We start from the raw sequence: 144,179 nt of genomic DNA on the forward strand, positions 1-144,179 counted from the left end.
AGCCGAAGGCAGATGCTTAACCGACTGAGTCACCCAGGTGCCCTATGTTAGAGAATTTTAAAGCCAAAAGCTATTTATGCCTTTTCCTAAATATTAGTCCTAGGCCTCACAACTGTTTGTGTCAGAATCAGAAATATAATCTAGATATCCTAACTTTCAGGTCTCATGCACTTCCCTCTTTTTTCACCTGAAAATGTAATAATTACACACTATGTGAGCCTGACAAATATTCTGAATTGTTCTTTCCTCCCCATGTGAACACTGTAGATGATATTATTAGTGGAGGTAATTAAAACACAGGTTATCAAGCATTTGTCATTCCACATCTTATTTGTATCTGGACAACAGTATGAAAGTTGTGAAAGTAAAGGCTAAGAAATTGTATATTTTCCTATAAGAAACAGCTCCAGGAAATACACCTTTGTCAGAAAATAAACCCAGAAAAACATTCAATAGCACGCAGCATACACATCTGCTAAGGCAAAAACTGATTTGAACTTCAAAATATTGCTCAATTTAAAACACATTACCCTCTCTTCCTATAAATTTTAAGGCCTTTTTAAATGGAAAATCATTAAAAATCTACTGGTTAAAAATTACCTCCCTCCCAAACAAAAGCATGTTACTTTTTATTAGCTTTAATAGTATGCACAGAGTAGTGCTGAAAATAAAACATTATCAGAAAATAGTGATGATTTATGTAATGGATCTTAAAAATGTGTCTCTTGCAAACTGTGTAGCAGGGGCGGCAACCACTTCCATCTGTCCCATTCTTGTCTAATCTTCAGCCCCTTCCACGGGAACTGCACACACTCTTAGAATTGAGCACAGTGCCTCACCCACTTCTCTCCACCAAAGAGGAAAGTTCCTGGGCTCCGGCTCTCAGTCTTAACAGCTGTTTTGATGAAAGACAAGGATCTAGCTGGAAGCCCCTCCATGGGTACCACCCGCCCTCCCACCCTCCCGCCACTGGGTCCCTGTCAGGAACAGCCTCTGGGACAGAATAGCTCACCTTAATCTCCTCCCTTCTCAACTGTAATAATTTACTCGGCTCCGGCCCTTTCCTGATGGGAGTTGAGGGATACATAGCTTTCTCTTTATCCTCCACCAACATAATGCCAACCACAGATTTCTAATTTCCCCTAAGAGCCACTTAGTGGGGCGGCTTGGAAAAATTCACTTGGTAATAAAGACAAGTCAAATAGGAAGGAGGAAAAAAAAATAGATTCTCTCCAAATGACAGAAGCAAATATTTTTAAGACAAAAAAATTATGTAAATGAAAATGGCTCTCAAAATTTTACAGTTAATGCCTTCCTGAAACATTTGTCTGCTGTCACGTGGATACAGCCTTGTGTATTTTTCAGTAGGCCTAAAAGGGTAATGTTTATCAATAAAATGTTCCTAAGTACCAAAACTAATTATACTTTATATTGCTAAATGTGGAAGTTGCTTTATTTAAAAAAAAAAAATCTGAGGTTTCTATCTTTACCAAATATGTGGCTTCCTTGCTGTCTGTATTTCATTTCCCTTGCTTATTTACCAAAAGATAAACTAGTCACATTTTCCCCCTGGCTTTTCTTAGTTATAATTTTTTTAACCTCATGGACAATTTTATTTTGGACTTTGAGAATGGGCGATCCTGTCCTTAGGTTTACTGTGTTTGTTCTACTTTAAAATTTTATCCAATTTAAAAATGCATTAGTAGAAATTCAACTGACAAATTCAAAATACACAAAAAAAGAGTTGAAAATGGCACAGAGTTTGTTCCCCCAAATTCTAACTCTTAAGCAACGAGTAAATAGGGATTTTTTTTCACATTGAAACCCCCTTTGTTCTCTAAAAACTGATTGGCATCATCCTCCAGGACTTAAGTGCACAGACTGGGATCTGGCGTTAAGAATCCGCATGGAAGGAATCTTCCGGATGCTCACTGGGAATGTCCTCAAGTAGCTCAAAAAAGTTTTTTCTCCACTCATTATGTAGAACCTGTGTGCAGCCATCCAGGCCTAGGTTTCTATGCAAAATAGCCAAAAACATTGTATCTTTGCACAAAGCTAGCTCAGGAGTCAGGTCTCTGCCCCAAGTGAAAGTGGGGGAAGAATAACTTGACACATAGAGCTGAACCTCCAAGTCAGGGGAAAGGCTCTCCTTACTGTTACTGTGGTTGTATCAATAATCAAAGGGAAGTGGCGTTTGTGCAGAGCAAGTGTCTGCATTTAGGAAAGGAATAAAGAAGCAGAGGACAGGCTTTTGCTATATATTCAGAACCCAGAAATTTCTGGAAGAATAAAATCAGGCACCTGAAAGAGAAAAATACAAAAACATCAATGTAAAAAGAACCACTGTCCTTACTCCTTAGATCCTTCCAACACAGATATCCCCAAATTTTGACACTAACATTTCTGAAGTTCAAAGTACTCCACCTGGGTACCCAGCACTTTTCTATTCGCAGGATACTGGCTGAAGATGAGTCCTGGCTTTGTCATTTGAGCAGGTTACTTCACCTTCTTGGACTTCAACACCTATGTCTAAGGTCAATACTCCTCTCCGCTTCCCTTTCTTAATTGTCAATGACAAAGAACTCACATGTCTATTCTCGTAGCACTGAAGTTTCTTTGATAAATCAAGGATTCAAAGTTGCCTTCCGATTACAATGGGCTACCCTCCCTGTTGTACTAAGCAATTCTTTTCTGTCAATCTAGAAGCTGACCTCTAACACAGAGAGAACCCAGCACCAATTCATATAAATAACATTAATCTGTTATAAGTAAATATCGAACTAATGCAAAAGCTGTTTATATATTTGGAGGAAGGTAGTCCAAAGGTACAAATATCCTGCTATAAATAGTTGCTAGGGATGTAATGAACAACATGATGACTACAGTTCCCCTGCTATATGATAATACAGGAAAGTTGTGATGAAAGAGATCTGGGTGCCTGGGTGGCTCAGTTGGTTAAGCGTCTGCCTTCGGCTCAGGTCATGATCCTGGAGTCCCAGGATCGAGTCCCGCATCGGGCTCCCTGCTCGGCGAGGAGCCTGCTTCTCCCTCTAACCCTCCCCCTTCTCATGTACTCTCTGTCTCTCTGTCTCTCTCTCTCTCTCTCTCATTCTCACTCTCTCAAAAAATAAATAAATAAATCTTAAAAAAAAAAGAAAAGAGATCCTAGGAGTTCTCTCACAAGGAGAAATTTATTTTTTCTTCTTTTTGTATCTATATGAGATGATGGATGTTAACTAACCCTAGTGTGGTGAGCATTCTACCACATATGTAGATCAAACCATCATACTGCATACCTTAAACTTATACAGTGAGGTATGTTAATTATTTCTCAATAAAACTAAGGGGGGGGAAGAAAAGAATGAAAACGGGTCATTTTAGCTCTTGGCCATCTTCCTAATTGATGCTTTGGAGTTTAAAAAAATTATTTTTCAATCAATTCCAAATAATCTGACAGGCTTTGTTTTTCAAAATTCAAAAAAAGACTAGATGTCTAACAAGAGGTACTTGAAGGGGTGTGTGTGTGTGTGTGTGTGTGTGTGTGTGTGTGTGTGTGTGTTTAAGAAATGGGTAAGGTAAATTCTCACAGTTAGGTTTCTAATTGCAGAAAATAAAAGATTAAATGACTTCTCGTATACACTTCCCTATTTTTAATCACAGAAAATATAGGTGAAACAGTAAAAACAACACTGGCTACAAAAATAAATCCAGAAAACATTGCTATCTAGTGCTATAGAGTAGGAAGAATATACCCTAATCCACTATACCCTAATCCAAATGAGCATGACTTTGGTTAAAGGCAAAACATTATTTCTCACAAGTTAGCCAAAAAAATTTTCTAAGTCCTTTCTCCCTCTGCCCACAAAATTTAAATATATCAAACCCAAATATCCAAACCCCACTGACACCTGAACCAGGAATGTGAAAGCCAGAACAGTAGAGACAAGAAGCCATTATAGACACTTGAGCAGAAAATCCATTTTAAAATGACGTATTTTTTAACTCTTATCCTGAGGGCAGTCTCTTTATCTCTTAGCTAGGATTCAAGCAACTTAGCGAAATGCTCTCCTAATTTAGGGATGCTCTAGTAGGTTCTCAGCCACAAGGACATGCTCTTCTTCAAGTTGGAATAAACTCAGAATTTTCCAAACAACATGCTAAATGCCCTGGAAATGATGAAATGTTCTCCCTCCCTGTCCACAGCTTCAGCAGGGGCCACTGTTGTTCCTGCAGGTGTATGACATCTTCTAAGTATGTGAAGCGTTCCTGCCATTTGCTAGTTTAGTGCAGGCGTGGTAGCTCATCACTACTAGCCCTGCCATCCTGGGCAGCTTGCTTCATCTTCCCAGGTCACTGCCTCCTCCTTCTCTCCCTCCTCCCCCTCCTCCCCCTCCTCCTCCCCCTCCCCCTCCCCCTGTTCCTCCTGCTCCTCAGGCTTCTGTTCCTCCTCTTTCACCCCGACACCCCCGCAACCTGTGAAGTAAGGGCAGCAGGACTGAGGAAGTTAAAGTCTTTTGCAGCTATAAAGGTTCACAATTTTATCATTGTTAAGGCTGGTAATGGGAGAGAATAAAAGACAAAGGCTTGATCTGAGCTCTATAAATCCTGGGTTATATTCATTTCTGTAAGAAGTTATTTGTCTGTGAAATTTATGGAATTATCTGGACAGTGATCAATCCACAAAATTATCTGTATATATAGTTTGTCTCGGGAGTTTATTACTGTACCCAGCTTTTACACCTAACTGAACAATTCAAGGCTAGCTGCATCTCCAGTTTTAAAGAATTGTCTTTAGAGAAGAACTAAAGTAGGCTAGAAAATGATACTCTTTATCTCCCTCCTTCCTTTCTAACTAAACTATAAGTAAAGTTCAATGTAACAAATTCACTCACAAAAAAATTGATGACTTTAAAGATTAGGAAACATTTACATTTTTCATAGTAAATTGAAAAGAAGAAAGGTAATTTTAATATGGAGCTTTTACTACAGCTTTCCACAAATGCATGTTATTTATGAACATTATTTCTACTTTACTGAATTCATTTTCTAAAGTTATTTGTGTGAAAGTATTTTATTGAACATTTAGCAACCAAAATGTTTTACTCTTTGATTTTGGACCTTTGGAATTTTTAATTCACTAAATTAAAAAAAAATCTCTGCAATAATCAATCAAAACTCAATACTAAATTATCTCTTTCTTGAGGACAAATGCCATGTGTCATTATCTTTTGTATAATTCAAAGAATATAGCATAACAAACAAGCACTAGAAGTTCCACAATGTACTTTGTATTAAATTACACTTCTCTGTTACCTTGTACACAAACAAAACATATTACTACACACTGGTCACTCACTGCAGAAGGTGTGCATTCTAGTCACTGTCCTGACTATGACACAGAATTTATCCCAATTGATTCAGATGAAAAGACTTGAACAAAAAGTTACCAGTTATAGAGGTATAGGTCAGGGAAATAAACAAGCAAGGAAAAATGATGGTAGACCAGCAATAGACAGTAACTGTTACCGCTCCTTGAGCTTAAAGGGCAAGGGGAGGGAATAACATAGCAGGGACTCAAATGCGGATCTGGAAGAACATGGCCACTGCCAGAAAAGTTATGGTCAATCAAAGAGGAGGAGGAGAGGAAGAAATACCCAGAGTTCTCTCTCTCCTGGGCTCTGATCTTCTGCAGATCCCAATCTCCCACCAACAAAACCGACAGCAAGTCATTGTCCAAGGGACACTGGTGATGCACAGGTGTCAGCACAGAGCTGAGCAGAAAAGGGTAGGAAATGGATCTGGGGACCAATCCAAGAAAAATCCAGCACCATGACTACTGCATTCTCCCAACACAATAATATTTCTAATAGTAATTATTGGATAATTAATCTTCTTTGTTGAAGTCTATTTAACAGAGGCAAAATTTGTCAAGTAGGGAAAATGGGTTTATAGGTCAAATTATACTTGGTAATACGTATGTTTCAATAGGAGGCACACGGAACAGTATATAGATTAGGGAACTCTTACTGGGAAGTAATTAAAATAAGCTGGAAAGCATAAAATTTGCATCCATCTTCTGAGAGCAGAAGGTAAGGAGAGCAAGTCAGGTTGAGGTGGCAGAAAGGATGCAGCCCAAATGCCCAGTCTGCAGAAGAAACTGTGAGGGATTATGTCAGGGACACGTAACAGAAAAAGATTGAGTCCTGATCCTGTGTGAAGCCAGAAAATAGAAGTCAGTTTCCTTCAGCTCTTCTTGTAGACAGTAGGACAACCAGAAAAAAAATTTCAGGGGCTCTTTTTTCTCCTCCCAAATCTCGCCATTTGCTTTCTGAGTCCTAAAATAATTTTATTTTCTTCATCATTAATAATAAAGTACTTAAAATCATTCATTCATTCATTCATTCACTCATTCATTCATTCATTCATTCTTTTCACAAGGGATGTTGCTCTGTCTTATTTATTTGTAAAATCCCACAACACACACATAATAGGTATCCATAAACATTAGTTAAATTCACAGTTAAGTGAATGGATGAAGAAAGACATTTACTATAAATATCTGTTGTAAGACATTGCAACTTTAAAGAAAACATGATAACCTGCCAACTGAATCACAAACATAAAGGACTGGTATCAGAGTGCTTAAAATTCTGATCAAGGATACAGGACTAGGAAACCTAGAGGACTTGAAGTGGAAGGAGGCACAGTTCTACAAAGGGACAGCTGGAAACACAGAAAACAAACAGAACTCTTCATACTTCACAGCTTTGTCAAGGGAAGGTTCTGTTTACCATCAGCGGGGAGGAGACAAATAGCAGCTTTGCGGAAATATGTTTGGTGTGTTTGGTGCCAATAGGCAGAGCTGAGTTTCCAAGAATTTTTGTGATTTATTGTATAATTTAAACATTCTTATATAGTTTTTTTTTTTTCCTTCAAAAGATCTTTGTCACTACCTTGGCCATTTTTCATTCTCAACAATAGATCATTAAGTCTGTTTGAAAGCTTGGGAATAGAAAATTTAGTTTAGTTTCAAGCTTTGGAAAAAAAATTATTTAAGCCAATACCTATGCTTTGAAATATCACACTGCTTTACGGAAATTTAATCTTGGAATAGAGAAAGCAGCATCAAATTATAAATCTACTTTTTTAGAAGAAGCCATGAATTTCCTGGAGTAGAACTTACAAATTCAGATTATATAGAAAAAAAAATCCTTGATTATTCTGAAAAACATGTGGCATGCATCGCTTTCTAATTGTGTTCATTTCACAAGTTTTGATAACATAGTCCCCTTTGCCAAATATATACATCAATATTTATTCAGCAAATCAACTGGTACCCAATAATTCAACACCAAGCTATTTTATTACTTTTCTCTGGCTAATCTATTGCAGCAAAGATACATTGGTTTTGCATAAGTAAAGCCTCCTAACCCCTTATCATTTCCACCCTGGCATCTCAGACATTAGAGTGATGAGTGGTCAGTGATAAGGAGAAGAGGAGCCCAGAGGGGGAAAAGAGAAAACAGACAAGGCAGGTGTTAACCAACAAAATTAGGACAGCAGCCTATGGTTGTTAAAATTAGGACTCAGCACCTGAGTTCTAAACTCTCTTCTACCACCGAGTGACTTGGGCATCAGTTCGTTCAGCTATAAAGTGATCAAGTTGGATTCAACTATTGCTAAAGTCCCCCCGGCTCTCAAGTACTGCATTGCTCTCTGCGGTTTAAGATTCCTTTTCCTTTCAACTGAAACCCCCTCTTAAAAAAATAAGATATCACTATTTGATTTGGCCCAAATGTCACTGACCATAAGCATCATCTCTAGCCACATCCTGGGAAGACCAGAAGCCCCAACAATGCCTTAAAACTGACATCTTCCCCGGGGGCGCCTGGGTGGTTCAGTCGGTGAAGCGTCTGCCTTCGGCTCAGGTCATGATCCCAGGGTCCTGGGATGGAGTCCTGCATCAGGCTCCTGGCTCAGCCGGGACCCTCCTTCTCCCTCTCCCTCTGCTCCTCCTCCCCCCAGTTGTGTGCATGCTCTCTCTCTCCACTGAATACATAAAATCTTAAAAAAAAAAAACACAAAAAACAAAACAAAACAAAACAAAAAAAACAAAAGAACAACTGGCATCTCCCGTATCTGAAAGGGAACATGGGCTGGAACACACTGTCATGAGGACTATCTCTGCAGACTTCAAAAATGAGGCCTGCACATGTCTACTTTGTAGAACAGCCTGGCTGACTTTTGACCTGATGTATTATTATTTGAAGCAGCTTACTGACACTGCCAATTACATCACACATTATAGAACACACATCTTGTAATTGAACCACAGATAGTGCCAAGCAACATAAAGAATCCAGGAAATACATACTTAAAATGTAAACCGCTCAAACAGAAGAGCTACTGAAGGATCTGGAAGTACATAGGCAAACGGCTTCTCTGAGGTCAAACAGTCACAGTTTAGGATTCTTCAGAGGCTGCTGCCACGGACTTGCTTTTAAAAGCCTCAGTAGCTTCTTAAGACATCACATTAAACAAAAGGCCACATCTATTTCCTCCAATAAAGAGCTAGCCTAATATTACTCGATATGTGTAGGACACAGAAATAAAGCATGCCTTCCAGAGGTTGGAAAGAAAGAAAAACAGCCTTTTAGAATTAGCAGTTACCACTCCAATCTGAAGCTTGTCCTGTCCTTTTCAATCGTTGCAGAGAAACAATTAATAAAGGAACCCATTAAGACCTGATTATTGCTGCTAAAAAAGGAAGGTAGAATTTCAGTCCTTTGAAGTAACTGAGAATGATTCAGGCCTCATTACAGAGATATAATCTACATTCATACATTTATGTTAGTGATTCAAATCTATTGGGAGAGATTGAATTCCGTTAAATAGTGCATCTTTCCTGTGGAACTTTTCTCAGGCTTTCTCGGGCTAACCTAAGAGGTGACCTAACAATGCAAAGCAGCAGAGTATTTAGGGATTCAACTGTGCTATAAAAGAAAGGCTGTACAGAAAAGAAAAAGAAGAATGAGATATAATCTAAAAAGCTATGTCAGCTTTTCCTTCGGGCTGTTTTGTAAATGCCCTTCCTGTCATCACGCTGTACAGAAGAACGGCAAAAGGACTCTAGTTTTAAACACTGCACCTGCTGCAACCAGATTTTAATATGGAAGTTTGATTAAGTGTTTTGTTTTGTTTTGTTTTTCCCATTTCAAACAGAATAAGAACACAAAACTTCTCACAAAGATCTGAATCGCCTTCTCTGCTGGAGCAGAAAGTCGGTAGGTGTGGGGGTGAGGGGGGTAGAGGGGAGACGAGCTTCAGTTTAGGAGGGGGTGTCTATTGTGAGTTTTAAAAAAAATTAAAAGGATCTCAAGCTGGCATCAATAGTGTTGATGCCCAGTGTAGAGAAACCTCAAAATTATAACTTCCTATATTTTGTAACTTTTCACAGCAGAATCTTTACTGTATGGTTTCATCAAACATTAAAAAAACATGCAGTTTTAATTAGTTGTCAATTCAAACATTTGGATTCTACTGAACAATTGGGCTGAAACTCAAGTCCCTTAGAAACATTATACTTTCTCTCAGGCATTTGTTAGCTCAGGTATAAAACTGTGAACTAGAAAATTAAATTAGCACAGTGATTTCATTTTTAAACATCCATGCTTTAAGAAAAGAACAAAACTTTGAGCATACGAATGACGTATGTTCTTTAACTTTCCAATTAATGGCTACAGAAATCAAAACTGATTCTATTAAATTAAAAAGCCTACTGTGCTATTCACCACATTGTCAAAATCTTTTCAGTAAGCATTGCAATTGGTTATAAACAAATGCAATTAAAATCCTGATTCTAGCATTACATGGTTCTATTTCAAAGGCTCTGAATGCGTAGGAAAATAAAAGCGCATGCATGCAAAGTCATTTTTTTCAGGTCACTAAACAACATAATTGGGCAATCATTCCTAATGCCCATCTCTAAAGCTAGATTTTTTTATTTCTCTGTATTTTCTCCTGTTCACAATGAAGACTGAGGTCAAATGCACATTACAGGGATTCTGGCTTGTTGTATATACACCAGTTCTTCTGATTAGCTCCCTTGGAGTTACAGTTACAGAGGTCAAACTCCCAAGTTCACCTTGAAGTGATTCTCCATCTTAGAATAGCAGTCTAACTATTAAGTTTGGTGAACCATATGAAATTGCCACTTGGGAAGGTCAAGAAATATAAAATAGTGGCAATTTCATATGCTTCAACATAACACGAATGTCTAACCGCCTTACCGAAGGTAAATATTTTACACCATTACATCTTCCGTTACTCCTCCCAGTCAAGCCTTCCCTAGTACAGAGTAGTTCTCGTAGTGATCCTCTAGGAACTATCTCTTAACTCGGATCGGAACCGATTATCACAGTTACTTGCCTCTCGTGCCTCTTAATTCCTGGCAAGGTTTCCTAGCCAGGGAGTTGGTTCTGTCTATATCTGGGTTGTGAGCGTCCCTAGCAATGAGGGTGTTGCGACGTGGTGAGTGTGAGAAAGAGGGAGAACTGGTAGTGCAGCTGTATCGTAAAACCGAGCCCTCTTAACACTAAATGTAAAGATAGAAAAAAGAAGACGCCCCTTTTATGGCAAAGTGCAAAGGAAATCGCATAGAAAACAGCAGAACATTCGTCCAAATCCTATGGGTAAATCTTCGCAATCTCAATAAAGTGCGTTCGCTTTGAAGTGCACGCGTGATTCAGTAAAGGACTCATGCTAGCAATTAGAAATTGGTCTTTTCGGTCCCCCATTTCATTTGCGCCAAGAGAGAGGCGACTTTTAAGGGTAACGATAAATCTCCCTGAGCTTAAAAGGCAGAGAGGGCCAAAGTGTGAACTTTTTACTTCGGCAACGGAAGCGAGAAATCAGTGATTCATTAAAGCAGAGACCTCCTTGGAAGCTGGCAGAAGAGGAGGAAAAGAAGCTAATTATGTCTCCCTTTTCTGTGCTCACTCCGACCAGTTTATAATCTGCTGCTTTAGAGGGTTTATCCACAGCATCTTCTGCTTTCTCCCCCAGCCCTCCCCTCCTTCTGGGAGCCAGAGGGGGGTTAAAAACAGTCAGCCAAGCACCAAGCTCCAGGTGGCTCTGAAGAACTTCACTGCCAAAAGAAGGGAGAAAAAAAAAAAAAATCCTACGCTGGAAAACAAGTGAGAAGGGGGCTCCCCAGAGGGGACTGGTTCAGGCTGGAGACAGCAAACTTGGGAAAGCCCGAGGAGCCAGCTCGCGCTGGTGGCCAGCGCACCACCGCCACTTTGCAGCAATTCGCCGGAGCTGGAGGCGCGGGGCGGAGGCTGCCTGCGGCCGCGGGGCCACAAGGAAGGGACCCGGCAGCCCCCGGCTCCGCGCGGAGGCATCGCGCTCTCCCCTCCTTGCTCCCCTACTCTCCCCCCCCCTTGGCCCCCTCCCCCTCCCGCTCCCTGGCGTTCCCAGCAGCCGAGGGTTTCAGATGTCCCACCGCCGTTTGACCCCCTCCCCCCGCTTCTCCACCCCTGCAAATGAGGTCTGACCAGCAGAGGCAGAGCCCACCTCTGGCTTAGAATCACTGACATTTAGACTCCAGGCTTCAACCTGTTTACAAGCGGGCTTTCCAAAGGAAGGGGGTGGGGGGGGAGGGAAAGAGGACCAAACAAAACACCAGCCGCCATCTCCCCCAAACAAGAAGTGACTTTCTGGAGGCTTCAAATCAACAGGCACCACCAAAAAGAGAAAGCAAGACGGGGAAGGAAACATCGGCGACCGGCAGCTTGCCTCCAGTTCTGACAACTGCAAAGGGACGCGCTTTTAGAACTGGCTAGCGGGCTGGGGCTCTGCGGAGAGGGACCAGAAGGTGCCAAGCCCAGAGAGGCGCAGACATCGCCCCCAGCCTCCCACCCCAACCTCTGTGGGTTTTGTTCACCGTGCTGTCATCTGTTTTTCAGACCTTTTTTTGCATCTACCATGGTGAAGAAAGGGGTGAAGAAGAGAACAAAGTAACTCCTAGAGGAGTGAAGACCGCTGGTCACCACCACCGCCGCCGCCACCGCCACCAGCACCACCACCACCGCCACCACCAGCTCCTGCCCTTGCGGCCACCCACGTCCACCATTCACCGGGAGACTCGAGAGGCGCTCGGCGGCGGGCCCGAGAAAGGAGCCAGGAGAGGCAGCCGGCCCTTCCAAGGAGTTATGGATGTTGGTGCATTCACTTCTGGCCAGATCTGCGCCCCGAGGGAGCTAACCAGCGGCCGCCACCTCCAGCTGTCTCCTTGCCTCGCACCAGGTCTTACCCTTCCAGTATGTTCCTTCTGATGAGACAATCTCCAGTGCCGAGAGTTTCAGTACAATGTGGAAATGGATACTGACACATTGTGCCTCAGCCTTTCCCCACCTGCCTGGCAGCGGCTGCTGCTTCCTGTTGCTGTTCTTGGTGTCTTCCATCCCTGTCACCTGCCCAGCCCTCGGTCAGGGCATGGTGTCACCAGAGGCCACCAACTCCTCTGCCTCCTCCTCCTCGTCCTGGTCCTCCGCGTCCTCTTCCTCCTCCTCCTCTCCTGCTAGTGCGGGGAGGCACGTGCGGAGCTACAATCACCTCCAAGGAGATGTCCGCTGGAGAAAGCTCTTCTCTTTTACCAAGTACTTTCTCAAGATTGAGAAGAACGGGAAGGTCAGCGGTACCAAGAAGGAGAACTGCCCGTACAGTAAGTAACAAATGCGCGCTCCCCTCCTTCCAATTATCCACCCCCCACCCCACAAGGGGGGGAAAATCTGTTCCAGATGTGGCCAGCTAAATATTTACGTCCCCAACCCCTGTAAAATGATTAAGTGGAATACTTTCACACTAAATCACTCCCCCCATACATTGTGCTGCCGCCCCCCCTCCCCTTGACGCAGCTCCCTCCACACCCCCCATTCCTTGCCACCCCATCTGCCCCGTCTCTCCTTCTCCGGCTTGTCATTCCCGGGACCACGCAGGGCGCTGGAGAGTTGTTGCTGCGCCTAGATGCCCCCCTCTGTCTCCATAGCCCTTCCGCACCTCATCTCAAGGTCCCCTTTCCCTCCCTTCTGGAACTGGCTCGAGTAAACACATTTGGTTTCTTTTCGCTGGCAATCTTATTAAGAGTTTTGGGACAGTTTTCTCAAGCTGAAAATAATTATCCGCTGTCAATTATAGGGGCTTTATGGGAGCTTTATTTAAGAAAGAAAAGTCAATTCCGCTGGCTCCCCACCCCCATCTCTTTACCCTATTACCTATCTAGACGGGAGTGCAAACATTTTTCTGGTTTTGATTTTTTTTTTTTTTTTTTTTTTTTTTTTTGGCCCCTCATGTTGGTTTGAGTGATTGCAGTCCATGAAGTTAGCTTTTCAGGCACCACCGCTGCTATTTGTCTTCTGCCTGCCTTCTCTCTTGGTAACATGATGCTCATGTCTGCATTGTCAATGGCATATGCGCTGCTTTGTGGTGTCCTGTTGTACTCGTTTCTTCTGAAACCTCTCATATTGCAGAGCCATACTACTACAGCACTGTAAACATCTGGGACTGGATTCACACAGACCTCACACAAATTTCATTGTCATTCTTTTATTTTCAAAGTAAAAGTCATGAAGTCTGTTTCCATGGCTATAGTTTGTCCCATTGGATGAGGTTTTCTGCTCAGGATAAATTATGCCCTCTGCCCCATCCATTTTCCTTTCTCTCTCTCTTTCCTTCTTTAGCTCTTTCTCTTCTTTCTTTCTTGCAGGGGTGTGGGCTGGGTAGGGGGAGGGAGAACTAGAAGAGGAAGGGTGGATATTGTGTCTCTTCTTGAATCAGTCCAGCAAAGCCAGATTACTCTGTTGGCTTCCTTTCCTAGTTACTTTCAAGTGGTGAGACTTATTCACCCTCTATTGATTGCTATTTGAAAGGATCCCAAGGCTATGTAATGGCACACTGAAGACAGTAGACAATGACGTTTAAACATCTTTAATGACCATTTAGCATTATCTCAATGGTCCTTCCAATTTACCTTTTAAAGGGACCTTTATGTGTCAGTTGTTTGGAAATTTCTTGCCAACTAACTTAAATATGTGTGTCAGACATTCCAAGATACGTTGGCCCAGAAAACTATCTGGTACTAAGGGGAAAGACAGTTAATCAGAATTTAGCATTTTCTTTTTAAATAAAAATTTACAGGAATCAAGACTTAGATTTCTTATTTGGGGATCCACATATATTCAACATTAACTTCTGTTCCTCTTCAGCTGCTGCTTCCATTTACTAAAATTAGCGATATGTTTATAAGTAATAAAAATACTTGTGAAAGTATTTTAAAGTATTCCATCTAGACTTTAATATAGAGATGTTAAATAGTCCATTACCTTTTTTTTTCCATTCTGATTCATAGAAAGCGGCTGAAATAATGTCATTTATGATTTTTTTGTTTGAAAGTCGTTTGTTACCTGAATTCATTAGATACTGCATTTAGATGGTAGAGTTGTTGATTAAAATTTAATACCTTTATTCACTTCTAAAACAAAATAGTTGTGCTGTCATCCAGGTAGAATTATGGGGAAGAAGTAAGCTAAACACTTGCTGAAGAGTGAGCTGGGAGTTAAAAAAAAATGCCCATTGACTGAAACTCTTCTTTGTATTTTTAGTTCATGGAGATAAATATATTTTCGAAGTGTTAACCTTGGGCAAAATTCTGTTTTGTTTTTTTTAGACACTAACTTGATTTTGCTATTGGTATATTTTTTAAAATTTTTTATTGTTATGTTAATCACCATATATTACATCATTAGTTTTTTGACATTTTTTAATAATTTTTTATTGTTATGTTAATCACCATACATTACATCATTAGTTTTTGATGTAGTGTTCCATGATTCATTGTTTGTGCATAACACCCAGTGCTCCACGCAGAATGTGCCCTCTTTAATACCCATCACCGGGCTAACCCATCCCCCTACCCTCCTCCCCTCTAGAACCCTCAGTTTGTTTTTCAGAGTCCATCGTCTCTCATGGTTCGTCTCCCCCTCTGACTTACTCCCCTTTTGCTATTGGTATATTTTAAGTGTCTTTATGACATAAGGACCAATCTATACTAGTTTATTTATGCAACCGAAATTAATATTTTCTAAAATAATAATCATGTGTGCTTATTTAATAAAATGATTGCCAGGGATATAAATTGAATTATATTTTTACAGTAAGAATTACCTGCAAAACAAGAGTGTACAATTTTTATTGCATAAAAACTAGTGTGGAAAATTTCCATTCTAACTGTCCAAAATACAATATTATCTCTTCCATATGATAAAGTGTAACAGTAGCCCTTGTTAAAATATCATATCTTATATAGTAATGCAATCATAATCAATGGTTGAAAATGAAAGGGGGTGGGGCTTACTCTGTTAAATAATGTCAAACCATAAATAATTTAGGCTTTCCAAGAACATCTGTATCAAGACATAGCAAGTGAAAAGTAGAGGTTGAAAAAGCCTTAATTTCACATGTGGCTGGCTAATCAGAACACTGCTACAATTTCCAGCTGGACTGATTCAGCTGAACTACATGGTATCATTAAGATATTGTCTAAATGTTGCATAATTACATGTGAGCAAACTTTTGCCATGCCTACAGGGTAACCAGCCAGCCCGCCCACCAAATGGTAGCCTGTTAAATATTAGGGTTTCTGAAGAGTGTCAGTTCCTTGTCCAAAAACCACTTTTCAGTAACATTTTCCTAAACAAGTTATTAATTATTCTCAATATACAAAGCTGTTCTTTTGAGGTCTACTTATTTGAAGCTTAATTTTTTTTGTTACTTTTGACCCTGGTATTATTGCTGCTAAAATACAGTAACAGATTATCTAAGAGGTTACATGTTTGGGATGTCCTGGGTAATTAAACAACTGTTTTATTGGCTTTTTGCCAGCAAAATACTAACAAAAGGGAAGTAAGGAAATCACCCATAAGCATTGCAAAATCATTTTTAACTTCTACCTCCAAAGCTGGTTCCCAGAAATTGGATGGTTCTAAAAATGTTGTATGTGCTAAAGAAACTCTTCTCAATTTGGGTGATTATAACTTTTTTTTTTTTTTTTTTAGTGGAAGGGGTTAGTTTTGGGTTTGCTTCTATGCCATTATATGAAAATAGAATAAAGGGAGCAGAGATGAATTATGGTTCTTCTGCTAGAAGTCTGAGAAAGCTTGAATAATTTAGAATAGCTGTAGTGTATCTGTCATTAGATATGCTTAGGCTCATTTAAGTTTGTTTTATCATTATTTATATCTAGAGCTTTGCCCTTGAAACATTACTATTCAGCTCCAGTTCTGGCCCCCTAGAAAGGCTGGATGCATCTGTTAGGTACCCTTGCAACTGGGACTGGTAGGCTTATTTCTGGATGTGGGTGGACTGTGGGCTTCTCTCATGGTTGTCACTTGTAGAAAACGGGAGTTAATAAAAAGAAAATGTATCCCTAAACTTGAGAGATCCAAGAATGGCTATTCTCAAAATGGAAAGCCACAGTGCTTATGAGTCTTTGCGGGAAAGAAGTTCAGGAAACAATATAGAAATAAGTATGTACTGCATGGCATGTACCTATTTCTTCAATATGTAGATCATTTAACACATAATGGCCCTATAATTTAGATATAACTATCCACATTTTTTTCAAAGTAAACTGAAAAAAGGAAATTACCCAAGGTCATTCAACTGGAAATTGGCAGAGTCAGGTCAAGACCAAATCTATTTGGTTACATTATTTCTTTTACCTCCACTACTGGCAACATTGATGCCAATATATTCGAATTAGACACCTCAAAACTCTAAAAAACAAATTATCCAAAATCTTAATCACTTCTTGCTAATGAACACCAACAGTTCTTCAGGTTCAAACTGGAACAGTAGTAAATTGAGAGAGGAACAGAAATGAAACATGTTCAAGGTATCCTCACTGCAGGTGGTTACATGGTATCAGACGAGGTCAGTGCATTCTCTAAGTGAAATATCTCTTTTGATATTTTCTTTGGGAATATATTTGCTTATGGAAACACAGGATGCATGTACATGGATCTCACCTCTTTAACAGGGCATTAGAAATACATGACCATTTAAGAAAAATCCATGAATGTCATTGTATATAGTAATTGTTTACTGCTGAAGGCAAAATGTTTAATTGTTCCCACATGTAATAAAATAATTTGATTGTAAATAACAGTGTGAAATTAGGCTTTTGCAGAAACTTCTGATATATGACTCTAAAAAGGACAAAATCATAGAGACTTCAAGCTACATATATGTCTGTGTGTGTACATATATATACAAGCCATATATATATATATATATATATATATACATATATATATATATATATATAAAGAAAGTTTTAAAATGAGTCTGCAAATCAGAAAGTTACTTCACCACATATAAATGACAAATTATTGTCTAGGATTAAAGGTTTGCATTATTACTTTTAAATCAGGACTAGGACTTACTGTAGGAAGTTAAATAATGTGAGAAAGTAATTATTGAGGAAAATAGGGCCTTGAATATTGTCTCCTAATAAATATACAATGGATTTTTGGAAAGAAAACCTATATACAACTTACGGTTTCCTCTGGTGTCTTAATTTAAGTTGTAGTCATTTCTAGAGTTTAGTTGCATAATTTATAACTGGCAGCACTTAATCATGCACACTGAAGATTTATGAAGGCAGAAGGCACTGTATTTAATGTTTACATGACACTGTCCTGTTACCTTTACCGCATTCCTACCATATGGACCCTCCACTTTGATGGCGTTATCATAAATCCATTAAAAAATGCACAGAGTTTCCTTTTCATAAACCTGATTTATAATCTACTAGAAGAAACCCAAGAAAACAGTTGGCAGAAATCACATGCCAACATTAGAATATGAGAATTCAGAAATGCCAACCTTTAGGTAGGTCTTGGGTATTTTAGGAATCTATTAGGCAAAGGTACGGATCACTCTTTAAAAACAGGTGTTTTCAAAATGATGTTTAAGCACAGAATTTAAAAGAGAAACTGTGTCTTATAGAATGAAGGAAACTCCATTACATGCATATTTTCTTCTATATTTTTACTGTCTGGTTTAGAGCAAAAAGGCTTATTCCAGTTCATTTTTTTTAGTGTTTAATGAACTTATAGTAGAATATGAATGAGCACTTTAAATTCCTGCACAGTTACCTTAATGTGCAGAGGCAAACTCCATTTATTATCCAAATGTCTGACTTTCTACAAGCCAAAATGTTGGAAAAAAGTTGACAGCTCATTTGAAATGGAGCTAATGTTCCTCACATTTATGAGCTGCCTGTGAATATCTACATCTTTCCTAAGCCTTAAATGTCTGGATGCTTATCCAAAATTGTAGTACAAATGAGATTTCTTTATTATGCTTCAGAAGGAAGAGTAATACATGTGTATTAGTTCAAAGTGATTTTAATCTATCTTAACATTAATTCTGTGAACTTTGTAATGAGGAGTAATTCAGATGACGTTTTTAGTATTACTGTTCCAACATTTGTTAGCATTAACAGTTGATACTTGCTTAATGTAAGTAAGTAAAATATTAGCATTTCCCTCCCAGAAATTAAAGTTCTCTTTTAATTTTCCAGTAATATGGGACATAAGATTTATGTTTATGTAATTTTAATACAGCTTTATCACAGTCTAGGATATCTAGAAGATAATGAACCTCATTTTGTCTCAAGTCCTTTATGCAGAAAAATCTTCATTTTTCATGGTATACTGCAATGATTTAAGACCATTTACATTTACCATTTGACTAGTGGTATTGTTACTTGGTTTTGCCAATCAAAAATACTTACTTTTCATGACTGGCACTCTTTCTTTTTTTTTTTTAAGTGCCTTTTACCTTTACTTGTGCCATTCAGTCAGGATGACAAGTGACAACCTAGAAATAGGCCTTTAAAGTTAGTGAGAGAAAATATACCTGCATCTTGGGAAGTCATCAGTGACACTCTGATCAAGAATTAATGAATACAAAATGTCGATGCTTTATAGAATCAGTTTAAAACCAAATATTTACTCAGTACAGAGTTGACACAAATAGAAAGTTTCAAGATATCTCAAAGGGAGCCAGGTCATCCACCAAATAATGGCCTTAAAGGCTCCCTTGCCTTTAAATCAGGTCAGTTGTGTTCTTTCTTTGAACACTGTGTTCTAATTGGAACAATAAATCAAAGAAGACACTCAGAGTAGATTCCCATGTAAGGTGGACAACTGGACAGTGACTGTTTACTGCTGCTAACACGTGCATCCAATTACCATTTGAAAGATTCATAGTGCTGGCAGTAAAGCATTGCCTTATTTTATAGTTCACCTAATAATTCTTCAGCCTAAATCTGTCCACATTTACCTATAGCTAATCTGTCAGTATGTATGTTATCATTAACGAGGAATTTTCAAATGTTTGGCATGCTTCCTACAGTGAATGATGACACTGAGCGATTAATGAACCATTTAATTAACCAGAATAGAAGAGGCAAAGTATTGATTAAGTCAGTATATCCCCAAATTCAGGTAACTGTCAACTAAATATAACCCTATAATTGCACCACAACTATCACTTAATTATGAATGGTGTGGGTTAACTGCAACTTAATTCCAAGTAGCAATGGTTAACTGCAAAGTTGAGAACCTTTTTTAAAAGGCATTTTCCTATAATCATTATTTTCTTTCAAGCACTGGGTGTTAACATGCTTTACTGAAAAACATACGTGTTAGTTCATCCTTAACCTTTTTTGATGCATTGCCCCTGTTTGAGGATAACCTAACCTATTCATAGAGTCTCTACAATTTAAGGCTCACCAAATTCTAATAGTTCTGTCTTGAGGCATCTATACACCGGAACTATTAGACATCTGTGATAGCCCTGCCTCTGAGGCAGTGTGAATCCATGATACTTTTTCAGTCCTTCATTATTTTCCTCCTCTTTTTCTTGTCCCCCCCCACCCCACCCCACATTTTCCCTGGTTTCCAAACCCTTTCCATACCATTTAGGCCAGGGAAAGTCATCCATTATCATTGCATATTTGGAGCCAGCAGTCTCAACCTTTTTGGATGCGCAACATCCAAGACAGATAGCTTATATTCTATGCATGAAAGTCTTTAGCAATGTAAATTCCACATACTCCATCAGGAGTCTCTTCTCATTTTGAATTTCCAGTGAATTCTCCCTTATCCCAGCACTCAGGTCGTTTTTCTTATAGCTTTTTCTTTAGTGAAATAGGCAAACCACAGATAAATACCTTCTGCAAATAAATGCTGTCTGGTTACTAAATCATCATCTTGTATTTTTGCCCAGATTAAATATTCAGTTTCCAATAACTCTCTTCACAGGTTCATTTTACCTTTCTTTTAACTTGTTTTAGTACATGTAACACTTACTAGCTACTTTGTCAATTTCCTTACTTTTAGTGAAGATGATTTAGGGAATCAAATAACTATTCCTCTTCTATTTTAGTCATCATTTATCTCAAAGAAGATGAATGCTAACCATAAAGGTCTTTACTATTTCCAACTTCTGTGATTTCCCTTAAATTACAAAGCTTCTCTGTACATCCCTGTCAAATGTAGCTTTTAAAAATAAAACCGATTTTCTCATTAATAATGGCTATCAAAGGGGAAAAAATGGAAAATACACATGCATATATATATATATATATTCCAGACTGACCAAATATAGAAATGCACATATCTTTGTTGGAAAAATATTAAGACACCCGCCTACAGGAGTTAGAATTTGAATTAATAGATACATGTATGTTCATATTTCTTTCAAGGAAGTCTTTTTGTACTGATTGCTGAATTAAATTTATTTTTATTATATGCAGAATCTGACTAAATAAGTTAGATTGCTCTGTTACCATAATAATTAAAAGTCAATTTACAATTGATTTCAAATTAAAAAAACACAATTGTTTCAAATTATGTAGATACATTTCCAAAGCCTAAATTGCTTTGATTTATTGATAGAATTATTAAAAGAAAAATGAATATTTTGTAACATGGGGAAAATGGTGACACATGATATTAATTTACAAACTATTTCTCATCTAAAGTGAGCTATATTTACAATGTTATTAATAACAGTAATTACCAATGTAGTAAACCAGATCTAGGGCATTTTTTGGAACATCTCCGGAGAAGGGTATGATTCCACAAATATGAAAAAAAAAGTGCTAAGCATGTTGATCAAATTATGGAATAAAAACCTGATAAAGAAAACTACAGAAGTGCTCTCAAGCTGAAGCAAGAGAGATGGTAAAGGACATATAATTAGAATGTTCGAAGCCAGAAGAAAAGCAGAAGAAGCCAGAGAGCATTTAGACACAGACTGTGGAAGGAGGACGACATGCTTTGCTAGAGTGATGGAGACAAGGGTTTTGAACTCCCAGGAAAGACATCAGGCTAATGAGTAGCGCTGCAAAAGGGCTGACATGACAAGAAAGGTGTGAGGGAAATATAACCCAAGCCCTGGCATTTGACTGCATGTTAAATTAACTGAAATGAGAACCTGTGCTCTAAAAGGAATCCTACAGAAATAATCGCAGCCATGGTATCAAAGTAAGGAAGGCCAAGTCCAGAATTCCTGCTAGAGAGGCAGTAGGAAAGAGGGATTAAAAGTGTGGGCTTTGATTAAAAGTGATTACAAGTATGGCCCTGGATTGAAAATGCGCTTTGAAGACACAGAAATGGGTGTAGTGAGGCTTTGAACTGCCGGACAATAGTGTATGACTCGGGCAAGTTGTTATCAGTAAAACAACAACATTAACAATACCTTCCTCTTTCCTATATGGTAATGATTAAATGAGATTATTCATTCATTCAGCAGAAATTGAGTGCCTGCTTTGTGTCAGATACTGTGTGACATGTACATACAGTACTGAAAAACGGTGCTGGTTTTGCTCTCACAGAGCTTCACTCTAAAGACAGTGACCAAAAAAAAAAAAAAAAAGGAAGAAAGAAAGAAAGAAAAGAAAAACCAAGTAAACAAAGATGTGATGAAAAACTGGGGTAAATGCTATGGAAGAAACAAGTAGTGTCCTCTAAAAGAAAACAGTGTCCTCTAAAAGGAAACAACTGGGAACTATTCTAAACCTCACGGCTAAGAGGCACTTGTTTCAGAGGTACAGATCATATATATGTTCAGAAAAAAAAAGAAGAAGAAGCTAGCAGGAGGGGAAGAATGAAGGAGGGGAAATCGGAGGGGGAGACGAACCATGAGAGACGATGGACCCTGAAAAACAAACTGAGGGTTCTAGAGGGGAGGGGGGTGGGGGGATGGGTTAGCCTGGTGATGGGTATTAAAGAGGGCACGTTCTGCGTGGAGCACTGGTGTTATACACAAACAATGAATCATGGAACACTACATCACAAACTAATGATGTAATGTATGGTGATTAACATAACAATAAAAATTTTTTTAAAAAAGAGGCATTTGAAGGTGGGAGGTGGGAGATGGGAAGAGTATGGGGAGTGATGCCTCCAAGAAGTTCAGAATCAGCACACTGAACCTGGGGTTTGGTGAGACGTTTGCAGAAGTCAGACTTAATGCATGAATAGCTTAATGGTGCCTGGTACTTAATAAGGCCTCAGCAAACGGGTATTATATAAAGAAAATGTAAGGATGATGCTTCCCTTTGTTTTAAGGGAAAGGATCAGGAAAACAACTAGCAGATTATTTGCTGAAGTGGGAAGTAAAAATATTGGAAAGAGGCAGGAATGAGGAATACACCTGGCATTTTTAGAAAAAGAAAATATTAGAACATCTGAAATTATTTAAGATTTGCAATTGTAGCATCCGTAATGCTCTAAAGTTTGGGGGGAAAGAGTAAAGGTCTGGTTTAATAGACTAGTAGCAGATATTGGAAAACTGAAGATGATTTGAGGAGAGAGAGAAGAGTTGAAAATAAAGAAGATAAAAAATGTGTTCAAGGACATATTGTAAAAAAACAAAGGAAAAGAAAGAGGGACCGAACAGGTAACTGTACAGACTGGAGGAAGGCAGATTACTGCAGAAAAGGCAAAAAGAGAAAAGTGACTCTAGGTGAAATATTTCAAGACAAACTATGCTTCAAGTTATGATATGGTTTTGAACCAGGATTATCACAGATGCTCAGCTCTCAGGAAATTCTGTAGTTAAGGTTCTTGTTTCTCATCCCATGACTGTGACCTTTTTGGCCCATAGCCTCAAAGGGTTTACAATCTAGAGATAGAGACAGGAAATCTTCACAAGGGGTTGGAAGATAATATAAGACATTTATACTAACCACCAAAAAAGCAGGGCAGAAACGAAGTGAACAGCAACGCACGGGATGCATGAATGACATGGGCATGATCACACTGAGGATGACTCCAGCTATACACCAATAGAGATGAGCAAGAATGTCCTAAAAGAGGGCACAGAAGCATGTGGGCACAGAACCTTACATGAAGTCTCCAGGCAATAACAGGTAGGCAAAGGGGGTGGAGCAGAGTTTACAGGCTGGGGCTACCTTTTGAAACACAAAGTAAAATACACTAGAAAGTGTTGTCATGTGTGTTGGGGGGTAATATAAATATCCTTGTATTTGAGGACTTCACTTTTCTGCTAAAATAGTGCATTAACAGAGTTTTCATTTAAAATTAGACTTCATTTGTTTTACTTTTTGAAGTAAAGGAAAAACAGAGAAGGCAAAGAAATATTTTACATGGCTATATAAATTATAGTATAATAGTCATAACCTAAACATTGAAATTCTAGCTTGATCAGCCAAACAAACCAAAACCCAAAACTGATTTTATACTAGGGACATGAAATAGTTCTTCTGATCTACCGCAAATGGCATCTTCTTTAGCACTCATCATTACCTAAAAATTTAAAATAGTCCCTACTGCAGAAGTTTTTAAAATATACATAGCGCTGGGAAGGGTTTTGTCATTTCTCAGCAGATTCCCAAAGACAACTACTGAACCCTCACTAGTACTTGCTCCCATTGTGTATTTCTTCTTGTCATTCTTGTTCTAAATTAGCTCAGACTCACCTGGTTTAGGTGATTAGGAAAAGAAACAAAGTAGATACAGCTCCTTTTCTTGCAAAAGAATATACTTAAATATTTTTAAAACAAACAAGGAGTAAGACACAGACAGCAAATATGCAGCTGCCCCCCAAGATGAAGACCATGAGCTTTGGAGACCAACTTCCGGTTATAGAATCAGGGTTCTAAAGCTCGGTAGCTTTGTGACTTTGGACAAATAACTGGGTTGTGATCTTTGCAACTATTAAATGAAGATAATAACATCACCCACCTCATCACTGTTGGCAGGATGAGACTATAAATGTGAAATTCTCAATACAGGGCTTGGCACATTTTAAGAGCTCAAAATGTTAGCTCTCATTACCCTTTTATGCTATGACTACTGTGTTGTTTTTAATTATCTCATTTTCTGAAAGGGTCGTTAAGTCATGGCCTGATATAAGATTAGACAGAGAATTGATTATCATACTACTTTACTTCATTTTATAGTTTATAAGGCATTTTTATGTGTTCATGAGTTGATTCTCAGAAAAATTCTATAAAACGGATAAAATAGTCATTGTTACTCCCGTACTATATTTAGAGGAGAAAACTGAGTCTAAAAGTTATGGTGCCAGGCTCAAGTGAGATAGTTAGCATAAGTGGGTCAGGATTCAAACCTAGGCTAGGCTCAGCAAGGGTGACCTTCTGCCTTGGTGTGCTGGGACAGTCTCGGTATGTGCCTCTCGCACTGGCATATTAATGGCACCCTATTCACTCTCGAAGGCTCACATTACAAAATCACCCTTAGCCAGTTTGCCTCTGTGTAAGTCACAAACCTACACAAGCCAGTCCCCTATTAAATACTTGAATTTCTTCACAATGTCCTTAGAACAAGATCTACATTCCTTAACATGTCCTGTAAGGCCCTCAGGACTTGTTCCATACTGATTCCCCACCCCATTTCTTACTATACTCCCCATGATAGTCATACTGAGTAGATGTTAGTTCCAGAACATGCCTTGTCCCCTCATGTCCAGACCTCACTCACACAATGAGGTCTAGCTGGAGTTATATTTCTCTCCTTGTCCCTAGCACTCCTTCCTGTCAAAATCCTGTTAGATATCATCTCTAGGAGGCCTTCCGGAACACTCCCCAAGCACTTTGTCTCTAGTTTTTTAATGCACTCTCACACTTGATTAGTTTACCCATCTAGTTTCCTCATACACAGAAAACCTGTTGAGGGTAAGGACCATACATATCACATTGACCTTCACATGTGAGCCCTCCATACAGAGTCTGGCATGTAATGGGTCCTTCCTATATATTTACTAAGTAAAAATTGTTGTTTTTAACTGCATATCCTCGATCCAAATCACTTAGATTTGTTTCAGTCACTTGGTCTGGAAAGCATGATTAATACACTGCCTACCTGAAAAAATGTGGTTGAAGTAAATTATCTTTTAAGATTATATTAGGTTCTAAGTTCTACAGTTCTGAGAACTCAGAAAATGTTAGGCCCGTCATTACCTTACTGAATGTTAAGTACTTAAATTCATACAAATTTCTGAATGGATATATTATGTAACCCTTGAAATGGATTCTTTCCCACATTACTCCAGTTTTCCTAAAGTTACTATTGACTATGATCAGTGGATATAAATGGTGACTTTATTCTCTTTTAAAATTGATGCTGGCTGTGAGATACTTTTTGTTTCAGAGTTATAGTTGGATACTGGAATAATTTTAAGAATTAAGAAATGAGAAATTCTTGGTAATTCATTTAGAGAAGAAGACTGTACTGCAAAGAGTGGGAGTAAAAGCATATGGTTCATAGTCTTGGTCGTGTCAAAACATTTGCTGTGCAGTCTCAGGCATGCCATTTACTTTAACTTGACCTCAGACACCTAATCTACAGAATGAGTGCATTGAACTAAATTATTATTAAAATATTTTTATTCAGTACCCTCATTGCCTAGATTAAGGACCAGATTCTGCAAGCATACAGATATCAGGAGATAACAACTATGATATGCTGAATAATAGCCACCCAAAGATATTAAGTCCTAATCCCCAGAACCTGTGAATGCTACTTTTTATGGTAAAATATTTGCAGGTGTGATTGAGTTAAGGGTTTGTAGATGAAGAGATGATCCTACATTATCCAGATGGGCCTTACATGCTGTCACTTGTTCTTATTATAAAAGACAGAGAAAGGGAGATTAGACACACACAGAAGGCAGTTCAGTGATGGAAACAGAAAAAAAGAGAGACTTAAAGATGCGATGCTTTGGTTTTGGAAGGAAATGTGAGCCCAAGGAATGTTGCTGTAGAAGCTGGAAGAGGAGAGAGAGACTCCCGCAGAGCCCATGGAAAGAGCTTGGCCATTCTGATACCTTCATCTGAGCGCAGTCAAATGGATATTGGGCTTCTGGCCTCCAGGCTGTGAAAGAATCAATTACTATTGCCTTAAGACACCAACTTTGTAGTAATTTGTTACAGCAGTCAAAGAAAACTAATACAGATTTTGATACCTCAGAGTGGTGTGCTGCTATAACAAATACCGAAAAGTGTGGAAAGTGACTTTGCAATTGGATCATGGATATAGGCGGGAAGAATTCTGAGACACATAACAGAGAAAGCCTAGATTGTCTTAAACAGACTTCTGCAGAAATACAGGCATTAAAAGCGCTCTGGTAAGGGCTCAGAAGAATGTAAAGAGCACAGTAGAGAAAGTCTACATTATCTTAGAGAATACATATCTCTTCATAAACAGAATATTGGTAGAAATATGAATATGAAAAGTGATTCTGATGACAGCTGGAGGAAATAGGGGGCGTGTTATTGGAAACTGGAGGAAAGACAGACCTTGTCATATAGTGGCAGACGCTTAGCTGCACTGTGTATTATAGTCATGCGGGAAGCAGAACTTGTATGAGGTGAACTTGCAAATGTAACTGCGGGGAATTCCAAGAAATGTGTTGAAGGTACAGCCTGATTTCTTGCTGCTTTTAATAAAATGTGAGAGGAAAGAGATAGAGTGAAGAAAGAACTGTTAAGCAAACCAGAAGCAGCACTTGATGATTTGGGAAATCCTCAGCCTATCCAGGTGGCAAAAGATTGCTAAATTAGGAGGTACACCTAGGAAGTGTGCTCTACAAAAAAGGCCTGGGGTGTGGCTGGACAGCCTTAATCTAGTGTTGGAGAAATTAGGCACATAACTGATAGGTTCCCTCAGCCATCTCAATGGAAGCTAGGAACAGAGATTATAAAAGGAAGACCGGAGGAGGACTTTCCAACTACTGACATGGATGCCTATGACATACACAGGAGACCCACAAAGTTTTGAGAATGTTGTATCAGCAGAAACACTGCTGGCTTGGACTAAAAGAGACAGAGTTGGATAAAATGAAGGAAAGCTGTCAGATTCCCACAATCGTACAGGCAGGAAACAGGCTGATAAAACTATTCAGTTACAAACACATGCTAGCTTTAAAAAAAAAAAAAAAAAAAAAAAAAAGGAAGGATCACCATGAGGGCAGAGCCTTAGGCACAGAAGGCAGAACCACAGAGGTAGAGGCAGAGACCCTAACCATAGGTCCAGAGGCAAGACCCACAAGCTATGGAGGACTATTCTAGGGTGCTGAAATCTACAGGAATTTGCCCTGCTAGATTTTGAAATTGGTTGAGAATGGTGGCACTTTTCTTCCTTCCACGTTCCCATTTTTTTATAGCAGAAACATCTATAACTGCTATACTATGCCTGTCCCACCACTGTATTTTGGGAAGAGATACTTTATTTTCTAGTTTTACAGATTCAGAGATATAGAGGAGTTTTGCCCCAGGATGGAGCATACGCAGAGTCTTACCCACACCTGATTTAGATTATGTAGATGATGAGACCTGGGATTTCTTAACTGATGATATTTAAATGAAATTTTGGACTGGAGTTTATGCTGTGTGTAAACTTTGGGGGATGTTGGGATAGGGTGAGTATAGTTTACATAAGAGATGGCTGTGACTTTCGTGGGTCCAGCAGGTGGTATAGTATGCTGAACAATGGTCATCCAAAGATTTTGGGTCCTAACCCCTGGAACCTCTGGATGTTATTATATATAGTGTTTGTGCAGCTGTGATTAAATCAATGATTTTTGAGGTGAGGACATTATCCTAAATTATCCAAGCAGGCCCTAAATACCATCACAAATGTCTTTATAAAATATAGGCAGAGGGAGACTGGACATACAGAGCGCAGAGGGTGATTTGACAATGGAAGCAGAGAGAAGATTTGAAGATGCTATACTATTGGCTTTGAAGATGAAGGAAGGGCCACGAGCCAAGCAATGTGGCTCAAGAACCTGGAAGAGGCAATGAATGGTTTCTCCCCTAGAGAGCCTTCAGAAGGAATGTGACCCTGCCAACATTTTTATTTCAGCCCAGTGAAACTGATACTGGACTTCTGGTCCCCAGAACTGTTAGAAAATAAATTTCTATTGCTTTAAGCCACCAACTTTGTGGTAATTTGTTATAGCAGCCCCAAGAAACTAATACAGTCACCTATGACCATTTTATGTGGCCCAAATTAAGGATAATTTGACAAAAAGAGGATCTTATCATGGAAAGTACTAAGCATGAATTCAGATGTAAGGGCAAACACTTTCTCTACCTCTTAATTGTGTGACTGAGATAGATGTCTAGATTCTTCATCTGATCACTGAAGATTAAAATAATTTCTGTAAAAATAACCAACTATCAAGCTTATAAAAGAACCTCAAATTTTAGTTGAATCTGAAAATGAGTTTAAATGACCATATATCTGTAAAACGTTGCTTAAGAAATATAGTTTATTTGCACATAGTACCTTGATTGCTGGGCACTACCAGGGCAGAGGAAGGGCTTTGATTGTTTGATGCAGAACTGTGGTCTGATTTTCCACTAGGTTATAAATTTAGTGTGGATTAAAGAGTATCAGTTCTCTTCCTCCTCATTGGTCCAAGAGCCACACTCTGAAGGTACATGCTAAGCCCATGGGAACTTTTCCAAATTAAAGAGGCCCTTTTAGAGTTAAAGGTGATAGCAGATCTATTTAATAAATGGATGATTAATATAATTAAAATGTAAGCAAGTGGTACTTTCCGAAGTATTTCAATGTCTCAGTGTATTGAAGTCACATTTGCTCTCTTTGAAACTATACCCTGTATCCTCTATCCTCTGTCGCTGTGGATAAAATTCACAAAACATCCTAGTTTAAGCTTTTCACATCACAAAAATGTTTCCATAGGGCGCCTGGATGGCTTAGTTGGTTAAGCGACTGCCTTCGGCTCAGGTCATGATCCTGGAGTCCCGGGATCGAGTCCCATATCGGGCTCCCTGCTCAGCAGGGAGTCTGCTTCTCCCTCTGACCCTCTTCCCTCTTGTGCTCTCTATCTCTCATTCTCTCTCTCTCAAATAAATAAATGAAATCTTAAAAAAAAATGTTTCCATAATGGTGCAACTCTCCTAAAATTTATTGTCATGACTGTTTATATCACTTAAATTTTTAAAGCCTGGAAAAAAGCATGATTCTAAAACTGGCATTTCCTCTTATAGAAAATTAGTTTCTCTCAGAGCAATAGGGGCTATGAAGTTGCAGACCGTAGATACATGTTTTTTTGTCATATCTTAGGGTAATGGGGCTTTTCTCTAAGCTGAGGCTGATGGTGACATCTCCTAAGTTGGAGTGTGATGGAACTCACCACTTTTTCTCCTTCACACTCATGGTTAACCGAGTGTTGGGGCTATAGTAATTTGAGAAGAGAGGGAATGGTGGTGATATTGGGAAAGGTGGGTGCAATTAGGTGTAGGGCTCTCATGCAAGGGAACTGGATAAAAGATCTGATCCACAATGATCTTGAGCACAATAAGCATGTTAGTGGTGACGATCAATCTTACCATCCCTGGTGGCATTCAAAGATTTTTACTTGTAGTCTCTGAGACCGAGCAAATGGCATAGGTCCATACAAGTCTACAGGAGTCTTCTGAAACATGCTTAGCAATAGAATGCCGGTTGTGCACTCTGGTTTGAGAGGCAGGCCCTACCTATTTCTCTTAATAAAAATAAGATTCCTTCTAATAAGTACAGAGAAAGGACATTTGGAGAAAAAAGAGCAAGAGAGGCCAGATTTGAAATAGCTAGTAATAATAGGCAATGTTAAGTATTTCTCAGAGTTGGGCCTCTGGACCGCATGATCAGAATGAACGAGGGTGCTGGCTCAAAATGCGAACAGTAAGAGCCCTATTCCAGAAGGACTGAAAGGGGGTAGAGGAGACTGGTAAGAGGTACACACACAGGAATCTGAACTTCAATAGACACTTCAAGTGATTCTTAATGCCAACAAACCTCTAAGAAACAACCAAATTAAGGATGATACTAAGTCAGGTATGGAGGTGAGGAGATAAAAAGCCAAAGGTGTCTTGAGCTTGGAATAATCTAAAAAAAACCTGGCAGAATGGATTTCATACACATACTGCGTGTTTGCATATTTTCCATTTTTGCACATAATCTGGGAGTGGGGAAAGTGCCAGTATATTCTATAAAGAGGAAGTAATTCTAAAAGTGAGTTAAAACATATGCTGAAGTGTAAATACTCTTTGGTTGGTGGAAGTTATTGATAAATCTGAGATGAGGTCAGTTTTCAGCTCACTGTGCAAAGGCACAAATTGCATGTGCTAAATCTGGGGTGAGGGGAGAGACGACATGACACCTGTGTGAAGCTTCTCCCTGTGTCAGAGCACCCTGCCACTGCTATTTATGAGCAAGAGCTGGGGATGCTACACCAAATGACAATTGTGTAAACAGACTTTTAGCCATTCAGGGCTCCTCCCCACTTGTTTTGTTATTGTTGTTGTTATTGTGAAGCCACAGGAATCTTTGTATAAGCACCCCTAATTCCAAGAGTGTTCTCAGGAACAGAAACCTCCAAGTGATCACTTGAGTTTGCCGCACAGCTTCTAAAGCTGGAATCATGAAGAAAGAATACTGATGAGATTCTAGAGTTTCCCAGAAATGATCTTCCAAACTCCAGCAGCTCTTTAATGGCTTAGGCATTATTGAGAGGAATGCCTCTCTGTTGTGACACTTGCTTTCTTTCAGTTGTGGGAATCATTTGAGCATCAGTTCCCGTTTATGAGCCTTTTGTTCAGGTGATTTGGACTGGCAGGCACTACAGAAAAGGCTGTGTGATACGTCCACCTTGAGTGTTCCATGAGTATGCAAATGATCAGTTCCCTTCTGGTTCAATGACATTTCTTTATTCCTACAAAAGATATCTTGGACCAGATTTACAGCCCAAATAACTTACAGAATGTCTTCTGCAAAGTCACAGGGAATATGAATCTGGAAACATTAATTAAAACATCAACAATTAGCACCCTCTCTGATGCATCTTTTTTCCCGAGTTTATTTCTTCTTATATATTTTTTTCTTTGTACTGAAAGCTTCAAAGTCATTTAATAAGATCAGCCAGAATATGTTCATCTGAGTTGAGCTATACATAATCGCTGACCCTGGCCATAATTTATTAATCTGAGATGATTACTGTACCGACCAACCTCAAGTAGCGTGGTTGGGTTTTTCACAATCCAAAAAGACTTCATGGGGTTTTAAATTATTTTTATATCCTGCTGTGCTCTATGAGGTACTTGGCCAAAGGTGTTTTTGCCCTAATGTCTTGTGCTCCAAAGAAGGCATCAAATTTTTTTGACTTTTAAAAAAATCTCACTGATATGAGGAATTCTTAATCTCAGGAACAAACTGAGGGTTGCTGGAGTGGTGGGGGGTGGGAGGGATGGGGTGGCTGGGTGATAGACACTGGGGAGGGTATGTGCTACGGTGAGCGCTGTGAATTGTGCAAGACTATTGAATCACAGATCTGTACTTCTGAAACAAATAACGCAACATATTTTAAGAAAAAAGAAAAAGAAGAAGATAGCAGGAGAGGAAGAATGAAGGGGGGGAAATCGGAGGGGGAGACGAACCATGAGAGACGATGGACTCTGAAAAACAAACTGAGGGTTCTAGAGGGGAGGGGGGTGGGGGGATGGGTTAGCCTGGTGATGGGTATTGAGGAGGGCACATTCTGCATGGAGCACTGGGTGTTATGAACAAACAATGAATCATGGAACACTACATCAAAAACTAATGATGTAATATATGGTGATTAACATAACAATAAAAAATTTAAAAAAAATCTCAAATTGAACCCTGCTGATTTTATTCACCAGAAAAATGTCATTCATAAATTGTCATACTATTTTCCCTTTTGATGACAAGGATTATAGAATAAAAGCATCCTGTTCTGGACCTTCCCACCATCCCATGGCCTTATTCGGTGACCGACACTTTAATTGAATTAAAGTTTTCAATTAGTAATAGTAACACTTTGTCATACAGTAAAACTAGAAAGATACTAGAAAAAGAAAAATAACTTAGAAAAAGTTGTATTCTTAAATTCATTCTTATTTTACCTTAAACAGAATAAACATTCAGTGATACCCCTACAATCTCTTAGATTAATTGCACGGAAAATCCTTCTTTTCCTATGTTGATCACTGAAAATGTTTGGGGGCCATTCAGTTTTAATCAACATAGGGGTTCTTCATGTCCCACTGATTGTTTTATCATTTTGGATTATCAACAAAATCCACTGAACACACAGGTACAGTTTTATTGAAAAAACAATATAACAACGATTTGATTAGGCAACATTGAATGACTGATGTAAACTGAGGGGGACAGTCTTAACTATTGATACCTAGCTCCAGAGTTGTAGACACTGTTTCAGTTCTGTTCTTAGAATGGGATAAAAGAATAACAGCTTAATGGCATAGAATGCTTAGTTATTCCTAAATACTTCACATGGGTACTCATTTCATCTTCAAACAACCCTAGGGTGTGGATACTAGTAGTGTCATCTGAACTTGCAGATGGAGAAATCTAAAGGTGCTGGGAGACTGAGTAATTTCACTGCAGTCTTAACAGTTGATAAGAGGTGGAGCTAGGACTTGAACCCAGGTAGAGTGGTCCCAGTGCACATGCACCTAATCAGTATGCTACTGCACCGTTCCATAGGATACAACATACGACTGGTCTGATTGGAAATCCGGTAGTCAAGCAGAGGCAAACTGCCAGTATGGGACACTAGGAAATTAAGCTTTATAGCTAGGGGAGCTTTATGCAGCATTCTATGCTTTCTCGACTCGACTTTGCCTACTAACGATACTAACGACCCAGAAGATCTCTTCTTGCTATCTACCGATTCGCACCTGCAGCTTCAAAAGGCTGGCTCCTGATCACTTTTGTCTTGACATAGAAATGGGGCAAAAAACTTATATATATGTACTTTTCCAGTAGTATACTTTTTAAATAATCATAAACTGGAAATGTTTTTAAAAATAAAGTTTTGTAGTATGAATTTATTTTTCTATCAGTTCTTTCAGCCCTAAATTCTGTATGTCATTTACTTACTATCAGAGATGATACTTTTGACATAATCGCCGATGAGGAGAAAATATTTTGTTTTCATGCAGTTTGGGAAATATTTATCTTGAAGCCAAAATGCCCAAAGATATATTCTTTCACTAAGAAAGCAAAATTTTAAGAGCTTACTTTTCCCTTTTTATTTAATGTCCCCATAGTTTCCAAGTTCAAGACTTGAGGTATTCTCTTTACTAAAGAAAGTCATTCCTATTAAACCCCTCCATCTACATGTAGCCATTTTAAAATCCAAAGGAGAACTTAAAAAGATCCAAATATTGAATCAAATAAAAGATTTATTCCCCTATCTTAGCAAACGTCTTTCCTAATGAATTTCAACCAAACTAACCTAGACTCAGCTTTTGGCATACCTCATGCAAATGGTAGATGTGCTTTCTGCTTTTGAAGGCGAATTGATATTCACAAATCATATGTCACAAGCCACTAAAAGTGTCAGAATCCCACAGCAGGCCCTTGGTGGCTTGTTAATCTCTCCTGTTTAAAGGAAACAGACTAATTCACTTAAATCTAATGAAAGCCATGCCTGCTCCAGCCCGGTCCCTCAGAGTGTCAGCGCATGCAAGTCCTGCCTTCTTTCTTCACCTCCTTCTTTCCTGGCTCCGACAATTAAACATGAAACTAAGAAGCAATGATTTCCTTAATGTTGCCATGTCTGAGTTATTTCAGATGTCACATATGTACAAAATATTAAATGCTTTTTTTTTTCACATTGAAAATACATACAAGAAGGTACCCCTGCCCACCTTTCACTATTGTTCTCCACAAAGCTTAAAAGATAAACCAGGATGCTAAATGGAGGGACCAGATGTATATATAACCTTTTGCCCTCATTATTCTAGTTGGCTTCCATTAGTGGGAGGGAGAAAAAAATAAAATAGTACAAAATAGGAAATAATTGACACAGAGGTGTGAGAATGAACTTTTACAGTGGATTGGCTAAAATCTGGAAATACGATCCAAATGATGGAAGAGCTGTTTACAAAAGTACCAAACCATAGGTGATTGGTATAATGTTGATAGAAGGGAGGGAAAGAATTTCTCTTAATTCTATGCACCCAGAAATTGTCCAACTGTGGTCAATCATGCCCAAGCTATGTTATTTTTCAACATTTCTCATTTTTATGTGTTTTTTTTTTTTATACTTTGAAAGAAGAGCCAAATATTCTCTGACTCTTTTTGCCCAAATCCACACAACCCTCACTCTTTTGGCTAATTATGCCTGTAGTTAGCTTCCCCCTTCCAACGTTGGGTATTTTCCTCTTTTAATAGCATTATCTATTGGTGGCTCTCCATGCTGAAACTAACTGCAACACAAGGTAAGGTGAGATTTTTCTATCAAGTACCTTAGTGACAAAGGAAGGGATCTGGGACTGGGATGAAAACAGACCTTTACTTTTAACATATATCCTAATCAAGCTTAAAGTCATAAGAGTGAAAATCTGGAGTTAGGACATTTAAAGGGAAAAACAATTTTCATTGCAAGCATACTGTACATGTTAGTCATGGCTCAGTGGAGTAGAAATTTTATGGAGCAAGAAGGGGGAGGTGCAAGAAGAAGGTTTTGAGTTTCCTTCCAAATGTATTTTTTAAAAAAGCATTACAGAATCAGGATTTATGGGAAAAAAGGAAGACAATAATGAAAAGGAAGCTTTTTCTTTGGCAAATTATCTGAGACCCAAACTGACCACCAGTAAAAGGGCGTGAAGAGACCAAAAGAAGACAATTAATTGAAGGGCTCCCAATGTGGCAATGTCTGGAATCCCACAAGACAACCTGCCAGAGCCTGCTGACGCTAATCTTGGGGCATAAAGTCTGAGTGGAGGTTGCAGGAAGGGAAGGAGCTTTCAGAGGTCATTTAGGTCACCTCCCCTCTCTCTCCACAAACCACACACTTTATCATTTTAGATATCTCACGCCCACACTGATATTTAAATTTCATCATAAATGGAGAATCTACAGCTCTCACTAATAGTTAATTCTAGTTTTGAATATACTATCTGGATATGTATATGAAAATTTTTAACTTAAGCCTCTGATTCTTTCATCTTAGTTCATTTTGTCTTGGTTTCTCCTGAGAAATAACTAAGTCTAAGTAACCTAATTAAAATCCTTACATTTTCCCTTTATTTCCATCTTTTTCAATTCTTTTGTTAATGCCTTTGCAGTTTTCATTGTACAAATCATTCATTTCCTTGGTGAAATGTATTCTTAAGTATTTTATTGGTTTTGATGCTGTTGTTAATGGGATTGTTCCCTTTATTTCTTTTTCAAATAATTGGTTGTTAGTGTGTAGAAACACAACTGCTTATGTTGATTTTGTATTCTGCAACTTTATTTTTTCCACATAAAAACCATCTATAGAAAACCATCCACAGAGATTATACTGCCATATTTCTACCTTGACTTCCTTAAATCAAAAGGATTCACATAATAGTTGAATTCATTTGGATACTCTATTTGGCTTAGAGGACACTTCACACAGATGATCTTATTAGATTTTCACAACAGCTCTTTTAATTAGGCAGGGTAGGTGATAATATCTTCATTACATGTATGAAAAAAACTAATCATATTGCACTTAAACTAGAATTCTCTTCCTCTGATTTCTAAGTAAGAATCTTTCTGCTTTACTATTCTATTTCTCCTAGATCAGGCTTTCTTAGCCACAGCACTATTGACATTTTGGGTCGGATAATGCATTGTGGGAGGCTGTCCTGTGCATTGTAGGATGGGTTAGCAGTGCCCATGGTCTCTCTCTCCACTAGATGCCAGTAATACTCCTGCCCCAGTTATAACAACAAAAAATTGTCGTTGTCACAGGCCATGGGCTGAGAGATTAACAACCAGATCATATCTGGAGAATAACAGTATTCAATTCCTATTAGGAATCCTGAAATTTCCTAAATGTAAGATGTGTATTTTCCTGTTAATATTTCTGGGATTGCTGAGTTGTCACCTTTTTGATCATAAGGGTGTCTATTCACTCACAGAGGATAGAATCTATTACCTTCCCTTTATCCTTCTAAGGCCTTAGTTTCCCGTCATAAGGTAATTTTCCATCTTTCCTTTAGAAAGAGTCACAGTAATAAATGTTCTTTTTTTTTCCTCTTAAAAGTTTAAATTGCAAAAGAAGAAAATGTACCTTAAATAAGCTTGGAACTCTCTCAGCCACCTAAACCCTGGTCTATAGCCAAGATCTGAGCCCTGAAGTCTTCTTTATTTTTTATTTATTTTGTTGTGTTTTTGAAATATTCTTTATTTTAATAGTATTCTCTGAAGCTGAGAGCTTCTGAAATATATAGCGAATTTTACAATGCAATTCAAATATAAAGAGATCATGTTTATTACCAGTCAAGTTGTTGCCTCGTTACCATGTGATTCAGGGCTATCTTATTTGTGTAGTCGGGGGTACATGAAAGAGTTGGAGAGAAAAATTATGGGGAAACCAAGAAAATAACTATTGAGAACAAAAAGAATGAATAAGATTTCCCATAGACCAAAAGTGTATGCAAAATTATGAGTGATTGCAAGTAGATATGTAAACAGTGATATTCTACTTTCTAATTTAATAAATTTCCTAATGACACAGAACATATACCAAGTTGCTAAAAATTACTTTCTTCATGTTGTAAAGAGGGCCTCATTAATCAGTGAAGAAAGATATTGTCAGTGACCTTACTGGAAAGTCATATTTAAAGTGGACAAATCCTTCACAATTTATTTTCACTTTTCAACAAGCATAACTTCTTTGGTGCTTCTTGGGTGTCTAAGATAATTCATGTCAAACCTCATACTCTGCAATTTGCTTGGTTCAGAGTCTCATGGAAAATTTATGGCTGTCAAGCTTTACTTGAAATGTCTTTAAACCTTAAAATCTATAGATTATTTTTTAAAGATTTTATTTATTTATTCATGAGAGACAGAGGGAGAGAGAGAGGGAGAAGCAGAGGGAGAAGCAGGCTCCCAAGGAGCAGGGAGCCCGATGCGGGACTCGATCCCAGGACCCTGAGATCATGACCTGAGCTGAAGGCAGACGCTTAACCATCTGGGCCACCCAGGCGCCCACAATCTATAGATTTTTTAATTGCTATTGATTCCAAGAATACCTAATGGCTGAATCTTGCTGGTTCCCTAATAATTTTCTTTCTTATGAAAGCTTAAATATTTATTTCATTACTACTATTTATCTAAGTTTCCTGGTAACATTCACAATTAGCTATTAAAAGAGAATTATGTTTAACTGAGATTCAATAGTTATTCCAATGCAAATTTTTACTTAAAGAGCCATATCTTTTCCAAAAAAAAAAAGAGCCATATCTTTTCTATTACAAGCTGAAAACTATAGTAATAGTGCATTAAATGATGGGCATTGAGAGATCTGATGCAAGTGAAACAAATTATTTAATTAACATGTCATTTTTAGGTAAATTATCTTTTTCTCTTGTTTCTCCCCAAACTGAACTCCAGGAAAATTGATATTGTTGTGGAATACCAGACAAGTTACAGAGCATACTCACTCAGGAGTATATTCATTATTTAACAAATACTGAGTACCTACTATGTTCTAGACCCTGTGAAATATTTTGGGGACAACAAAATTAGTCATTGCTATCTTCTACATGGAGCTCACAGTCTAAAACCAGAGACAGACATAGACATAATTATACTATACACTAAGAACAAAAGAACAGAGTAGTGAAGGCACAAAAAAAAAGTTAAGCCTGCCTTGGTCTGAGTGAACACACAGAGATGTGTGATGGCAATTCATGTTTCTCCAGGGAAAAATCTCTTCAGCAGAGAAGATAGGATATACAGACTATGTCCAAGAGGTTGGGGACATTGTGAATAGAGGGAGAGTAGCACATAAAAGGCTAAGAGGAATATAATGCATTTATTCTCTAGCACATAGCATACATTTTTACTCTAAGATATCTCTACATGGGAGAGAGAGTATGACAAAATGGATATAGGACCAGCTGCACTGAGTGTTAATATTGTCAAATATGAGGAAATATTAGAATAGTTGCTATGCTATACGCTGGGTTATAGGAGCTTTACATATGTGTTGCTAATTCTATCAAAATAGTATGGAACGGATGGTTTTGTTTTTTTTTTTTCAGAAGAATAAAAAGATAATTTATTGAAGTTGATGAGGACAGTAAATAGCAAAGCCCTGATGCCAAGTTAGGTTTGCTTAGATCCAATCATTATGGAACACTGTCCCTCTTCTATGTGTGTTATCTGGCTGAGTAAGATTTTTTAGAGAGTACGGTCTCCTCAGAAGACTTTTAGAAATGGCCGCAGAAGACATAAAGGCACAGAATTTGTTTGGACAAAATAAACATAGATCGTCTTTCTGGTAAAGGGAGCAACTGAGACAGCGGTTGGAGATAGTTTTGGGTGTGTGTATTTGAGAGGAAGACTTTTTGCAAATGCAGATATAAGTGAGTGAAAAATAACATCGAGGTGCTCAGGAGATGGAAACTACAAAACTGCTGAGCAGACAAACTGAAATCAGTGAAAATTCAAGTAAACTTATGGAAAATATCAAATGCAGATTTATTAAGTGCAACATAATAATGAGTTTGTAAGGCAAAAAGAATCTGTAGAAGCCCAATATTTCTAAGTTTTGCCAGACTATGCAAGACAGACTTCTCTCTCCTCCCTGGCTCAGCTCCTAAACAGAGCTATTATCTGGAGAGATAATTCCAGATGCTCTGACCCCTTCCAAATTCTTACTTGATGATCAGTCATCTGGAGTGGAACTCTTACTCTCCAATGGGTTTTCAGAGTGATGCACCAAGCTCTGCTCTCCTAATTAACACTATGGGTCATCTCCATGCACCCAGTAGTTCTTGGAGACTGTCAGAATTCTCAAATCTATGACACTGCCCCTGGGAAGGAGTGGGATGGGTGGACCCCTTGAGTGGCCTTCAAATGCCTCAGCATTAAAATAGAAGTCTCTCATGAGTGTCTGAAAAATCTCAGCTGTTATTCCTCCAACTTAAAAAATTTTTGAACTCAGAAAGCAATAAACTACAAACTAAGAAGGCCCAGAGAGCTTCTGTGGGACAGCAGAAGCCGTTTTTAGCTGAACTAGCAAACTCTGATTGTCATCATTCCAGTCAAGATTTCAACACTGAAGAATAATCTTGATACAGTTGCCTCTGCAAGGCAACTCTTTCCATTTAAAATTTTTGTATTACTGCTTGTAAGTGCAATACCTTTTAATATAGACATTTCAGGGCACTTTGGTTTGTACTCTATATTGGGTCAATGAGATAACTAGGAAGACATTTCATTCAGAAAAAGAAGTTTCAGTTTGGAAAATTAGGAATTCACCCATGTTTTCATCAGCATCAAGCCTCCTTAGAAGATCCAAATCTTGAAATATCATTAAGACAGAATATTTTCTAGATAAAGTTATGTCCTTAATATTCTTTGACAATCAATTGGCAATGAGGTTGCTAGAGGTGTCTTGCTACTTGTAGTGGTAGTGATAATGATTGTCATCATGTGCTGCAAACATTAAGTACCTACAGGCTTAATACAAAGTGACATAAGATTCCAGGCCCCAAGCTTAAGAGTCTTACAATCTAATTTAGGAGACAAGGTTGGTAGTATAGTTATAAGAATGTATAAAATTTCCTAATTATTGAATACAAATGGAATGGTACGTAGAGTCAATATAGAGGCAGGCAAGAAGAAGCTGTGGGTGTAAACACTTGAGAGATACTCTTTTAAGGAAGAATGCAATCTAGAAAAGTGGCTGAGATTGCAAGGAATTCAAGATGGTGGCCAAGGCTTAAAATAAAACTATGACTAGTATAGTATGCTTAGGGATCTAGGACCAGATGCTTGTGGCAGAATGAATGGCTGCCATAGGGAAAAGAATGTAAGATATTGTCAGGAAAAGTTAAACTGACATATCAAAAGCCATCAGAATCTTAAATGTCAATCCCAGTAGGAAAGTCCAATTAATACATTAAATGTCTTACCCTTCAAAACTACTTTTCTTGATAAAGTATATTTTAAACAATGAAGTCTGTTTTAATTAAAGGTGAGTCTTATGTGGTTAAGATAACGTCATTTTATAGTGGAATAATGAGTTGTAACATTTGGACTTCCAAATCCTCCAAACGTGTCTTGGCAAGTGTCATCCCATGAGATCATGATATGTCATTATGAGCCAAAGTGTTGAATGAACACTGGTCAATACCAAGCCTTTTTGTGGTTTCTAAGACTGTGAAGATTTGGGATGATTTTAAGGCCAACTCTAAGGGTCCATAAAAGGATACAGGTACTCCAAAAAGATAATTTATTCCAGGGAAGTAGTATTTTCTAAACAATCACAAGGCTAAATATAGATCCCATATTTTTAAATTGGAATAAGGTTTTGCAGTCCAGTTGGATTAGACCACAATTACCTAGCCAGCACCAGCTACCTTAACTAAGGGACAAGGTAATCAGCCATTAAAGAGGATTTGCCATATGCAAATGATTTACATGTGCTGTTGTATTAGGTCCCTACTGAAATGTCCAATCAACAACACCCTCCCTCTGATGCAGTCTGCACAGTTGGCCCAAAGAAGGTATTTCTAATCCAGACTTTTCTTCTCCCCAGTAAAGTGGAAGGTTTTGTGATTTCTCTGAAAACAAATAATAACAAATGCCAGGTAGAATAATTAAGGATTACTTTCCCTAGGAGATCCAAAATGTCATGTCAGTGTCTTTGAATATGCATCTGATTTTTGTCATACATCCATTCAATGTGTTTCAATATAAGTTTTCTTTACAAAATCCATGATGTAAAAATGTGCCAGTTCAGAGCATACCTAAGAGCAGGAAAAAAACCCTGAAGACTTCACTAGCACAAAACTAAATCTAAGCACTCTACAATGCACTCTGGACAGTTCAAAAGAAGTACAAGATGGTTCCCCCACCTTTACAAGACTTTGAATCTTGCTAGGGGGTTCTTATTGGTGTATAATCAGTTGTATGATCAGCTGAAAGGCCTGAGCCTTTGTACATACTGAGGTTTGGAGGCTTGGGCCTGTGTACATTGCATCACACAGAAAGAAAAAATGTACCACCAAGTCTTTCTTGGTGAATCGCATTCTGAAATTTTATTTTGGGAAACGAATCCTACTAATAATATAATTTCCATTTTTTCTTGGCTTTTAAAATAGATATATCAATTTAAGATACAATGTACTAGCTTTTGGTGTTCTCATGGGTAGAGCATGTACCATTAAAACTGATGTGTGGAGATAATATGCACCACATGGTTTCTTACTGTCTATATGTCTGGCTTTAATCACAGATCTTCATGAAATGTTGCAATCCTGGGGTGAGCTAGCTGTGAGATTCTTCAGGGGTACAGGCTGAGCTGTGGATTATAGGTGAAACTGCATTACAAGGCTACTGAGGTTAATTATGTCTGAAACTTTCCTGTACAATCCACATCAGTTGACAGTCCGTGCACACTACATAAACAATCTGGAGGGAGTCCTTTATTAGCAGAGCAAGAAAGCAGCTAGCTGTCTGTGTTCTATAATGTCCTTTTGGTTTTTAGAGATTTTGACTCAAATAGCCCTCTGTTTGCTTAATGTATGTTTATTCAAATCTCTACTTATTAAGCCAAATAACGAAGAGCCCAGAGGATCAAAATATTGACTCTACACTCTCAGTCTCAAAGAAGAGTTCATACTTTAAGATCACGTACCCCAGCACTGCAGTCCAGTGCACCACAGGAAAAGCATCCCATTGTTGACCCAGAATTTCACAATCTGTGCTGGAGTACTACTGGGAGCCTTCCTAACCTGCAGAACTTTTATAAAGAAGTTAGCCAACAGCGTAGGTTAAAGGTCTCCTCCCCTGGGTATGTTGTGTCTTATCTATTGGAACTTCTACCATGTAGAAGTCTCCTAATTCTCAGTGGGTCACAATTCTCTTATCTGTGACACTCTTTCAGTTTTTAAACAGCAACAACAAAAGGGCAGAAACACAGGGTGGGGGCCCAATAGTCTAGGCTGGCCTGGAAATGCTTTTGTCTTCCATCAAGTCTCCTGACTTTGCTGTCACTGAGCCTTTGGAGTACACCATGTCCACATTTCCTCACACGGGCTCTGCTTCATCATCTTATCATCTGGTGCATATGGCACATTCTGGTGAAGACAGAGGGAAATGTAGGATTCCTACAGGTCTTCTGGGTGACCTCCATAGTAGAAAAGGTCAGGAAGCTTGTAGGTCCTGAAGACCTTGTAAGTAAAAAGGTACTGGACTCATAAAGAGAACCCTATATTCACCAAGATGTGGAGAAAGGAAGAGAATTTTGCCCTCAGTTGGCATCTTTGTCATTACACTGCTTAAGCACCTTACAAAGAAAGGCCCAAGAGCACAGTGGCTAAGATCAAATACTGGATCCATTCTGTTTGAATCATGGCTTCACCACTTAGCATGTGACCTCAGACACGTTAACTAAATCTCAGATGCCTGTTATTTCTCAAATAGGATACCAATAGAATCTCACTTATAGGACTATTCGATGGTTAAATGACTTGATATGTTGTGTCAGCTGGTAAGTGTTCAAATTTCAACTGGAAATGATCAATTCCATCCATTTCTCTTACATTAAGTTCATTGGTAGCCACTTACATATAAATTTTTAAATCTGGAAACTAACGGGAAAAGAAACACACACAGATTACAAGATATCTAAATTTTGTATCCCAGTACTAGTGAACTGTGTGGCTGCGCAATTGCTTGATCTTTTTGGGTTCAGGTTTCCTCAGCTGTAACATGAGGAGGTTGAAGGAGATTACTTCCATGGCCCCTTTCAGGTCTAACAACTAATTACTCCAACCCTAGAGTTTTGTTGTTGTCAAGCCAAAATAACTCATCATGTTTCCAAATTGCTTTAGAGTGTTTGTTTTTCACCAAACCTTAGGAAATTACAAGTAGTGTTAGTGATCTAAATGGCATCCCTCACCTACACACACACACACACACACACACATATTTTTTCTTTGTAACAATCCTTCTAAAAGTTTTGGCAGTTGGAGCAGGAAGAAGTGAAACATTAGATTTTTGAAAGCAAAGTATATTGCAGGGAAAGGGTTATAAGGTCACCCGGTTAGTTTGAAGTGTATAATTCTTTTCTCTCTCACCTCATTCTTGGTTCTTCAGAGTAGCAGTTGAGTAATATTCTATCAGTTTGATAAGGCTCCCTTGCCCTTCCTAACAACTAAAACCATCCTGGACACATTTTCATGGACACTCCCTCCATTAAAGCATCAGAGAACTTTAGAACTGCTTTTAAAAATAGCGGATAAATTCATTATTTTCTTGAGAAATATTTGTCAGGAGAAGAATCTGACTAAGAAAGAGTTGACAATGCTGTATAAGATCCTTATACTGAAAAACGACATGGAGGATTTTGGCCTCCAGAAACACGTTTAGGAAATGTCCCCGGGACATTGATATTAGAAGAGGAACAGACGCTAACTCCACTACATTTGGCTGCCAGTAAAGAGCTCGTTTTGTTTACATTATTACTCTCCAAAGAAGACAAGATGAGATTGTCATTCTCCAAATGTTGTCCAGTGTTTTCCAACTCAGTTCCTGAGCTAAAGTAAAAGATTGCCAAAAATCATGTTTACAACATTGAATGCATTGTGTAATAAAGTGTTAGGTAGATCAGCTAATAAAATTAGTTATTTTAAACTTAAATCTAAGTTGAATTTGGGTCTAATTCTCTTCCCCAAAGGGAACAGAGAGAGTTGATTTTCTGATAAACTGAAACATACCCAATTTTTTGTTGATAATACGGGGTGAGATCCCTTATCTAGATATTGCCCATGGGAACCACTCTTTTTCAGTGGGAGAAGTTGGCCAATATCAACTGAATTGCTAATGGTCATCTTTCTAATTGATTTTGATTCTCAAATTTGTTAAGACAAAGTTGGCAAAGAATATTCTTTATTGTCCCTCTTGGCTGACCTATGGACTCTGAGCTGGAATGGAGTTGGTAAAAGTTTAGGAATGGAACTGAAATTACATCCTTAGATTCCCATCATTAATTTCCTAGGGGAGACTGTAACAACTTCACCTCCCACCCTTTCCTGACACTGAGAGTTGTATGATCAGCATTCCCTTGTTAAGGCATTAGTGGATCAGGCCTCTTGGGAAAAGCACTGATGTGCTTTGAATATTTGACCCAATGTACCACTCAGGATAATTCATCTCAATTTATTCTACTTATAAAATGCAGATTAGGAAAACTGAATCATGATGCTTTAAAATAAATGCACCCTGCTCTTAAAATAGCCATGCGGAGTCATACATAAGAAGTCTTCTATGCTGTGTTCTACTTACTGCTTTTTGAGTGTTGCTCAAGTATTCCAGAAAAACATGGGCCATTGGAATCTCCTTGTTTTTATGGTACCTTTGTAAACTAACAATTAGTCATCTTCACTCAGAAGCGCAGAAACCTGAGATGCTAATTAATTATCTACTTTCTTAGTAAAGGATACCATTTTAGTGTAGATTGTACATACATAGCAGGATACATTCACACTTTTGGGTCCTCAGCAAGCTTCCTTGTGCTACTCAAGACTATTCATATCAGAGCCTTGTAAGCTGTTTTCTCTTTCTGTTCAGTCTTTTAACATGTCCACAACAAAGACTTATTCCATGTAGATAGGGAATACACTTTGACTTTTCTATAAATACTCCCTTTAGAAGATCATTTGCGGTACTAGATTGGGGCTGCATATATTAGAATGTTTTGGCAGATCCTGAAGAATCCAGGAGCCAATGACTACACTTTCCATATCAGTTTTCTTCTTCCCTACCCCATTTTCCCAATGCTAAATACAAGTGAACTAAGCGTTCTTGTCAACCCTGTTTTCCTGTTCATGCCATTGCAACCGTAGTTCGGCAGTGTATGGATATATAGTTTAGAGACTGGGTAAATGTAAAGAGGTTAAAGCCACTGCCTTTTTAAGATCCGAGTTTACATCAACACCGCCTAGCCAGAGAGAAAGCCTAATGAAGGAAAAGGGATCTGGTATTACAACGGCAGTGAATCATAAAACCTAATAAAACCAAGATCCAACCAAAGCCGCATCTGGGAGTGAGGTTTTAAGGAGCAGGCAGGAATGTGCACTAATTATCGGATTGTTAATATGTGACATGTGTTTTGGAGAAGAGATAGTGTGACTCAGGGCAGGCAGTAGCTGACCCAGTAGCCCTGGGTTTTATCTATCACAGATTTAATATTAAAACACCAACTGCATTAACTTTTCTAATGGAACAAATTCCCATACGTCCCCTGGTACTACCACCGAACATCCTACCACTTTCAGAGATTTTAACATTTATATGAGGACTAGGGTCCATCTGGACACCTTCTCGACAGGATAAGAAGTTTAGATATGTATGTTAGGGGATGTTCAAAAAGTTTTACCATGACAATGAACAAAACTTGAGGGCTCTCACGTTCTTCATGAGCAATTAGATGTAAGAGTAAAGTGGTTATCTGACTTAAAGCCAATGTAATTGCCCCCTTTTTTTTTAAGATTTTATTTATTTATTTGACAGAGAGAGACACAGTGCGAGAAGGAACACAAGCAGGGGGAGTGGGAGAGGGAGAAGCAGGCCTCCCGCGGAGCAGGGAGCCCGATGCGGGGCTCAATCCCAGGACCCTGGGATCATGACCCGAGCCGAAGGCAGACGCCTAACAACTGAGCCACCCAGGTGCCCCTGTAATTGTCCTTTAACATGAGGTAGCTGAAGAGTCAGGGAAGACATATTACCTTAAATACAACACAGTACATATTATATGTTTAATAAGCACTTCTAATTAAAAATATACCTTCCTCTTAATGAATATGAGAAATGTCATCAATTACAATACTAAGGCAACATATATGCTAGACAAAAACATTTCAGTAACAACTGAGAACATCGACGTTGAACATGTCACCCACTCTCTAATTTCCATTTAAGAGCTTAACTTAAAAAGGAAATTTAAATGTCATGAGAGCTGTAATTTAAGAAACTTATATATTCTTTGTTAAGAAGTATGTTTGTATTCTTCTAAAAAAAGCGGTGGGGGGTATGACTTTCTAACATTCAAAAGGTAAAGGTAGATCTAACATACTCTAATTCACCTAAACCAAGAAGAAACCCAGAGTTACAATGTCTTATTCACCACCTTACTCTGTGCTTTGCTTTATTACTTAGTTGTATTAGTACCAGTGCAAGAGACAAAAATAGAGGAGAACATCTTCAAATTACTTATGAAATAGATGCATTTGTTACAATTCATTTCACTTCAGAGATGGAAATATATGAGCTAGCTGGATAAACTAGAAGTACTCTTTCAAGCATAGCTGCTTTCTAACAAGGAAAATAAGAGCTGTTTTTTTTATGGTAAATGGCTGAGTTTTCTCTCCCTAATGATGACTTAGTAGACAGTTAGCTTACTCTTAAAGCTAATAGGAAGAGACCGTAAAGCCCCCACAAATTTCCTTACTTCCCAGCTTCTTTTGCTGAAGAACAATTTTCCAGATACATCCAATTTTACTAACAGAATCTTCCTATTTAGAAGGTATCTGAGAAGCTCTTGTGACATTTGGAAAGTACCCTCAGGATTTCTTTTCTTTATTATTTCTACCCAATTACCAAAGGATTTGAGGCAATTAAAAAAATACAAATGCAAACCACCACCACTAAAATAAGGAAATAAGAATAGGAATTACATAATAAGGGTTTTTGTTGCAACAGTTTTACTAGAAACTATGCTAGAGGTTGCTATTAAGTGTAACATTTAGCTCTAAGCTTATTGAATGTAAAGAGAAGAATAGAACAATGAAATAGTTCTCAACAACAATAAAAAAAGTAAAACAACAACAACAACAGTGAGATCATCTGGAAAGTCAAAAATATATCCTTGGCATTGGATTCTTTGGTGGATACTAAAGAAAGAATGACTTCCAGAAATGGAAACTAATATTAACTAAGAAGAGTGTATTGACCAGACACTGTTTTAGGTACCTACACGATTTAATTCATAAATATTACAAGATCTCTGTGAAATGAACAGTATTAACTCTATAGGAAAGGTGAGCACACCGAACCTATGTGATTTAATTCTACCTACACATGGTACTATGTCATATTAAGGGAAATTTTTTTTAATTCCAAATTGTGTTTTCTAAGTATCTTATCCATTCTTATGACAAACCTAGGATATAATAGGAAGAAGCTTGAAAGTTTATTTTTAATAGTAATAAAACAACTTCTGTTAGCATTTATTGAGCACACACTATACATCAACTCATTTAAACCTCAGAAAATCGCTTGTTAGCTACCTTAATATTTGTATTTTACTGATGAGGAAAAAGAGCCATAGAGAGATCAACTTTCCCCAGGTCCCCATAATTACAGAACCTAGAATTTTCCCAGAGTAATATCTAAATCATGTACTCTTGGTGATCTAAATTAACACAGGTGTGCATCTTAAAATACTTTGATAATCTTGGGGTTTCGACTGCCAATCTCAAAAATCAGTTATCTCAAAGTTCTGACAGGAGATGGGAAGGAGTCAGGCAAAGCTTCTGAAATGCACAGTTGATATTTTATTCCCCAAATGTAAGGGCCTGCTCACACCCGGGCCCAGATAAGGGTCATGCCAACTCTGCATTAGTGTTGCCTTTTGGAGATATGGAAGGTCAGGCATGAGTTCCCTCTGTGGCAGCTTTTGCATTGTATACAGGCAGTTTCTTTACTGAACCCTTGAGTTCTGGCAATGGATTTCAATACACCCTGTATTTGTGCATCAGAAGCTTCAGAAAAGTCCCTCAGGGCCATAGCCCTCACCCCATTAACTAGGTCAGTGGCATGGTGTTGTGTTTGTTCATCAGCCCCAATGCTATGACCAGTGCTGAATGACAGTCACCCACTCACATGTCACTGTATCTCCAAATGTGCTCCTCTTTCATGGAATATGATTCTGATTATTTTTGGCCTTTCTTAGCCTGAGATGGAATCACTAATAATATAATGATTGATTGATTCTACAAATACCCACTGGCTTCTAAATTTTACCACTGAAGTCAAATCAAACACAGTTCTCAGTTGTTGGAAAATTCACAACTTAGAGTACAAAATAGTAAGTAAGTCATAAATCAATAAATATTTAACTATAGATTGTGTGTCTGTATGTGAGTGTGTATTTAATTTGATGAAAGGAACATGCCCATTGTGCATCTTTTAGCACAGATTATTAGGTTGAATCATGTACTTTTAACTACATTCCTCTAAAACTTATCTATAGAAATTGCGATTTACATGGTTCAGTCCAGTACCTCCAAATAACAAACTATTAGTAATAACAAAGTAGCATTATTATCATAGTGGAAATGTTAGCATACAAGTTAGTCAGTGGTGACCTGGAAGTCTTCTTTCCTTAAGAAGGTCATTCCAGGAGCGTCTGTGTGGCATAGTGGGTTAAGTGACTGACTCCTGGTTTTGGCTCAGGGCATGATCTCAGGGTCATGAGATCGAGTCCCACATCAAGCTCCATGCTCAGTGCAGAGTCTGATATTCTTTCTCCCTCTCCCCCTCTCCCTCTGCCCCTCCAACTCATGCACTGCACTCTCTTTTTCTCTCAAAGAAAGAAAGCAAAACGGTGATTTCAATAATAAGCTGCCCTGAAAAACACCTACTTAGGGTTTTCAGAAGGAAAACATACATTGTAGCATGTTTCTCTTTAATTAAGCAAACACAGTGTTTGTGATCATCTGACTCAAGTGTTACTTGTAATTCTCAAATCCTCAGAGATTTTTCTGTTGTTAAATATTTGGAAAACCACGTAACTTTAAAAACAAAGTAGATTATATTAAATAAGATAAATCAGAGAACATGACCTGTCTTTTATCAACCGCAGCCCCAAAGCATAAATAATAAGAGAATGAATCACTGACTCATTTTATCTAGTATCTAACTGTTCATTTATCTATTGTTGAATGATAAAGCACTTCTTTATGTAACAAAATTGGAAGACATTGTCATGTCTTGAAAGCATGCCTCGTGCAGCTGATTAGTGTATTTTGAGAAAGATAAATAAGAAACTCATATCATGGATTATTATCTTCTCTCAAAAGAGAGAAAATAAGAGTATTTAAAACCCAAGAGAATTTAAATTTTAACATGGGCTAAACTGAATTGGCTTGTGTTTATCAATTTAACAATGCCAGAGAAAGCAATCTGACCTGACCTGAGAAGATTAATTTTAACCAATGGATATTTACCTATTTTAAGTACTTTCTAAATTCTTAGCTGCAATAGAATACATACAAGTTTTCATTGGGTATTACTTTCTAAGCTACGTAATGATGCAAATATAAACAATTTTCTCAACATGGAAGTTACTAAAAATCAATAGTCCTCTGAAAAAATAACTGCACTGCCATCTAAAGCATGAATCAAAACCAAGAATGACTATAGTGGTTTTATAAGCTCTTTGCTAAAGCCAGATGCTCATTTTTTTCCTTGAATGAAACCATGAACCATGAATATAATAAAAGTATTCTTCATTTAAAAAAACTCTTACTGAACATTTTAAACTGAATATATTTCTTGAATTATATGATTTATAATTTAAGAGTATATATAATATACACTCACTTATGCTTTACTTATGTGTATATGTTATCCATATGCTTATGTGCCCATAAATTTTCTCATTGCTAATAGTACTGTATGTCCATTGTTAGAAATATGCAAGATAAAGAGGTATTAAAATAACAATTATTCAAAATTTCACTACCCAGCTGTGACTGCTGTTCTATGGTCAATTTCTTTTTATTCTTTTCTCTGTATCTATGATTACATAGTTCTATATTATGGGGCTATTCCTAGTGGATATCATGCTGCACGCAGTACATTTTATCTTGGTTATAGTTTTATTTTTCTCATGGATACTTTTTCATATTGTTAAAAATATTTATAAATAGTAGCTTGAGACTCCTGTAAGATTCTGACTTGTAGCTATATCATAATTTACTTAACCACTTACATATAGTATATATTTATTATACATACTTAGGAAATACATATATGTCATTACTTAAAATACTCAAAACAATCATATTATTTTAATATTCTTTTTATTCCAATCTTTCAGATAAACAAATGAGACTTAGTTTGCCCACAGCTGATAGATGGCAAAGCTAGAATTGCTTGTAAGATTCCAAACCCTGGGGTGCCTGGGTGGCTCAGTCAGTTAAACGTCTGCCTTCGGCTCAGGTCATAATCCCAGCGTCCTGGGATCGAGCCCTGCATCAGGCTCCTTGCTCAGTGGGAAGCCTGCTTCTCCCTCTCCCACTCCCCCTGCTTGTGTTCCCTTTCTTGCTGTGTCTCTCTCTGTCAAATAGATAAATAAAATCTTAAAAAAAAAAAGATTCCAAACCCTATGCTCTCAGAGACTCAACTCACTGTCTTCAAATGATCTCCTAGAAGCCAACCTTTGAGGTCAGAGTACTCAAATTTTAAAGTTACTGACCCATATTCCCAAATAGCTTTCTAATGCTTTCTAAAGATATTTAACGAGAGCAAAATTAGAATACCAAACTATTTTCAAAACCAAGTATGAATCAAAATGATATGTATGACACATCCACCTAGACAAAGTCTAACTTGATTCCAAAATAGAGGCTACATTTCAGCAAGGGAAATAACAGGACCTCACCAAAGGTAGTGAGATACAGATACATATAAGCACACACTCACACACGTATGATTTTTCTTAGGGAAGAACTGCCATTTTAAAAAATTAAGGCCATGAAGACATGGTCTATAAACAATGTTAAAAAAGATGAGCTAGCTAAATTACTTTGCATGTGAACTCAATAGAAATCTGGCTGCTGGGGTAAGTAGCAAGAGAAGCAGAAGCTTGAAGAAATGAAAAGGAGGTGAAACAGAGGAGGCAAAAGATTACTGAGATAAGGGGATAGTGAGAAATTTGCTCACAGTGGAAAGCAGGAGGAGGGCAGAGTGGGACTGAAGTATCCTGGAAAATAAGCACATCTTTTTTTAATCTTAAATTATTTACATTGCTATGACCTGTATCCCCTCCCTAGTTGCAAATGTCAAGGGAAGCCCACTACATACTGATGACTTGAATGAGTGTAAGGGAAAACATTACAGAAAAGGAGCCCAGTTTCACAATGCAGTCAGCGTAGAGCATCAGGAAGAGAAGATTCATGGAACGTGAGATTGAAATTGACACATAAGATTGAGGGTTTAGTACAAGCAAGAATTTAGAGCGAGAGGTGATGGAAAGAAGCAAAACTCACCACTTCCCAGCATCCTCCCCAAGCAAGGTTGCCAGATAAATTACAGGACTTCCAGTTAAATATGAATTTTCTTTATATCTCAGAGGACAGGGCAAACCCTAATATGCATAGTGTCAGAGCGATTGTAAAACCCAAATCCCATGTTTAGTACCTGCTATAGTCTGAATGTTTGTGTCCTGTCAAGATTCATATGCTGAAATCTTAAATTCCAAAGCTGATGGTATTAGCAGGTGGGACTTTCTGGGAGGTGATCAGATCATGAAGGTGGAGCCCTCAGGAATGGGAGTAATGCTCTAATAAAAGATATTGACAGAGCTCTCTTCCACCATGTGAGAACACAAGAAGTCTGTAACCCAGAAAAGGGCTCTCACCTCCATTCCAGCACCCTAATCTCAGACTTCCAATCTCCAGAACCATGAGCAACAAATTTCTGTTTATAAGCCACCAGGTGTGGTATTTGGTTACAGCAGCTGAGCAGGTCAAGACAGGACCCTGTTTCCGTCCCTAGCTCTGCTTCCATTATGATAGGACTATTCCATTAGCAAGTTTTATTAACATTAGCTTTAATACCTATATTTCATCCTACTATTGCCATCCTACTATTGGTTTCATAAAAGAAAATTACACTTTTAATAACTTGCTGCTCGCACAACTCTTTAGAATAGCTAAGACATTTCCTTAAAGAAATTCTGCGGGCCTAGCAGCGCCTTGGTAACTACTTCATCTTGGTTCAGCCAGAAGGCAGGCATAATCCTTGGGATCTATTAACTATCCTCATATTTGTGAAATATTTTCACTCAGACAGGTTCTATTTACATTTTATACCACATTGCGACAGCCCTAAGAAAAATGACATACTGCAGAATGGCTATATGGAAGACTCCTGTATTTATGTTCTAAATTTAATAAAAATACGGCCCCAACAAAAATAAGATCATATTACTAGACACTAAAAGTAATTGTTCTATAGAAGAAAAATGGAAGAAAAAAATCGTTCTTCCAGAGGAACAATAAAAGTCTTGAACCAGAGACATTGGGTTCCATCCATCAGTACAATGGAATCCTGCTATAAAGGCATGAGTTTAACTAACAATTATTGATGGAGCACTTACTATATGCTACATCTAGAACTTCTGCTCTGTGATAAGGTTACAAAGTAAGTCACAGTCCCTGAAACCAAGTACCATATACTCATAGAGCAATCAAAGTATGAGTAAGATATAAAAGGTATACCAAAAAAGGAGTGATTCTCAGCAAGAGAAGGAAGATTTGCCATGGGGGAATCATCATATAGAGCATAACTCCAGGTTTCTAAAGGATACATAAAGGTTTATCAAACATGGAAGGGACGTATCGTTTAACCAGCCTGAGATGTGTGAACACTGCAAGTACTTCAGTATCACTTGAGTGTAAGATAGGAGGTAAGGAAGGCCAGCGAGGCAGAAGTCACCATACCATTAAGGGATTCTCAGGCCATACACCAACGTGTTTTAAGCAGTAGTGTGTGACTTGAACACATATGTAACCCAAAATGATCTCTTAGATGGTGACATGAAGGAGACATTTAAGTGAGGCAGAAGTAGTCCAAGGAGGATAAACCAGACATATTATGACACAGGCCTAACTTCAGCAAGCAGTAGAGGGGATGGATTCATCCATTTATCCATTTTTTCTTCAAACATTTATTGCACCTGGGTTTTACTCCAAAGTCAACACGGTATCTCCTTATTGAGTAGATCAAAAGGAAAAATTACAAGAATGACTGTATTACAAAGAGTGCCCAAAAGAATAGGAGCAAAATCCAGAGAGTGTGATATCTCAGAAGACAAAGGAGAAAACTGTTTCCAGAAGTATGGAAGAACAGCTACTTCAAATGCCACTGACAAAAGACATAGATGAGAAGAGAACACTGGAACTTGGCAACATGGGAATTGTTGGTGCCTCTAATGAAAAGGTGCCAAGTGGAAGCCCAGTCCTATTTGAGTTGAGGAAGAGAATAAAAAGTGAAACATATAGACAACTTATGTTTTGCTGAGACAGGGAGGAAAAATATGGAGAGAAACTTGGGAAAAACCAGAGGTCAAATGTAGGTTGTTTTTCTCACATCTGTCAGAATGACTAAAATCAAAAAAGTAAGAAAGAAAATGTATTGGCAAGGATGTGGAGAAAAATGAGCCCTCATGCACTGTTGGTAGGAATGCAAACTGGTGCAGCCACTGTACCTGTGGACAACAGTATGGAGGTTCCTCAAAAAGTTAAAAATAGAATTACCATATGATCCAGTAATCACACTACTGGGTATTTACCCACAGAATACAAAAACATTAATTTGAAAGGATATATGCACCCTTATGTTTATTGCAACATTATTTACAATAGCCAAATTATGGAAGCAGCCCAAGTGTCCATCGATAGATGAATGGATAAAGAAGGAGTGGGATACATTTACAATGGAATATTATTTAGCCATAAAAAATATTGAAATCTTGCCATTTGCAACAACATAGATGGAGCTAGAGAGTATAATGCTAAGAGAAATAAGTTAGAGAAAGACAAAAACCATATGATTTCACTCATATGTGGAATTTAAGAAACAAAACAAACAAACAAAGGAAAACTCTCTTAACTATAGAGGGCAAACTGATGGTTACCAGAGGGGAGGTGGGTAGAGGGATGGGGTAAAGATGTATGGGGATTAAAGAATACACTTATCATGATGAGCACTGAGCAATGTGTAGAATTGTTGAATCACTATGTTGTACATCTGAAACCAACTTAACATTTTATGTTAACTACACTGGAATTAAAACTTAATAAAAATTTTAAATATACTTGAAATCTAGGCGGGGGAGGTAGGTTGTTTTTAAGATGAGAGATACCCAAACATAATGCAGAGAATAATCCTGCATTTGGGTTGAAACTGATTATAGTAATGGTCATTTGCTTGAGCTAATATGAACATAATTTCAATAATAATGGGAATTTTAATGTATTAATATTCTTATACACAGAAGAATAAAAATTATGGTTGAAATTTGATGTCTTGGGAAATACAATCTTAGTTCAGTTTTATTTTACTTGTTTTTCCCCAATGAATCTTCAAATCGAATCTTCTTGTTTTTTCATTCTATCATTCATTATTTTTCAGTAAAACAAACAAAATACTGTCAATAATTCCCAATCTTTTGGTACTTGAAGACCATTTTTAAGGTTAAGATGTTTTGTAGACTCCTACATGGAATCATTATAATTATATAATGATAAAAGCTAGTATGAATGCTTTAAAATACATTTGATAATTTTATCACTACAAAATATTCAGCTGCTTGGGAAATGATGCATATGCAGGTTATAGGCCATGTGTAATGTGACCACTGATCACAATAACTGAAATCCTCAAGGCACCCAAGCCCACAGATTGAAGGTCCCCATACAATATGAAAAGAAGGAAGCCAGCAAGTAATTTTAATTACTACTGTAGCCTGACTCAGGGAAGTTGCTAGGAGTATACAAGTGCTTTTATCCAAATTCAAAAAGTTATTTTTCAAATGAGATCCTTTGAAAGTCCAAACACTTCCTTCCCTTTACTGACCCCTAGAAACCACTGACCCAGTACATACCAAAAACAGAACAATGCTGAAACTGTTATTATTAGCAAATGTTTCACAGAAAATCATCTTGAAGGAAAGCTTGTATTCTCTCAATACTAAGTATTGGAAATACAAAATATATTTATTCCTGGAAGCAGAAGTGGGTCAGGGAGTTGGAAAAAAAAAATTAGGAAAACCCTACTTTGGTAAAAAGAAAAATTATTGCCCAATTACAACTCCACTTTAATCTGGCATTTTTACTGTGTCTGACTTACATTTAGGGAGCAAAAACATTCATTGAATCTTTCTAAAATTTTCGAATGGTTTTATAGCAACTTAGTGAAAAGTACAATTGCTCCAAATGCTGTTTTGCTAACAGTTTGTCTTTAATGGAACGTGGTACAGTCATCTACTTGAATGTATCCCCACTCAGGGATAAAGTTTATGTAACCCCAAAACTGGACTGTGAGGATGGACTGCATTCAAGTACTTGGGCTGGGAAAGAAGCAGACACCTCACTGTGTTGTGCCCTTCCCATTGTCCTCCACAGATGTCCCTTAGTTCACTCTCTGCCCAGATTTCCAACACAGATCTTGTCTTCTCGGCTTCTCCTCTTGGTCCCTATACCTGGACTCACATCTGTCCAGCTCTCCTGTTCCTAAATCAGAGCTTTTCCCTGAACTGTCCGTATGCAGGATCTTTTTACTCTTCCAGAGTAAAAAGTGACACCCTTAAATTTGCAGACAACCCTGAACTCCAAGGAGAAACACTCTTCAGCCTAAATTATTGAAATCTCTCCAAGTGTGTAACTGATTGTTTTAAAATGTAGAGGAACTTTAATGTGGGCAATGTACAAAGAATTTTCATTTCCTTTATTCTAAGGGTCCATTAGCTACCCCCCCACCTGTGTTTTACTAGATTGCTTGACCTAGAGCTGGCAGTCAGTAAATATTTTGAATAATGGATTCTGCTTTCTTCATAAAACCTTCTGTCATTTTCCTAATCCAAAATCCTCATTCCCTTGAACTTCTATTGAAGTTATTGTTTGCACTATGACCTATATATTCACAGATGGATTTGTGACCACTGTGTTGAACATTTATTAACTTTTCACAAATTGTTTTGTCCCTTGACAGGATGTGCCTAACACAGTGTTCAGTGAATTTTTGTGGCTGAACTAAGAGCAAGGTCTAGATGCTAAAGTGTGACTGCTAGTTCTTGCCGTAAATGATGCATATGGTACTTGACAAGCAGTCATTGATTTGTCTGTGATGCTTATGAAGATCAAATTTAAAACTAAAAGAATATAATTTTATAGAGGAGACAACTAAAGAATAAATAGCAATAGGTGGTACAGACTGAAAATACACATCTACTAGCTTCCAGATAGGATTAACATTACACATATCAAAGGAACAATGGAGTTATTAAGGGATACATACCTAGTTTTTAAAGCTTATGTTAGAAAAGACAGGGCTGCCCTCCCACCTCTGCCTCTATAGTCACCAAATGGTATTTCTGCAAAGCCTACTGGGTTAGAATACAGAAATAAAAATAGCCATTATTTGTTAAATGTTTCCCATGTATCAAATAATTTATTCCTTATACGAACCTTATGAAGTAGGGTTGTTCAGTATCACCTAAAATAATAAAAGGTAGAACTAGGTTCATATCTGTCTGATTTTAAATTCTACGGTCAATCCACTGTCCTGTAATTTTTCCCCATCACTTCCGATCAACTGCAGTCATGTTTCTGTTCTTACAACTGGGTCCTACAACAGCAGTGCTGAGCAACCCTGAGAGTTCTCTGATTGACTTAGGTCTTCAAATGATGATGTGAGATATCTTCTAAGACAATCCCCTTATCATGAGGGTGGTCTGTAATGTAGACATTATAGAGTTTTTATTGTTTTGCCCAATGTCTTGTCATTTTATGTCTTCCCTCCCTCCCTCTATCTCTCTTTCTCTTTCTCTTCTTCCCTCTCCATTCCTCTCTATCATCTATCTACCTGAATATGTAAAATAAGGAACCAGATTATGTTGGTCTTTCACTGTAATCAATAAATCAGATCCATGACCTAATGAGGTAGAACTGAGTGAGAGTTTTACTTTAAATTCTTGTTCCCTTCTAAGAATTCCTTAAAAGATAAATCTAACCAATTTTTATTTAGCCCACTATTTATTATATACATCAAATTCCAAGAAGACATGCTCAATGATTCTGCATAATATAAATAGGAAAGAAGCAAATTCCATTATAAAACCTTACACTATTGGGCACCTGGGTGGCTCAGTCAGTGAAGCGGCTGCCTTGGGCTCAGGTCATGATCCCAGGACTCTGGGATCAGGCCACTTGGGGCTCCCTGCTCCTGCTCTGTGGGGAGGCTGCTTCTTCCCTTCCCTCTCCTGTGCTCCCCCTGCTTGTGCTCTCTCAACCGTTCTCTCCTTCTCTCTCTCAAATAAATAAATAAACTATTTTTAACATAAAAAATAAAACCTTACACTATCATATTTATTAGATCAATACACATTTATTGCCATTTATTTCGCCAACAACTCATGTGCACACTTTCACTCTGGAACCTAGACATCAGACAGACCCCAGAGATGGTGAAAAATAGAAACAAAGAAAGAACTGATTAGAATAAATTTTTCTCTTATTAGATAGACAGTGATATAAATCAGATCATCACATAAATCCATCCTAATTTAGAGTACTTCTCATGTTAATTTCTAGGATATTTGCAGGGAAATGGATTCTTTTCTTCCTGGGCTGATTCTACCTCTGACTTCACCTTTTTCTTTTTCTTTTGGGGAGAGGAGAATATATAAAATCCTAATTCTCTTTTCTCCTGTTTTTTTTTTTTAATTTACCCAGTGTGGTAGATTCTAAATCTTAGAAAGAGGACTTAGCTGTGTATCAAAAACAGCTATCCCACTGGAGCCTAAATTCTCAAAAGGCATGCTCTTTGAGAATTTAATTTTGCTAACACTTTTCAGTCATAAAGTGAGAGATATGGGCTAGCAATCATTTATGTTAATATCCTTAGAATAATGAAAAGTTAAACTATCACACTGGCAAAAGACAATACCTAATGTCATCATTATACAGAAATAATTAACTGTGTTCTGGGATTAACTGTGTCTTAAAGCCTGCATACGCATGTTCTTAAACTTTTAAACTTTTATTATGTCTTGTAATATCTGTTATTAGGTCAGTGTTGGATGTTTTTTAAAGAGTTAAAGGAAAGTATCAAGAAGCTGAAAAAAAAAAAGGCACTCTATGGGAACAAAGGTAGATTTCAAAGGCTTACGACTCTCACTCAAGTTTATAGCTCTTAGACAATCCTTGAAGGGATTGGGAAAGAAGCAAGCCCAAGGAATGGTATTCCTGTTCTTTGGGCCACTTTCATGTCACCTTCCAAATTCTGTGTTGATGCATGCTCTTGCTTTTTCCCTCCACCCAGTACTTCAGCTTCATTTTTACTATTCTTTTTTATATATTTGCTCTCTTCTTTATTTCCACTCCTCCTTAACTATCTAAAGTAGTAAATGCATATGAAGTGGAAAAGTTCATGGTCATTTTGGCAGTAGTGGCAATTGGTAAGTGGGAAAATATCATGACTATATTCTAAAATTCTTCATTCCTGCTCTTCCAAAAATTCCGATTTCTTACCATTTTCTGTCCTATTAATCTAAAAGTGAAGAAACAAATGTAAAGTTAAGGGAAATGAACAAGGTTGCACTTACTTTAAAGAGGAACGTAAGAATGGAGACCTAAGCTTTCAGAGGCAAGAGATGGGTGTTGATAGGAGCATAAAAAGAATGGGGGCAGATGGCCTGAAGTGGCTGGTAGTCCTTTGTTCAAGATAATAAAAAGCCTGAAGAAGGGGGAGAATTCAGTCAAAAGTGAGAAGGTGAGAAGCTTAAGAGCAAAGAGCAGAAAGCAAAATGTTAAAGATAGGAGTCAAATGGCAAGAGGAAAACTTTAAGGTAAGAGGACACTGTTCAAAGAACCTCAATATGGGAAAAGAATAAATAAGTGGAAATTTCTCAGCATGGGCGTAACTGGTCTCTGTTTCACATGTAGTGTGTTGATAGGAGGTTATCACTGCATTTCAGATAATTAGCAAATACACAACATGAAAAATTCTCTTGCTAGGAACGGAACATAGCCCATTCATATAAAGAAAGATAATTTCTCTTACAAGATGCCTTATACTAAACTTCTATTTTCATTTTGTGTTTTTTTTTCTATTTTCCTCAACCCCACATTTCTTTAACATACTGTAAGAACAGAAATATCATTTCTACATTTAAAAGTTAAACACCAATTAGATTACAGTATGAGTAACATTTTTGAGGGGTGGGTTAATTTATACTTGCTTGTATTACTGAATTCTAAAATGATCTAACTATTCTGATCATCACATTGCAACACTTAGAACCTAAGATGTACAGACTTCAGATGAAAATAAGTAAACAAAATTGTTAAATGTTCTTTGTGCTTGGATTTTAATCTCTGTCTTGAGACAGATTCAATATTTTAGAAGTTTTCAAAAAATACCGTGTTTAAATCATATTCATTGTTTGCTCTGATCACTTATAGAAAGGAAAATGATAAAAGGGGCTTTTTAAAATTAAATATACTTGGTGCTAAATGAACAGAAAATTGGATTCATTGATTTGGCTTTACATGAACTTCTATCCCCACTCTAATTGACATTCGTAACACACCCTTTCAAATCATTATTAAGTAGCTGGTTAGATAATCTCAATCTAAATATAGTTTGCTATTCTAAATTTTCTACCTTATAACATTCCTCACTGAAAAAAACAATAAAATTTCTCTATTATTTGTCTTTGATGCTTGAAATCACAAAAAGCTAATGAGAATTATTAGAGTAACTCAGCTGCTGGGGCATTTCTGATGAATAAAGTTACAGATAAACTTTAAATTGTAATTCAAAACTAGGAGAGGCTTTTGTTACAATTTAGCCTCTTCATGATAAATGTTTCTTTGAACTTGTTCTGCAATAAGAGAGGGCAAGGGGAAAGCTCTGCTGATCTTTTCTCAACACATCCAAGCTTAGGAAGCCAAACATGCTGGACAGGGGCTTTTGTAAATCTGAATGGTATCTGCCCCCCATCTTCCATGGATATATGGCATTTATCGCCTCTCAATGGCGAACAGGAGGTCCCATCACTTCAGGAACTCTAGGAGGTCTATGCAGAGCTTCATAATTTCTATGTCTTTTAGTATCTCTCCACTTTGATTATCAAGTCATCTTTTCTGACAATTTTGCAGTCAGAAAAAAAAATATGTTCAAAGTACTGGCTGTGGAAAATACAGAAGATTAAAAACGAAAAAGAAAATCACCAATAAGGCTAGCACTCAGAAATAATCAGTTATTTTAGACTACCTTCCTTTCTGATAATTATAAGTAATATATAAGACATGTGCTGAATAGTAGCTTTTAGAGAATTGCAATCATACGGTATCATATTTAGAGCTTACATTACTAGCAAATACTCCTATCACTAAATGACATTATTTCTAACATTTTTCTAACATATTTTCTGTGATTGCCAATGGAAATATAACAATAATATGATAGAATAATAATATATTTAACACTTATGTTTAGTTGGACATTTGGATTGTTTTCCATTGTTGTTATTACATATAATGATTTCGGTGTACTTTTTAATACATATATCTGTTTTTGTCTTCTTTGTACAGATTTCTAAAAGCGAAATTATTTGGTTAAGGGGTTTAACAGTTTTAAGATTATTCCAGTGAATTGCTTAATTGCTTTAAAATGTCCCAATTTACACACCTATCACCAGTTTACCAAACCCATACCAACATTGGCTATCATTGGTTCTTTTTATCTTAGCTAACTTGATAAGCAAAAAATTTTATCTTGTTTTAATTTGAATTACTTTTACTAATTAAGGGGCTAAATATTTTGTATGCCTAAAACCAGAATTTTTCTTTTGAGTTGTATTTTTTATGTCATTTGCCTAATTTTCTGTAGAATTTTAGTTCTCCTTTTTCATTGATTTATGCAAGCTCTTAATGGACTGGGGTTAGTTTCCTTGTCAAATTTGTAGCAGAAATGTTCTCTTTTTAAATGTTTTTGTTTATTATGTATAAATAATATACAGAATCATTAATTTTTTATATTTAAATCTATCATTTTCACTTTGAGACTATGTCCTTGTGTTTTATGTTTTCCCATGCCCCAGGACCAGCTATTTCTCTATATTTTTACATCTGATTACATGATGGTATTGTTTTTCAAAGTTAATGCTTTCATTAACTCAGAGTGTAACATCAATTTGAGGACAGGATCCAATCCCTCCCCATTACCTAAATATTTAGGTAATTGCCCAGCATCCTACAATGAATCTTCCGTTTTTCATGCTATCTGAATCATAAACTGTGTTTGACATACTAATTATTTATTATTTTTTCACACTAAGTCCAATTCCAATTTATTTCAAAAGCATGTAAAGATAAAAGGTAAAATATAGGTTAAATGAAGCAAAGAGAAAATAATAGTTGAAATTGTAGATGGAGGGAGCACCTGGGTGGCTCAAATGGTTGAGCGTCTGCCTTCAGCTCAGGTCGTGGTCCCAGGGTCCTGGGATCGAGCCCCACATCAGGCTCCTGGCTCAACGGGGAGCCTGCTTCTCCCTCTCCCTCTGCCTCTCCCCCTGCTCATGTACTCTCTCTCTCTCTGTGTCTCACATGAATAAATAAAATCTTTAAAAAAAAAAAAAAAAAGAAATTGTAGATGGAGTCAAGAATGAGTTAACACAAATTTTTTACTTTCAAACATTATTATGCAAGGAATGGACTGTAAATAGTGTCCCTTAGGTTTTCAAGCAGCTAGTGAGAATAAACAAGTTTAGTATGTTACAAGATTCAGGATTCACAAGTATAAAAAACTAATGCTCTTAAAAATTACAAATCATCTGCCTGATGAAACCATAATGAAGGACACTGTTACATGGTAATATTCTTTATTATATTTTTGTAACAAATGGAGCAATACTAAAAAAGAAATCTGTTTTTTACTAATATTCTATTTTCAAGCCCATAGTTTTGGCTTTCTGATAAGTTTAATTTAACTATAGTTTTACAAATCCTACTTATAAGAATGGATCCCATATCCCTCAAAATTTTTGATACTGCTACGATTTTTAAAGATATTTTGTAGCCATAAATTCAAAGATATTCAACCTGAGAAGTCCTTGCAGTTCCTCTAATGTATGCAAACAGTTGAGGGCAGAACAAGGATTAACAATTTGAAAAGTTGGCATAGAAATGATATTTTCATGAGTAAATTGAGAAGGGATAAAAGGTCATGTCATATTTCCAGTAGAAGTCCACACTGTCTCTGCTTGATGGAAATGTTTATATGTAGGATAACTAGTGTCCCAGCTGTCAACCCATCCATTAACCTTTGTGCCACTGTCACATTGTTGAAATTATTATATCTGTATAACGCATTTTATTACCTGATAGAAAATGTTTTCCTCAAAATTACATATTTTTGAAGGTAAAATTTTGCTATTCTTAACTATTCATTTTTCCCAATGAGATATAAGACCCCTTTACCAAGTTAAAACATCGAAATCGTATCAAGTACATAATAAATGAAAAACTGAAATGTTTATAATATTCGTAACTCTTTATATTCATCTTTTTGTATCTCAATATTTTATAACTTTATTCCTATAAATTCTGCATATTTTGCTCATGATTGTTTCTTATTTTTTATTTCTTATGATTTATAAAGGGATTATTTTCAAATAGTGGTTGGCATATAGAAGAACTAGTAATTTTAAATATCTCATATTGGACCAACTTAAAGAACTATTAAGGTTTTCAGTAGATTATTTTGGTGTTGTAGTTAGGTAATCCTATTACCCAAAGGTAATGATAGTATGGCTTCCTCTTTTCAATACTTATCCTTCTAATTTCTATTCAATGTTGTATTTCATTGACCTGAACTTCTTGGCTATTTTTTTTTATTTTTTTTATTTATTGTTTTAACTTTAAGTATTCTCCACACCCAACATGGGGCTTGGATCCACAACCCCAAGACCAAGAGTCGCACACTCTACCGACTGAGCCAGCCAGGGAACCCCTTGGTTAATGTTAAATACTAGTTGTATTAGAGGGTGTAGTTACCCAATATTAAACTATGTTTGAATTTCTGGATAAATCTCATTTAATTATAATGGCATCTTCCTATAGTGTATTATTGAATCTGATTAATTAGTATTTTTTTAAGATGCAATGGTAGCTTTCTCTTTGTGTTATCTTTATCATATCTCAGGGTCAGTGGTATGCTTTTTCTTTTCCAAAATAAAATAGGATCATTAATATAGCATGGGCTTACCTGGTTTAGAAAATTAAATAACTCACAATTACAACCACTAGATCCTAGATCCATTGTTAGGATTGGAGAAATTGTTCACAATAGTAGTGGTGATAAAGATGGTATTCTATCTTATCTCAGATAGATTCTTTTCTCACTTTGAGTCAGGTGATAAAGAACATAGGTTCTAAGGATATTTGAAGGTCACCTCTAGTGTTGAGGTCATTATCATTATTAACATTCACTAATTATATTCTGATATTTTTAATATTAAAAATATAAATAAATTATGAGTTATTAAAGTGGCTCTACATATGTAATATAGCACATTCTATAGTGTGTTTACAGAATTATTTTTTCCATTTTCACAATCTGTACTTTTCCAACATGTATAGTCAACAGGGAGGAAAACAGTAAATTAAAGCTTGATATATAGGCAACGTCTAAGCATATAGCTTAACTACTATGTGAATTTGTATGAAGGATTTGTTTTCCATGATTAGCTTCCATGTATTAAACAATAAATTAATACAAAATAAATAGAACATCAATTTCCATTAATGATGCTCAAGTTATAAATCAACAAATAAACTTAGCATGCCAAAAGTTTTATTTGGCATGTAGCTTTGGGATCACAAAATCTGAATGCTTCCTCCCAGGAGAACTCCCAAGAAGACTTTAGTTTAAATTTTCTTTTGATAAGGTATACTTAGTATGAAAGTTTTTCATTATATACCAAGATATATACTTAGTACAATACTAGCTGTGAACAGGACTAAGGATACAGTCAAAACTGAAGATTTTGAGATCTGGAGACTTTCCCAATCTAACAGTGCTTGTTTGAGGGAAAGTGGAGTAGGTCATTTCTTCTCATGAGGATGCATGAGTGTCCCTTGGTGAGCGACTACTGATCATTGTTTTGTGGTGATCCACTTATTCCCACCTGTACGCGTAAGTCCTTCTAACTGGTGGTTAGAAAAAGACAAGTTATTCTGATCTTTGATCTTTAACTGATCCTCTTGCTGTTATTCACCCTTCCTTATGTTCAAGTTAAATTCTGAGTCTGGCACTATGTGAAAGAGATTAGACTACATAGAATATTAGATCTTTAAAAATCCTATAACATTATTAGGGGAAAACACTCAAGTGAGAATGAGTAGGAAGAGAGAAAAGTTCTCTGCTATAGAAATTTTCTTATTCTCAGTTATTTCCTCTCAGTGTTTATAATTAATTTCCACTGAGCCTTCCTGAGGTTGGTTTATGACCAGAATATTTATTTGCCAGCTGATTGAACAATATCAGACATCAGCTTTCTTGTTCTCCTGTTATTACCATCTTGGGTAGAAGCTACTTTGCACAGCATCATTTTTCTAGAGCTAGTAGAAAGAACATTAGGCTAGGGTTGGAAAAACCTGGCTGACCACTATATAAAACAAGGTAATTCATTTAACTGTTGTATACATCCAGTCTGTCCAATCCAAATTACTGACATTCTTCAATATAATCTCTAAAGGCACTTCTATTGGTAAGCATCGAAGGCATTTCTGAGTGTAGTTTTTGTGTGAAGTGACTATATTCCCCTTCGTCGTTGGGATGATAATGTGGCAAGCATTTCTTTTCAGTGAATCGGAAGAAAACTTATGTTGGTATTGGGTTTCAAGAAATCTTTGCAGACGATTCCTAGGCATATTCAAAACACGCTTGAGAAAGGGCTAGAAGAAGCAGTATTTTTCAGAAAGATTCTCATTCTAGAGTGCAGGGATGATACTGCAAAATGCGAGAAGACAGAGAGCCCAAAGTTATAGACCAAATGAGACGGCACTTATACCCTCATTCAGAAACATGAAATGGGGCATCACTAAGTTTTAAGACAATGAGGCTTACTGGAAGCAGAATGCTAGGAAGATAAATTTGGAGTAACACCATTAGTGTAAGAAGTGGTGCCCCCCTTCTTAGCTGTAGGAGCAAAAGAAATGATAATCACCTTTTTGTACCATGTGACCATTTGCTTCTGAAAAGAAAGTGAGGCCCAGAAGAGTTAGCGGAAGAGAATGAAAGCTCCAATGAAGGAATAGGAAGTCAGATCTAAAAACAGATGAGAGGGTCAGGCTCTGGCTTCTCCCCTCCTGCCAGCTCCTCTCTCTTCCCACAGTCAACTCCCCACACTTAAAATACAAATGCAGAGATAGTGGGATCCAGACACACAGCATTTATCATTCAGACTGGCAGCCTTAGCAACATCTCCTCCCAATGCCCTACAGAGGCAGCTGTTGAGGATATGGAAATCAAATCACACGGAGGGAAAGGACTCGCTTCATCTGTTAGTCAACTGGAGTGAACATTTTGAAAACCAGTGAAATGCAACATAACCTAGCAGCTAAGAGCCCACATCTGATGCCTCATTGAGTTTGGACCTTGACTCGGATCTTTTTCAATTTCAGCTTCCATATGTATATAGTGGGGACATCAAGGTGAGGACCACAGTGTACTTAGCACAGAGTCAAGTACAAATGCTTTGGATGTAGATATAATTTTTTGCTGCTAAATTTCTACTCTTCTGTCTGGAAAGCAATCCCACTCTGCAAGAGTTCAGTGCATCTGGACATATGTACTCATTGTTCCATCAACACAGCTTCCTTCTGTAATAAATTACACAAATATGGGGAATATCTTCTGTCTAGACTGATTTTAATGAGTTTTTACATAATTGTAGAATTGTCTTCCAAATTAGGTTCAATTAATTCTAATTTTTTGGTAGGCCTAACTATCTTTTCATTAAAATTTACTGAAATGTAGTAAAATATTAGCGGGACCCTAAGTCATAATGTATATACTGTCATATGAAGCCTAGATTTAGAAACTTTCCAGTGATAAAGAGCAATGTGGCTTTGCCAAATGAGCCCTCTCAAATCTGGTGGATTCATTTCCCTCTCCTCCTGCTTCTCACCCTCCAATCCTTCTCTCTCCTACCCCTGTCTTCTCCTTCCTTTTCATCTTTTACTAACTACAAACTTACTTCTCAGCACACACTGAATGGGTTTCCTTCCTTACTTGAACCAATTATGTGCCAAAGAACACTCATCATTTAAACTCTTGCTAGTCAAAGTATGGTCCTAAGTAAGACCAGCAGCAATAAAATCACCTGGAGATTTGTAATGCAGAAGCTGAGACACTCCCTTGCACCCCCATCACGTGATTAGTTTGAGAAGCGCTTTCTTAACCTATTCTGGGGTGAGCTAGGGAAGATATGGTTTCACCCACTAGAGGGCAGTAAGACATGTGTACCACTAAGCGCTACGTTTATTTCCCAGGTACGATTAAAGTTCTTTTAAGAATCACCTGCAATTGCCAAAGGGATAGTATACTTAGTTCCTTTAAAGGAAAAAAACACAAAGTCAAACCGGGTTACGCAGAGAAATTCAACATGTGAGATTAATGAAAGCAGCAGTTCCATGGCACCAGCGTAGTAGAAAATCAGGTGCCAAATCCTAAATTGTATTTTTGGCTCTTGTTCATAGATCATAGAATTGTAAAGCTGGAAAAGGCTTTGATAATCACCTCAGGGGCAAACTCCTTATTTTACAGATGAGGAAGGAGACTCTGAGGGGTTAACTGGCTCCTCCAAATTCATAGAGCTCACGATCTGCCAAGCCAAAGCTGGAACTACCATCAATAGACTTTCTACCAAGAGTAAAAAGTTTTTAACAAAACTCTAAGCATATCTCTGTAGTATTCTGTGGCAAAATGGAGTTCATACTTGTGCTTTACCCACATGGTGGGTTTGACACTGTTAGTTGTTGTTTCTCAAGAGAGAAGACATAAAGGAAAGCATTTGTATTTTTTTTCTTCAGTTATTTACATTCAACAGCACACCAGAAACAAAACCTAGATGTCTCCAGGTCTAGTCCCAAAGTGTCCACATGTAAATATCAACCAGTCACTAAGTATTGAGTAACCGTAATAGTCATGGTACTCTTTCACATTCCTTTTAGCATGATGCTAGCATGATTGCTTCTCCTGGTGGTCTTTGGTTATGTGTGTTATAATAGCTCGGCTGGTAACTGTTTCTAATTCTCAGCCCCATCCGGTTTTTTTGCATGCAAAATGGGATCAACAACATTGTGTCAGACCCAAAGATACAGAAGGTGATGAAAACTGAGCTGGTAGATCCTCATTCATCTAAGATGCTGGCAAGGCTTTACAGAGAAAGGAACCCTAATTGCACATACAACACCCTCGGTACAACTTGCTCACATGTCTTCAAAATGACCTTTTAAAGAATGTTTCAAATGTCAGTGCTTTTTTAGAAAACATTGAACCAAACACGGAAATTGCATGAGAAAAATTTCCGAGTCTCTAATTAAAGGCACAAAGCTACATTATTACTTTCCTCTTCCTTTTTCTCTTATCAATGCAATTATTTAATAAAAACTAAAATCACGTAAAGTTAGTAGACATAAGCCTTTGGATGTTGATGGATATAATGCAAGCAGTTCCTTAGAGTCTCAGTTACTGGGCAAAAATCTAAGATTAAAAAAAATGTGGTGAAACAAAGTCTTGGTGGGGTCACACGAGCAAGAAAGAAGCTCCAAGATAAGTGCATACATTTTTAAGGAAAGATCTAATCTTGTTTAATTTCTATTTGACAAAAAAAAAGTAAATCCAGCTCTCAAATAAGTTTTTCAGAGCCACTTCCCATTCACCCATGTCTCTTTTTACCTTTAGCTATCCTGTGTAAATGATGTCATAACCAACAGTAATAATTTTACCAGTCATAACTATTTATAGTGTTACCCACAAGATCATTTTTAATGATCAGAATATGTGTGCAAAATATACACTAGGATCGAATAAGTTTGAATAAAAGATCCAAGTAGGGTTTTTCCTATTTTAAACTAAATAGACAATAATCTTAGCAAAAAATGGCAATGTCTAATCAACAACTAATCAAGAGCTAAAAATCCCTAAACTATAAGCAATTTGAATTATTTTGATATTTTCCTGATAGATCAGGTTATATACTATTTATATAGGGTCTGTGTTTTCCCTACCATAACAACAGAATAACAACCATAAAGAAAAACAGTAGCATTTAATAAACTTTATGTTTAGCATTCACAGAAAAATGCATATGCATTTGGACTTACGCTATCTATTTCATCTGAGTATATTCTTCCTTTTTTTCCCTATTATAATAAAAGAAGAGCTCTCAATTATTGTCAGTAATATTAGTGGCATACTCATGTTTATATCTCAAATATGCTTTTAATTTTCTGAAGCAGAGGCAAATTGCTGGTGATATCTTAATGGTTAGAGGTAGTTAATGCCAAAAGGCTTGGACCTGATCTTAGCTGAATATTTCCCAGATGTGGGGTAGGGTGAAAGGTGGAACAACTAACAGAAACCAACTTCCTATTCATGTTAGACCTGCTTAGATGAATTTTAAGTAAGGATTAATTAGACAATGAGACTTTATAAGCAGTCAACTTCACAGCTCCCAGAGATAAAAGCTGAGGACCTGCTCAGTTGTAACATAATCCATATGTTAAGAAAGTGAAGTACCAACTACCACTGTCTCCTTGCACCTTGTTTATAATGCCTTTTTAGTCAACGTTCTTTTGAAAATCCAATACTTTTGGAAATGTTGAAAAGCTATGTACTAAAGGATTAAAGAACTTGCAGTTTTTGAGTAAGTGGCAGCTATTGAAGTAGTAAAAATATATGCAAAACATTTAACTCCTGCAGATGAGCTCATAAATATAAAAGGACAGCTTAAGAATGACAAGAGGAAACTGCTATTAATGTGGCTTATCCTAGGCCAGCTTTGTACTAGCAGATACCCTGGGGACACTAAGGCTCTGAAAACTGTATGTCTCCGTGGGAAGCCAGGCTGCCTATTTCAGGAAGAGGAATTTGGCACAAACTCACAGTTGTTTGCCCAGATTCAGTAGAGACTAAAGATGAATTGGAACAAGATCTTGCCAGTTATCCATTCTGAAGGGTTCCTTAGCTTGACAAGATTTTGCCACCTAAAACAGCTGTTTTGTGTTGGAGACTAGATGGTGATTTTGCCAGGACTACTTAGAAGGTCTGAGCCATAGATGTCAAAACAAATGTTTCTGATATTGAGTGTATGCTCATTTTGTAATATTTTTCACTTAGGTTACCATGTGAATATGGGCGCTGGTTGAGGTTGGAGGTGTTGATGAAGAAGACAGTGATGTCAGGTTAAAAGCCTATCTATCATCAAAATACGCCAACCAATTAGGAAGAGCTCTGCTTCAACAAACGTAATAAAAACTAGACTTGGTAAATTCAAAAGAAATCAATGAGATATACTTATTTGCCAAAAGTAAGAGCAAAATCTTCATCTGCAATTATCAATTATTCAAATATATCAGTAAGTTACTCTGGATAGGAATCTATTTGAAATAATTTTCCTTATATGGTTTTCTTCTCCTTAAACTTTTTAAAAAGTATTTATTAACATAGGTGAGATTGTCAGGCTATGGTCAGAATTAGGGGAAATATACAGAATCTGTCTGAGAAAGTATCTTGCAAAGAAAATAACTATATATTTATAACTATATATTTTTCCTGCTTCTAATAGATTTGTCCAAAAAAACTGTCAATACTTTGCTTCAATTTAAAAGTCAAAAATACCTCTGACTTTCCATTGTAGCTAGTTAGCAAGGGCAATTGAAAAAAGGAAACTATCAGATTCCAATAAGTAGTACACTCCTCACTCTACAGGGATGCCAGTATTTTTGGAAGAATTGAATGAAGATGAGAGAATATAAAATATGAACACAATCGTCAGGTACAGGTATTTAACGGAATCATGTGCACATCCCTTGAAGTTTGTGAGTGGGAAGACAGCTAAGCAAATGTCTCCGAAGCTCTCTTTTTGGAAATCAAGTTTGTGTAACTGGACAAGACATGTGGCACAAGTCTGTGCAACTAGATCACAGAGCCTGGTACCACAAACATAATTATTAGTGGCTGTTTTTGTTGAATGGCAGGTTAGAGAAACAATAAAAAGAGGAGTTGATGATGATGAAAGATGAAGGGCGTGAAATGATTGTACTCTGCTAGGAGCTTTTAAGTCTCGACATAAAGACAAGACTCTGTCATCCTCTCTGAACTTAAAGTGTTGACTGAGAAAGCAAAGAGGGACGAGAAGGCTGTTTGTAGGCTAGAGGAATAAAGATAGGATCTCCCACCCTGTCAGAAAGCTGTTAAGCACTCAAGGTGAAAACACCCATCAGGGTTTTAGAGTCAACAAGTTAACTGTTTATATTTGGACATTTGCAGCAGACCTCATTACCTTAACATCCTCGACCAAGTTTCTGAGGCAAAGGACATCCAGGGTGTGGACTGAGATACTAGACTTTATAGTTATGGGACTTTTTTTTGTTTAAGCTTTTCAAATAGGTTCTTATGACTGTGCACCTATGTAAGGAAAGGCAATAAAGTGGTCCTTTTGTTGTGCCAGATAATTCTGTACTTAGGCTTGGGACTTCATTTTATTCTTTCTCTTCCTAGACCATGCAAGTCACAGCGGCTCTTTTTATGCTTGGTAGGTGGCTTTACACAGAAAACATGGAATATTTCTTAAATATTTTCATAGGGTTATATTTGGTAATCAGTCCCTCGAGGTAATGACTCATTACTTTGAGTTGAATATATATACACAAGATAAATGTGAGGGATCAGTCTCTGGGTCAGAGACCATGCTGAGAATGGAAGACAAATTGGGGCAGTGGAGGAGGGACACTCTACATTCCTGTCTGCCCTGGAAGGTGAAAATGAATTGGCTTCGGATTCTACCTGAGTACCCAGGGTTGCACTGACACCCTCAAATTAAGGAATACCTGCCAATAGCTTTCCTTCCTTTTCTCTTTCCAGAGGAAAATAAGTTTGCCACAGTTGAAACAGGTACTTTGCACATGAATTTATTCAGATAAATTAATTAATTCGTTCCATGATTATATACTGGGCATCTGCTGTGGGCAAGGTGCTGGTAGTACAGATGTGGTCCATAGGGAGAAACAGAAGAGTCATGCTTTCAATAAACTCAGGGCAAATGGAGACTCTTTTTACCTCTAGGCAAATTCACTTTCCCCGTTCTTCACCATAGTTCTCACTTCTGCCAGATGATCTAAAATCAGAGTTTTGAAAGAATCTGAAATCTGCATACTGAACATTTCTCCCTAAGAAAATAAGCCTAGTTCTTTTATCAAGGCATCAAGAATTAAGTTCAGCTACAGAGTAGCTGTAATCTATCCATAAATAAAAACTGCTTAATAGAGTTCCATTCCTGAGCCCCATTTCCATGCTGCCATAGTTTCCTCAAGCTTTGTGAGCTTTTTCAGGGCATGTCTATTCTTATTTATTTAATTGTGGTTTTTTTTAGTGTTTACTATTGTATTTTAACCGGTTTGTTTATATAAGACAGATGTGCATATTTCTATTCATCTATCTATTTAATATACTGACTAAGAAATGTATACTGTATTATGGGTCCTGAATTCCTGGGTCTGTTTTGGTAAAATATGGAGACTTTAAATATATCTCCTTCAAAAATTAAATTATGACACTAGATTTGAAATCTCTTTGGACATCATTTGTAAAGCTTCTTATATGAAAACAAACCGGGTTTACTTTGAATCTTACCCAAGAATAATCTACACTGAAATATTTCAGTGTTTGTACTAAATTAAATTATATTACAATCAGAGTTTTCTTTTGGTCATCTAGAATTAGGAGAGGAGGAAACATTTGCAATAGAAATCGAATAGTGTGAAACTACTGAATGTTACTTGTTTTTTATAGATGTTTCAATTAATTTACTAACCTGACTTGCTAAAAAGCCAACCATTTTACCTAGAATTGTATTTTTCCATTTTAATGGCAATTTGACAAATTATTTTCAAATTTCTAGCTTCCATTTTTCCCTATATGATATCTATGCACCAAAATTTTATTTATTTTTTATTTTTTTAAAGAATTTATTTATTTATGAGACAGAGACAGACACAGCGAGAGAGGGAACACAAGCAGGGGGCAGTGGGAGAGGGAGAAGCAGGCTTCCCGCCAAGTAGGGAGCCTGATGTGGGGTTCGATCCCAGGACCCTGGGATCATGACCTGAGCTGAAGGCAGACACTTAACTGACTGAGCCACCCAGGCACCCTATGCACCAAAATTTTAATCACCATAAATTATTATAAATTATCTTATTTCAATTGAATTTAATAATTATTTGACAATACTGTATAAACTAGTCTGAATTGAGCAAGTCAATTCAAATTCTTTCTTGAAATTGATTATATGAATTAAATAATATTAATTGAGTCTTCTGGGGAATGTTTTCAGATTTTGATAAACATAAATGGAAACATTTCTTCAAAACATAATATTGTGGGGTTTTATCCGGCATAACTGGAGTATGCTACAAAGAAGTTTAAGATAACTTTTCTTTGAATATTATTTTTTTCCCCAGATTTTTAAAGGTTTTAACAATTTGGGTTAAAATCTGAATTGAGTAAAGTGAAACGTTTGCAGTTCACCTGGTTTGATCAAGTCAGTCCAGCAATTATTTTATTTCTCTCAGTGTTTCTCCTCTGTTAACTTTTAGGGTTTGGTTTTCTCTTTATTTTTTTCTATAATCTGGATCCCAGAAATAATATATATTTAAGAACTCAAGTACATAGTAGTTGTAACCTATCTTCTACTCTTAAATGCTAAACTTTCAGCATGTTTTATTCAGAAAAATTTACTAAGACTTGCATGAAGATGAGTATAAAATAACACTTGTTTAAAATATACATATATATTTCTCCACTTAATTGCCTCTCAGAATTTTTTTTAAGTTCTCCAAAATGTTCCTGTTGATTACTTGGGACCACCACCTACATATAATCTTCCCTTATAAGCCATCAGCTTTTATTTTCAAACTTGGATCACATACATCATGTTTTCTCTTAAAAGTTATGTGCACTTTCTCAAGAGCATACTATTTTATTTTTCTTAAAAGATTTATTTATTTATTTGAGAGAGAGGGCGAGAGACAGCACGAGTGGGAGGGGTAGAGGGAAAGAGAATCCCAAGCAGACTCCGTGACTTAAAAACCAAGTCACGTTGGTTTTTAAATAAGATGTGACATTGAGATAACTCTTGGTCATCATCCACCACGGGGAAACAGATATAATGTGCCAAATAGAATTCTTCTTGTCTACTATTTTCTTTATAGATAGCTATTAACTCAAGATATAATGAAAACAACAAAAATATTCAATAAGAGTTTAAAAATCATACATAGCATTCCATTTCTCATGTGTAATGACAAAGAGCAATAAAGGATATGTGTTGGGTTCTAATATCAATCCTTAGTTGCATCTCACTAAGGAAGGAATAATATTCTCCCCCGCACCCTCCGCCATCCCACATGTAGTTAAGGTAACAGTATCTGTTCTTAGAACATCTCCTCTTCTCCCATGTTGCTTTTCCAATGTTGGCTATTCTAGAATGTCAGACTTTTACATGGAGTTTTAATCTTTGTTTTTATGCTGTCTCCAAATACCAATTTTAAGTACCAAGAAAACCCTTTACATTAATTTCTATGAAAGTATTCCTTCCAATATGCTCTGCAAAATACTGACTATATCCTTTACTCTGTGATCCGAAATGACTATGTGATTTTGTCTTCTATTTCCAGCCTAAGAGATCTGTTTCCTTTGCCAGCTGTGTGTTGTGGTAATGGCAGGGCAGTTCCATGGACTTTGGGTATACAGAATCACTTCAACCTTGGTGTAGGACCAAAAAGGGGCAATCTTCAGTCCAGAGGGCTATTAGCTTCCCATCTTGATTAAGCCCCCTTTTCAGCAGAAGCCAGAATTCCTCACTGCCAATATCATGAGTCACAGAAATATATAGTTTCATATACAGTAAATGTTTTGCTTTGGCCAGTATATATAAACAGATGAATTGTCTTTCCACACAGTTAAATAAAAATATATATATACTAATAGTAGTATTTATATTTCTTATCAAGTATTATAATTACCCACTATTTAAGTAACAGTGGAAAGTATCTTTGAAAGAGCTAAGAAGTTAATTATAAATTATTTCATACCATGTTGAAAGCTTAGAAAATTTACGATATATGTGTTCAAAGGGAGCCTGAGTTTGATTCCTAAAACTTGTTCTACATTAAGTATTTTAAACTACTTAGGGCTGTTCATGCTTGCTAATTTGTGAATACTTCAATGCATCAAGTAAGACTGTTTCTTGCCAGAAACCCAAGATCAAAATGGGTTCTGACCCAGTTTATTCTTTTCATTAAATTAAGGAGAAAAGATAGTCTATATTATATGTAATTACATTAAAGAAATTCAAAAAAACTTTAGTAAATGTGGTAGACATTTTATAGGAATGTCTTCAGGGTAAGAATCATACTGACATGGTGATCATTTAGTGAAATATGCCACGAAGTAATTTCTCTAACCCTTTCTGTTGGCTTTTAAGTTTTTCTTCCTTTATAAATAAAATGCAGTGGTCAAGCTCAACTAGAATGAATTATTTCTGGGTAATGAACAAGATAAATTAGTCTATAAAACATTAAGTAGATATAAAATTTTTGCCTGGCTGCCAACAGTTTGTAAATGTTTATAGGAGCCTCATGGTATAGTAGAAAGAACATGGACTATTTCAGTCCTAAGTAATCTTCTAGAGGTGCTTGGTAAGTTCCTCGATGCCCCTGGATCTCCTACTATCATCTCCTAGAGAAGAGAATCAGAGATGAACCAGACAATTGTTAGATTTTGCCAAGCTCTTCTCTGATTCTACAATTTACTAGAACCTAAATTTTTCTTAAGCCTTAAATGATCTAAACTTTTATCACTAAAAAAAAAAAAAAAAAAAAAAAATGACACCAGGTTTCCTTATTTGGTAATTTTAGTTGATTCTGAGGCTTTGAAGTCTGTGCATTAAATTAGACTGGTCAGAAGTTTTGATTGAATATAGAACACCTCTTAAAATAATCTATAATGACTTAGGGGTTTTTTTGGTGGGGGATGAGGAAGTATTACAACTGACATTCCTGCCAACACCTCCTTATCAGAGTAGATCTAATTTAGAAAGTTGGTGGACTATTACTAGAACATAACACATTTCTAGTACTATTTTGTATTCTCCATAGATTTTTCCAACAGCAAAAACATTGCTGTGATTGTCCTTTACTTTTACACGGTTAGTATTTAACACCCTTCCTATAGAGAATGGCAGACTTTCCTTCTCTCTAAGGCTCAAGTGAAAATACACAAGCCACATAAGGACTCTTGTCAGGCTTTTTCCCCAAATGTGAAATGCAGGAGGCATAAGACAGGGCCAAAGTTGGGTGTAGCTGGGATGCCCTGGCAAGAAAGTAGCATTTCTAATTTTCTAAAATTTTTCCTGAAGAATTGGTTTTACTAAAAAGAGAGAGAGAGAGAGAGAGAGAGGAAAAAAGGCAAAACTATAAATAGCTTTATGACTTTATATACAAATATATTTTCTTGTACAGAAATAAGTTTACTTTTCAGGAAGAAATATTTTCAGTAACACTCTCAGCCTTACCCATGGCCTTCTTACCATTGAAATTAATTGTCCTGGGCTTTTCTGAGGGTATCTTCAGCCTCCTTCTCTAAACTCTTCTGTTTTATGCTATTTCGTACCATTTAACACATTGTAAAATGGGATCCAGTGTCAGTTATCCTGGGTCACAGCAAATGACTCAAACATGTAAGCATTCCAGTTTGTTTGTTTTCAGATTGCTGGTGGTTGGGAGTAGGGGTATGATTCCCATTTCTAGGGGCACACAAGCTTTTCTAAATCTTTACTTCATGCAAATTCAGCCATATAATCTTTTCTCGCTTTGCAAGTTAAATTTATATCAACACTTACTGTGGACAATTCTCAAAAATGCCAAATAAACTCTCATTCTTACAAACATTTAAGTCATGTCTTGTCTATGGCCATGCCACCCTGAACGCGGCCGATCTCATCTAATTAATGTCTCACTGTGAATATATCCTAAGAACACAGAAGGTAATGTTTGAAAACATGGCACTATTAAAATGTTGATAACTAGTTATTTCCTGAAATAATTCAATAAAGTTAACTGGACAAAACCTCTCTGGAGAGGGAAAAAAACAGAAAGTAATTGTCATGTTTACTAAATCTATTCATCTAGCACAGTTCCATGAAGAGACACATTAAATGACCATCTGCAAATATTTGTTGACTAATGAACAACATGGAAGACTCCAGCATCATATCTCATTTGCAATTAAAAATGCAGTAGAAAATTAATCTTGAACACATTTTAACAATTAATTTACAACTGAGACTCTTGTCCCCAAAATTGTGTTGTTAGCTTCTAATACTTTTCATGGTAGGTCACTGACAATGGTCAAATTACAATACTGGTCAATTAAATACAGCCATAAACTTAGAAATGTTTTAGAATTTGCCACTATATTCCTCAACAAGGCCAAGCTAATGACTGCATTTATCCTTGAAGCACCAGTTGAAAATGTAAAAGGTCACTGCTCTTTAGCAAATTGAGAAAAATACCTATCTTTTTATAGAGAGATGGTAAGAATTTTCTGCTAATTTAGGTCCTGTTTCTGTCTGCAATTCTAAATGAATGTCAAGGGTATCTGAAAGAACTGTGGATGATGGAGAAACTAAATCGCTCTGTTGCATTATGCTGAGAGGGCATCTGGAGTCTAAAATAGTACAAGGTAGGCCAGACTAGATTAATGATTAGCCCATTCTGGTGTCCTCTTTTTAAAGGGGGTGAGATCATTCTAGAACAAGTATATGCCTTTAACTCTGGGTGGAGAATATGGGATGAAGTGAATCCCTACTTATTGTAGCAATTTCTCGGTCATCAGTGTAACTTCAAAGGGGCCACATTGTCCCTTAATTCTTTTAGAGTGTTGACACTATTAGCCCTATGAGAATGTGTGTAAAATACTTAAGGGAGTAACTGAAGGCACTTAAGTTTCAACCAACATTTCCACACTCTTAGTGAGGGAAAGAAAATAAAGATTATGATATTGCAAATCTTTAAAAAAAAAAAACCTGCCTGCCTATAGACAAAAATGAGATGTATTTGTACACAAATTCCAAATCCACATAATTATAGTTAGGCAGATGTTGAGTCCCACACCTATCAAAAATACACAAAAGAAAAACCTAGCACTTCTTTCCACATTCTTTAAAATTTTTTCATTAATGTTAAGCTGCTACCATTGTTTGTGTCTATTCCTGTTTGTGGTTCTGCCTCTCTGCACATTTTTCTGTCAATGCTTTTTCATATCAAAGGTCTTCTCTGTCTCTGAATCATAGTGTATAGAACATTGTGTGGTCCTTGGACAAGCAGAATCAGCATTTCCTGGGAAATGCCTAGAAATTCAAATTCTCTGGCCCCACCCCAGATCTACTAAATCAAAAATCTCAGCAATCTGTGTTTAAATAAACCTTCCAGATGATTGTGATTCAGGCTCAAGTTTAAGAACCACTGGCATGAAAAACTGGCTAACTCCCCACCATCCTGATTCAGCAGACAGTAAATACCTATTGAATACCCACTGCTCGAGATTCTATGCAATCCTATGAGCTGTAGGCAATTAGCCCCAATTTGCAAATGAGGAAACCAAAACTCAGGAATTATAAATGACCTATTCAAGGTCATATAGCTGGTTAAGTAACAGAGCTGACGTGTTAAGCCAAGTTCTTCTGCTCTTTTAGAGCTATTTCCTTCTCATTTACACCTAAGCCCTTTCATTAATTTTGTCACATAAAATATGACTTTGATGTTCCCTTTAAAAATTTGTGTGTGCATATGTGTCTGTGAAGTTATTAGCCGCCTTGTGTGTATGTGTGTGCACGTGCACATGGGCATGACTGAGAGACAGACAGATGGTGGGGGGCAGGGTGGAGAGAAATGAAATGAGAAAATAAGTAGATAATACAAAAAATAAAATTAGTATCACAAATGTTGCTGTCCAGTCACTCTCAATATATAGCAATTAGATACATTTTGACATTCTTTCAAGATAGTTAACTTAAAGTCTAGATGCACTTTTTTTTTTTTAAAGATTTTATTTATCTGACAGAGACAGCGAGAGAGGGAACACAAGCAGGGGGAGTGGGAGAGGGAGAAGCAGGCCTCCCACGGAGCGGGGAGCCCGATGCGGGGCATCGATTCCAGGACCTCGGGATCACGACCCGAGCTGAAGGCAGACGCTTAACGTCTGAGCCACCCAGGCGCCCATAGATGCACTTTTTGAAATTGTTGAAGGTCAAACAAATATGCAATCCCGAACAGGTCTGTTTAAGCTAAGAGATACTAACGTAGTTCTGTTACCCCTCAGCTATGTGCTCTCCTTTCCCAGTCAGTCTTCAAAAACCCATTCTCTTCTTCCTTTTTGCATTCACCACTCATGGACTATTTTGCTGGGCACATGCTACCTATGAATTTGGTGGCAGTTTTCTATTTCATAGTCTCTGTGAAATTTTTTGAGCTTATGTAATTGTCCAGCAAACAAACAGCACCAGATGCTTGTTAAAGGTGATAAAACAAACTACTGCAGTAAGGGAGAGAAACTACAATATTAATTGAGCTCAACTCCAACTAAGACAAAGGTGATGAAGGTTTTTAAGGGAGAACAAAGAGGGATTACAGGAAAGTGGAAAAGGTGATAAAAAAAAAAAAAGAGAGAGAGAGGAGAGACTGTGGAAGTGAAATTTACAGAAGGGAGTAGCTAGGGAATTACTGAAAATGGTTTGGGAAAGTGGGTTGGGACAATGTATAACTTGCAATTGGACAGGACTGCATTTTCTTTAAGACTCAGCATGGGACCTGAGGTCACCTTTAGGGACACAGCCTAGTGCAGGTGGAAGACAAGCTTAAGTTTGGTCAAGACTCTTGGCATAGTGTTCAGGAAGATCCTTTGTGCTTTGTGAGGGTTCAGCAGTTCACATAATGTGTTGAGGTTTCAATTAATTTAACTCTGTTACACATTAAAGAGAAATGAAAACATTATTTGAGAATGAAATATTCTTAATTATTATAATGGAAATTATTTAGATATTGAAAACTATGTATTTTTTCTGGACATGATCTTATAAACCTAGAATCTATTGGATTTCCTAGATGTAAAGTAGTATTTCACTGTCAAAAATCATGAGTGGAATCATGTTTTCAAAAAGTTCAAGGGTATCAGTGGATTACCAACCGAAATAATAATTGCTGTGTAACTTTTTCCATACCAGTATTTAATATGAAGCAAAATTATACCCTATTAGATCATTTGCAAATTATCACAATTTTTACAACAGGAAAATTATTACATTTTATCATAGATATAAAAAATAAAACTAATGTAGCTTGTTCTAGACCTAAACCTAAATATTTTTTGTTTCCCCAGAATTTTGCACCACATTTGTGTAGAACGTCACTCTCTAATGTAATGGAGAACCTATCAAAGAGATACTAGGATTTCTACACAAAAACTCATATCCTGTACTCAGAAAAAAACACCGCCAAGCCTTGCCCATAATTTTGACTCAATCCTAATCAGATTTCATATTAACTCATCAGCTTATTTTAATGGAAGTACTTAGAAGCTCTTTAGAGCATTCTACTTTCATAGTAGAGAAAGTCATTAGAGATAATGTTGATGTCCATTAGTCATCAAGAAAAACATTACATTCTTATCAGTAATCTCCATACATGAACAAGGAAGTGAATGAACTTGGAGATGAAGGTGACAAATTATTTTTTAAATAAATAATGTCCAAGGAACAGTAAAACTTTAGTTACCTAGAAAATCGATCTATATGGAAATTAATCACTTTGTGTTGACTAATCAGTATGCTTCTCTAACGTACTTTTGAAATCTAAAAATCAAGTGTTTGCTATAATATGTAATATGGAGACGTATTCAAAATAGGTAAAATGGTCTTTACCATTTTGCTATATTCAACTTTATTCAACAAAGCCTGATTTAGTGGAAAGAGAATGGGCCTTGGATCCAAATACCAAATCTACCATACCCTAGGTGAATATCTACTCACCAATTTATTTAATTTCTCCAAGGCCCAAGAACATAAGGCTTACCTGATACATTTTGTGAAACTCAGATATGAATATTAAAGTATATGATACCTAACAGTCACTCTGTGTCATTCTTGATTTTTGTGCTATTACTGTCTTTAAATTCAACTCTACCCCAAATGGTGCTTTCCTTAACCAAGAATGTTGCCTTGAGACCTCACACTCTAGATAGCCTTTCTGATCCATGTTTGAGACTTCTTTTCTCACAATTTTAATAATGAATAGTTGAAGAGACATACATATATTATTTAGAAAATTTAAAGGAGTTTCAGATTTGTAATAATTGCCTTTAGATAATAAATATTTATATTTTGTAATTCATTGACTTTTCCTTTAAAGTATGCTCATTTGGGCATTTCCTTTTACTTTCACTTTCATTTTATTTGGATGTAGAGTTATTATCTCTAGGTTTTACAAATTTGACCATACTATATCAAAAGAAAAAAATTCTGGGGCCACCTGGGTGGCTCAGTTGGTTGAGCTACTGCCTTCGGCTCAGGTCATGATCCCGGGGTCCTGGGATCGAGCCCCATGTCAGGCTCCCTGCTCAGCGGGGAGTCTGCTTCTCCTTCTCCCTCTGCTCCTCTGCCTGCTTGTGCTCTCTCTCTCTCTCAAATAAGTAAAATAAAAATCTTAAAAAAAAATTCTGTATTTAATGAATACTGAGTTTTCTTTTACTCAGCCAGTTGCTGGACTGATCATTCATTGATTCATTCAATAAAATAATTCATTCAATAAAAATATATGGAGCACATATTATGAATTATGTATGTATGTCCTGTTCCAATAAAAAGAAGATCACTGCAATTGCTATGGCTCTTTGAGAAAGATACACACTGAAAGAGGTATGATCTATGGTGATTCTCAAGACCACACTTGGAGCCATTTAACACCACACTGTAGAGTATGGCCACATAATCTCTAAGGTGTATAGTGTAAATGTGATAACAACTCTGGGGAGTTCCATAGGCTTTTTTATATTAAGATATAATATAATATAATATAATATAATATAATATAATATAATATAATATAATATAATATAATATAACATACTATAATATAATATAAAAGTGGGACACTTGACAACAACTCATGAGAAAGAGATTTAGTTTAGAGAAGTTAGGATTTGTGTATTACATTATACTAACCATAATATGTTTCAGCACATTAACTAAAACTATCAGACTATATAGCATTATCATTTTGAGTAAAATATTTAGAGCAAAATAATAGACATGACTGATTCTGAATTCATGAGGCTCTGACATTTACAGAGCTGCTTCCAAAGTTCACAACAAAGTTTTTGAAAAGTACATTCCTCGCCCAGGACAGCACCACTGCTACTCAATGAAGTACAATCTACACTTTTACTGAGTGGTCCCCACAAAGTACAATTGGTGGGGAGAGCCAACCATACCTCAAATACACACCGAATCCTTTTCTCTCCCCCATGCCTTTCTTTACCCCTTCATTTTTCTCTGCATAGACTATTCCTCTCAACTTTGCAAATTCTCACCTACTAAAATCCTACCCCTGACAGGTTCACCTCAAACATCAACCATCTTCAGGACAACAACCTTACTATTTAAAACCAAGACAATGTATTTTCTCTCTCATGTACCTCTTAGAATATTTTCTTTGTATTGTAAGTATTTTAATTATATGTGTCCTTATTCTACCCAGTTTTAAAGCTCCTTGAAGGACTGTGTCTTGTCTGTTTTTGCATCCTCCATAGTAAGAGCTAACACAAATCCTACACATTTGTGCTTAATACATTATTGAATTTACTCAAAGAATATCTAGGATTTCTTATATATTCATGTTTTATTTATTTAGGAGAGGATAATGGGATTTTGCATTTGTTTTTTACATCTAGCTCTCCCTCTGTCTATATCCATTTTATTAAAGTTTTACTTGCCTTTTACTTTTTCCTGTTGTGTCATGAAAAAATGTTTAAGGAGAAAGTTATCATGCTGGCCAATAGTTTGTTTATTCTAATAGCCCAAAAAGAGAAGTATTCTTGGTCCAGGGTGATTGCTAGGGAGAAAATGGGTCATATGCTTCTCTTCTGGAGAAGGATGAGAAGCATAAACTGGGAAAGAAACTTGTGAATGGCCCTTCTCAGATTAACTACTCAGTGATTCATCAAAACATAACTCATGCCTTGGCAAGTTAAAAGAAAAGATGATTTACATGAAAATTGTGACTTCTAGGTTATTTCCATTTGGATTTCATCAGTTTGCAAAATCCTCCCCATTACTATGGTGATGATGCATTCTTAGGTAGAATGTGCCCATTGACAGGAGCTGATTTATGTTGTAATCACTTGTAATGTCAATAATCAACCTTTATTATATAGGATTTCAAATATAATTCAAAATAAACTTTACAGATTGCTATTATTTACTTAAATAAATTTGCCAAATATTGGATCTTTCTAACATGTTTTTTAAAGTTACATAGTTTTAGATAAAATACTTCCTATTTGCCAAAATTCTTAGAGTCCACACAAGATGGTTGATACCCTGAGTCTTACTTAACTCCCTAACCTCTCTTCTCATGACTTCCTGCCTTGTTTCTTCTTCTCTAGTTGGTAAGTCAAACATGATTTTCTGAAAACACCACACTGTTTCACCTTCATGCTTTTGTTCATGTGTTCCCACCTTTCCCCTGGATGCTTATTCAACCTTCAAAACCCAATTCAAGTCTCATCTCCAAATAGTAAGTCTGCCTTGGAGCCCCAGCCAATATGCACTACTTTTATTTTTGCGTCTTTTGTCTTCTATCTTAGCTCTTACTATCACTTAATATGTTTTATTGTAATTCTCTGCATATTTGTCTTTACTTCCAATACAGCATAGATTTTGCTCACGGAAAGCCATAACTTACTTGGCTTTATGTTCCCATTTCCTAAAAGAGTACCCTTCTCCCCATAGGTCTTAAATTAAACTGTCCAAAAGCTCTTAAATAGATTTAGAATACCACCTGGCATATTCATCTTTTAAGAGACATCAAAACTGATGTGGTTAAAACTTAATGTAAGTAATATAATTTCACCACAAGAATATGTCTTCAAATTTAGAAAATATCTGATTTACATGAATAAGAAATATAATTTATGTTCCCTTTCATTAATGATATAATTTTCAGGTGTTAGTTTCTTGAAATAACAAAACAGTACTTTATAACTTTTGAGATAATTGTAGATTCACAAAAATTGTAAGAAATACAGAGAAATCTGTATGCCTTTCACTTACTTTCCCCTAGGAGGTCATCCTTCAATTGGCATTTAATTTTGCATCAAAATATACAAATACAGAATGCTAAGTTATTAGTCCAACAACCATCAAGTAAAATTCTGGTTTTCTTTTTCAAAAAATACTTTTATAAGCAAACTTAATCATCCTTACCAAAGAACAAAGAACACTGAAGAGGTTCTTCATAAAAAAAAAAAAAAAGGACAAGTCCGCTACACTTGAGCCCCTCAGAAAGTTACTTTCACATTAACAGATGTTTATAATAAAGACAGTCATTGTTCATTACCACAAAATTATCAGATTATACTTTACTGACATACACAAAAAATTCTTTTCAGAATTTGAAAAAATCTTGTCATCTAGGTCTTCCCACTTTCTATTTTGAAGCATAGTGAACTTTTTCACACTAGTCTTAACTGGTTGCAGAGTGGGAAAATGGTTAATCGATTGATGAATTCTTTGAATATTGAGTTCCTGTTTTGGGCAAAGCAGAAAAATCCAGGGGTTTCCAAGCTAAATATACCATGTGCAATGCACTCTCAGAAATGGTTGGTCAAGGATTTAGTAACATTTGTATCATGTTTTTCTTTTTGTCACCTTCAAAAATCCTGCTTTATTCTTTGCTAAAATCATCCTTCAATCTTTTCATTCTAACAATATTTGGTTATAAAAGCATACATAGGGAACAACTTGCAATTTATGGACAGTGCTTGTTTCTTAGGCAAAGTAAATACCGGCCTAAATATTTTGCCCAAGATTTCAACCTCCTGCCTTGCTCTGTATCTTCTGCTTGTGACATACAGTACATTAGAATCCCTTCCCTGATACTTAGTCATTTTCCTCTGTGGCATGCCTATTAAAGACTATTATCCTGATGAGTCATTTTGTCATATGGTTTTCCAACAGGATTCCCTTGGGAGAATGGGAAAGGGTGGGGAGATATGACAGAGAGGTAAATCGAGTTGGAGAGCACAACAATCTGAAAGCCAGAAGCTTAGGTGTTGGATCCATCATAACTGGTCTCTGTCACTTTAGCATCTTATGTGTGAGTTATATAATCTCATATCCTCTGTTTTTCATCTGTAATTAAGAATAGCAATACCTTCTTAGAGGACTGTTGTAAGAATTAAAGAAATAAAATGCAAGAAAGTATTTTTAAATATGCCAATAAATGGATGTATTTGTTTGTACCTCGAAGGCAAGGTAAAATATCGAATGCTTTCCCTATAGTTACCTACAGACCTTTCAAAAAAAATTACCTTTAGATGCACCAACAAAACATGTGTATTAGGGAAAAAGTTCTCTTGTCTATCAGTTACAAATTCCCTCAGTTATCCATTCTTTCTAGGGAAAAAAAAAAAGCTTTTAAAAATACTGATGGATACTGGATATTCTCCCAACCCAGAGTAGTGATTTTGCTATTTTAAAGATAATGTGGATGTTGGGATTAGACTTTCTTTAACACAGAATGTCAACACATTTTCCAAAACTGAATTTATCAGTTAAATGTAGCCAAGAGATTTAGTTTATCTAAGTGTCCTACAAAGGAGAAATAGTTTACCACTGTTTTTACAGATTGAGGCAAATCTGACATATTATTGACATATGCTATGGATTTAATTTAATACCATAGTACAGATGTGTGCTCTGATAAGTTTTTGTGAAATCTAGGCTAAGATAGAGTTGTTTCAATATTTATGGGGTTGAAAATGCAGAGTTAGCAAAGGAAGCATTTTAATTAAAACAATATTTTTCTTTATATGCTCAGAGTAAAATATAAGGGAATTCTTTTAAAGACTTACTACTTGTTTCAATATAGTTGCTGGGTTTTTAGGCACATCGAAAGAGATTTTTTTTCCAATTTTTAATTTTTTTAATTTTAATTTTTTTTAAAGATTGATTTATTTGAGAGACAGAGAGAGAGAGTGGGTGGGGAAGGGGCAGAGGGAGAAGGAGAAAGAGAATCTCAAACAGACTCCCCGCTGAGTGGAGAGCCTGACACGGGTCTCAATCTCACCACCCTGAGATCATGACATGAGCTGAAACCAAGAGCCATTTGCTTAACTGACTGAGCCACCCAGATGCCCCCAGTTTTTAAAAATCTACTAATTTTAGAATGATCAGAAATTAAAACTCAATAGTTCTGATTTTCTCTTTCTTTCACCTAAATATATGTGACCCTTTAAATTTAGCTTTTTTTTTTATTATTGTATGTTTTAGGTATCCTAGAGATAACTTCAGTGGAAATCGGAGTTGTTGCCGTCAAAGCCATTAACAGCAACTATTATTTAGCCATGAACAAGAAGGGGAAACTCTATGGCTCAGTAAGTATTCTGCTTTAGTTTTCCAAGTCTGCTGCAGTAAATCATTACCAAGGTTTTGGACTGTTTCCCTCAGACACTGAAGAGCTTTGTTATCATTCTATTGCTAGTAAATAGAGCCACGGTGGGCTGGTCACCAGAGTTTCAAGAGCTGGCAAAGCAGCTCTTGCAACTGTGTAATTTCCTCTGTTGTTCACCCATCAGTCTACCACACAGGCTGTTGCTGGCTTTCATCAGTCAGTGCTCTGAACTGTTAACGGGTCAGACTCTCACGGAAGCATCTGGTCAGATTGGCACGGGTGCTGCAGACAACTTGGAGAAGAATCATTGAAAACAAAGATCTTAAATTGCGTAGGAAACCATACACTGTGTGTGTTTTAGAGTGCAAGATAAAACAGGGGCTTGGTATTTTGTATTCTGTTAAAATATGAGATGGGGAGGCAGATTAAAAAATTCACCATTTGTGTGTGCCTTCAATCAACTCCATAATTTTATTTACCTAGACAACAGTCATTAGTTCATTGATGCAGCTGGTATCCAGCCAATGCTTTGGGTACATACATCTCTGAGTTTCATAGCAAGGATTAAGGAATATCACTTCAAAATGTGTAAATAACCTATTTTGTTGATTAGCATAAGGACAATTGCACTGCCTGCCCAGAGCCGGCAGCTCCCAAACTTGATCACAATCACTGGGAAAGATTTTTTGATACATTAAAGCTGTGATAAGATCTAAGAATTTGCATTTCTAACACGGTTGCAGGTGTTCCTGATGCAACACTTTGATAACCCAACTTAAGAACCACTGGTCTGATTATAGAATAGTCTTGTATTTCATTTGTATCAGGTCCACTCATAACTGGGGAGTTGGGCACGCACACTGTGGGCTAGTCCCTTTGTCCGGGGTAACTGCCTTTTGCATGGCAGGGGGAGGGAGGTGCTTAAAGGAATTTTAAAATTTTCCATTATGTGCAGCTCTGCTCATAAGCCCAGAAGAGAAATGGGCCATTTTATTATTATTATTTTTTAAAGATTTTATTTATTTGACAGAGAGAGAGAGACAGCGAGAGAGGGAACACAAGCAGGGGGAGAGGGAGAGGGAGAAGCAGGCTTCCCGCCGAGCAGGGAGCCCGACGTGGGGCTTGATCCCAGGACCCTGGGATCATGTGCTGAGCGGAAGGCAGACGCTTAACGACTGAGCCACCCAGGTGCCCCAATGATGGGTCATTTTAAAAAGTGGTACCATTCAGGGGTTCACAGCATAATCACTTTTGAGGCATTTTTAAATTATTTTCTTGAATGAACATGCTTGAATCCCTCCTTAATCTACTATTATCAGAATCACTGGGTAAGAGGACCAGGTTTATATTCTTTGCAGAGATACTAATACACTTAGTCAAAACTAAAGCTTTAAAGTAAAGTCAGATCAACACGAATTTAAATTGAGAGAAAAAAAGGTAAACAATTTTAATTGCAATAAAAGATTGAAATAACTTTTAATTGATAAAGTATATCTCTTTAAAAAGGTGATGTCAGAGAAATGGAGAATTCTTAAATGAACAGTGTCATAAAAGTATTTAATAACCTTTTTCTTCTATCCCAAGACAACTTGCATACTGTGCCTATGCTTCTTACTAAACTCTAAGACGTATGAATAGTTTCACTGTTTCATCATTTCTGTATCTAAAGTAGATGCCCATTGCTTTCTATCATAGCACCGCCTTTTAGTTATCTGCAATGAGATTTATCAGAAATTCTCTCATGTGTTTATTGTTGACTGTCTTCCCCCAATAAATTGTGAGCTTAAATTGGACAGGGGCTGCCTTATCCCACACTATACCCTCAGCACTCAGATCCATCCAGAGTATAGCCCCAAGACCTTTTCTTTTCTTTTTTTTTTTTTTGACCTTCATAAGTATGACTCGCCTAAATGCTGTAAACCCATAGATTCCTAGGTCCCTCCTCCAGAGATTCTGATACATTTGAGTTAAGGTATAAATACTAAAAAAAACACCTGAGATTAGGAATCTGCTGCAGGTATACCTCACTTGAAGACATTGTTTTAGGGGCACATGGGTGGTTCAGTCAATTGAGCAAATGACTCCTGGTTTCAAGCCAGGTCATAATCTCAGGGTAATGAGTTCGAGCCTGGCATCAGGCTCCGCACTCAACGGGAGTCTGCTTGAGACTTCCGCACATGTGTTCTGTCTCTCTCTCAAATAAACAAATTTTTTTTTTAAAAAGAGACATTACTCTATAAATTTATTTTGGAGAGGAAAAATAAGTATCTGCTGCTACTTTTCTATACACAGCTCTGTTGCAAATATAAAATCATCTCAAATAACCCCAATCCTCCCACAGTCTCTAAACTGCACCCCCTTTATTAGAATGAATATGATTATTCACATAAAAAAATCATCTCTGTTTGAAGCCATATAGTTTTAGACAAACTATGTTTGTGATGGTTCTGATAATGTTCGAAATGATGATCTAGTTCACAGAAACCCAAATACTTAAATATACACACATTCAGGAATTGAGAATTTAGTAAAAAAAAATTTTTTAAATCCCAAGGTGAGAAAAACTGCCCGGGAGAGGCCAACTAAAAGATCCCTACAATACTCTTGGTTTGGATTGGAAAACATAGAACCAGAAGAACAAAATCCTGTATTCTTAGCTTCTTATCTGCTTTAGTGTGGATATAAGAGAAGAGGGACATTTCTTTTTTTTTTTTAAGATTTTATTTATTTGACAGAGAGAGACACAGCGAGAGAGGGAACACAAGCAGGGGGAGTGGGAGAGGGAGAAGCAGGCTTCCCGCGGAGCAGGGAGCCCGATGCGGGGCTCGATCCCAGGACCCTGAGATCATGACCTGAGCCGAAGGCAGATGCTTAAGGACTGAGCCACCCAGGCGCCCCTGGAGGGACATTTCTAAAGCCAGAGTTTTGAGTTAGTGGTTACTCTCCATCAGTAACTCCAGAGAAAGTGGATTTATGGAATGAAGGAAACATCAATTCTTGTCCCAAAAATCCCCTTAAAACACATGGCCACTTGAAACAAAGCCAAAGGACTATGGCTATAGAGTGGAATTTCCCAGGATCAAAGTCTCAGGTTTATACACTAAAGGCAGTGATAGTCACCATGTTTGTAATTTCTTTGATATGGTAATTCACAAAGCAAGGCATTCCATGTCCTAGTTTTCAATCATTTCTAGACCTCAGAGTAAATCTATTAAAATTCCAAGTTATGGAAAATTGTATATTATCTACCAAAATAGAGAAATCTAGTATTTGTAAAAAAGGAAAACATCCCCCCCACCCCTCCCTGGCCTCTTGGTTATCTACAACGATTATGATTTTGTTATAAGATCTGCTTTCTTACCAATGTGGGTGTATTTATTATAGATTTATAGGTAAAGTTTGCAAACTTGGTAAGCCCAAGTTTTTTCTGTAATTCTATTTTCCCCATGAGACCCCTGGTCATTACTCTGAAAAAAAAAAAAGGATTATAACATTATTCTTTATCATTGACTCATCACAAATACTGGTAGTGGAATCTTTGCTTCTTGACAATCATTCTAGGCACTTAAGCCATGTCATATTCAAAACACACCAGCTTTTTAAAAGGGCCCTAACATGTGGTTATGATGATCAATTAAAGTGAATCATGAGCCTTCAAACACAGAACCTGTTTTGTGGTTGTGAGTTCTACTCTTCTATTGTTGACACTATTGTGCATTTTGTGCACAACTTATGTACAAATCGCAACAGCAAACAAAACTCTTGAACTGAAATTCTCTGGATGGTGTGTGTCAAATGGAAGTAAGTATCATCATCACCAGAATAAAAGATCTTATTTTCCCCTTGCAGAAAGAATTTAACAATGACTGTAAGCTGAAGGAGAGGATAGAGGAAAATGGATACAATACGTACGCATCCTTCAACTGGCAACACAATGGGAGGCAAATGTACGTGGCATTGAATGGAAAAGGAGCTCCCCGGAGAGGACAGAAAACACGAAGAAAAAACACCTCAGCTCATTTTCTTCCAATGGTGGTACACTCATAGAGGAAGGCAAGGTTTGTGGATGCAGGAGAACCAAAGGTTCTTTTGCCAGGACTAGTTGGTATTCTTCATGAAGACAGTAGCTCAAAAGGCAGAGACACACCGCAGATGTCAGATGTCTGCTTGCTTGAACGAAAAGAAGTCTTTGCAGGTTTTGTACTCACTGCTGACATATGATGTTCTTTTAATTAGTTCTGTGTCATGCCTTATAATCAAGATATAGGCAGAGTTACATGGGATGGAAGTTATTCCTAAGCAAACAACATTGTGGCCGGGTTTTTGGAGAAGTTTTTGTTTCTGTTCTTGTTTTTTAACCTCTGAGCTAGAACTTAAAGGACATGGAACAATCTGTTGGATCTTCAGGAAAGTTATTTATGGAATACGAACTCATATCAAAGACTTTCATTGCTCATGCAAGCCTAATGATTCAATGAGCAGTAAGACACGCAAGCATTTACTGGAAAGCACTTGGGTCACATCATATGCACAACCAAAGGCGCTTTGGGCGTGGCATCATGGAAGAGTTGGATAAGAATTTAAAAATGTAAACATGTTAGTGTTAAACTGTTCTAACAAAACAAATAGTACGGTATGCTTGTGCATTCTGCCTTCATCCCTTTCTATTTCGTTCTAAGTTATTTATTTAATAGGATGTTAAATATCTTTTGGGGTTTTAAAGAGTATCCTCAGCAGCTGCCCTCTGATTTACCTTTTCTTTTTCTTCAGCACACCACATGCATGTTCATGACAAAGTGTTTTTAAAACTTGGCAAACACTTCAAGAATAGGAGAGGAGATAGGGAAGCAGGGTGAGAGCCCCATGTGCTATGAGTTAACTTAATATCACTCCTGCAATAAGAACCATCCACAATAAATATGACAGTGTTGTGGCATGGCTTGATGAGAGATATCTGCCATCGTTTAAAAACATCGATCATTCCTAAGGCTTCCTTTCATAAAAAAATAGACCAGAAGGCCAAATTCTTCTCTTTCAAACACCAATGGGGCTCTAAGAATATACTAAAAGAAGGAAAATTGTTAAATTTTAATAGCCCAGCCTCATTATTTACCAACGATTTTTTGCCGTGTGTCACGGTAGTAAGTGATGAAGAGGCTGTCTGCATATGTAAGAACCCTTTATAAGTCCCACAGAGTGCATTTCCCCCAAAGGAATTATCAAGGAATTTGAAGTGTAACTCTCCCAGGGGCTTAAACTGAGCAAATATATCCTCGTATATGTGTAACCATATACTGAAACCTGTTCGAGCTGTATGATCTAGTCTTTACAAAACCAAATAAAACTTATTTTCTGTTGATTTAAAGAGCTTTGGAAGATTCTATCATGTAACCATATCAAAATTCATTTTGTTAGAGCAGGTATAGAAAACAATACATAAGAGTATACCAGTCATCATCACATTGTATTCCAGTAAATAAATACATAAGCCTTATTTGCAGTGTCTGTAGTGATTTTTTTTTAAAAAGTGTAGAAAAATACTATTTGTTTTAAATACTTTAAGTGATAACTATAAGATTATATTGATGCTGCAGTTTTATCTTCATATTTCTTATTTCAAAAAGGTCTGTTTATTTTTATTGTTCGGACACAGTATTTTGGTACAAGGGAAAGAGTCACTAAATGTGTTTTTACTAAAGTTTAACAAAGGCTGGTGTTTTGTGATCCTCTTTTATAACTTAATTGTGTCAATGCTTAACCAGCACTTCCAGTTAATCTGTTATTTAAGAATTAGGTTTATTAAGAAACTTTCCCATAAAGTCATCCCATAAAAGATCTTATTTTTTTTTTCATTCCTTAAAAAAGTTGGGATTTCAAAAGATACACATTTGAGGCAGAGAGTTTTGGCTTATGGCTAAAGTTGCATTTGATGGCACTTGGCTTCCAACTTGCTTCTTAACAAATCAGATTCTAAAAGTGTTTAATTTTTGTGGTTGGAATCTGCATGTGAAAATGTAATTGGTAACTGAGTCTGAGACCTATAATGTAATGTATTGCTATCAGAACTAGATTATCTTTGTTCTTTTATTTTAAAATAATAATTGCACCTGACACACGAACACAGACCACCCAAAACCAAAATTAAATGTTGGTGAGACAAATATAGGATTAGATGACTGCATGAACAGCAAACAGGGCACAAACTGGATTCGTATTTCACATAGCCATTTAGATTACCAAGGAGACTATGTGTAAACAGGCATCATTATCGGACTCCAAACACTAAAACAGCTTCTAGCAAAATATATCAAAGCTTGCAGAAGCCAAAAATAGAAAACATCTCCCTCACCCCCACCCACACCCCAACACCGCACACACACACACACACACACACACACACACACACACACACAGATAAGGACAAAAACAGTCTGGTAAGGAGAAAGGAGATTCTCCTGCATTTAAAAACGGCATCTTGCTTGATATTGAAATAGAATTCTGGTCCCCTTTGCAGCTGGATTGTGCTACTGAAGAAAAGGCACTTCCAGCCCTGAATATTGTATGTTAAAAAAAAAAAAAAATCATGATGATTTTGGGAGCTCAACCTCTGCGGGAAGTGTGGCCCCTGGCCATGATGTAAAGGTGTGTCAGCCACAAATGTGTGTCCATCTGAGTGTTGGTTCTGAGGAGACTCCTCATAAAGATATAGAATCCCTCCCTCCTCCTACCTCCCAAAAGGCTGAACAGTGTATAGTATGTTACATTTAAATAAATCAATAAAAATGCTGGGAAAAGAAAATAAAAATATTGTCCTTGTTTGTTTTATTAGCCTATACATAACTACACCTGGTAATAAAAAAAAAGAAGCTCAAGCGCTCTATGCATGGCAGGATGTGGTTAAATACTCCACAGTCCCAAACAACAACAAAAGAAAAAAAAAATCACTCAAACATTTGTAAGTTTTCTTTAATGTTTTACATGTGTGAGTCAGCTACCCTTACTCTAATAACAACCAAATGCTTTAGATTTTTCCTAAGTTTTCAGGTCCACCTAGTTTACACAGTGGATAAAGAAGGATGAATTGAAAACAAGGATGGCTTGTGAAACAATGAAAGACTTTTGGAGGAAAGCCAGGAGGCTGCAAACTCTGATTTCAAGAGGAGAGAGTAGGCCAATGAATTTGATTTGAGAATTAGAGAGAGAAAAGTATATAGTTATGCAAGCTGGGTCCAGGGCCCAAGCAAGGTTTTGGACACTATCCAAATTGATCAGTATTAATGCTGCAAAATTCCAATAATTTGGATGTTGTTAATTCAGGATTTATGATTATTCAGCAAAAATAAAATTTACCTTTTCCTTATCAGTGAAGGCTCTAGCTGGTCCAAACTTTGTTTAAATAAACATATCTTAGGAAACCAAGAAATACTTACAATACGTGGTGCATTAGAAGTAACCCATTTAAGGGTTGCCTGGGTGGCTCAGTTGTTAAGCTGACCCTGCCTTCGGCTCAGGTCATGATCCCAGGGTCTTGGGATCGAGCCTTGCATTGAGCCCCGCATCGGGCTCCCTGCTCCGCGGGAAGCCTGCTTCTTCCTCTCCCACTCCCCCTGCTTGTGTTCCCTCTCTCTCTCTCTGTCAAAAAATAAATAAAATCTTAAAAAAAAAAAGAAGTAACCCACTTAATGCAAATACCATGTTGATTAAGAATTCTTATATATTTCACTCAACAGGACTTTTGCAACTTAAGCAAAGCAGTTAAGAAAAAAAGGGGAGTATCTTTTAAGGATACTGGAAAGAAATGGGCAGGTCTGAATTCCACCAGAACTGGGACATGAAGCAACTAAACTCTGCCTCCTCCCAGCACTCATTTCTTCTTACCTGACTGGCTTTATTTGCTAGGCCCCTGCTTGCCACCGATTTACATCTTTACAACTCTAAAAACCCAAAACCTCTTTTTCTCAAGATCCCCAGATGGAAACATCCTAGGTGTGACTGTTATTGGCCAGGAGTGGATAGCATCCCAACCTCTAGAGCAAACAGGCTGACAAGCCATAAGGATATTGGGATTGGCCAGGTTTCAGTCACATGACCACAGAGCTACAAGGTACAGATTTTGACAGCCCACACACTTGAAGAAATGAAGAACAGTGTACCAAGGAAGGGCAGTGCTGGACAGATCAAAAACAAATATGGTTCTTAGTTACATCTATTTAAATGAGACCGCTGCATGGAGCACTGGGTGTTATACGCAAACCATGAATCATGGAACACTACATCAAAAACTAATGATGTCATGTATGGTGATTAACATAACATAATAATAAAAAATAAATAAAAATAAATAAGACCACTGACTTAAACATACACCCTTTTTCAAAACACATATCGTCTACTCTTACATTTTTCGCTAATTCTAATTAGCCTTCAGCTAATTTGTTCAAGTCAGAGACATCTCAAGATGTTTTTCTTTTATGTATTTTTTATAAGGGAAAGATTGTATTTGTTTTGTTTTGTTGTGTTTTGTTTTGTTTTAAAGCCAAGAGAAGGGCTCTGAATGTAGCCAGGATCACTATAATTCTGCAAACTTTATGGAATAATAATCGAGATGAATGCAAGTTTTCACTAAATCAAAAGGTAATACTGCTAAATATCAACCTATACCATAACAACATCAAAAGTATTTCTTTACCTCAAAAGTGTGTACCAGTATTTTCAAGTATATCAACATGTAGACAAAATCTGCAACTCAAATGCCATTCATTTTTTTAAATGTAGAATAAAAAAGAAAGAAAAAGAAAAAAACCCGCTTTATGTCTTTTACTATGTCTTGTATACATTCACAATGAGACAAAAGAAAACTTTGTAACATGCATTTCTCTTTCGCTGATTAGAATAAAACACAAAATGCCCTTGCAAGTGAATAATCTACTGAAAACACCTTTACAAACGCCATGTATTAGTTAAAATGGAATAATCATGATCAAACTAATGAGATCAAAGGAATTGGTCTCATTCCTAAGTGGCTAATAATGAATATTTCCATGTGGCTGCTGCACGGTATCAGCTAAGGGCAACAATTCTATACCCAAAGACAACAGCCATATGTCAACCATATATGCATGTGGCATGTATTATCTTACACATTTTTATTATCCTCCACAAAAGAGCCTATGTTCATTTTTTAATATAGGCAATTGCATCCTCTAGAGATGAGCACAGCAAATGAAGAATCAAAACATCCCATGTTCCTCATTACAACTGTAAATTGAACATATGCCTTCGTACAACTTAGGCAGTGACCCCAGCTGTAGAATAACCAACTACAGTGAGGTCTTAACCCTCCTAAAGTTTGTTTTTAATTACCTTATACACATTGTAAATGACTAAATAATCTTACAATTTTCTAAATTAGTTATCATTTCTGTGCTCAATTTAAGCAGCTGACAATGCAAATATTCCCAGGTCTTTCAAGGAGCAGTAAATTAAAATCAGTGTTTCATAGGTATTATAAATTTAAAAAAAGACTGTTTTTTATGGTTTTCAGGTTAGAGGTCGCTTATCAATTCAATTCAACAACAACAAAAAAAATATTTTAACATCTGGTATTTAACCACCAGACTTTTCCATACCCATTTTTTTCAGTGACATGATCAATACGTTCAGACACTAATAGTATTTAAGCCAATATCTGTAAAACCAATATAAGAAAAAAATCTGATTTTTAGGGAGCTTTCCAACTAACAAAAGAAAAACACTGAAAAATGACATTGAGAATAAGTTACAAACAATAACTTGTTTTCCTGATAAATTGATATTAAGTATAAAATGCATTTTATGATGCAAGCTTACACTCATGCAGGAAACAAATGAAATTTAATAGTATTTTTAATACTATTTTTAAAGTCAGGTTGGACAATTTTCCTTTTCATCTTACCCTTGGAAAGTTCTGCATTCCGTCCTCTAAAATCTCCTCAGAAATAGGCAAATCACCACATATCAACTGCAACATCCCCATTCTTAACTCCAGGTGATATTAAATAGCTATGTGAAATCTATTTTCTTATTAAACTCACAAGAAAAGAGACTTTATTTAGACCCATACCCGCCTTCAGCTGCTTCAAACAAGTAAAGATGCCATAGTAATGTTAGTAGAGATTGTTGGAGGCCTCTAGTATTGGGTGCCTGGAATTGTTATTTTCACCTTTCTGGTTTTATTTATTTTTTTCATTTCTATTTCTCTCTATGGTTAGAAATATTTGCAGATGTAATTAGTTAAGACCAATTCAAACTAGAGTGGACCCCTAATCTAGCATGGCTTATGTCCTGATAAAAATCAGAAACTTGGACACAGACATGCACACAGAGAGAACACCATATGAACACAAAGACAGAGATGGGGTGAGGAATCTACAAGCCAAGCAACACCAATGATCACCGGCCAACCACCAAAAGCTCTTCACTCACAGCCCTCAGAAGGAACCAACCCTGCCAATACCTTCATTTCAGACTTCTAGCCTTCTGTACAGTGAGACACTGAAATTCTTAAATCCACCCAGTTTGTGATACTTTATTATGATAGCCCTGGGAAACTAGTACAGAGTCTGTAACACGTAAGACCCACAGAATTCACAGTTAGGAGGATGTATGACACATCTGGAATCATAATGCTTTCATGTGAATACACAGAACTGTTTGACACCAACCTTCATATCAAACAACCTTAACCAACTCCTAATCCATGTCACTGCACAGTTTAATGTACAGTTTTGCTCAGTAAATCTTTACTTAACCCATAGATTTTTGGAGTATCCCCACAATGTCATACTTTCCCCCTAAATTTTGTAGTTTGCTCAATGGCCCCAAATATGATAAGATTCCAAAAACGACACTTGACCAAAGTCTCAACATGCTAGTTAGATGAAACTGATGTAAGCCAGAAAACTTAGTGAAGAACAGACATACTTTCAGGAGTTCTGTTATTTTTAAATCTTGACCTTCCTTGTTTACTAAAGGAACAACAAAAAACAATCAAGTTAGGACATACAAATACAAATCTACATATGGTAGCCCCCATTAATTCCTGATAACTTATGACAATTTTAGGAATTAACATCCCAATTATTTTATGTGAAATATTTATAATTAGACTATAAAAGAGACAGGACTATAAAATAATGGAATTGGCTAATATATTAAAATTTATACATCTAATGAATATTGCCCACTTTGGAGAACATTAGACCATATTTATATTAATAATATTCTTCATCTTAGAAACCAAATGTTCTCAGTTCCCACCTCCTTTCAAGGGCATGATTTGATGCAAGTCACTTTCTATTCCACCCCATCCATAGCAGGTTACACCAGAGATAGGTACCTGTGCTCACACTGATTTACAATCCTAGCTTCCATCTTTGCAGTCTTAATTTTCCCAGTAGAATTACACAATTAGCTTTTGAGTCCAAATATATCACTGAATTGGTGCCTATGATCCTACAGTGATGCAACCATAAAATGGGTAGCTAATAAGGGTTCCCCCTTCTCCCAAAACCTTAATAAATCCATCCGGAACCAACAATGTATAAAACAAGGAAATGTTTGTGTTATGTACCCAAAAACTACAAGGATCTTCTGTAAATACAGTCACATTTGCCAAACCGTTTCTCCTAATTTGTTTATTCCTCCTCCTTTGATCATTTACCATCTGAACTTCCATCTTCTTATGTACATCTAGCAATCAAATAAGCAAGAAGCCAGCATCAAAACAGACATCTGCTATGGAAAAAAATGACTCCAGGATAACCCAATGCTAAGTCAGTGCTGCACAAAACCACAGGGGCACTCAACATTCACAATATCACAGTTTGGTTCCAGGATACAACGTAGCCCCATCACGGGAAACCTTGTTCAAGATTTGTCTCTTGTATCAAATGCAGTAAATTAGCTGAAAGGTTGAGCTCTCTCATTCTGCTTTCATACCCTAACTTTATAATTGATTAAGACTGAAGTTCAGTTTCTTTACCAGAGCTCAGTGTGAGGTAACGAATGCAGGTCTCCTGATTCCAAAATCACTTTTCCCTCCATTATATGGACACTTTGCCAAGAAAGAAAGAAAGAAATGAGGACCACACCATTTACAGCCCAATGTTTTGTTTTGTTTCAATGTACTTCGAAGGATAATGAAGGTGTTTCCTTTAGTGACACATCTCTCTTAATGGATGTTTTTTTGAGAAGAATAGCATACACTTTTGAATCAGAGAGAGATCATTTTTTTAAATTGATTTTTATTTATTTATTTTGACAGACAGAGAGAGACAGAGAGAGAATGAGCACAAGCAGGGGAGTGGGAGATGGAGAAGCAGTCTCCCCTCTGAGCAGGGAGCCAGATGCGGGGCTCGATCCCAGGACCCTGGGATCATGACCTGAGCTGAAGGCAGATACTTAACTAACTGAGCCACCCAGGCGCCCCAAGAGAGATCATTTTTAATCCTAGCTCTTCCACTCTCTGGCAGTTCACTTTTGTGAACTCACAAAAGTTATCCCATTTAAGATAAAAATGAATGAACAAAAAACTTGAATAATAATTCCTAACATTTGGAACACTGGTAAGGATTGAATATTCACATTTGTTAACTGTTTTGTATAATGACTGGCAAGGAATAAGTGCTCAATACATGTTGAATTTCTGCCCTCTCATTGGTCAATTGTTAATATTTATAAAACATTTCCTAATGTGCTAAAATAATGACTGGGTCGCTTTCAAAATCTCCATATTTACTCAAGAAGATTACGTCACTACACAGATTTCAGGTTTAATTCATGTATTATTTCGTTCTTCTCCAGAAAACCTTTTTCTGACCATTGACTAGATCATCAGGGTATATTAAAATCATGCTTCTCTCAGCACTGTTGATTCCTGGGCTCTGGACCAGCTGGTTTTGAAATATATTATTCTCACCTGAAAAAAAATGGGCTTTCTGAGGCATCAGAGTGAAGGAGGCACAGATAATAAAAAAGAACATAAGCATGAACATAGCTTTCTTACTTCAGATATGGAGGTGCCATCGTCTATGGAAAGTTTGGTTTGAGAATGAAGAGGGATTGATATTTTAAAATATTCACTCAGAAGAATAAACACCATGAGCACAAGGGTTTCCGGTAAAATTATAGATGCTTTAGTATAGCACTGTTTTAGCAGTATTTCAGCTTTTCTTCCACAACTAATACAAAGCCTCACTCTCCTAGAAAGTGAAAGTGGTAACTATCCAACCCACAGTGAATAGGGGGTACAAAAAAACACACAAAATATTTTTCGTATCTCCACTGTGTAACCACCTGCTTTCTGTTACATGTTTAATCCTTTTGCAAATAAATTGGGAAATGAGGGAAACTATGCCTATCTATCCTCTTTGTTTCCAAGCAAATTGGTTAGCTTTTGGAATACTGCATACTTAATGGGTGGTACACCTGCCCAGATCCCCTTTTCAGGACCTAAGCACTCATTCCCTAGGTGCTAAAAGCAAGTTGCTTGCTTCCCCTGGGCCCTGCTGTGGCAGCCAACATCCAAAGACAGCTCAATGTCAAGTATAAAAGCCTGTCCCCTTGCTCAGTTGGGAATAAGGGTCATCCCTTATTTGACGGGTCATCCCTGTGGGATCAGCTGAGACATCTGTTGTGACTTCATCTCAGATCAACTTTTCTTCCCTTTGCCTAGAGCTGTTTACTTCACCTCTCACAGGTGTTCATTCTAAGAGCACTCCCCCATAAACTTCCTACATGCAAATCTCCATCACAGAGTCTGTTTCCTTTGGAACTAGTTCTAAGACTTCCTGTCAAGTATAGTTTGTTTGTTTTTAAGGTAGGGACTATTTGATAAAACTGTAGCAAAACAACTAGCCCTTCTTCTGAATGATGGTTGCCTCTGTTTTTAACTTAAATAACATGTGAGTTTAATAAGTCCACTGGAGAAACCTAAGGACACACACATACAACACTTCCTAGGAGCAAACTGATGAGGAAAGCAGCAATTTTTAGGACTAGCTGGGACAGTGCCAACAGCATAAGCAATTAAGAATGGGTTTGCCAATATAGTTCCAGGATATGAACTAGAGGCCCATGGGCACTAAGCTAAGTGCCAAAATCATGCAGAGGCAAAATGACAATTGTCTAAAAATCCTTCCTTTTTTATTTTATGAAAGAGCCAGCACAGACAACCTATGATAGATACAGTTCTGTTGTGGAAAACCGAAAGGTTAGAAAAGTATACTCAGACATTTTTAAAGGAATATTCCTTAATGGTTCCTTACAGGAAAAAAAAAAAAAAGTCAGGATAAAATGAGAGATGTGTAAGTATATGAACTTCACTATAAGAGAGTTCATTTCAGTTTACCATGAGTCCAGAAAGCAAAGGATACTATTTTCAAAACTAAGAAAAGTTCCAGATCAGCCCCTCCAAACAGTTTCTAAGTATTTGTATTTTGGTAAGGAAAATCACTGATAACAATTTGCTATTATTTTTTCCCCAATGTGCTATGTTGAAATTCCATTACAGAGAGCCTCAAACATCATTATGCAGGACAATTCCCTATTATTATGTTGGAAATGGAACTTAATTTTAGGTTTTCAATTCCAAGTCCTAAGTGGGAACTAAATGTCACAGAACAAAATGTCACGCGATGAGATTGGATACTCAAATATGTGACAGTAACCAGATGTTTCCCTAACAATTACCACATAGCAAAAGCCAGTCAAAGAAATGAGGTACAATGCTTCTCACAAGTCAGCGGGCTTCCACATTGTTATGTGGCATGCTGGTATTTGCCAGTTTATATTCTGATGAGCACACCCTGGATGCCTCTGAAGAAATACAGAATATAAAATGTGGTTATTTCTGTGAAAGACTTTTTCAAAGAAATTACTCAAAAAAGTCTCAAACAGGGCAACTCATAGTATCGACAATAAAATCCAGGTTCTCATTAAAATATGAAGCAAACAGAAATAGGTTCCTAATCATTCAACTAAAATCCTTCTCACCATCATCCCTGCCCTAAACACTCTCCCATTAACTACTTTGCCATTGGTGAGGCATGAGAAAAAGCAAAAAGAAGTGGGATTTAGGAGACATATGTTCAGCTCAGAGATGAAGAAACAAAATTAGAGCAGACCAAAGAACGTGCTGCCCTCCACCTTGGATACTATTTATGTCCAGATCCTGAGTCTCAGTCCTTGGACTGGCTCAACATTAACATAAAATTGCAAGTTTCAGGGAGCAAGAGATTTGTTTTAGGAATGATATCCCTCTAGCCTCTTGATATACAGTTTTAACACTGTGGGAAAGTGGTGGCCAGTAGTGAAACCAAAGATGAAAAGCAGAAACATTCTTCAAGTCCAATGGAGATAGATACCTAAACCTCCATGAGACAAGGGTAAATATTAGTTTAAGGGATTTATTAGTTTAATGGATTCGAGAAAATATTTCAATAACCCAAGTCAGAAATAGGATATAGGGAACACAAAGCATTGGATGTAAAAACAAACTTAGATTAAAACAAGTCTTAGAGATAGTCATACGGTATAACAATTTTACCCAAGAAAACATAAAATATATTTAATTCACCTTATATGTGCAATGTTTCTTTTCTGGAGGTTCTCAAGGATTATATAAACTAGTATATTTGTATTAATATGTATGAGTTTAACACAGGGCAGGATAACAACTTTGGAAGTGTTCAAATTCTAAAATGTATCCTTAAAAACTTTTTCAAAAACCTCACTCTTCATTATATCTAAGATATTCCTGGGCAGCTAAAACACAATACAGTATATATTGGGTGTTCTTTTTTTTTAATTCTGAGTTTGTTAGCAAGCCTTAAAATATAAAAGTATATAGCGTCCCTCTTTGTCTACTTTCACAAAAATAATCTTTGATGAAATTTGCATTTGTCTTCAGCAGTCTTGGTATGCAAAACTCAAGAAACAGGTGACTCCATCAATTTGGAGAGAAAAAGGCCCAGATTTTTCTGTGATTTCATACAAATTTTAACTTGGTACATTTGTTTTAACTGCTGGATGGCATTCCATTTTATGAAAATAATATTATTCATTTATTCATCTATCCTCAAACCAATGCACATATAAGGTTGTTTCTAAATTTTTATAACCACTGATGCAGTGAAACATCTCATACACGTCCCTTGCTGTCCAAGGTCAAAAGGCCTCTTCAGTGTGTAATTAGAGATGGACTCTAGGGTTTTATCACCTTTGAACTTTCCCACATATTGTCAAGTTGCTCTCCAGAAGAAAAACTTTTCATTTTAACATGGTTCGTGTTTTCATGTCATTTTCAAGAGATTCTTCCCCATCTTAATGTTATAAAGCTTTTCTTATAATTTTTTCTAAAGGTTTTGAAGATTTCTTTCATATTTAGATTTTCAATTCATGTGAAATTTATATTTGTTATAGTGTAGGATATGGATAAAATTTTATATGGACAGCAATTGGTATCCCTATTTATTTTCAGGTCCACCCTTGTCATATATATATATATATATATATATATATATATATATATATATACATATATATTTTTTCATCCAAACCAAAAAGTTTTCGAAATTAAAGGGGGAATTGCTAACTAATAATGCTCAGACAACAAGCATAAGCAAAAATTGTCTCAGGCAAACTGGGACATACAGTTATTTTACTCATAAACCAAATTCAAATATGTGTGTGGGTCTATTTTTTGACTACTTGGTTTCCTCTGTTAAATCTTATCTATTCCTACAGCTGCAACATACAATTTTAGGGATGAGTTTATAATGCCAGTTAGTTTCAGGCCAGTTTTAACAAAATGTTAAGAAAGACATGATCTTACAGTATAAAACTATTTCATATAAAGTTCAGATGGGGTGGGGGGCGCCTGGGTGGGTCAGTTCGTTAAGTGTCTACCTTCAGCTCAGGTCATGTTCTTGGGATCCTGAGATCGAGCCCCAAATTGGGCTCCCTGATCAGCAGGGAGTCTACTTCTCACTCTGCCCCTCCCTCTGCTTATGTGTGCTCTTTCTCTCTCTCTATCTCAAATAAATAAATAAAGTCTTAAAAAAAAATAAAGTTCAGATTGGGAATGGTTATTTTCAGCACATAACCCTGAGAAAGATTAATATGTAGAATATATCAAGAACTCCTACAAATTTCTATGAAAATAAAGAAACCACTTCACATCCATCAAATTAGGAAAAATTGGAAATTCTGGTTACACTAAGTGTTGGAGAAGATTTGGTGAAACGGATAATAGAGGAAAAAAGGAGAACAATCTCCTCACCTTCTTCATCAGAAATGTTCCAAAATGTTTCATGGCCCTTTTTATTTTACGTGAGTTTTCAAATCAACTCATCTTGTTCCTCTGAAAACAGGTTTCATCTGAGTGGTTTTTCTGCTCTCAACTGGCCACATCACAGTTTATTGCTGAGGAGAGTACCAGTGAATTTAAATTATTGACAATGTTGCTTTATTGCACCAAGGGATACATGTGCTTTACTACACTAAGAAATACAGATACGGCACCATGACTGCCGTGGTGGAAAGATGTGGGGGGAACTGTGATGTGAGTGACAGAGTTCAGGTGCCTCAAGCTGTCCTTTAGGATCATGGTGGTCATTATTTTTGAAACCCTTAAACTTATATTTTGAGATACTTAAGATTTCACATGCAGTTGTAAAAAATAATAGAGCAAGAGCCTGTGAATCTTTGAACTAATTTCTCCCAATGGTAACATCTTGCAAAACTGTAATGCAATATCACAACCAGGATACTGGGATGAAGAGAGTCAACATATAAGACATTCTCATTACCACAAGCCTCCCTTATAATGTTGTTTATAGCCACACCCACTTCCTTCTCACCCCCTGCCCTTAACATCTGGCAACCATTAATCTGTTTTCTATTTCTGTGGTTTTGTCATTTCAAGAATGTGATATAATGAAATCATATAGCATGTAACCTTTTGGAAGCAAGGAAAAGCAAGAGGGGGGTAGGGAAGGAGAAGAGAAATAGGAAGGATCATTTTGGGATTTTGACTGAACTGTTAAAAATGCATAGCCTAATTAGGGGGAATTTATTTTTCATCAATTGTCTCCTCTTGTTTCAACAGGTTTCTACCTCTTCTCGTGCATTTAGGTTTCCTCCTTTGTAATTGCATCCCTGCCAACTGTTCTGACAAATTTGTGAAGGGAACAGTCTGATATTCTAAACTCAAGTAGCAGAGCCCTTCCAGGTGTACTCCTAAATCTAAATGGTGAAATAACCACTATTTCAATGAATGTGCTGGTTACTATTTCTTTCACTTGCCACCTTGTGATCTAGACTCAGTAACTGAGAATTTCTTTCTTGCTCAAACTCTGAACATGCCTTTTACCATTTCCTCCACGCTCACTCATCTCCACCACATTGTTCTCACTGCTTCTCAAATACACAGGCATGAGGGCACTTCAGGACCTTTGTGCTTGCTGGTCCTCCTTTGTGGGACTCTTTGTGCAAGGTACCTATATGGCTAACTCGCTCATTTCAATCAGGTCTCTGCTTAAATGTTACTTTTCAGAAAGGCCATTCCTAACTATTCTACATAAAATATTTTTGTACATGGATTCACTTTTATGCATGGCACTTAATACAATCTAACATATTGTATATTTGCGTGTTTATTCTCCACTGGCATTTAAAGTCCATAAGAACAGATTCCTTTTGTTTACAGTTATATCCCCAAAACTTAGACTAGCTCCTGGCATATAGTTAGCAAGCAAACATTCGTTGGGCAAATTAACAAATAAATGATAAAAGGAATTTTCACCCCTTCGGATTCCTGTATATCCCTAGTGATGGGGCCCAGGGAGATCTTACTCCTGCGTATTTTTAAGGTAGGAATTCAGAGAAAAAGTTTGGAAAAAAATCACAGAATTAACAGCAAAGCAAAGAAGAGAACCCAAGCTTCAGGATCCAAAGCTTAAACTCAAGCTCTCCATGAATTCTGACACTTCTCTACTTTTACATTATTATCTAAATGTTATTATCTGAAATTCTTGCATCTGTTCAGCCCACTAGAAATTTCACAGACAGAACTTTTTTTAACATAAAATTTATAGCAGGAGTTGGCTTCCTCAAATCAGGTCTAAATTACCCCAAGAACAAGCCTTTCCCCATAGTATTTTGGCATTTCCCCTCCTGGCTCCAGTCAGATCCCAGAAGCCAAAAGGTGTTCCAAAGTGAAAAGTAACAGGAAGGAAAAATTAACCAAACTCTTGAAGCTCCAAAACTAGTGGTTTCAAGTTGCATTTGCATTTTTGTATGGATCAGTCATGAGAAATGAAGGGGAAGGGTTATTATTCAGTCTGAGCATTCAGGTTTGAGATAATTTTTTTTTTTTTTTGTTAAGTTTACTTGGAGTTTCTTTGTTTAAATCTCCCTGGTGTCTTGCTGACAATTCATTTTTAACAAGGTCCTCCTTCATATATATTTAGATAATTTTCTTAACAGGAGCCAGAACACATTTAACACAATCAGGATGGACCTAATTAAATGGAGGACAGATGTCGATCTTTCCATAATACATAGAAAAGTTGTAAGATTTCTTTTTAATTGAGCATGAAATATGCAACAAATCTGTTGTCACATATGTAGAATTGCATATTCAATAAGTATATGTGATAGTGTATACATACATATACAACAGTTTTCAAAGATACAGGAAAATAAAAAATAAACACTTGTAGAAAATATTTTACATGTGTTGTTATGCAGGTCAGCCTAAAACCAAACTTACCAAGTTTGAGAAAGAACTACCTTCCATTCTTTCCAGTAGTATAAAAGTACATTCACTGTACAATGATGAAAATCATTATCATGTCTTGCCTCATCTCATTATTGAATCCCTCCATGCCCAAGGTAAAGTAACAACAAATTTTTTCATAAACTATTTCACAGGTTTATTAAAGAACTGGCCTGAACAATCTCAGTGTAGTTGAGACTATATGGGTATTGGATCTGACATAACCTGCATTCAAATTTTGACTTAGTCATTTAGCTGAATTTAAAGGAAATTTACTTATGATAAAATAGGGATTGTAATTCTCCCCTGGAAGGTTATTAAAAAGATCTGAAACAATGCATACAAAGCTCCTAGCACAGCTTCTGGCTTCCAGAAAATGCTCAAGAAATGCAAAACCAACTGACGTGACCCCTAAATTTCTCAAGCCTGGCTTCAGAGTAATGACAAAAATTCATTTAAAAAAAATGAAATTCACAATTCCATGACTGATCACTCATTTTTCTGAGGTTTTCCCTCTCACCTCTTTTCATATGGCTATTTCTTCTCCTGTGTTGGAATTACAGCCTAAATATAATTTTATAGTTTTTTTTAAAGCCTATGATTTAAGAAGTAGGAGAAGAAGAAACGAAGAAACACAGGAAAAGAAAATCCCTTTGGGGGAATTACTGTTGTTTGATGGTCTCAAAGTCTGGTTGGCCAAGTATCTTCACATTTATACTCACACTCAGTTGGAATTTTCTTTTTCTTTCTAAGCAAATGACCACTGTGATCTAATACCATGGTCCTCAACCTGGGATAGTGGAGAGGAAAATTGTATGTATGCATCAACTGTGAAAAAGTTTGTGAATTCTTCACCTCTTCATGCTGCATTAACAATCAGTAGATTAATTCATAGGATCTCAAAAGTGGAATGTACAAAATTATCTGTGTGATGCATGAAAAACTGTTAGATATTTTAAGTGAAAAAGTAAACAAAAACTAAACTTTCATAAAATCCAACAAATGCATGGACACTGTTGACCTTGGAGTCCTTTTGGCTGTGATCACTCACTAGGTGAGATACCTTGAGCAAAGAGCAAGGCAGACAGTGAGACCCTCCAGACTTGTTTGCTTTCCGCATGTTAGCATATAGTGGACTTTACATGTGGCCAACTAAGCAGATTTATTAGGTTATATTAGCCAGTTGTAATTCAACTAGCCCTAACAAGATGAGCTGGACAACAGACTTTAAAAGATTTCCATAAATATTCAGAATAAAGATAACCTTACTCATAGAAGCACAAGCAAACAATAATAGAAGTACTTCTTTTCCTAGACCAAGCTTTAGCTTTATCACAAGGTTCAAAACAGTAACTGTGCAACCCAACTTGACACGGAAAGATGGCATACAGTTGTTGAAAATAAAAAGTCCAGGGCGCCTGGGTGGCTCAGTTGGTTAGGCGACTGCCTTCGGCTCAGGTCATGATCCTGGAGTCCCGGGATCGAGTCCCGCATCGGGCTCCCTGCTCAGCAGGGAGTCTGCTTCTCCCTCTGACCCTCCGCCCTCATGCTCGCTCACTCGCTCTCTCTCATTCTCTCTCTCAAATAAATAAATAAAATCTTAAAAAAAAAAGAAAAGAAAAAGTCCATTTCTCCAAAGTAAAATATAAAGTCTATTTTTCCAAAGTAAAATTTCATCAATGAGTTTGAAAATAAAGCTTTGTTAAAAAGTACACTTATTGAGTGGTGAGAGTAGTTTGGAAACAGAGGCTTGGACATGTTTCTATTGTTACATGGTTTTATACTGAAAATTAGATACACTTATTACTTCAAAAACTCAAGTATTTTTGCCTGTGCACACACATGTGCACACATGCACAGACACACATGCACTGTGAACCATTTTTCCTAATTCCATTTTCATAGCTTTGCCCCTAAAACAATCCTCTTCCTTATCGTTGGTTTAAAATTTGAGAATACAGAGCAAAGTGTTCTTCCTTCCTTTAACCTCATTATAGGGCCTTAAGGGTTTTATAATGAAGTGAATTTTAGTCAAAATATACAATTCCATAAAAAAGTGTAATTGTACATATTCTAGGTGCTTTACTAAAGGCTGTGAGGTTGTAAAAAGTTAAGGACTTACAATCTCTGAGATGGTAGCAATATAAAGGGAATCATGGACAAGTAGATAAATAATCTTGTACAAAATATAATGTGATAATATTGTAATATATTACAGAAAAGACAGTAAATTCTGGATTGTGGAGAAAAGGTATTCAAATTTGGCTATTCAAAACAGGGTAAGATTTAAACAGGTGATATTAGGTAAAGAGAAAGAGGAGAAGCAGAAAGCCAAATAAATAGTACCATCAAAGGGAGAAGAAGGGTACTAAGGGAAGACGGTGCTGGGATGATCAATGCCTCGTTTTACATTAAAAGTTTTATCACATATGGATGTACTCCTAAGCAACTTACTGTTTAGTTTAACTTACTTTTGAACCTTATATGAAAGAAACCAAACTGTACGTATTTTGTAAATTTTTCCCAAATGTGGGTTTGAGACTCATCCATATTGAAAAACTGGCTACAGTTAATTCATATTTATTTTTGTAGTTTTATTTTATTCTATTTTTTAAAGATTTTATTTATTTATTTGACAGAGAGAGAGAGAGACAGCGAGAGAGGGAACACAAGCAGTGGGAGCGGGAGAGGGAGAAGCAGGCTCTGCACTGAGCAGGAAGCCTGATGCAGAACTCGATCCCAGAACCCTGGGATCATGACCTGAACCAAAGGCAGACGCTTAACCATCTGAGCCACCCAGGCGCCCCTATTTTTGTAGTTTTATAAAGGTATCAGTAATTAATTATTCTAGTATTGAGGAATCTAGGTTTTGTTTGCTTATTTTGTTTTGTAGTTTTTGCTGCTATAACATATTGTCTAGTATACATGCCTACCCTAGGAGCAGGATTGATGGTATGTGTGCATTTATTACCTTACCAGGTAATATGAAATGGTTTTTCACAGTAATGGTAATCTTTACACTTGCACAATGTTCCCATTCCAACATATCCTCACCAACACATTGTATTTTAAAACTTTAAAAAAATATTTTAGTGACCTGGTGGTGTGAAATGGTAACTCACCGTTACCATTAATACTCATGAAAGTAAAAGTTAGTTAATAAAGATGAGTATTTCATAGGCTTGTAGGTCATTCTTGGCATAAGGTATGTCCTCAGTAACTGTTTCTTAAATAAATGAATAAAGAATAATTAAATAGCATTATGTGAATTCTATCATATCATGAATAGTATTATAGCAAGATTGTACTTTTTTTCTGAAGGTACCAAGAATTTTGAAAACCAAACCCATGTTGTTTGGAAAGTGTTGCTATGTATCTTTTAGGGTTGTAGCTGATTCTTTAGAAACAAAGTAGAATGGTATGTTTCTTATTTAACTCCAATTTTTCTTATCATTTGAGCTGAATCTATAAGATTATTTGCTTCTAATTAGAGTAATGCTCCCATAACATTAGCTTGCTCTTAAATTTCTTGAATTGTTTGATAGGCAATTTAAAATTAGATTTACCAATCATTATTTAACAGCTCTGTAGTTACAGATCACAGGAATATTTAAAAATCATGACCACAGATCAGTTGTAATTGTCTGCTCTACATCCACTATAGAAGCACCCCTAATGTTTTGTTAAATTAAACATAGGTTCCAGCCATGGTGAACTTATTTCAGGTTTATGAATGTGCCATGATGTTTGTGCCCCCAGGTCTTTAAATATGCAGTTCTGTTATTAATTCCTCCACCAGTTTCTGGGTCCATGATTTCTTGACTCTACATATCAAAAAATCATCTTTTCTCATATAGACATTAACCCATTATAGCAGATGCTTACAATCATTTCCTCCTTCCCCTTTTCACACAATCATATTCCACTTTATCACTCTTCCTCATTATTCTTTGAACAGATAAAAATCATGTAGAAAGCTTTTATTTAAAAGTAATATTTTGAAACAAATAATATATTATATGTTAAAAAAAATAGTAGGAAGGGAAAAATGAAGGGGGAAATCAGAGGGGGAGATGAACCATGAGAGACTATGGACACTGAGAAACAAACTGAGGGTTCTGGGGGGGAGGATGGGTTAGCCTGGTGATGAGTATTAAAAGAGGGCATGTATTGAATGGAGCACTGGGTGTTAAACGCAAACAATGAATCATGGAACACTACATCAAAAACTAATGATGTAATGTATGGTGATTAACATAATAAAATTAAAAAAATAAAAAATAAAATAAAAACAAAAAATGCAGATAAAAAAAGGTAATATTTTCAGATAATCTTTATATGTTTTAATAATATCCACAGAGTCAAGAAGCCAATGGATTTTTTCTTATTAAAGACATATGTTAAAATAAAATTAATGGTCAGCTGAATAGGGATCAAACCATTCTGAACACCTACGAACTCAACAGGAGATCGAAGAAAAGAATAGCAACAACTCTCTGAACAGAGAAGCGACCACTTACTGGAAGGTAGGACGTGCAGGGAAGTGAATCCGAGGCGATATTCAGGAGGATAGACGGCGGGGGAGGGGGCCTCCATCAGCCGCTTCTGGCAAGTGCTAGAGCCACGGAGCACAAAATCGGAACTTTTAGAAGCCGGCTCTGCTGAGGGACGTCGCTCCAGTGGCTAAGAGGGGGGTGGAACCCTCGCCGGACAGTGTGGTCTCAGGACCCTCAGGGTCACAGAAAAACGGGGGGTGCCTGAGTGCAGCAGAGCTCCTGGGTATCAGAGCAGCGAAGCCGGCTGCAGAGACGGAGCCGAGGCACGGGCTCTCAGCACAGGGTTGCCAAAAACTGAGATCCGCAGCCCAGTCAGGCCACTGCTCCCCCAGCAGGGACCCAACAAGCGGCAGATCCGGGGAGACTCCCCTTCCTTCCCGGGGAGGAGCGGCGCGGGAGTGCACCGCAGGGATCTGCTGGGTTTGGAGACTCCACATGGGGTCGGGAGCCAGAGATAGAAACGCTCGGTCACAGGCCGGGTGAGCGCGGAGTGCGGCCGAAGACCAGGGAGACGGAAGTGACTGCTTTTCCCTGGGGGCGAACTGAGGAGCGGGGCCCGAGTTCTCGGCTCTTCCAGGTGGAGATTGGGAGGCCGCCATTTTCACTCTCGTCCTCCAAAGCTGTACCGAGAGCTTGCGAGGAACAACACCTCCTGAGAGCAAACCCGAGCAGATTGCTTAGCCGGGACCAGCAAAGGCTGGGCAATTCCGCCTCCGGCAAAGACATTTGAGAACCACGGCAACAGGCCCCGCCCCCAGAAGATCAGCAGGAACAGCCAGCCAGCCAAGACCAAGTTTACCCATCAATGAGAACGGCAGAACTCCAGCGCTAGGGGAATACTACACATAGAATTCATGGCTTTTTTACCATGATTCTTTAGTCTTTCAAAGTTAATTTTTTTAAGTTTTTTTTTTAATTTTTCTTTTTCCCTTTTTCAACCAACATCTTATCAGTCCCTTTTTTAAAAAAACATTTTTATTTTTTATTTTTAGAGGCATATTCTATCCCTTCAAAGTAGTTACCCTTATTTTTGGCATATATATATATATATATATGTATATAAGTTGTCCCCTCTTTAAAATTATGAGATACAGTTTCTTCTAACAGATCAAAATGTACCCTAAATCTCTATAGTGTATGGCTTTGTTCTAGTCTCCTGCCTGATCACATTCTCTCCCTTTTTTTCTTTCTTTCTTTTTTTTAAATCCTCTTTCTTTTTTCAAACAACTTATCAATTCCTTTTATAAAATTTTTTATAATTTTCATCTTTACAGTTATATTCTATCCCTTCATTGTATCAAGCCTTATTTTGTACATATATGTCTTTCTTTCTTTAAAATTTGGGGAGGCGCTTTCTTCTAACAGACCAAAATACACCCAAAATCTAGTGTGTGGCACTGATCTATGCAACAGCCTGATCATATTTGATCATATTGTGGTTTTTTTTTGTTCTATTTTTTTTGTTTTTATCTTTTTCTTTTTCTTTTTTTTCCTCTTTCTTTTTTCTTTCTTTCCCTTTCTTTTTCCCTGGTTTCAGGTCTTTTCCAATTTATTTAGAGTATATTTTCTGGGGACGTTGTTACCCTGTTAGCATTTTGTTCTCTCATTCATCTATTCTCCTCTGGACAAAATGACAAGACGGAAAAAATCACCTCAACAAAAAGAACAAGAGGTAGTACCGTCTGCCAGGGACCTACTCAAAACGGACATTAGTACGATGTCGGACGTAGAGTTGAGAATCATTTTAAAGATAATAGCTGGGCTTGAAAAACACATGGAAGTTATTAGGGAAACGCTTTCTGGAGAAACAAAGGAACTAAAATCTAACCAAGTCAAAATCCAAAAGGATATTAAGGAGGTGCAATAAAAAATGGGGGTACTAACTGCTAGGATAAATGAGGAAGAAGAGAGAATCAGCGATATAGAAGATCAAATGATGGAAAATAAAGAAGCTGAGAAAAAGAGATAAACAACTCCTGGCTCATGAGGGCAGAATTTGAGAGATAAGTGATACCATAAGATGAAACATTAGAATAATTGGGATTCCAGAAGAAGAAGAAAGAGAAAGAGGGGCAGAAGGTATATTGGAGCAAATTATAGCAGAGAACGTCCCTAATCTGGGGAAGGAAACAGGCATCAAAATCCAGGAGGCACAGAGAACCTCTCTCAAAATCAATAATAATAGGTCAACACCCCGACATCTAATAGTAAAACTTACGAGTCTCAGAAACAAAGAGAAAATCCTGAAAGCAGCTCGGGAGAAGAGATATGTAACCTACAATGGTAGAAACATTAGATTGGCAACAGACCTATCCACAGAGACCTGGCAGGCCAGAAAGGACTGGCATGATATATTCAGAGCACTAAATGAGAAAAATATGCAGCCAAGAATACTATATCCAGCTACGCTGTCATTGAAAATAGGAAGAGAGATAAAAAGCTTCTAGGACAAACAAAAACTAAAAGAATTTGCAAACACCAAACCAGCCCTACAAGAAATATTGAAAGGAGTCCTAAAGCAAAGAGAGAGCCTAAAAGCAGCATAGATCAGAAAGGAACACAGACAATATACAGTAACGGTCACCTTACAGGCAATACAATGGCACTAAATTCATATCTTTCAATAGTTACCCTGAATGTAAATGGGCTCAATGCCCCAATCAAAAGACACAGGCTATCAGATTGGATTAAAAAACAAGACCCATCCATATGCTGTCTGCAAGAGACTAATTTTAGACCCAAAGACACCCCCAGATTGAAAGTGAGGGGGTGAAAAACCATTTACCATGCTAATGGACACCAAAAGAAAGCTGGGGTGGCAATCCTTATATCAGACAAATTAGATTTTAAAACAAAAGACTGTAATAAGAGATGAGGAAGGATACTATATCCTACTTAAAGGGTCTATCCAACAAGAAGATCTAACAATTGTAAATATCTATGTCCCTAACATGGGAGCAGCCAATTATATAAGCCAATTAATAACAAAACCAAAGAAACACATTGACGACAATACAATAATGGGGGGGACTTTAACACCCCCCTGACTGAAATGGACAGATCATCTAAGCAAAAGATCAACAAGCAAATAAAGACTTTAAATTACACACTAGACCAAATGGACTTCACAGATGTATTCAGAACATTCCATCCCAAAGCAATGGAATACACATTCTTCTCTAGTGCCCATGGAACATTCTCCAGAATAGATCACATCCTAGGTCACAAATCAGGTCTCAACCGGTACCAAAAGATTGGGATTATTCCCTGCATATTTTCAGACCACAATGCTTTCAAACTAGAACTCAATCACAAGAGGAAAGTCGGAAAGAACTCAAATACATGGAGGCTAAAGAGCATCCTATTAAAGAATGAATGGGTCAACCAGGAAATTAAAGAAGAATTTAAAAAAATTCATGGAAACAAATGAAAATGAAAACACAAGTGTTCAAAATCTTCGGGATGCAGCAAAGGCGGTCCTAAGAGGAAAGTATATAGCAATACAAGCCTTTCTCAAGAAACAAGAAAGTTCTCAAATATACAACCTAACCCTACACCTAAAGGAGCTGGAGAAAAAACAGCAAATAAAGCCTAAACCCAGCTGGAGAAGAGAAATAATAAAGATCAGAGCAGAAATCAATGAAATAGAAACCAAAAGAACAGAACAGATCAACGAAACTAGGAGCTGGTTCTTTGAAAGTATTAATAAGACTGATAAACCCCTGGCCAGACGTATCAAAAAGAAAAGAGAAACGACCCAAATCAACAAAATCATGTATGAAAGAGGAGAGATCACAACCAACACCAAGGAAATAAAAACAATTATAAGAACATATTATGAGCAACTATATGCCAGCAAATTAGATAACCTGGAAGAAATGGATGCATTCCTAGAGATGTATCAACTACCAAAACTGAACCAGGAAGAAATAGAAAACCTGAACAGACCTATAACCACTAAGGAAATTGAAGCAGTCATCAAAAATCTCCCAACAAACAAAAGCCCAGGGCCAGATGGCTTCCCAGCGGAGTTCTACCAAACATTTAAAGAATACCTATTCTTCTGAAACTGTTCCAAAAAATAGAAATGGAAGGAAAACTTCCAAACTCGTTTTATGAGGCCACCATTACCTTGATCCCCAAACCAGACAAAGACCCCATCAAAAAGGAGAATTACAGACCAATATCCTCGATGAACATGGATGCAAAAATTCTCACCAAAATACTAGCCAATAGGATCCAACAGTACATTAAAAGGATTATTCACCACGACCAAGTGGGATTTATCCCTGGGCTGCAAGGTTGGTTCACCATCTGCAAATCAATCAACGTGATACAATACATTAACAAAAGAAAGAACAAGAATCATATGATGCTCTCAATAGATGCAGAGAAGCATTTGACAAAGTACAGCATCCTTTCTTGATCAAAACTCTTCAGAGTATAGGGATAGAGGGTACATACCTCAATATTATAAAAGCTGTCTATGAAAAACCTACAGCGAATATCATTCTCAATGGGGAAAAACTGAGAGCTTTCCCCCTAAGGTCAGGAACACAGCAGGGATGTCCACTATCACCACTGCTATTCAACATAGTATTAGAAGTTCTAGCCACAGCAATCAGACAACAAAAAGAAATCAAAGGCATCCAAATTGGCAAAGAGGAAGTCAAACTCTCACTGTTTGCAGATGATATGTTACTTTATGTGGAAAACCCAAAAGACTCCACCCCAAAACTGCTAGAACTCATACAGGAATTCAGTAAAGTGGCAGGATATAAAATCAATACACAGAAATCAGTGGCATTCCTATACACCAACAACAAGACAGAAGAAAAAGAAATTAAGGAGTTGATCCCATTTACAATTGCACCCAAAACCATAAGATACCTAGGAATAAATTTAACCAAAGAGGCAAAGGATCTGTACTCAGAAAACTATAAAATACTCGTGAAAGAAATTGAGGAAGACACAAAGAAATGGAAAAACGTTCCATGCTCATGGACTGGAAGAACAAATATTGTGAAGATGTCAATGCTACCTAAAGCAATCTACACATTCAATGCAATCCCCATCAAAATATCATCCACTTTTTTCAAAGAAATGGAACAAATAATCTTAAAATTCATATGGAACCAGAAAAGACCCCGAATAGCCAGAGGAATGTTGAAAAAGAAAAGCAAAGCTGGCGGCATCACAATTCCGGACTTCAAGCTCTATTACAAAGCTCTCATCATCACGACAGTATGGTACTGGCACAAAAACAGACACATAGATCAATGGAAGAGAACAGAGAGCCCAGAAATGGACCCTCAACTCTATGGTCAACTCATCTTTGACAAAGCAGGAAAGAATGTCCAGTGGAAAAAAGACGGTCTCTTCAACAAATGGTGTTGGGAAAATTGGACAGCCACATGCAGAAGAACGAAACTGGACCATTTCCTTACACCACACACAAAAATAGACTCAAAATGGATGAAAGACAGGATGGACAGGAATCCATCAAAATCCTAAAGGATAACACAGGCAGCAACTTCTTCGACCTTAGCCGCAGCAACTTCTTCCTAGACACATCGCCAAAGGCAAGGGAAGCCAGGGCAAAAATGAACTCTTGGGATTTCATCAAGATAAAAAGCTTTTGCACAGCAAAAGAAACAGTCCACAAAACCAAAAGACAACTGACAGAATGAGAGAAGATATTTGCAAATGACATATCAGACAAAGGATAGTATTCAAAATCTATAAAGAACTTATCAAACCCAACGCCCAAAGAACAAATAATCCAATCAAGAAATGGGCAGAAGACATGAACAGACAATTTTCTAAAGAAGACATCCAAATGGCCAACAGACACATGAAAAAGTGCTCAACATCGCTTGGCATCAGGGAAATCCAAATCAACACCTCAATGACATACCACCTCACACCAGTCAGAATGGCTAAAATTAACAATTCAGGAAACAACAGATGTTGGTGGGGATGTGGAGAAAGGGGAACCCTCCTACACCGTTGGTGGGAATGCAAGCTGGTGCAACCCCTCTGGAAAACAGTAGGGAGGTTCCTCAAAAAGTTGAAAATAGAGCTACCAATTGATCCAGCAATTGCACTACTGGGTATTTACCCCAAAGATACAAATGTAGGGGTCCAAAGGGGTATGTGCACCCCAATGTTTATAGCAGCAACGTCCACAATAGCCAAACTGTGGAAAGAGCCAAGATGTCCATCGACAGATGAATGGATAAAGAAGATGTGGTATATACATACAATGGAATATTATGCAGCCATCAAAAGGAATGAGATCTTACCATTTGCAATGACGTGGATGGAACTGGAGGGTGTTATGCTGAGTAAAATAAGTCAATCAGAGAAAGATATGTATCATATGACATCACTGATATGAGGAATTCTTAATCTCAGGAAATAAACTGAGGGTTGCTGGAATGGGGGTGTGGTGGGAGGGATGGGATGGCTGGGTGATAGACATTGGGGAGGGTATGTGCTATGGTGAGCACTGTGAATTGTGCAAGACTGTTGAATCACAGATCTGTACCTCTGAAACAAATAATGCAATATATGTTAAGAAAAAAAAAAAGAAGAAGAAGATAGCAGGAGGGGAAGAATGAAGGGGGGGAAATCGGAGGGGGAGATGAACCATGAGACATGATGGACCCTGAAAAACAAACTGAGGGTTCTAGAGGGGAGGGGGTTGGGGGGATGGGTTAACCTGGTGATGGGTATTAAAGAGGGCACATTCTGCGTGGAGCACTGGGTGTTATGCACAAACAATGAATCATGGAACACTACATCACAAACTAATGATGTAATATATGGTGATTAACATAACTAAAAAAATTTAAAGAAAAAAATAAAATAATATAAAATGAATGGTATAGTCAACAGACTCCTTTGTTTGTTCTTTACACCTTTAACATTTGTGAACAGTTATATTTTTGCCAGTTTAAATTCTATATATATTTTTAGGATGACTATTTTCATAAATATATATTAACTATTTGAGATAATCCCATTTGGGTTTTTCCACTTAATAGTTTGAATAAAGAAGAAAATGTTTAATTCACCATTCCAATAAGGGTAGTAAAAAATAAATAATTTCCAGAAAAGAAATAAAAGAATCAAGTCAATAGTATTATGCAGACACAAAATTAAGTACTTTTACTTACCCAAGTATGATCATATCAGGAATTTTCCTGAAGCCAAAGCAACTTTCTTGGTGAGCCCTTCCCCTCCATAAAATGCAGAATATAAGATTATTTCTTAGAACTTCCCATTTTGTTTCAATTTTCTTTTTGCTTCCCCTTGAAAGAGTGCGCCATTTCCCAGGTTTTAGATATTTTTATTCATCTATGTATGTAAAGTTTAATAATAGAAACATACTATTTTGGAAGGGTATGTATATAGCATTTTCAACTTTATGCTCTATACATTTCTCTAGACATAAAAGATTAGTTTTCTGCACATGAGAGACAGAAATGTTTCAAATTCTATCCTCCTACTCCCAACATTCAAATTCTTCCCCTACGCTATAAGGAAGGCTGGAAAACCTCTGGGTACTTCATCGCCTGCTTCCTTTTGCAGGGAACGTTTCCTGTTATTTTGAGGAATTATTGGGTTTGCCTTCTCTAAGACAGTAGTCATTCTATACAAGGAATTGAACTAGCATTTCAGTTCTGTTGCAAGAACATCAAGCTTTACCCTCACTCTCCAGAGTTCCTTCCCTAATGAATAACTTGGGTATTTTAAAAACACAGTATGTTATCCCATGAGTAAAGGGATATTATAAGGAAATAGAGACTAGAGATCTAGCTCTCCCTTGCCTGGAGGACTTAATGTGATGTGTTTATGTGTTGCATTGAAGGTTCTTCAAACTGGCCATCCTTATGTCCTCTTTCCAAAATACTAACCCATTTGATATCTTCCTTATGTTTAATTTTGTGAAACAGTTCTTTTTAAGTCTGATTCTAGTCATTTTTTTCAAATTTTTGAATGTTTTGTATTTTACTCCAAATTACTGAAAACTACCAATTAAAGCTAGATATGGAATTAGTTATTGATTTTATTTAATATTTGATAATATGAGTATAGATACTGAAGAAGAAACAATATTCTTTGTACTTTCTCATGTCAATACATCTTGTTAAAGAACATGTTTTGTTACTTCACCCTGTGATCTTCCTTTGTGTGTCAATTAAAGCAATTTACACACACACACCTGCATAAGGAAGCAAATCCTATGAGTTGGACCAAATCTAATCTTCTGCATGTTCTATAATAATTCCCACTGAAGTAATTTAATTAATTTTAAATACTTCTTGGATTTTTAAGATTTTATTTTATAATGCTGGTGTTTTTTCCAAATTCTGTAAAGAATTTTACTAATTTTATTATTTCAAGTTTGTTACCAAATAACTTTGATGGTTAGCATATAACTGTGTTTTTATGTTTGTACTGGACAACATTCTTACCATAGATGAGTAGTCTATAAAATGAATTCAGAAATCCAGCTATAAGCCATCCCATCATAACTTGGGCCTGTGAATCCCATGGGAAAACATAATTCAGGTGCATCTCAATAGCTTGCAGAATAATTAGGACCCACAGGTTTGGAATATCATCTAATCAATTCCATTCACTATTTAGAATTCAAAAATGTTATTTTTCTTGTAACCTCTCTCACACTGTGATATGAGGTGAATACAAGACAGTCCACCTTTGACCAAAATTAAGACAACCCACTATTTTGGGGCAAGTGTCAGGTGAGCACCTACTGTGGATTTGACAGTAAGTATTTTTGTCTGATGATTAACCACTTCTCTTTTAAGAGGTTCTCAAACCATTTCTATTTAGGAATATGCTTAAATAATCCGCTTCTATTTCCCAAAATTGATTTAAGGGGCACAAAGAGTGGTAGGACTGAGAGCAGCAAATGGAGAACCTGCCATCTCATCCCAGCCACTAGTTTCTGTTTGGTTTGCTTTTTAGACATTTGTTCCTAGCAAGGGTAATGCTGTGAAGGAAGTATATGACAATTTTCTATTTTAATGGAACTAGTGGTCTTGCTGGGAACAAAAGAAATGGAGACAAGATTTATACATGTGAAACAGAAATTTAAAAGTGAATCGGGTCTCACCCCAATGTTGGTACCCCAACTAGAATACACGTGGCATGGCAATAAGGACGTTGGCTGTCTTACCCAGCTCTATCCTCAGGGCCTGAGACAGTGCCTGGTACACAGCAACAACCAACTCTGTGATCTGGACTGTCACTGACCATCACCTTGACTGTGAAGATGGCAGCATGTGAAAAAAAAAAAGAGAGAGTTTATTTGACCTGGAGTGCTTGGAGAGGCTCCTTGGAGCAAGCAGAATCTGAAGAATCAAGTGCGTCTTTAACTCTTACAGAGCCATTAACTGGGAACTAATGAACATCTGTAGAAACAGATAAGGAACTCTCCTGAACCACATTCCCCTGACTTCCAAATCCTACACCACATTTGAAAACCATTTCTTCTTCTACCAGCACGACTACCATTGTAGTGCTACCACTAATAGTTAGGTAACTTTTAACATGTTTATTTTTGAAATATTTCCCCTCATGAGCTTCCTGTACACAAAAATTCTATTATTTCCAGGCACCTGGGTGGCTCAGATGGTTAAGCATCTGCCTTGGGCTCAGGTCATGATCCCAGGGTCCTGGGATCGAGTCCCGCATCAGGCTCCCTGCTCAGTGGGGAAGCCTGCTTCTCCCTCTGCTTCCCTGTCTCTCTCTGTCTCTCATGAATAAATAAATAAAATTAAAAAAAAGGGGGGGGGAAGGTTTTGGCCTCATCATTTAAAAAAAATTCTATTATTTCCACTGAATATTTTTGAATTCCATCATCACCAGGTGTGATAAGGTGCTGAGATTAGTATAAATATGAATGACAAATGGTTCGTTCCTCAAGGACCTCAAAATCCACTATGCTTAAAATATAATTCCCATACTGAATAATAAATGCTATAGTAGGAAGCAGAGAAGCCAGATATTATTGGGAACCAGCTGTGTTCCAAGTTTAGGATCAAGCAATATTCTATGACTTTACATGATCTTGCAAGTTAGATCCTATAATATCTAATGTTAAATCTGAGGATTCTGTGTTCAGAGACAGAATATCTTCCCAAAACAAGAACTGTGCTCCTGAGATCCATACTTCATTGTGCTGACTACTCTGTACTACAAGTTGTACCTCACTCCTCAACTCCCATTATACTCCATCATACTGATTACCCCATAGTGTGTTGCCTCTTCCATTTGTCTCTTTGCTACCCCTCCTTCTCTGATCCCCTGGTGTGTCCTCTGGCATGAGGTAAAAGAAATATATAATTATCTAAGCTTAGATAAGCTTAGGTAAGATGTTTTTAGAGTCCTAAAATTTCTTCTCATTATCAATGAAACCATATAATTTGATACAGTGACCTCATATTCTGTGTTTTAAGAAATGCAGAACTGCTGTTGGGTTATGGGAAATCTAAGGCACCACTCAAGCTGATTCAAATACTGTTTTACTGAAGATGCAATGAACTCAACAGGAATATGTTCCCATAACTGTTACAAGGCTTCGGGGAGTTTAGATGCATCCCCTTTGACCATACAGAGCCCTCAGTCTAAAGAAATAATATCAAAGTGATATTTTCCCTTAAATCTGCTAGATGGTTCAAATTCTTAAATTCATCTGTAAAAACCTGTACGAACTTACATATATTTCTATTGGTTTCATCTGAATGGAGATCACCAGATTGCAGGTTTTAAAAAATGCACTCTGCTAACTAGACCCCCAAACTTAAATTGTGAGTTCAAAACAAGCTTGTAAAAACTAATAGATGCCTTTTATGTGTCCTAAGTCTTGCCTCTGATTTTATAAAATTCTTTTTCCAATGTCATCATTCATATAAAAGAAATATGTTTAAGTTTTTCCCTCTTTTCCACATTTGTGGTAACGATTCACTCCTAGTTATTAATATCATAATACAGAAAGTGTACTTCTCTGAAGAATGGTGTGGCTACTGTGGCTGGAAAAACATGAGAATTTGCTTACAAAGAATTAGCCACCAAAGCAAATAAACCGGTTTTGAACTATACAAGCTGCCCACAAAATGTTTCTGGGCTTTTTGACCCTGTTTTTCCTCTGGGTAAACAGAACTCAAGGACATGAATACCAATGCTGACATAAAGTTCACTTTACTGAATCCTCACTTTCTCTTGTTTCTGAAATGATGTTACCGCTCCAGAGGGTAATAATAATCTGATACAAACCTTTAAGGTCAATCTCACTTTCTCCCAGCTCAAGTACATTTTAAAGTTATTTTGACAGAACAGAACAGCAGGAGCTAACATAACCTTTTAACTTTCTGGCAACATTTCATATTTTAAATGTTTTAGATATTTAATTTGGTATTCTTATCTGAAACAAAGAAGTAGGAAATAAAATTGTGCATGACATTCATTCATAGAACAGTGATAGTTTTAGGTCATGTGATGACAACTGTCTTTTATATAGATTCTCTCTCAGACAGCAGAATGAAAAGGTAATCTTACTTGTATATAGAGAACTGAGTATTTTATTGCCTCTGTATTTGAAGATTTTGTTTCTTCTGGACTGACAAGTTCTTAGAAATAATTCCATATAATCTGCTTCACTTTGCTTCCTACACAATTATTTAAGTATCTTGGTTCACTGTCTGATACGTACCACCTTCTCAAACATCTTCAGAATATTTGAGACAAATATTTGAACAAATGAACAAATGTATATAGAAAAATAAAAATCATATCCTTATGGAATATATAATGGCCCTCTAAAATAACGACATAACCCACAAATGGTTCACTTTTAGTGTATCTACCTTTCTACGATACTGGTTACAGAAATACCAGATGTTTTTACTTAGGTCACTGTGGTGGCCTGAAAATAATTATTTCCTCTTTTGAGGGCCTTGCAGACATGTGGCAGAGAAAAAATGTTCAATGCCTTGTAAGCTCTGGTGGAGACACACATAATGGTACATCTATCATCAAGTCAGCTAGGAAGAAACACCTTGGCAGCTTACGAACATAACAGTGCCATATTATATAATGTGCCTTATAAACATAGTCTGAAAAATCTATATTAAGGAAATAAGAATCTACCATGTTTCCAGTCAGTGTTTTGAAGAAAATTTAACATTTAAGTTAAAAGTAAGTAAAAGCTGAACCATATCCAGACCACACTTATCCTTCACTTGCAAGTTAGTATCTATTAATAGGTTCACCCCGTAAGCAATTCAGAAAGACATTTTTTTAATGAAATTCACAGTGACAGGTTGGGTTCCAAGAGATCTGAAGGTCTTTTCAACTGTCACCTTCAACAGGCTTGTTCAGGAAATCTTTCTTTTTTTTTTTGTCCCCTCCTTATAACTTATTAAGCATATGTTGTTGGGTGATGAGATGCCATGATGTAAATCACATGCCTTTTCTGTCCACAAATTATTTGAACTCAACCAAAGCTATTTCAGATGTATTGTTGAAAACAACAGTTCTTGTCAATCTGTGTTGCATATAACAACTGCTGAGTTGTGAGTACATCATCAGAGATTTGAAATAATCCCAAGATTATGCTAAACCATGAGAACTCAAACCAATGAATAAATTATTTTCTTTGAAGGGCTCTGAAAATCTTGACCAAGCTTTTTTAATGACATCCTATACGTGGAAAAATAAGTTAACTTTACTAAATTAATGAGCGTCCAGTCATTAAACTCCAATCTAGATTTCTGTTCAATTTCAAATTGTTCCTACTAGTATGTAGCAATACAACTGATTTTTACACTTTGACCTAGTATCCTCTGACCTTGCTAAACTCAATTTTTAAGTCTAATATCTTTTTTGTAGGTTCTGTGTACACTCTTCATAGACAATCATGCCATCTATAAACAGAGTACATTTTACTCCTTTCTCTCCAATCTGCATGGAATTTATTTATTTACCTATTTACTTCCCTTGTTGCACTGGTTAGGACTTCCAACATAATGCAAAATTGAAGTGAGAGGAGAGTGAGCATACTTTCCTCTCTCCCAATCTTAAGGGAAAAGAATTCAGTCTTTATCAATGAAGTACTATGTTAATTAATTGGGGGGGTGGGGAGGAGGGGAGATCTTTTTATTGGGTTGAGAAAATAATCTTTAATTTCTAATTTGTCAATTTCATCATGAATGGATGTTGAATTTTGTCAAAAGCTTCTTCTTATAAATATGATCATATGGATTTTCTTCTTTAATTATTGATATCCTAATTGCATTGATTTTGAGTACGGAATCAGCCTTGTTTTTCCAGGATAAATCCCATTCAACCTTGGTGTCATAACATTTTCTTAAAATTGTTGATCCTAATATGATTATATTTTACTAAGGATCTTTGTATATGTTTTCATGAGAAATAACAGCTTATGGTTTTCTTTTCCTGTAATGTCTTTGTCTGGTTTTGTTAAAAGATTCTGACTTGGGCACCTGGATGGCTCAGTCAGTTAAGAATCGGCCTTTGGCTCAGGTAATGATCCCAGGGTCCTAGAATCAAGTCCCACATTGGGCTCTTTGCTCAGCAGGGAGCCTGCTTCTCCCTCTTGTGTGCTGTCTCTCTCTCTCTCTCTCTCTCTCTGACAAATAAATAAATAAAATCTTTAAAAAAAAAAGTTCTGACTTTATAAAATGAATCTAGAAGTTCTCACTCCTCTTCTGTGGTCTCAAAGAGTTTGTGTAGAACTGATATTTCTTTCTTGAATGTTTGGTATATCAAGTCCATTCTACTGAACATACTTTGAAATCGGTAATTTCATGTAAACTACCACCAATTTGTACCATAGGTAGGAATACTCAATGTTTTAAAGATGTCACTTCTCAAATTGACTTTTTGGATTTATTTAATTTAAATCTAAATTGTAATAGGGTTTTATAAAGAATTTGATAAATTGATTCTAAGTTAATGTGGAAGAATTAAAAGTATTTCTGAAGAAGGATAAGATGGTGTGACAACAGATGAATGGATAAAGATGTGGTATACACACACACACACACACACACACAGAGAGGAATATTATGCAGGCAACAAAAAGATGAGATCTTGCCATTTGAGATGACATAGATGGAAATGGAGGGCAATTATGCTAAGCGAAATAAGTCCATCAGAGAAAGACAATTATCATATGATCTCACTGATATGCAGAATTTAAGAAACAAGGCAGAGAATCATACAGGAAGAGAGGAAAAAATAAAACAAGATGAAACCAGAGAGGGAGACAAACCATAAGAGACCCTTAATCATAGGAAACAAACTGAGGGTTGCTGGATGGGAGTAGGGATGGAGTGGCTGGGTAATAGACATTGGGAAGGTTATGTGTTGTGGTGAAGGCTGTGAATTGTGTAAGACTGATAAATCACAGACCTGTACCCCTGAAACAAATAATACATTATATGTTAATTTTAAAAATTTTGAAAAAGATGGTGTGATAAGCCCCCATGAAACATCAATGCTTATTGTAAAGCTATAATAATTAAGACAGTATTGAGGGCATGGGATAGACAAATTGACTAATGTAACTAAACTGAGAGCCCAGAAACAAACCCATACATATAAGGATGAGAATATGAGACAAATGAAAGAAATGGGTTATAATTCCCTGAAGAAAGGTTGAGCCTTTAAAGAAAAAAAAAAAAAGTCTGGGACTACCAATGATAAGGCCATAAAGGAAAACTAAAATTTAATTACTACATTATGCTATTTATAAAAATTTCTAATGAATTAAAGACATGTGTAAGATGGGACACCTGGGTGGCTCTGTCCATTAAGTGTCTGGCTTCAGTTCAGGTCATGATCCCGGGGTACTTGGATTGAGTCCCACATTGGGCTCCTTGCTCAGAGGGGAGGCTGCTTCTCCCTGTGCCTGCTGTTACCCCTGCTCGTGCTCTCTCTCTCTCTCTGACAAACCAATAAATAAAATCGTTAAAAAATAAAATAAAAAGGGAGAGGAGCAAAATGGTTGAGGAGTAGGAAACCTAAATTTTGTCTGATCCCAGGCATTCAGTTAGATAGTTATCAAAACATTCTGAACACCTACAAACTCAACAGGAGATTGAAGAAAAGAATAGCAGCAACTCTCTGAACAGAAAAGTAAAAACTTTCTGGAAGGTAGGACGTGCAGAGAAGTGAATCCGAGGCAATATTTGGGAAGACAGACTGTGGGGGAGGGAGCCACAGTCAGCAGCTACCGGCAAGTGATTAAGCAGTGGAGCACAAAATTGAAACTTTTAGAGAAGTCAGCTCCGCTGAGGGACATCGCTCCAGTGGCTAAGCGGGGGGTGGAACCCTCGCTGGGACAGTAGGGTCTCAGGACCCTCGGGGTCACAGAAAAACTGAGAGTGCCTGAGTGCAGCAGAGCTCCCAGGTATTGGAGCAGGGAAGCCGGCTGCAAAGACGGAGCTGAGGAGTGGGTTCTCAGCTCAGGGTTGCCATAAAATGTGATCCGTGGCCCAGTCGGGCCACTGCTCTTCTAGCAGGGACCCAACAAGCAGCAGATCCGGGGAGACTCCCCTTCCTCCCCTGGGAGGAATGGCGCAGGAGCACACCGCAGGGATCTGCAGGGTTTGGAGACTCCACATGGGGTCATATGCCAGAGATAGAAATGCTCGGTCACAGGCCGGGTGAGCATGGAGTGCGGCTGGAGACCGGGGAGACAGGAGTAATTGAGTGCTTCTCTCTGGGGCACACTGAGGAGTGTGGCTCTGAGTTCTCGGCTCCTCTGGGGTGGAGATTGGGAGGCCACCATTTTTACTCTCATCCTCCAAAGCTGTACCGAAAGCTTGCAGGGAACAAAAGCTCCTGAGAGCAAACCGAGCAGATTATTCAGCCCGGAGCCCGCAAGGGTGGGGCAATTCTGCCTCTGGCAAAGACATTTGAGAATCATGGCAACAGGCCCCTCCCCCAGAAGATCAGCAAGAACAGCCAGCCAACACCAAGTTTACTGATCAGTGAAAACGGCAGAACTCCAGCGCTAGGGAAATACACCACATAGTGTTCATGGCTTTTTTCCCATAATTCTTTATTCTTTCAAAGTTACTTTTAAAAATTTTCTTTATTTTTTCTTTTTCAATTTTTTTAGTTGAATTTTTCTTCTTTCAACCAATATCTTATCAATTCCTTTTTAAAAATCTTTTTAAAATTTTCATTTTTACATTCACATCCTATCATTCATTGTAGTTAACCTTATTTTTTGTATATATATAATTTTTCCTTCTTCAAAATTTTGGGATAGTTTCTTCTAACAGATCAAAATACACCCTAAACCTAGTGTATGATGTTGTCCTAGTCTCCCACCTGATCACATTCTCTTTTTTTTAATTTTTTTCATTATTTTTTCAACAAACTTATCAATTCCTTTTTTAAAATATTTTTTAATTTTCATCTTTACAGTCATAGTCCATCCCTTCATCATATTTAACCTTATTTTTGTATATATACAAGTTTTTCTTTCTTTAAAATTTTGGGATACAATTTCATCTAACAGACCAAAATATGCCCAAAATCTAGTGTGTGGCTCTGTTCTATTCACCAGCCTGATCATATTCTTTTGTTTGTTTGTTTTTCCCCTTTCTTTACCCCGGTTTCAGATCTTTTCTGATTTCTTTATTGTCTATTTTTCTAGAGCAATTGTTACCCTTTTAGGATTTTGTTCTCTCGTTCATCTATTCTCCTCTGGACAAAATGACAACATGGAAAAACTCACCTCAAAAAAAAAAAGGCAGTACCAACTGCCAGGCACCTAATCAATACAGATATTAGTAAGATGTTAGAACTAGAGTTCACAATGATGATCACAAAGATACTAGCTGGGCTTGAAAAAAGCATAGAAGATACTAGAGAATCCATTACTGGAAAATAAAAGAACTAAAATCTAACCAAGTCGAAATCAAAAAGGATATTAATGAGGTGAAATAAAAAGTGGAGGCTCTAACTGCTAGGATAAATAAGGCAGAAGAGAGAATTAGTGACATAGAAGACCAAACGATGGAGAATAAAGAAGCTGAGAAAAAGAGAAATAAAAAACTACTGGATCACGAGGGGAGAATTCAAGAGATAAGTGACATGATAAAGCAAAACAACATTTGAATAATTGGGGTCCCAGAAGAAGAAGAAAGAGAGAGAGAGAGGCAGAAGGAATATTGGAGCAAATTATAGCAGAGAACTTCCCTAATTTGGGGAACGAAACAGGCATCAAAATCCAGGAGGCACAGAGAACCCCTCTCAAAATCAATAAAAATAGGTCAACACCCTAACATCTAACAGTAAAACTCATGAGTCTCAGAGACAAAGAGAAAATCCTGAAAGCAGCTCAGGAGAAGAGGTCTATAACCTACAATAGTAGAAACATTAGATGGGCAACAGACCTATCTCCAGAGACCTGGCAGGCCAGAAAGGACTGACATGATATCTTCAGAGCACTAAATGAGAAAAATATGCAGCCAAGAATACTATATCCAGCTAGGCTGTCACTGAAAATGGAAGGAGATAAAAAGCTTCCAGGACAAACAAAAACTAAAAGAATTTGCGAACACCAAACCAGCCCTACAAGAAATATTGAAAGGGGTCCTCTAGGCAAAGAGCGAGCCTAAAGGTAACATAGACCAGAAAGGAAGAGAGACAATACACAGTAACTGTCATCTTACAGGTAATTGAAAGAATTAATAATATTGATAAACCTCTAGCCAGATTTATAAAAAAAAAGAGAGAGAGAAAGGACCCAAATAAATAAAATCATGAATGAAAGAGGAGAGCTCATAACCAACACCAGAGAAACAATTATAAGAACATATTATGAGCAACTATATGCCAGCAAATTAGACAATCTGGAAGATGGGTGCATGCCTAGAGACATATAAACTACCAAAACTGAACCAGGAACAAACAGAAAACCTGAACACACCCATAACCAGTAAGGAAATTGAAGCAGTCATCAAAAATCTCCCACCAAACAAGAGCCCATGGCCGGGTGGCTTCCCAGGGGAATTCTACTAAACATTTAAAGAAGAATTAATACCTTTTCTTCTGAAACTCTTCCAATAAATAGAAATGGAAGGAAAACTTCCAAACTCATTTTCTGAGACCAGCATTATCTTGATCCCAAAACCAGACAAAAACCCCATCAAAAAGGAGAACTACAGACCAATATCCTTGATGAACATGGATGCAAAAATTCTCACCAAAATCCAACAGGACGTTAAAAGGATTATTCGCCACGACCAAGTGGGATTTATTCCTGGGCTGCAAGGTTGGTTCAACATCCAAAAATCAATCAACGTGATACAATACATTAATAAAAGTAAGCACAAGAGCCATATGATCCTCTCAATAGTGCAGAAAAAGCATTTGACAAAGTACAGCACACTTTCTTGATTAAAACTCTTCACAGTGTAGGGATAGAGGGTACATACCTCAATATCATAAAAGTCATCTATGAAAAACCCACAGCGAATATCATTCTCAATGGGGAAAAACTGAGAGTCTTTCCCCTAAGGTTAGGAACAAGGCAGGAATGTCCACTATCACCACTGCTATTCAACATAGTACTAGGAGTCCTAGCCTCATCAATCAGACAACAAAAAGAAATACAAGGCATCCGAATCAGCAAAGAAGTGAAACTCTCACTTTTTGCAGATGATATGATACTTTATGTGGAAAACCCAAAAGACTCCACCCCAAAACTGCTAGAACTCATACAGGAATTCAGTAAAGTGGCAGGATATAAGTAAATACCCAGAAATCAGTGGCATTCCTATACACCAACAACAAGACAGAAGAAAGAGAAATTAAGGAATCGATCCCATTTACAATTGCACCCAAAACCGTAAGATACCTAGGAATAAATCTAACCAAAGAGGCAAAGGATCTATACTCAGAAAACTATAAAATACTCATGAAAGAAATTGAGGAAGACACAAAGAAATGGAAAAACGTTCCATGCTCATGGATTGGAAGAACAAATACTGTGAAAATGTCTACGCTACTTAGAGCAATCTACACATTTAATGCAATCCCCATCAAAATACCATCTACTTTTTTCAAAGAAATGGAACAAATAATCCTAAAATTGGTATGGAACCAGAAAAGACCCCGAATAGCCAGAGGAATGTTGAAAAAGAAAAGCAAAGCTGGCGGCATCACAATTTCGGACTTCAAGCTCTATTACAAAGCTGTCATCATCAAGACAGTATGGTACTGGCACAAAAACAGACACATAGATCAATGGAACAGAATAGAGAGCCCAGAAATGGACCCTCAACTCTATGGTCAACTCATCTTTGACAAAGCAGGAAAGAATGTCCAATGGCAAAAAGACAGTCTCTTCAACAAATGGTGTTGGGAAAATTGGACAGCCACATGCAGAAGAACGAAACTGGACCATTTCCTTACACCACACACAAAAATAGACTCAAAATGAAGAATGACCCCAAAATCCTTGAAAAGAACACAGGCAGCAACCTCTTCGACCTCAGCCTTAGCAACTTCTTCCTAGAAACATTGCCAAAGGCAAGGGAAGCAAGGGCAAAAATGAACTATTGGGACTTCATCAAGATAAAAAGCTTTTGCACAGCAAAGGAAACAGTCAACAAAACCAGAAGACAACCGACAGAATAGAAGGATATTTGCAAATAACATATCAGATAAAGGGCTAGTATCCAAAATCTATAAAGAATGTATCAAACTCAACATCCAAAGAACAAATAATCCAATCAAGAAATGGGCAGAAGACATGAACAGACATTTCTGCAAAGAAGACATCCAAATGGCCAACAGACACATGAAAAAGTGCTCAACGTCGCTCGGCATCAGGGAAATCCAACTCAAAACCTCAATGAGATACCACCTCACACCAGTCAGAATGGCTAAAATTAACAAGTCAGGAATGACAGATGTTGGCGGGGATGCGGAGAAAGGGGAACCCTCCTACACCGTTGGTGGGAATGCAAGCTGGTGCAGCCACTCTGGAAAACAGTAGGGAGGTTCTTCAAAAAGTTGAAAATAGAGCTACCCTATGACCCAGCAATTGCACTACTGGGTATTTACCCCAAAGATACAAATGTAGTGATCTGAAGGGGCATGTGCACCCCAATGTTTATAGCAGCAATATCCACAATAGCCATACTATAGAAAGAGCCTAGATGTCCGTCATCAGATGAATGGATAAAGAAGATGTGGTATATATACAATGGAATATTATGCAGCCATCAAAAAATGAAATCTTGCCATTTGAGATGATATGGATGGAACTGGAGGGTATTATACTAAGGGAAATAAGTCAGAGAAAGACATGTACCATATGATCTCACTGATGTGCAGAATTTAAGAAACAAGGCAGAGGATCATAGGGGAAGAGAAGAAAAAATGAAACAAGATGAAACCAAAGAGGGAGACAAACCATAAGAGACTTAATCATAGGAAACAAACTGAAGGTTGCTGGAGTGGAGGGGTTGGGAGGCCTGGGGTGGATGGGTAATGGACATTTAGGAGGATATGTACTATGGTGAGCGTTGTGAATTTTGTAAGGCTGATGAATCACAGGCCTGTACCCCTGAAACAAATAATACATTATATTTTAACAAAAAGAATTTTTAATAAATAAGTAAATAAATAAATAAATAAATAAAGACATGTGGAAGGAAAACTTTAAAATTTAAGAAACAGAAGTAGAATACCCATGACCTTGAAGTAGCAAAGAATGTATTAGTTAAGTGCAAGAAAAAAAGGATGATTTTCAAAAGTAGGTTGAATAAATTACATTAAAATTAAGAATTTCTTTAATACAGCAAAAGAAGCCATCAACAAACTTAAAAGACAACCTAAAGAATATGAAAAAATATTTGCAAACCATATAGTTGATAAGGGGTTAATATCCAAAATATATAAATAACTCATACAACTCAATAGCAAAAACAAAAACAAAAACAAAACTCTAAAATTAAAAATAACCCAATTGGAAAATGAGCAAAGGACCTGAACTGACATTTCTCCAAAGAAGATATATGAAAGGCCAACAGGTATATGTAAAGATGTTCAACATCACTATTCATTATGGAAATACAAATTAAAACCACAATGAGATATCACTCACACATGTTAGAATGGCAATCATAAAATAAGACAGATAACAAATGATGGCATGGATATGAAGAAGAAAGAATCTTTGTGCATTGCTGGTGTGGTTGTAAATTGGTACAGCCTCTATGGAATATAGGATGAAGGATCCTTAAAAAATTAAAAATGGAACTACCATATGGTTCATTCCACTTTTGGGAATATATCCAAAGGAAATGAAAACACTAACTCCAAAAGCTAACTGCACCCCCATGTTCACAGCGGCATTTTTTTACAGTAGCCAAGACATGGAAGCAAATCAAATGTCCATTGATGGATAAATGGATAAGGAAATTGTAATATATATACATAAATGGAATTCAATTCAGCCATAAAAAGGAAATCCTACCATTTCTAACAGCATGGATGGACCCTAAAGACATTATGCTGAGTGAAATAAGTTAGAGAGAGGCAAATACTGTACGATCTCACTTATGTATGGAATCTAAAAACAAAAACAAAACAAAACACCTCACAGAAAAGATCAGACTTGTGGTTACTAGAGTTGGAGGGTGAGAAGAGGGAGAATTGAAGGAAGGTGGTCATAGATACAAACTTCTAGTTTTAAGATAAATAAATGCTAGAGTTGTAATGTACAACATGATGACTATAGCTAACATTTCTGTATGGTATATAGGAAAGTTGTTAAGGAGAGTAAGTCCTGGGATGCCTGGGTGGCTCAGTTGGTTAAGCATCCGACTCCATTTTAGCTCAGGTCATGATCTCGGGATGATGAGATCCAGCCCTGCATCAGGCTATGCACTCAGCACAGAGTCTACTTGAGATTCTCTCCCTCCCCCTCCCCTTCTTTCTCCCTCTGCCTCTTCCCTTGTGTGCACTGTCTCTCAAATAAATAAATAAAATCTTTAAAAAAGAGAGAGTAAATCTTAAGAGTTCTCATCACAAGAAGAATGTTTTTCTTTTTTTTCTTCATTCTTTTCTGTTTATTGTATCTATATGAGCAGATGGATACTAACTGAATCTATCGTGGTAATCATTTCACAATATACATAAATCAAACCATCACGCTGTATATCTTAAAATTATACAGCAATGTATGGTAATTAATTCTCAATGAAATTGGGGAAAAAATTTCTGTTATCAAAAAACAGAAATTAAACTATAGACTAAACTGAGACAAGTTACTTGTAGCACAAAGGAATAGTATAGTTATAATGTAAGAGGCTATAAGTTGGTAAGTAAAAGATAAGTAATAGAAAAATAAGCAAATAAAAGACATTTCACAAAAGAGGGACTATAAATGTGAATAAATAGAAAAGAAAATGCACAGCATCAGTAGTAATCACATAAATTCAAACTAAGACTGCAGTGAGATACCATTTTATATCCACTACATTGGAAAAACTAAGAAGTCGGATACTACCAATTATTAGAGGGTAATGTGGATCAACAGGAACTCATATACGTTACTTGTGGGAAAGTAAATTGTTATGATCATTTTGCAAAATAATTGGGCACTATCATGTAAGTGAAAGATTTTTATGTCTTAAACATTTTTATGCCTTTTATGTCATATGAACTCCACTCCTAGAGAAATGTTTCTATAAGTTCACCAGAAGATATATACAAGAAACTTCAGAGCAGAATTATTTATAATTGCAAAACAACAGAAACTGAAATGTGCTTCAGCATTAGAAAAATGAGTAAATTATGTCATACTCAATAAAATTCTATAGAATAAATTTATAACTACATGCAAAACCACAAATGAATTGTAGAAGTATAATATTGATAAAATAAGTCTCAGAAGACTATATATAATATGATAACATTTTTATAAAGTTCAACTGTTTAGGGATTCATATGCAGGTGGAAACTATTTTTTATGACAAGGTAATGATAAACAATGTTCAGCACAGTGGTTGTTGGAAAAGCAAGGAACTGTGATAGGAGAGTAGCACATGAGCCTTCAGTGACTTTCGTTTCATACCTGAGCATTTTATAATTATAATTTACATGATTTACATATATATCCTTTGGTTTATATCAGTTATATAATTTAACAGTTTTTAAAGATTTAATAAGGTTGTGTGTGTGTGTGTGTGTGTGTGTACTTTCAAAACGGTTAGTTGTTATCACTATTCGTGATTTAATCCTATGCAGAAGGAATGAGCAAATGGCCAGATTTTCCAGATTCCTCCAACTCCATACAGTGAGTGATGGGAGAAAGTATTTTCATCTGATTAAGGGCTCAATGACCACAAGATATTTCACTCTAGCACTATACCATTCTGCCAGAAGACCCCATCCCTCAGCCTGTCACTACTTACTAGCCTGTGCAGGACTTCTGCTTTCTATGGCTAAGGCAAAGAAAAAGTCAGAGAAAGCTTTATCACCAGGTAATGAGTTCAGTTTTTTGTCTCCCCAATCTCTTCCTCCAAAAGAAAAGCAAAAAGAAGCCCAAATCAGTTACAAATCCTGAAGGTAAATACACCCAATGCCTTCCATAATCCTACAACCCATATACTATCTTCTCATTGGGAGAAAAATAAAATCGAATAGAGGAGAATAAAAGGGAAATGGAAAGAAACAATGCTTGACTGGTTGCTGAAATTATTCTATTTCTGACCCACTGAAGCTCAAGGCACATTTTTAGCTTTCAGATAAACTTGTACAAAAACTGGATACAGATAAAAAAAATACGTTCCCCCTTGTAAGATAATTTTTCAAAACTGTCCATTTTTCTAGAGATACTTTGAGTAATCTATTGACATCTTTCTGTGGTCAAATTAATCTAGCACTATATATGCTGCAGACCATATATCAAGTAATGTGAAGCAGCCATTCCCAAGACAGATTTTTGCCATGCCCTTGCCAAAACAAGTAGAAGCCTCCCTGAACTTATCACAATTCATACTTTAAAAACTTCCAACCACAACAACTGTATGATCGTAGAAGTCTTAATGAGTATATGATGGCTTCAACAAACTTGAAGAAAATCTTATGAGAATCCTTGTGGGAGATGTCTCTACTACTTTTTGAAGCCATAACCCACCGGTCTAGTGTTAGAGCAGAGACAAAACACAGAGCAATAAAAGGTAACTCAACTTATCTGCTTACATCATTCAAACACCATTAGGTGATATATTCCAAAGAAACACTTATTTAAGAATCCCCTTTCTTTGTCCATAAGTTTCCCTCAAATGCTGCCTATAACTTTATTCTAATTTCTCTCAAAAAAATGTGGGAGAAAGAAAACATATTAAAAATTCTTCTCTGAGTCTTAAATCAGCCTTGTTCTCCACCTTCTCTTTCTTTCTCTTTCTGTTAGGTAGGAAGCTTCTCAAGGAGAGGAGGCACTGTTGATGGCTTGTTAGTCTGGCTGTAGCTAACAGGCTCCATCCCAGTACTACAGCAGCTCCAGTAGCATAGGACTGACTGACTCATGCCTCTCAGTTTCAGGTCCTAGGGACACAGGGCCTTGAAAATTTTTTCTAAAATTTTTAAATAGAAATAAATTTTAAAAATTTTTTAAAAAGGAAGGGAGGGAAAAAAACTGGGTTCACAAAGCCAGAATCATCCTTAGTGGTTAGTGAAAGACAAAGGAGTGTATTTTAAGTTAATCATTTTTGACTAAAACTATTTATAAGAATCATTCTATATGTTCATGCAATCTAAGCCACCTTTATCTTAACCAGGGGTTCTTAATTAAAAACACCTAAGGAATTATTAATTTAAAATATTTAAGGGGCACCTGCATGGCTCAGTCGGTTAAGTGTCTGCCTTCAGCTCAGGTCATGATCTCGGGGTCCTGGGATTGAGTCCCACATCGGTCTCACTGCTCGGTGGGGAGTCTGCTTCTCCCTCTCCCTCTTCTCCTTCCCTCTGCTCATGCATGCTCTCTCTCTCAAATAAATAAAATATTTTTAAAAATGATAAAAAAATAAAACATTTAACAGACTTTCATTTCTCCTTCACTACTGAAGGATAATTTTGCTGGATATAGAATTCTAGGTTACTGAGTCTTTCTTTCAATACTTTAAATAACTCAGCCCACTTTCTCCTTGCTTGCATGATTTCTGATGAGAAGTCTGTTGTAATTCTTATCCTGTTTCTCTATAGGTAAGGGGTTTAATTCCCTCTTTTTCATTCCCTCAAAATTTTCTCTTAGCCTTTGATTTTCTGCAGTTTGAATAAGATATTCCTAGGTGTGTGTGTGTGTGTGTGTGTGTGTGTGTGTGTAGATATAGATAGACACATAGATATAAATATTTTTATCCTGCTTGGCTGTAACTGTCTGGATTCATCAATCTCTCTACATTTGGGGAGAGTGGTTTTCCCTATGACTTCAGTCTTCTGGTAGGTTCAACAAAAATCAGTGATTTTTAGTTTGTTCTGATCTTTACTTGTTATAAGGACAGGAATGATGACTTCTAAGCTCTTTACATGTCAGATCTGAAGCCAGAAGTCTTAGGGGGCTTTTAAAATCCAACTGGATTGGGTTGTTGGCAGGAATTTCTTTTGTTTTTGTTTGTTTTTTTGTTTGTTTGTTTGTTTGTTTTACTTCCCTGAATGACTATAATGTGTAGCCAGTATTAAGTCACTTCCTTAGATCTTTAGATCTTAGAACATTTCTAAATTATGTCACTATTCAAGTCACTTAATAAAAGATAATATGAAATACTCTATTTATAATTTTCTTTCTGATAAATGTTACATGGCATATTCATTTAATAGCATTTTTTTTCTATGATGATCATTGTAAAATGTGAGAGCACAATTGTGGCACCTCTGGACTTAATTGGTTCTGATGAACTAATCTTCCACTTAGTAGGATCATCTATCGCCTCCTAAAAACTCACTCACCTGGGACAAATGACTCCTAATCAGCCACCTTTTACATACTGAGCCTTGCTATTATCCCAGAGAACTACAAAATCCATACAAAAAACAAAAAAACCATAATTTCTAGTCTTATAGATCCATGACTTCCTGAAGTCCTGAGAACTTTACTTCTACTTCTCTTAAAATAGCCAACCACATGGTTGCCCTCTTTACCTTACCTGACCTCAATAACACTTAGCAATATTGCTCACTCTGTCCTTGATAATACATTCCCCCCGCCCCATTCCTGTCATAATACTTTTGGCATCTCTTCTCTTTGGCTATTGCTTCTTATTCTCCTTCATGAGCTTTTCTTCTTTCATTCTCCCCTCTAATTGTTTGTGTCTTTCAGTGTTGCTCTTCTTCCATTCTTCTTTGTTTTCTAAACACTACCCATGGGTAATTTTATGAACATTTTTGGCTTCAATTGTCATCCATCAATGAAACCAAAGAACTATGCCTCAACTTTCTCTAAGAAAACATGTTTAAAAGTAGATATCTATACTATTTTGGTTGTATATAGTTTATATGCATCATAATTTGAAGGTATGTAGTTGGAATCATTTTCATTTTTCAACTACCTATAATTTAAAACATATTCTTTTTGCAAAAGTTTCAAATAGCCATCAAATTCAAAAAGAGCCTAGCACCAAGAAAAAAAATTTAGCATCAGTAGTCTAGGCAAGTGATATGTCATTTCTAACTGATCGACCGAATTTTAATCATCAACATACTGCTTCAGTGCAAATATAAGAAGTAATATTTGTTATCTGAGGAGAATTACAATTGTCATCAATTACTTGCTTTTATTTTCTGTGTAAAATATACAGCATTTTATAAATAAATAAATATAAATATAAATATAAATATAAATATAAATATAAATATAGACTTAGGTGTTTCACTTCTTTAGGATAACGCTTCCAGAATAATGAAACTCAAACTGGGTTAGCAACAAGATTCTAGTGTCTTATCACCATCTGCATTTATAAACTGCCCAGATGATTCTGTTACAAATCACAGTAGCTCAGTCTGGTCCAATGTTGAAGACCTAGTAGTGACTGATAGGTACTTGTTAATTGATTGCTGTCTATCCAAAACAGTTGGAAATCTGACTCTACATTTAATATATAGAAAAAGATGACAGTTTTTTAATAGGTAAGAAAGTGATTTTCTTGTTTTGCTTTGCTTTTGCGTTTATTTCCTCTTTAGCAATTTGACTTTGGATGCAAATAGGATAACTTTCTTGCATTAATGGGATTATTATCCCTCAATTTTCTTTGAAATAAGAAGCTTAGAGTTATTATATGAACACATGATCTGTAAATCCTCCAAAAATTCTCATTAGTTTGTAGGATATTTCCCTTTTTATAAAATAGAAATTATTTATTCATGGTTATTCAGCATACATCATGATTATCTGTCATCTATGACTTCTACTACTGCTCCTTTCCATTTTTTTCCAAATAAGCAGTCACATTTCCATCATTAAACATCATTTAAGTCATGATTGTATCTAGAGACTGTCCCAAATATGGGAGAACATGAAATCTAGATTCCAGCACCAATCATGAACCATGCTTAGCCAGAGGACACACAGTTTGAGAAGAGAGAGGTGACACAGCCTTAAATTTAGCCCTTAAGCACAGTAAGATGTTTAATGGGCCATTATTTTCACAGTTCATCACAATGAGCAGTTTTGCCATATTTGCTTTATAGAGAACATTTTATCCACCCCATAAAAATATTTTTTCCTCTCTCCTCTTCTTTAAGCAAGGGTTGATAATCAGAAATTGAATTTTAATAAGTGCAAGAATACCCCAGTTCACTGAGATTAGAAGCTTTCATTTGCAAGATTCCATTCTAGCTTCAGGAAAACTTCTCTAACACTCTCCAGCATAATATATTGCTACTGCTTTGACTTTCATTCACCAAATAACTCCATTAATTACCAGCAACCAGACTTCACTTCCTTACAATGTTTTGTGCACCTGGTTTGCAGACGGGATGTAGTAACAGAAGCCTACACAGCACACCCAGACCGCAGTACAGGCCAGAATGTTGGCTACTCTCAACTAATTTTATGTGTCTGTGGAAAACAGACCTTTGGAATTCAACCAGCTGAAATTACTGTTTGCTATTTCTCTATTCAACACCAACACTGTTCTGTACAAAGTCAGAACAAGGAAAGTGAATTTTCAAGATGGTGATCAAGTCATCATTTACTTGCAGATCTATTCAAATAACTATGGATTCACATGTTGAAATAGAAACCACATGAATCAAAGCCTCCCAATAGTGTGGATCTTTGTCATTGACGTCGCATATTAACAGCATGATATCTTTCTTGTAATAATTTCACAATAAAGGCTGAGGGCTCCTCTGAAAAAACAAACAAAAAACGCTTTAATATGCTGCATTCTTATTTACCATTTATGTCTGTATTAGTTCAGGAAGCTGAATGTCTGCTTAAAATAAGTCTTAAAATGCCTTCTCTGCATGTGGCATGAGCTCCATGCCTGTAATATGCCCAATAAATATTTGGGGGAAAGAACAATGCTTTGTTTTTACTGTGAAATCAGACTCTCTTCCCTCCTATTTCTCTCACATTCACATGTTTTGCCATATCCAGGGACAGTTTTCTGATAAGAAACTAGCCACAGGAGCTGTCTTTGGATCTTGCCTCCCTGTGATCTTTCTAATAAAACCTCCAAATAAAAGTGTTGATGGTGTTCTAGGGAACTGTCCCAAGACCAGGCATGTGGGGGTAAGGAGCAAGCTGTCTAGGAGAGTGCAGGAAGAATACATTCCCCACTTGACTAGGGGGTTATACTGAGCTAAAGATACAGATGGGGAAAAGACCATAGCATAATTCCTCAAAGATCTCCAGCACAGTTGAGTTAAAGCTGTTAACTACAGACCACTTTTAGGTACGTTACAAAAATCCTTACACTAACTTCAGAATTCTAGAGTAAAATGCAAAAAGATGTACCCTTGGGATGTATATGCTCTCTCTGGACCCCAAGGACCTCAATTTAGGGAGGTCTAGGATCACAAAAACCAATGCAGGGCTGCCTTCAGGGCCACTCTGTGACACCCAGGAAAGAACCAGAATCTTTCCATAATAACAATAATTTGGACCAAATTTATTTTATTTCCCCTAATGTTATCAAGAAAAATGGAATGAGAAGATTGATTTTGTGAGAGGACTGGGGGAAGGGGCAAGCATGATAAAAATATTTAAAACTACAGAAAACTGGAAATCTGAATTTTTTTCTCTCTTAAGGATATGGCTACTTCATTCTAAAATTAAATGGGACTTGGTTCCAAAAAAGATTCAATATTCTAAATTTTTTCTAAAGTAAGAACAAATATGAATGTAGAAAAGTTGCTGGACTATACAACAAAATGAAATCTGCAACAGCATTTCCTATAATAATGTTTTCATCATTGAAGAAATAATTGGAATTTTTCTTCTAGAGTACAGACTTTGATAGAAATGTCAAAAGATTTTTGCTAACTTTATCTTTTAATCTTAGTCTTTGCGGCAATTATTCCCAGACCTTATTGTGGTTTCCTGCACAAAATTATACCCTTAAGCAAAGCAGGCTTACATTTACTACAGGCCCAGGACAATAAAAAGTCAACAGCAGGAGAAAATATGTTTTATATGTTCAGTTAACTTTACACAGAACTGGAAAAAATTGGCAAGTGGCACTTAATTATGTTATTCTAGTTTCTTTAATATATATAAAAATTGCCAACCCAAATGGAGATTATTAATTTCTGGTTTTTTCGAGATAGAATAACTATTTCTAGTATTAAGGGCTTCAAATAATGGCCTCTGTATTTAAGACTTTTAAATTCTTCCCCTATTCAATTTATAGCATTATTATTTATTTTTAACTTATCTTCAAATATAAAATGAAGGAAAAGTGATTTTATTTGAGACACATAAAAATATAAACTAGACCTAATTTCTTTAGCAGATATTAGTTTAATATCATTTGGATCGGAGATCTTCCCATTGGTGGTAGAGTATATGTGCATTAGTTATATACTGCTATATAATGAATTACTCCTAAACCTGGCTGCTTTAAATAACAAACATTTATTTTCTTACAGTTTGATGGGCCAGAAATTCAGGGGTGGCTTCACTGAGTGGTTCTGGCTCAGGTTCTCTCATGAGATTACAGGCAAGATGACAGCCAGGGCTGCAGTCATCTGAGTGCTTGGCTAGGGTGGGGGATTGGCTTCCAAAATTGCTCACTCTTTCATGCTTACTGGCAAGAGGCCTCAGTTCCTTGCTGGTTGTCAGCAGGAAGCATCAGGTCCTTGCACACAGGTTTTTCCATAGGGCTTCTTGAGTTTCCTTACAAAATGGCAGCTGGCTTTCCCCAAAGCAAGTCATATAAGGAAACCACAACGTCTTATCACCTAGCTTCAGAAGAGGAAAGCCACACTGTCTTATCAACTAGCTTCAGAAGTCACATTCCATCACTTCCACAATAATCTATAGGTTACACAGTTATCTCTGTTCCACGTGGGAGGAAACTCTACCAGGATGTGATGACCAGGAGACAGAGATGGTTGAATGAGCTACACCAATCGAGTCCAGAAAAGATGAAGGAAGAAGGAAGAAGACGAGAAAGAGGAGGAAAGAAGAAAAAAGAGGAAAGGAGGAAGGAAGAAGAGAAGAAGAACAACAACAACACAACAATAGAAAGAAAAATCCCCATACACATGAAAGATGGACTGTAAGGTCATAGACAGTAAGAATTTGAGAGCTTGACTAGTTGGCACATTTTTAGTATTAAAACATTTCTGGGAAATAGCTGCACAAAAGCTACTCACACTTTAAAATAAAATGCAAATGCAAGTGACCAAAACCTTGGGGGATTCTAGGCATGTACCTGCCTTTTATTCCATTATTTTAATTTCATTTCTCAAGTCTTTCAGTAATTGATACTTACTATGATTGCTGCTTGGATTTCCTACTCCCTCTAAGCACTAAGAAGACAGAGAATAACATGTATAACAAGGACCTCATGAAATTTTGCCAACAGAAATTTAAATCAAATGATATAAATAATAAATTTGTTACCATTTGAGTTGTAAGCTGACCCCATTGGTTGCTATCAGCCTGTGGCTATGCAACTAAAAAGTAAGATTTGTAAACTATAATCTGAGTTTGTACATAAATAAATGAAATCTCTGCTAGAAATGCCATATGTGTATCCTGTGTGTAAACCTATGTGTAATAGAGACCATACGGAGGTATAAACAAAAAGCACTTTTGCAGTTTCTCAAAGTCCTATTGGATGACTGACTCATTGGTCCTACGTTTTTGACAAGAAATCTTCAAAGAAACATCATGTAACCTCGATTGGTTTTATTTCCTCATTACTGACTTCCTATTTGCACTCAAGAACGTATACCCTCCAGAAAGACAATGAACTCCTAGTGGAGTTCAATAGTGTCCCCCACCATCCAGGAAATGACAGTGAGAAACTTATCAATGGTGAGGTCAAACACTTTATTTGCTCCATGTCTGCCCATAGTAACAGATGGCCAGAAAATACACAAACTTAGAGATAGACATTAGCTGGAAGGGAAACACAGTGAATCGAAGCGCAAAAGATGGTAAATAAGTACAGTAGGAGGAGGAGGAGGAGAAGAAGGAAGAAGGAAGAAGAAGAAGGAGGAGGAGGAGGAGGTGGAGGCAGAGCTGCAGCAGCGAGTGGGCTGAAGGAGAAGAGAGACAACAGAAGGGACAAGCTGAGTGTACATGGAGCAAGGAATGTATTATGCAACTTCTGGTGAGGAAAATACAAAAATAAAACAACAAACAAAAAACCAGAGAGAGAGAGAGAGAGAGAAGAAAGAGAAAAAAGAAAATCAAGGGTATGGGAGAAGAGACAAAGAAAAGCTTTATTAGAACTAGCATCCAGCACTGCAGGTACCCAGAAACATACTGCAGAACATCAAGTACAAGCAGAGATACTCTGACGTGCACACAGACTAATAGAAGAGAATCTTGGGATTACGGCTGGCTCAGTAGTCACAAGTGAGGAGTGGAGTTAAGAGACAAATCTAGGCTTATATTTAGGGAGTGCTAAGTCTCACAGAGAAGGACATCTTATAGGTGTGTATTGGGAGTATGGGTAGGAGGAGGTTAGGAGGAGCTAGGGATAAAAATGTGGCACAAAAAGTCAGGAGATTCCAAATGGCATCAGGTGTCACAAAGGAGCAAAGGAGGTTGGAGAACAGGGCCCAGACAAGTTCTAAAGATTATACTCTTGTAGTTTATTTTCCTAGACACAAATGACAGAGCTCCAGTACTAAAATCACCTAATGGCACAGAGCAGTTTATCACAAGAAGATGACCCATTAATCAAGAAACCATGAATCAAACGTTAATTATCCATGACACAAGAGACTATAGGACTTATAATGCCAAGGTGGCTTTACTGAAATCCTTAATTTGCAAAATTCCATATGTGGAGTTACATTCATATATGCAGCATATTACCATATACTCCACAGGTACTACATGAGCTATTCTTTCACTTGAATGTCTTACTTCCTTATGACTTAAAAATGTAGGAAAAAAAAGTAATGCTACCTTTGGGCATTTTTAGTAGGAGGCTAAGCAAATGTGAGTGGGGTTTAACCATGTAGCAATCAAGGATGTGGCTCAAAATATAGAGGTGGAATAAATTGAGGAGCCAAGTTGCTCTACAAATCTGTGGTTCTACTGACCACATTAGAGTATCAATTTATATAAACAGTGCACTTTTAATCTTTTGAAGTACTTCCACATATTTTCCATATTCCATTTCATATCCTTACAACAGTCCTAGGGTAAGCGGGATAGGTGTAATTATATCTGCTCCTTTAGCTAGAGAAATAGACTCACTGAAGATAAATAGCTTGTATAAGCTGGTAAGTAACAGAGCTATGGCGTACAAGAACCCTGAATCCCAGTATGGCTTGTCTCACCCGGACCACGCTTCCGGAACTTGAAAACAAATCACTAGGA

At 36.9% G+C, this 144,179-nt stretch overlaps 1 protein-coding gene across 1 annotated transcript; it reads left to right on the forward strand.

The window, feature by feature from the left end:
- Positions 1-12,369: 12,369 nt before the first annotated feature.
- FGF10 (fibroblast growth factor 10) lies at positions 12,370-90,751 on the forward strand. Its single transcript, XM_028097923.1, has 3 exons — positions 12,370-12,724; positions 86,584-86,687; positions 90,554-90,751. Exons 1-3 carry the CDS (start codon positions 12,370-12,372, stop codon positions 90,749-90,751), a joined length of 657 nt encoding a protein of 218 aa, XP_027953724.1.
- The last annotated feature ends 53,428 nt before the right edge of the window (positions 90,752-144,179 follow it).

The sequence above is a fragment of the Eumetopias jubatus genome, unplaced genomic scaffold (assembly GCF_037043125.1).
Source record: "Eumetopias jubatus isolate StellerSeaLion01/CBP00866 unplaced genomic scaffold, mEumJub1_p1.0 scaffold_5, whole genome shotgun sequence".
Taxonomy (NCBI): domain Eukaryota; kingdom Metazoa; phylum Chordata; class Mammalia; order Carnivora; family Otariidae; genus Eumetopias; species Eumetopias jubatus.

Coding starts and splice junctions, on each gene's coding strand:
- FGF10 (XM_028097923.1), top strand. CDS start 12,370: ATGTGGAAATGGATACTGACACATTGTGCCTCAGCCTTTCCCCACCTG. Junction 12,725..86,583: donor GAAGGAGAACTGCCCGTACA/GTAAGTAACAAA, acceptor TGTATGTTTTAG/GTATCCTAGAGATAACTTCA. Junction 86,688..90,553: donor AGGGGAAACTCTATGGCTCA/GTAAGTATTCTG, acceptor TTCCCCTTGCAG/AAAGAATTTAACAATGACTG.